Source organism: Lissotriton helveticus, chromosome 8 (genome assembly GCF_964261635.1).
Source record: "Lissotriton helveticus chromosome 8, aLisHel1.1, whole genome shotgun sequence".
Taxonomy (NCBI): Eukaryota; Metazoa; Chordata; class Amphibia; order Caudata; family Salamandridae; genus Lissotriton; species Lissotriton helveticus.
In genome coordinates this window covers 1,692,416,265-1,692,560,443 of record NC_136069.1, presented here as the reverse complement: position 1 = coordinate 1,692,560,443, position 144,179 = coordinate 1,692,416,265, and the positions used below count along the sequence as shown (strand labels likewise).

The window sequence follows — 144,179 nt, the reverse complement described above, 5'->3', positions numbered from 1 at the left end:
GCCGTTCTCCTTCCAGAGATTTAATATAATATTGTCCATACAGCCCTCCTCTCCTATACTAAGGTTGATTAAATCCGTTGTGTTACCTATTTTGGGAATATTATAAAAATTCAGAAACTGAGTTTTCTGTTTAAAAATCCACTGTAAGGACTTATAACGAACTTTCTTTGGATCTTTTGTGATTCTAACCGGATCAGTGATTTTAAATTCTGACAACATCTTCTTCATAAAAAAATTGTCTGCCTCGTGTGTTTCTGAAAAAAAACAACTAAAACTATGATGTGCAAAAGACGCAAAATAATATTCTCGAATATTTGGGAGGGATAATCCTCCTTGCACAACTGGGAGTTATAAAGTGCTGAGTGCAAGCCTAGGAGATTGTTTTGCCCAAAGAAAAGAAGAGATCAGGGCATCTACTTTTTTTAAAAAGGAAACCTGGATTGCGCAGGGAACGGCGCTAAAAAGGAAATTGAAAAGAGGTAATATTGACATGCGTACTAGCGCTGCCCGTCCCATTAAAGACAAGGGTAATAAATTCCAACGATGTAAAAGAGACCCAACTATTTTTAACAGAGGCAAAAAATTCAACGAGTGCAGGTCTTCCAGGTTATCCGATAGGAATATTCCCGGATATCTTTTTGGGCATGTGTTGTATATCTGCCTGAATTCCGGTGCTTAAGTGTCTACAGTGCAGTTTGCTAAAATAATTTCCGTTTTGTTAACAATGATCTTGTAGCCCCCTAATTTTTGAAAGTCGGAGAAACTTTTTAAAATTTTCAATTGGCTTGAGGGTTTGGAATCTAAAAAAAGAGCAATATCATCCGCATATAATTTTATATTTGTCATTCCAACTACTGGGGCAGTGTCAGTCCTTATATTCCTAATTGAAATCGGTTCAATAAATAACGCGAATAAAATTGGCGACAAGGGGCAACCTTGTTGTGTGCCCCTAGTGACCTGACATGTCCCAATATTGGTATTATTAATGATAATCTGTGCCCTAGAGTTCCTATAAAGTAGTTTTAAAAGAGAAATAAAAACACTCGGGAAATTAAAACTGTGCAAAATAGCAAAAACGCAATCCCATGACACTAGATCGAAGGCTTTCTCCGCGTCTAAAAGCCAGATTTGAGCCTTCACCTTATTAATCTTAAAATAATCTAGTGCCTCCAATAAAAATGTTGTATTTGAATGAAGGTGCCTACCTGCAATAACACCACACTGATCATGGGCTACCAAAGACCCCACTACTTTATTTAATCTGTTGGCTAAAAGTTTTGTAAAAATATTGTAGTCTGTATTTAAAAGACTTATGGGTCTGTATTAATTTAAATGTTCCTTGTCCTTTCCCTTTTTTAAAATGCTAACCACAACGGCAGTCTGGTGGAGGACCTCCTTGAAGTAAGTAGTTGACTAAAAGCAGAAGTTCTTTACGCAGGGTTCCTTCAAATCTTTTAAAAAATTCAATAGGGAGACCATCATTGCCATATGCCTTACCATTGGGGAAGGAGCCAATCACCTCATCTAGTTCCAACATTGAAAAGTCCTCTATGAGGTAATTCTTGCCCTCATCATCTAATTTAGGTATTGCGAGTGACTCTAAAAATTCCCCAATGGAATGAGATGTAGCCCCTTCAGTTGCTTGATAAACTCCCTCGTAGTGTTTCAAAAACAATTCACCAATAGAAGCAGTGGTCTTAGCATATAATTTAGTGATGGGATCAGTTAGTTGGTCTATCCTATTTCGGGCCTGCTTGTCTTTGGCTTGCCAAGCCAAGAGCTTCCCTGTATATTCGCTCTCCTCATATATCTTTTGGGCATAGAGATTGCTATTAGTCTCGCCTAGATCATAGTAAAAATCCTTCATCCTGCGCTTTGCCTCAGACAGCTTTTGACCACAGAGCGATGATCTAACCCTGTAGTGTTCATGGGTTGCCTGCGTGAGTTCAGTTTGTAAATTGACTCTCTCCTCCCTTCTTCCCTTCTGCTTTGGTATCTCTTTAGACGTGATTAGCCCCCGCAAGGTGGCCTTGAATGCATCCTCCCACACTACTCGCATACAGCGATGAGGTACCGACGGACAGAGCGGGGCCTCAGCCACTGAGCAGTGTGCCTGATGAGGTGAGGCTTACTCCCACATAAAGCTGGGAATGAAGATTTAGTTTATCATCAACATATATTTGGGATACTTGTCTGGTAGGGTGGTAATATACCACAGATCTACTTTCTACTGATAACTTAATCAGATAATTTTGCACTATTCATTTTTATCCTTTTGCAGGAGCATATTATGTTTACAAGGTCCTAAAGAAAGCCGAGCCAGGTAGCTATATGGCTGAAACATGTTGACCCCACTCGTTGCCAAAAGATAGAACTATTTTTTCATTCTATCAGGCGGTTTTTATCATATGACACTAGGACAATCCCTAATAAACATTTGTTTTGCCCTTCTAGTCATTTTTAATTCACACACCTTTTTTTGTTTGCACTGCACTTCATCAGTTTCCATATCTCTTGGACAAATCACTATGGCTAAAAAGTTCTGAGAGCACATGGCCCTGTACCCATGTATGTAAGCCTTGGAGCAACATCGGCTACATGGGACCTTTCTCTCCGTTTTCCAGATGACGAAGTTCCGCCAAATGGGTGGGCTGATGGAAACTTGTCTTGAGCCAGGTATTGGACAGGCTATATATAACTGGTGAACTAGGTGTGTCCTAACATTGGAGACTTTCCTGTCAAATCAGAACAGACCGATTCCCTCTTTGTAGTCAAACAGGGCTTTAAATGCATCCCAGGTCGTGTTTAATGGGGCTGTGCCTCTATTCTGTGCAAGAAACTGCTCAATCTTTTCTACTATTTCTATACACCATTGAGGGTCTAGAAGGTTTACTTTAGTGAAGAACCATCTTCTTATGGGCCTTGCATCATGTATCCCCAATTTTTCCGCCATATAGATTCCAGCATGATCTGAGAAGGCATTTGGTAGATGGACATAGTTATGTAGCTCTAAATCATGCGATGTTAAAAAAAAATCTAACCTAGATGCAGAGTTATACTTTGCTGAGTGGCATAAATATTCTTGTTTGAGGGGATTAGAGAATCTCCAATTATCAATGACGTCAAGGTCTAGTTTACAACTTTGGATGGCCATAGCAACTTGAGGTTTGTTCTGACGATGATCTTTTTTGGATGAGTCCAATAGAGGATTTAAAAAAAATGTAATTCTCCCCCCATATTATTGGTCCGGGAAGGCCAGTTATAGCAGGTTTTAACTGTAAAATTGGCATAGGATCGTCAAAAACTGGTGCGTAGATTGTGGCAAGGATTACACTTGCATTATTTAATTTACCATGTGCAACTGCCCATCTACCTCTAGGGTCTATTAGTGTACCTTCCAGTGTAAAACCAACATGTCTTCCTATTAATATACATACTCCTCTCTGCGCCAGCCCCGCTGTTGAGGATATCTTGTGGCCAACCCAGCCCTTAAGGATTTTATCTGACTCAGCCTGATCTCTATGGTGGGTTTCTTGAGAGTAGATAACATCTGGTAAAAGATTTTTTATCCAACACTCAATGGCGTATTTTTTTACGAACATTGTTCAGGCCGTTTGCATTAAAAGAGATAAGCTTCAACATGCTATTTGTTCTTCAGAATAATAAAAACGTCTATAATCAGCAACAAGTGATAGATAACTATATCCAAGGGGATTTTAAACCTCAACCTGAGCAAAAAAGCAATAAGAAGCATAGATATATTATAGCAGCAAGTAGTCATAGAGAACCTACAACACATTTTTTGTTCTACACCTCTCTTGTGCAAGATAGGCAAAATAAGCAGCATATATGTGCAATAGAGCAAAAGAGCTGAGACTCTCTTTGTGCAAAAATGCAAATAAGCCGCACAGTTATATGATAGCAGCAAGACGAATTGGTTTAAACCACCCCTTGTGCAAATACGCAAACAGGCAAATGGACAACATAAATGTGTAATAGAAACAGAAAATCACAAAAGAGGGAAAAGAAAGAGAGAAAGAAAGGAGAAGCATCATGATGTTCTAAACCACTCCCTATACCGATGAGCATATAGACAGTTAAGGAGATAATCAGCACAGTTATACAACAGTTATACAACAGAAGGAGAGCATATTATTCTAGACCTCTCATTGTGCAAATACGCAGATAAGAAAAAATATAAAAATAACAACAGAGCAAGAGAGAAAAGAGCAAAAACAAATTAGTTGAACTTTAAAGTGACTGGTGCAGAATTTCAGATATTGAATCGTCCTTTTGACTCCGCCGTGTACCCGCCCTTAAGATAATTGAAAACTCAACCGTAACTTATGCTCCAAGACTTTGAAGGAGGGACTGAGCTTCATGGAGATCCATAAAGATAGAGAATTTCCCTTTGACCAGAACTTTACGTTTCGATTGCTGTACTATCATGGCTTGAGCTTCCTTGGTCCTAAAAGAGTCAATCATTTTAACAAAGTCCCTGCGTCTGTGGGCAGATGCCGCCGACATATTAGAGAAAATCCGAAAGTTATTCGCCCCCTCCGCATTGAATGTTTTCTTAGAAAATGCAGTGTTTATAATTTTCTCTTTTATCCTAAAATCAGAGAAGTTGAGCAAAATTGTGCGGGGGTATTTCAGGTTATTGGGTTTATACGCTGGGACTCTGTGGGCCCTTGTGATCGTTAGGTCACCTTCAAGCTCAGGTATAGCTTTTTTCGAGAGGGACTCTGACCATTTAACTACGTCCTTATCTTCCAGTCCCTCCGGTATGCCTACTAGCCGAAGGTTGGACCTCCTGTTGCAATTTTCAAGGTCCTGCATTTTTTCCGTTAGTTGAGTTTTCTCTTTATTGGACACTTGAAGATTTTGTTGCATTGCCGTGAGGGAATCCTCCAAGGTCGAAATCCGAGCCTCAGCTTCAGAGACTCTTAGGGGGAGATTACCAAGACATTCCTCCATTTTCGTAAGCCTGCTGAGCAGCTGAGAGATTTCCTGAGCTTGAGAATTTTTAAAGTCTCTTAGTTCCTGAAGGATAGTTGCAAGCATGTCTTCGATAGAATTCCCTTTTGTAACATACGTAAGAAAAGACAAACTGGCCTCTTGGAAAACCTGAGGTGCATGTGGACTTGAGACTTGGCTTTGAGCTTTTGTAGTTAGCTTGCGGCTTGGGCTAGTAGTCAGCTGGACCGGAGGATTAGAAAGGGTCTTGGGAAGCGCAACGGAGGGGGAAACTCTGGTTGATACCATTAAAGCTGCCATGGCTGCTTCTTCCGAGCCTTCTTCTGAGCCTGCCGTGACCGCTTGCGCTGTCTCTGGTGGCTCAGGTGTTGTAAAGCTGTTTATGTTCCCTCCAGCGTTCCCTCCAGCATTAGAGGCATCCCGGTCCGGCATATCACTCATCCCTTCTTGACTGATCTCACCTCATGCGGGAGTGCTCGAGAGTTGCCCCTGTTGGAAAAGGGGTTTTGAGAAAAGAGGGTATTGCTTGGGGGTTGATTGACTCTCAGAACCCTTAGCCAGCGGCACATTAACAGCTGTGACCACTTTGTCCACCGCTCTGTCCACCTGGCCTGACTTTGTTCCCTTGTCCTTCCCATCCTCCTCTCCCCTCTCACCGACAGCAAGTAGACTCAATTCTGCTGAGAGCTCAGACAGAGTCAAACTCTCTGCATCTTCGTCTTCCTCGCCCTCCTCCTGATCATCTTCGTTATCCTCGTTATCTTCATCCACTTGTTTCCTTAAGACATTATATTTATTTTTTCTGTATATTTCGGCAGTCTCCATTGCCTTTTGTTTCAGGGCGTTTTTCTGTTGAGTTTTCCTTCTACTTTTTTTCTCTCCCTTGGCTGCTGCTGCTACTGCCGCAGGTGGAGGTCTAGTCGCTATCGGTGACTTTAGTAGCTCCTTCCCCAGCTCTGGCTTGGTCTGCTTGCCTTTTAATCTTGCTGCCATATCTGCGTGTAATATGTTGGAGTTTAGCTCACGGTGTTGTCGAATACCAAAATGCGCTAGTTCTCTCAGTTTTCTCAGATCATAGAAAACACCCCCCGCTTATTATCCAATTATTTTAACATGCAAGAGAGGTGATAAGTCCCAAAAAAAGTTCTGCCAAGTCTTGTTCAGCTCAGCCACCCTTTAAACCGCCCAATCTAAGCTCCCTTTTCCTCACACTAGTATCTGCTACCCCCTTTGCTTGGACCTTGCTTCAATAGTTCTAGGCACACAGAAGCATAGAAGGATAGCGAGGCTCCGTGGCGAGGGACAGCTTAGCTCGTAGAACTTGAGTGCAGAGCTTGTAGCAACTTGGCGAGTCAAGCAGACATGGAGGAGAGTTAGGTGAGTTATAGAGGAACGTGCAGTAAGTATGGCATAAGCACAGGAGTGTGGGAGTACGACCAGAGTACCTCAGCTCTCGAAGTCTCGAAGTCCAGCAAACGACATCTCACGGCGTTGCAGTCATGGGCGGAGCCACACAGAAACAGTCCAGCAAACGGCACGGGAGCGGCACGGGAGCAGACCAGCAAAACGGAATCTCACAAAAAGTCTGACTTCTACATCCGAAGCCGCCGTTGACTCGGGCAGCAAACCCCCCCCCCCAAGGCAGCAGCAGTGGGGCGTTTTGTTTAATCGTCCCGGAGTTTTTTCCCCCAGTAGCGCTCCCGCGAGGAGCGTGAATCCGGCATTGCATTCATTGGCGGGGGCACACGGGAACATGAAGCACTACGGCGGCGTGCGTGGGGTCACGTCAGCCGTTCATTTTAGGGTTCCTCGACCCAGGGTTCACGATGTTATCGCCATTCTTGATAATAAGCAAAAATAGCAGCTTTGATCCATCAGTGCTAACCACCCCAACATCCCCACAAATCCAACTCTGCTCCTTCTGTCATTTCCATTGCTGAGCTCTCACAGGTGCACCTTCTTTACTGTCTTTGACTTAGCTCCCTCCTTAAACCCCTGGATGTAGCTGTAGGTAGCAGTCAAACCTACTTGCAATCTACTGTCCGTAATAATTTATCAAGTCGATGGATTAACAAATTCACTGTTTGATGATAACTCAATCACTGTCTTCAAAGACATACACCTGGCAAGACTCAAAATCATTTGTTGAATCAAACATTCTAAAAAAGGGGAGCTGAGTAGCTGTTTTCTGTTCTACCAAATTAAACTGCACAAAACGTCCCAACATCCCACTTCCCTTTTATGCAAGTGTGGCGTTGCCAGCTTTACAATAATGTAAATGTAAATGTAGTATACTTGTAAAGCGCACAGCTGCCCCAGCAACGGGGCGTCCCGGCGCTGTATAACTCTGGGGAACCCGTCCTGGCTTTCCCTGTGGGATGGTCCCTTGCTGGGAGTCCCCAAGGTGGAGCCAGGCATCCCCGGAATTGGTGGGGCCGTTGTGGAGATTAGGCAAGCTAATGCCCAGAGTTGCCGAGGGGAACCCCTGATTAGAGTAAGCACCGAAGCGAGAATTATCGAGTCCGCTGACCAAGGTCCACGACCCTGCCGCGCCGGGAATTGAACCCTGGTCCTGGACTGACTTCTGCTCTCAGGCCTGCCGCCTCTAACCAGTGAGCCACACTACTCCACAATAAAGCACAACAGAAATCTAGAGACACACCATTTGCAACCTTTTGCTCCAAAATGCTCTGATCATCTGTGTGTGGACATACCTGAGTCTCATACTGCAACAGAATTACTGTAATTCAAGAAGGAGAACCAGACACATATCAGATTTAGTGTCCATGCATACCATAGGAACCCCCAGCATGTCACTGCAAGACTATTCTTTATCAGGCAATCCTCACTTTTTTCTACAACTCTCAACACAGCTGCACCATCCTATCCCTAGTAGAAGCACTCTCTCCCACTAACCCCTCTCAGGTTCTTTCAGGCTTAAGGCAGTGTACTAGACACCCAATATAAACTTTCTTATCGCTTCTACCACAACAATTCTGCAGGATGATCGCACTTGGCAAACTAGTACTACCCAAATCCAGAAAGCAAAGGAATGTCTCACAGTTATAGTACAGCAGAAAGTAGGCAGATATCAAATTGCCCAGTTGTAAACCCGAACACCAATGGTGATGAAGATGTAATATGCTGCAAGAAACACCGGAGGGAATACTATAAATCTATGAGTCATTGACAATATTTAATCAGAAGCAGTGGGATTTTCATATCTATAAATGGCCAATCTGGACACTAAAACCACCATCTGCAGGGCTTCTGAAGGATCAGATTCTTTGAATGCACAATTCTGAATATCTGACATACCACCTGGAGTAGCCCAGATGGGAAACATCCTTTACAACGCAGCTTTTACCACGCAGTGCCTTTACGACGCAACTTTTACAACGCAAACCATTACAACGCATTGCGCTGGGGGCGCTCTAGGATAGGGAATAAGTTTAATTTACTATTCAACACCTTCCCTAGTATCCACGGGGACTGGAGTTGGAATAGTAAATTAAACTTTTCACTATCCAGCACCCCAAAGCGCTATGCGTTGTAAAGGTTTGCGATGTAAAAACCGCATTGTAAAGGCATGCGATGTAAAAGCATGCGTTGTAATGTCATACATCCAGCCCAGATGCTCTCCCTTCCCTCTGGTATTTACCTCTGGGTCTAGAGCCCAGGTCTACAGGCTTTAGATTTGTAACTCTAACCCGCGGGTGTATGAACTTAGTTCTGTGCACTGTCATGCCACTTGCCCTATCTGGAAGGTGGTTAGAAAAATGTAAACATAAGAGAGACAATTGGGACAATGACACTATAGTAAATTTTGGGTTATTGTTTCATGCTACCTACACCTAATATGAGGGTAAATTGAAATTCTAATAGTAATGAGGATGTGTTTTGCTGAGAGACTAATGACCTTGCTAGTACTAGTTTGCAACAGCTTCAGAGTACGCCACAATTTCGGAATTTTGTGATTATAGAGACCTGGTGTTAAAGGACCTCGTGAAGGAGGAGGTTCACAAAGGGTACCATTTAGGTGAGACAATTTATATAGAACTATTGTAGTTTGCGTAGTTCACGCACGTGTGTTGGGATTTGGCACTGACAGTGATGTTTTTCGTGTGATACACAATTGTGGGTTTTTGGATATATAGGGTGATTTTATATACGAATTGAAGTGACTATATGATTATGTTCTTACAGCAGACGGTGGACCAGACTGTGGTTGGTATCTCTGATGGATGCCATTGATTAAAGGATGGTATGTTTTTTTTTTACATATTTATGTTTTTTCACACACTGAGAAGAGTGACTATAAACAGGTGCTGAAGAATGACACATACTTGAAGGTCAATAGGCAGAAACATGTTGACCATATCCTGAAAGGGTAACATCCATAACCCTTTTTCACTTCACTTTTTAGTCCTAACAACTGGGGACCATATTCAAATTTAGTTTTGTCCACCAGGAGTTAGTTTTAATTCACCATTGATGTTATTTTGCACTCTGCCCCTCGCTCCTGAGTACATTGGGGGATTTATAAAACACCACACGCTCCTCTTCTGCGGGAGAGTTGTAGCCCACACTGTGTACCTTGCGGACAAAGTGTGCAAGAGGGAACCCAATGATGAAGCATGTCACCCTCGGGTGAGTGAGGGTTCTCGTCTTTACAAGACAAATTGTCCATTGCCCATATATACCTCCCTACGCACACACCCACACACACAATTTTTTAGACTTTATGTAGATCGTCCAGCTTTCTTAGTGTGAGTTTAGATATAGTGGAGAAAGACCGTAGATGAAATTACTCAGCAGGTTACCCTCATTGTGATAACTGCACAAGGAAGTCCAGATTACTGCAGCCCCTGCACACAACCCACTGAGCATTTCTGGAGGCCTGGTGCTTGTGCTTTCCGGGTAACTACCAGCCCATAAATGATTCAGGCATGCAGTGGTACTTCAAACCTGATTTCTTTCTTAGAATAGCCCAGTCAAGCACAACAGTAAGAAAAGGCTCTATATATTTTAAATTGGTCATTTCAACAGTTTCATTATGTTGATTGCTTCATGAATAATACTGCAGAGAATATAATTAAGACATCACGTGTGCATGTTGCTAGCAGTGAGAATAAAATAAAGAATTGTAAACATTTTTAGAATGTTCCTTATAGCCTAGCACCCTAAATCTTCCTCTATGTTCTACAACATAAGAAAATTGAGTAGCTAACTTGCCTTAACATTTTAAGAGTGCCAGTGCACTGCATACTGTTCATAGCAGATCAGCTGTGTTTATCACACTACGACCGAAAGAGAGTTTTTCCTTGGAAGGAAAACAAACGATCAGCTGGGCTTAGCTCCTAACATCTCCGTATCCATTCTCTGCAAAAAAGAGGATACGCTTTGCAGACCAATCATGACAACCTAGTTCAAAGGCTTTTCCATTTCAGTGGCCAATTCAAGTGGTTAATGTAGGATATTGACCACTGACATTTAGCCTACATTCCAAAATCTAGTGGGGACTTTCCAAAATCCAACATGCAACCAGTCTAAACCAGCAAGTTGAATATTCTATACAGATATCTACTGGAGTTAGTGAATGAGAGGGACAATGAATTTGCTCTGGCCAACATCAGATGAAAGCACCTCTTGATTTCAGTGCCTTAGACATACCTTTTGGATAGGGAAAGCAGCCCCATTGTATATATTTTCAAAACAGAGCTGGGAGTTTCTATTCTTTTCACAGTTGCCCTGACTGGACACCACTCAACCAAGCACAGCCAAGCTCTGGGAACCTTCTACACAGTTTCTTCATGGAATCTTCTGCCATGTATTATGAGACTACAGCAGCCCAAGACATAGTGCCCTTTGAATGAAGTAGCGTCAGGTCAGTTTCAGATGTTTTTTAAAATCTGATAGAGCAAATCAAACCAAACCTGTTTACAGTTCTCCAAAGCCTGCTAAGTTTGATGGGTGGACAGACACACTCAAACAAAAATTCATATGCTTTCTTAGAATAACATTTCCCTCCCTCAGTGTCTGTTCCTGAAAAGGAATTCTGCACTTCCATCCGTAGGAAAATATTTCCTCAAAAAATACAAATTAAAAAGATTTACTGCATTTGAGTCGCACATGCCCATTTGTCGATACGGGTGTGCAGATCTGGAGTTTATGGGACCCTGGTATGGAGTTAGTGAACTGAGTGATAGTACAACTTCAAATATCTCCCTGATGGCAGCATTAGAAGAGTTTATGGATGGGGACAAAGCAGGGTCTGTGATTGAAGTGCTCATGGCAGGAAGTGCAGGTTATGGCTTTGTAGCAGTACTGATTGGAAGTAAGGGCAGTATGAGAGTTTCTACATTGTACTGCAGTCTTATAACACTTTATACACCTAATGAGATGCCAAAGGATGTGAATGTATGTGTCTGCGTATGCAAGCATCAGTATGTGGGTGGAAGTGCTGAGAGGGGATGGGAGCCTGCCCTTCAATTCCCACCCTTGGACAGGCAAATACTTTTGTTGTATTTTCAAAGGCAAAATGGCTTACTTTTTGCTTTCTCTATGAAGAACTTCCCCTAACAGATCATATCTTCTAGTTTTTTTGTGATTTTATATAGCGTGGACACTGCTCTGGGACATCATAGTTGTTTACAATAAGCTCAAAACATATTCATAATAAATAACAAATATACGTGAACATTGAAGGTAGAGTGGTCACCAGGTTAGCCTCCCCCAGGTGCTTCACTTATATAAATAGCAAAAACATAGCAAAGAAAAGCAGGTAGTACAGTGCCATGTGAGGAATGTCAATAGTTTAGGTAGGTTGAGGATGAGATGTGATTGGGGAGAAGGTGTTGTTTAGGCCAGGTGTTCTTTAAAGAGAAGAGCTTTAAGATCTTTTTTGATGGTGACATGACATGTGGTTAGCTGGAGGGTCAGCGGGAGAGAGTTCCCGATTCTTGGGAGGCAGTTGTTAGGAGAGGTACAAGGCTCAAAAGTAGTGAAGAGCTTTATGAGTGGTTTTGGCAGTTTTAAATTGAGGCCTCATCTCTATGGACAGCTACAGAAGAGAACAACCACATCTAGATGTGGTTGAATTTCTTGTGTCCTGTCAAGAAGAGGGCTGCAGCATGTAGGACTGCTCAGTGGACCTAGGTGGACTTTGGCTATGCAATTTAACTGTCAGTCTGCTTGGCACAAGTACCTGGACAACAGGTAAAGGTCTTGTGCTGAGATGAGGTTCCTGATTCCCCAAAGCAGCCCTAGCTGGTCCCAGGGACTATTATCCATGAAGGCAATATGGCTCTGGAGGTTAAGAAATCTGTCAAGGTTGAATCTGAGAGATTTGACATTCTGAGTGATGAAGGGATAGTCATCGGTGTTTGGGAGGAGTTCCATTTGGCCTTGGTTCAAAGAGTTAGCTTCCTTTGGCTGTATGAGAAGATATCCGTTTTCACCAGGATTAGTTTGAGATGATTTTGTGCCAACCAGGCTTAAAGTCAATTCAGGTAGTTGGTTGAGTCTTCTGGGTTTGATATCTTCAGGTAGATGTGGGTGTCATCGGCATACATGTGAAAGAAGACCTCTGAGTTTCTGTAGATCATGCAGTGAGGTTAGAATTGGAGGTTGAAAAGGGTTTTGGAGGGAATCGAATTATGGCGGACAGCTTGGTGCAGACTAACTTGAACTGAGATTGCGTCCCCAATTCTTACTATTTGAGAGTGGTTTGCTAAGAATGAGGTGAACTATGTAAGAACAGGACTATCAATACCTTTTTGAAATCCACAAGAGGTGTGGAACAAGATCTCCTACAAAGTCAAGATGGCCTCCTGGAGTCATTAGTTTTCCTTTTTCACAACCAAACTCAAGCTTTGGGAGTTTGATTTTGAAAAATGAAAAACATTGTAAAAATGTGATGAACAGCCGTCATGTTTGAAATGTCCACAAGCCGGTGGACAACTCTAGATTTGGGGTTCACCATAGTGACAGAGTCAATCGATCCGTCCACCCATGTCTAAATCAGGCCCAAAATGTTTATCTCTGACATGCAAGATAAAACTTTTATCCATCCACATCCAAAATCGCTGCTCATGCGTTGAACTAACAGTATGTATAATACTAATCTTTCACTTGGTACTGGTGATGAATACTTGTATTCACTGTTTTTATTTTATCATATATTTTAAATCATTTTCATCACTGATTGACCAAACAATGTCTATTTATTATGCAGATTCCACATAAGGTATTACCGGGAAGTGTTGGCAATGATTTTTGCCATAGAAGAAATTAACCAGAATCCAGACTTACTATCAAATATCACCTTGGGCTTCCGGATCTTTGACTCCTGCATGTCCGAGGCCAGGGCCATCCAGGGCACATTGGAGCTGCTCTCTGGTAAGGATAGACCAGTGCCTGGCTACAGCTGCCGGCGCCACCCTCTCCTTGCTGGAATCATTGGAGAAACAATGTCCTCACTGACCGTCCCCATGGCAGTCATCATGGGAAGCTTTCACTACCCACAGGTACAAAGAAAATATTTTTAATAAAGACCAGGTTAATTGTGAAGACTACAGACATAATGTATTGGTTTAAACAATTCTTCATCACTTAATAATAAATAATAATAAGTAAGCTTATAAAGTGCATGGTTACATTCACTAGTGTGCCCCCGCGCTGCAGCTCACAGCCCTGTCTGTTGCAGTAACATGACTTGAGTCAAAAATGAACACCCTACTATTGTAGGAAATTTGAAAATTGTCCTGATCAGATGATTTCTCCTCGGGTCACCTGCCAATATGAAATGTGCCTGATCATGTGCTGCACTGATTTACAATACATCTCATCAGACCGCACCTGAGCATCAATATCACCATCTATATCAGAAGATGGTTAAGAACGTGTGAAGGTCATTACAGGTCCTTCCCAGCTGGTGATCCTTCATGGGCTTAAATTTCTAAAATATCAAGTGCAGGGTCCCTATGTTTTGATTCAGAAGCCCATTGATGATGCTACTGAACCTTTGGGGTTGTCGAACTCCAAGGCAATGCAGTTTCCATTCCACCTCATGCCTCTTTCATCCATCACCATACATTTATTGCCCCCATATATCACTCGTGCAGGTTCTTTTGCATCTTTGCTTTCTCTGTTTGTCACTGTTTTTTGGTCATTCTCTTTCTTCTTCCTTCTTCTTTTTCTCTCTTTCACTCTTTTGCTATGACCCCTTCATACCTGCCTTGCAGCCTGTTTGTCAGCATCTGGGCTTGTTGTTCAGTGATAGAAAGGTAGTCTGCATATGACCATGTCTGAACTGGGGTGGTGTGGAGTGCAATAAAACAATGGATTTAGGCCCAGATCTCTGTACTGGCGTGAATGTATGACATTGTTCTGCATTCTGTCCATCAACTGTTGTTTTTGCATTTGCCACCCGAGTGGGATGGGTATGCTCAGACGTGAGTCCCATGCTCTCCACACCGCTGTAGTCAAGCTATCCTGGCTGAAGACGGCTGATAGCCAGAAATCGGTCCTAGGATGCTTGATTCCGGTCCAGGAAAGACATGGTTTGGAAGTTCGGGCTGGACTGTTCCCATGAGGCACAGGGTCAAGGCTGATTTGCATATGACCATGTCTGAACTGGGGTGGTGTGGAGTGCAAAAAAACAAGGGGTCTCATTTATGAGAAGTGACGCATCGCTGCGTGAAAGCAGCGGTGCGTCGCTTTTCACTGCGCCCTCCTTGCGAGACCAATGATGCGTCATGTTTACAGTATGACGCATCATGGCGCAAGGAGTTACAGATACATCAGTATTTCTGACGTATCTGTATGGCGCAAAAGTGACGAATTGCTGGAGTGTGTCACAAAAGTGACGCAACTCCAGCAATGTGTCCTTTCACTTGGGGCAAGCTGCATGTGTAAGGACCTGCGTCAGTCTTACGCCTGCAGTGAGGCAGGCTTAAGAAATTGACGCATTTGTGTCCTAGAAGTGACGCAGTGAAATCTTATAGATTTCACTGCGTCACTTCTATGACCCTGTCTTGCGTCAGAACGCCCCCCCGCATACATTATACCTGGCGTAGGTATAATGTAGCGCAGGGGTTAACAAAGTGACGCATCTACCTAGATGCGTCACTTTGTAAATATGGTGCAACAAGGCAAATTTTTTACACCACTAGTGCGTCACAAAAAGTGACGCACCGGCGGCGCAAAAGTGACGCACCGCCTCATACATGAGGCCCGATGGATTTAGGCCCAGATCTCTGTACTGGGGTGAATGTATGACATTCTTCTGCATTCTGTCCATCAACTGTTGTTTTTGCAATAAGGTAGTACGGCATCAAGATCACTTACCACTCACTCAAGCAATGGAGTAAATTGCTCAATTTCCCTGCAGGGGGGGCTTCCTGGTAGATTTATAAACAAGCACCAAGCTTGCAGTAATTTATAAAGCAGTGCCAAGAACCACCACCACAGTGATACCTGTCAATATATTTAGTTGTTTGGTGCAGAACGGATCCCTGCACCAAACAGTTTTCTTTTCAAAAAGAGAATCCCAAGACAGGATTTTCTTTTGAAAATAAAAATAAAATGAGAGGACTCTTATGACGAGGGGAGCATTTAGCAGATTTCACTGCCCTTTGCCGCCAGTGTTTACCTGGTTATGATGGGCATTGAAAACTGACCTCTAATTCCACCCATCTAAACCAGGTGGATAGAATTTGAGGTCTGCCTCCAATGGCCCTTACTCCACAGGGCTGCCAGAGAGGGATAATCACGGTGGAAACTGATTATTCCTATGATCTTCCCACATATAAACATGGCAGGCAGGCCATTATCTCACCAATATTTATTCTCTGTTGCTGTATACATACCACCAAGATATAAATCAGGCCCTAGACTAGTCTTTGAGAAAATGCATGCCTCTAAATATTGTGTCAGTTTGTCAAACAGAAGGTGCTACTCCATTCCTCAGTCCCCTTTGGGTCACTGACATGCTGCCGGCTAGTAGTCACTACAAGTCTTCAGAACTATGGGGCATATTATCAAGGAGGGCGATAAGAGATTATTGCCGCTTTAGCGGCGGTTTTCCGCTGCTAAGGGTCGATAATTCTATCGCCCTATTAGCAAGCTGTCGCTAACAGCAGTAGGCGATAGCGAGCGGTTTGGGACCCGCTTTGCACGTCAGGGATATTTATCGCTAATGACATGCAAAGTGGGCATACCCAACCTGTTGGCGACTGAAAACAGTGGCTAACATCGTTTTCGCCTATTATCAACGCAGGCGTAGCGATGGAGATATTCGCCTGCTTAGACCAGTTCTTAGCCATTATATCCAATGGGAGGTGGATATTATGGCTAAGACCCTATTGGCGTTAATGCATGAATATCGCTGTATTCTCAGTGATATTAACGCATTTCGCTGCTATCGCCGGATATTTTATCGCTTTAGAGATAAACGTTGCTAATAGCACATTATCTCTGCGATAATATCCGGTGATGCTTGGCGATAAAAAAAAAAACTCGCTAAGCCCATTTAGTGATTTAGCGATAAATATTGCTAGTTGTTGGTAATATGCCCCTATGTTACCAGCACCATACCCCACAATCCTGGGAATACCAAGGCTTTATTCATTGGGTTGCTGGGAATACCAAGCAACCCAATGATTAAAGACTGGGTTCATCTTCCTCTTGCCAAGCTATAGCACCACTCTCTGTGAATTAGGGTGCTGGAGTATTTTTGTGTAGAGTTCTGTTAGGTTTTGGAGAGAGCAAACCAATAATATATCCAATGATATTCCTTCCTTAAATCAGAAGCTGCATCAAAAAGCAATGACAAATCTAAAGAGATCACACCGTGGTGTATCTATACTTTAATACAGTGTATTTGATATGTTTCTTCTTTAGTCTAGACAGATCCTACATTTCTAGTTGACCTCATCTTCACTCAAGCTCATTTCTCACATATAACTATGGTCCCGCCCCTATCCCCGTGGTCCCCTCCATGTTTGTTGAGCCTCCATATACCTGTGCGGGCCTGAACAAAGTCTTTATGTATAAGGTTCTGTTAGTTCTGCCTCTTGTATCCCCCGGGGCTTCATAGTTCATGTGTTCTGAGTCTGAGTTTAAGCTTTTAATACTTGGCACATCGCCAAGTCCTTCTTCCCTTTCTCTTTCCTTTACTTATATTTGTTTACTGTGTAAGAGAGGGGTTTTCAAAGTTCATTTCAAAATCCTATAGAGTTTTAAAGTAGCTTTTTTTCTTTTCACTCTTTTGTTTTTTTGTATTATATTATTGTTAGATTTAGTTTATTGTATTTTTGCTGACCTTTTTTTTTGTGTTCAAGTCGTTTTTATTTTTATTCATAAAACAGAAAGCAAATATACAGACATTAATGCGATACAGTCATGTGAGTACACTACAGTGGTCAATGAAAGTAAGAAAATAAGAAGATATGAAGATAAGAAAGTGAAATAAGAATAAAATAAGATCAAACCAGATCCACATCGTCATCACTGATTAACATTTGACAATCAGACAGTTGGTATTGATACTTGAGATGGTAGTCCATACAATAAAGTGTCAAATGGTTGATCATGGGAATCATAGTTGACATTCAGCAGTACAATAGCACAATACAACATGCTTATGATAACAGTGTGGGCTTAGATTGATAATCAATTCTGAAAATTCTGAAAATTATACGAATTATATAAAACCGTCGTGCTGATGCGCCTATAAAGTATACGAATCAAGTTGTGCAACCAGAATTTTTGCTGAACTTTTAAGACTGGTAGAAGTGGTACTTGATTTAGACCTGTTGTATTGTTGCCCTGTGCTTTGTTTTTCTCTTGTTTGGAGATCATGTGCTTCGGTACCTGGGTTTGATACTTCCTAATTGTTATTCTCTCTTTTCATTCTTAGTGAAGTTTTGTAATAATGGGCAAAAGGAAGTACTCGGAAAAATTTGTAGCTGAGCCTACAGTAAATTCTTGATTGTTAACCACAAAGTAGCACATTACATGCTCTAGAATCCCTTATTGAGGAAGTAGAGCATATTTTGCAATCTGTCTAACCCACCAATTTAGGTGCAAAACCTAAAAATCACAAGTTGCACCTTTGTTCACCAAAGTGTCTGGCAAACCCAAAATCGATCCACCTACTAATAGTTGCCCAAAATCCTAGGAGGGAATGAGTGGCCTATTCAAATCCTAATTTGCATCCACATCTCCCTGTCCCATTAATGGCATCACTCGTTAGTTCCAATTGTACACAGACATACTCAAATTCTCCTCACTTTTCTCTGGTGACCCCATTAGAAAATCATTTGGGTCTTGCTCACTATCAACGTCCCCAAACATTGCTAATCTTTTTGTAGAAAATTCACCGCCATTGCCGGCTGTTTACAACCAAATAAGTTGTAGGGACGTGTACCAAGTTAGTTTGAGTGATAGCACAGGCCCCCTTATTAAAGACTCATCTATTTTTATGCAGGGATCTCAAATTACTTCTATAAATAGTCAATTTGACAACTATATCTTGGTTTCCCCGAACTTAGCTGGACTTGGGGGCAAATTAACCCATGTGGATTGGGGAGTCTTTATTGAATACGGTGATGTCCTCATGTTTCAGGAAACTTGGGAAATCACCCCATCGCATAAGCAAAGTTATAGGACCCTTTATGTTCCAAGACACAAGCCCCTTACTGGTAGACCGATGGGTGGCCTTGCTGTTTGTCTTAAGATTTTTCCAGGATATCAAGCCAGGCAGCTTTTGATCAACTCCTCTGAGCTAGAAGTCCACTAATCCAATAAAGTAAAAAGAAAATATTTACCACAGGAGTTTTCCAAAATCAATTGAGTCTCCAATAGTGTTTCTTCCAATAGATTTTACTGCTATGATTGTCACAGAGTGACCTAAATAATGAGGGGGGGGTTTAATGTATGTTTGGAACCCTCAGCATTGTTAAAGGAAATTGTAAGTGAGGAAGATTCATATTGGGGTATACCCCAGCTTCCAGGTCTTTACCTAAAAACTTCCTCTAACGTATCTTTACAGTTGTTGGCACTCGGGGGGTGGGGGGATTGGAGGTGCCACCGAACTCTTTGCCGGGCCGGTTTTCGGCCGACTTTGCTACAGGGCCGATTTTGTAACAAAAACGGCCCCAGGGGCCCAGAACCGGCCCCACCCGTGCAGCGCACCGGGGGATCGCCCGGTGCCTGCTATGGCCAGTCCGGCCCTCGTTGTTGGACCTTTGTGTAAGACATCACTTGAGAGCCAGCAATGGTAGAACAAAGTCTGATGCTGATAGACGCCCCACCTTCAGAAAGAACCCACCTTGTTCATATTCTTTCAAATATTAGTTCTTGTGAAAACATTCTTGGCTACTCATTTACAAGGATCCTAGTGTCACTTTTTTGATGCTCCAGAGGCGCAATGTGCCACAGCATATTTATTAGGCCATGCAAGCCACTTTGTGTGGCTTCTTATGGCCTTGTAAAAATGTGCTCCTTTCACGCATAACACCACGTGAAAGGGGCATTTAATGGGTGTTGCTGTGGATGTTCCCACATAACACCCATGGAATAAGGAGCATTCAAGGAATCGTAAACCTGGGAATGGATCAGATTCTAATGTCACCCCAGTGGTGGCATTAGGTAGGCGCAATGAGGAGAAATATCCTCATTTCTGCAGCACACATAGAAAGAGGAAAACACCTCTTGTGATTGTCCTGCACGAAACCAATCACCCTTACAACGCAGACATCCTGCACCATAGCACAAGGGTGCCTGCGTTGGCGCATGGCAGCCCATTGTGAACCAGTGCATGGAAAAAGGACAGGAATGCGCCGTATGTTATAGACCTTTTCTTTTGACGCAAGGCATTGCAGTAAGATTTCTTGCGGAACGGCCCTGCGCCAAAACCTAGTAAATGAGAGCCTTGAAAGGGAGGTAGTGTCCTGAAATGAGAGTCACCGCTTTCCACTGTTACTATCTTTCCGGGCTAACCTTAATAGATCAGCCCCAAATCAATGCTCTTCCTGTGGAGATATAACGATAAATAATAATCGAAAGAAGGTAGGAGGGAGTGTATAGCGCACAATGAGGGTGTTCACGCCCAAATGTATTGGGAGTTCATTCCAAATTTTCATTTATTTACAGAGTCGTTTGTTGTTCTCCATAAAATATTGGATGTCATGATGCATGGTTTGAGGACGCAGAGTTACCTCATTTGCATAGGGCATGCCCCTATGCAAATAAGGGAATACCATCTGAAGGTAGTGCTGGCATATTAAGTGGAGGTGGAGAAGTGTGGCTCAATGGTTAGAGCGGCAGACCTTGATGCAGAACGCTGGCCAGGGACCAGGGTTCGATTCCCGCCTCGGCGGGATCGGGCTTAAATTCCTCTGACCGGATATTCTCGCCTCAGTGCCGAATCTAAGCATGGGCCCCACGCTGCAACTCTGGGCAATAGCTTGCTTAGTCTCCACAACGGCCCCCGATGCACAAGGGATGCCTGGTTTCACCATGGGATGCCCAGGAGTGGACACCTCACAAGGAAAAGCCAGGAGGGGTTCCCTTGTGGTAGGAGTACAAGCGCCGGGATGCCTCCGGGTTACTGTTCGCGCTATACAAATACAACACATTTACATTAAGTGGGCCAGCGCTATCAATAATATAGAAGGGGACGCACAACCATTTGTGTTCTCTTCCATAATATCAAATTGCCCCGGGGGCACACAAAGCGGGAACAAACGCCTGATACGCCCACTTATGTAATACAGCCCCTGGAGATCTACATGGATGGAATTGCCCCCCTTTCATTAAAGCTCTTTATATGTAGTTTAGGCCAGGCACTCTTCCTCTGGCCACTTTTACAGCTCAATGGAAGGGTAACTCAGGGAAAATTAAACTTTGTCCAGCATGTGACAAAACTGATGCCCATCTGTTTTTTGCCTAATACGTACAAAGCATCACAAGCGCTGGATTGCCCCACTATATCGTCTCTTATGAGTTCACCAGTTTCAGGTTGCCCTAAGGATCTGTACGACTGATACTGTGCCTAGTATAATTTTCTCTATTTCTAAATTTTTAGAGAACATTTGACCAAATCAACATAAACTACTTTCACCTTGTGCTTCTCTAGTGACAGCTATAAAGAATAGCCATTGATGGGCATTAGTGAATTAAACTGATGTGCATTTTAGTTGTTTTTAGTAATACAATTAAAAGTATTTTTAAGATTGGCTACTTAATTGTAATCCATGTACATATTTTGTGATGTAAAAATAAAACAAATCCATTGTAATTAGCACATGTATGTTATTAGCTGTTGTTTGGTGATTTATTTACTTTATGTGTCATAATGCGGATGTAGATTTTGTGTACTTGTAATGATATATTGTGGTCTTTTTTAACCTGAATATTTTGTATATTGATTTTATGTATTGTATATTTGAACTGTGACTTGTTTGGTCTATGGCCTAAATAAAGTTTAAAATAAATGAGATATATTCACCCACCAGATGCAGCTGAAGTGGAGCCTGTTAGCTTGGCATGCTATGCATCATTGACAATGGTTGAATGATTGTGCAAAATGTAACAGTAGGCATGACATGCAAACAAAAGCTCAGCATTTAGCCCATCACATAATTAATGTGAATTGACTACATATACTTTGTTTATATATAGGTAAGAGTCCAACACAAACATGTGCATGATTCTTCACATGCCTGAACATGCAACAACATACTAACATAAACATAGAGGTGCACATACACACACAAGCGCATGCAAACATGTGCACATGCATGCACACATGTGCATGCACTCAAAAAGTAAACACACTCTTTTGCTCATTCTGCTCATTTGATGATAGTAGTAAAATGTCTTCCTAATAAACCTCTTGTGGAATACTTTATATTTTTGACAGATCAGCCATTCAGCTGTGCTGTCCACCCTGAGTGACAAAGTCAAGTTTCCATCTTTCCTTCGCACTGTACCTGGAAACACCTTCCAGAATATTGCTCTTGCTCGCCTCATAGGTCACTTCAGGTGGACCTGGGTGGGCATGATCATCTCAGATGATGAGGTGGGCCTGCAGGGAGGCCAAGAAATAAGAAAAGTGAATGAGGAAAATGGTGGTTGTGTGGCGTTTATTGAGAAAATGCACTTGCTGTACTCCAAAGAGAGGGTCCTCAAAGTTCTGGAAAGGATCCGTAGACATTCCGTGAAGGTGATCATCGTCCACAGTGCGGAGATGCACATCAAGCTCTTGTTAGAAACTATTTATGCACAGAATGTGGTGCACAAAGTCTGGGTGTTCTCTGCACTTTTTGCCATGACCCCTGGAATCTTCGCAAATCAAGCATGGAAAATACTCAACGGCACTCTGGGACTTGTACCTTCTACAGGCGCCATGCCAGGATTTGAAGCATTTCTGTATAATCTGCATCCAGACAAATCTCCTGGTGACATCTTCATTAACAGCTTCTTGGAGCAGGCATTCCACTGTAGGTGGTACCAGCCCAACCAGACTGGGAGCACCAGCCCCGAGGAGCAGGGAGGGCAGGTGATGCCCTGCTCTGGGAAGAAGGCTTTGAATGAGGTAGACAAGCCAATCTTTGAACTCAATGACCTGAGCTACACCTACCACAGCTACACAGCAGCCTACGCCTTTGCACATGCACTGAACACGCTGTTATCCTGCCCACCAGGGAAAGGTCCCTTTACCAACGGAAGATGTGCTGACATCAACCACATCCGACCTTGGCAGGTAATGTCAACACAGAAAAATGTAGGAAATTTAGGGATGAATCATGGGAACAGCTTTGTGGTGGCACTGTTTGAATTTTTGGGCTGTGTTGGCTGGATAGCTTAAAAAGGATTGTGTAAATAGTAGTTGAATTTGTAAATAGTAGTTGAATTTGTCAGAGATAAACTATGAATTTGTTAGTAGTAAATTTAACAGTAATTGGTGTAATCTATTTTTCTATGTATTTGACAGCATTCTAATATATTCAGTTAAAAATTAACTCTACTCATAGCTTATACTTATGATAAATTGAAATACCACTAAAACGAAACCGATTACATTCAAAGTTCCTTTTATTTATTCTTTTTAGTTTTCCTCTATTCCTGGCAATTTACTTTAGCCTCCACTTCTCCTTTAGATTTCAGAAACTTTTATAACTTTGCACTGGAGCACTGTGACATAATTCTTCTTTTTGGACCTACTTCTGTATTGTAATTCTGTTGCTAAGTTCAAATTAGTGGCCTTTAGTCCAGAAAATAGCTGGATCCACGAACTGGTTAAACTGCTGTAAATTGAATGGACTTCATCTATCATCATGAGTGTGACGCTAATTTGTAAGATATAGACCTGCATGAGCGGTGGGAATGGGGCAGGGCAGAACAATGACCTGTGCGTGTCCGGTCCAATCAAAACTTTCTATTCAATGCACCATGAGGTAATGAAGAAAAGTTATTTTGTAAATTGGTGTTATTTTAATACCCAAACTACCAGGATTGCAGTGGGAGTATGTGATCCACTAGGGTTATACAATTTTTATTAAAATTGCGACTGCACCGTGATGATATGCAAGGGTGCCTCCCCCATTCCAGTTATGCCTTCTAATTGTGGACTTGTCACATCTCCTCCCACCTTCTCACTTGGAATCAGTCACGCTGTGTGTGCACCTTGAACTGGAGTCAGAGGGAGAGACATCATTGAAAGGACACTTCAAATTCACCGTGGAGTATATACAGGTTTCCAAATATATGCAATGTTACACAACAGGGTTGGAATTGAGACTACATGACCCATTAAGGGTTTGTCTGTGAAAAGCGTGGCTGCTCCATGGAGGGTATGCAATGCTGTCAAAGGTGGTACATGCACACCAAAATTCAAAGAAGTAAGAGTGAGTTTCAATCAATTTAAATGTTGTGTGCGCAGATCGGGTATCGCTCCCTGGTCCACAAGCATTCTACTGTATCATGAAAGCGTCCCCCTAGGGGAGACGTCCCCTCAGTGCACAGCTTGTTCTCCAGATGAGTGGAATGATCCCATTAAAAATGCTTTAAACCATTAATGATCAGACAATTGAATTTATTATTTTTTCTTCATAAATTCTTTTTGCAGTGGTAAACAAGTGAACTATCACAAGAGTTGCACAGGAATCCAAAGCTTGGCATTGGTTGACAATAAAGTAGGGGTCCCAATTGGTCAGTCCCAATGCATTTTGATAATGCATAGGTCGCCCATGGATTCTGTGGGAAACGGTGGTGATTAACTTTAAGATCTCAAACTTTCCCCTGATGGAGGGCCAATAGAGCCCAATTTGCTGTTTGTGACCACTAAAAATGGTTGTGCATGTGGCCCAATGCGCCTTTGACACATATAATGATGTCTCACGGGGTCGCAGTTGACTTACCAACTCTTTTCATGTCGCAAACGGCCCAATTCTCAGATTCTATGCAAAAAAGGCACATTTTGCAATTCAGTACCCTATTACCGAATCACAAAATGGGTTAGAGAATTGATATTAGGAAGGTGCGTGTTAAGGGCGTCCCTTCCTAATAGCGACTCACAGTGGTATGTAAGAATGTTATGCAACAAAAATATGGTTGTAAATCATTTGCATTTTACCACCCACTTGAAGTTGGTGGTACCCCATTCACAAACCATTCACAAACAGGAAGGGGTCCTTAGTGGACTCCTTCCCCTTTGTAAATATATGCAAAAACTTTGTTTAAGAGCACGCATTGGTCCCACGGACAACAGCTTACACTTAAAAAATGAAAAGAAAACTTCATTTTTGTTTTTGAAATGCATCCCATTTTCCTCTTAGGCAAACAGGCTGCATTTTCTTAATAACACATTGCTTTATTTAAAAGCAAATATAGACATGGGGGGCTGCTGTCTCAGCAGGCCTTCATCCCTGTGTTTTTAGCTATTCCCAAGAAGCCGCATATTAAGACCTATATCATAAATATTAATGAGGTAAGTCAACTGGGACCCCGTCGGACATCACTAAATGTGTCGAAGACGCATTGGGCCACACAAACGACCATTTTTATTGGTAACAAACAGCAAATTCGGCTGTTTATGACTACTAAAATGGGCTGCAGCAAGTATCAACCCTATTTTGTGACTTGGTAACCTGTTACCGACTCGCAAAATAGGGTTTGCCATTTGGTTTAAGGAAGGGTTGTGTTTAGTTCATCCCTTTCTAATTGCGAGTCACAGGGAAGTGTACCATTGTTTTGCATCCGGAATATGGTTGCAAAACAATTGCAGTATACCGCCTACTTCAAGAAGTTGGTAAGCCAGTCACACACAGGAGGGGGTCCTTAGGAGACCTCCCTCCCCCTTTGTGATTTTCCAAGAACAGGAAGTAGCCCACAGGGCCGACTCTCAAAAACTGAAACAGAAATGTTTCATTTTTCTTTTTTAAATGCATCCTGTTTTCCTTTAAGGTAGACGTACTGCATTTTAAAAAAAACAGCTTTAGTGAAAAAGCACACACACAACAAAGAGAAGTGGGGGACCAGGGGTGAATAAAGGCCCTGTTCTTGTGAAAAGGAGGTAAAATAAAAAGAATGATGACTCTCAAGTATACGGGAGCATAAAGGGGAATCCTACAGATTGTTTCTTGCTGCCCTCACACACCCCTAAGGATGTCATGGTACATCATTTGTCATTGGTCCTCGTTGGGCCGGTGCTGCAATGCCCTACGGGCCCCATGAAGGGTCATTTTGGTGGAGATCTTTTTTTTATTTTTTACGTATGATGGAAGGTGTGTGTGCAAGGGAGTTTGGGTATGTGGGGTGGTAAAAAGTAAGGGATAAAGAATACAATGGTCTAGGAGTTACCAAGAAAACTATTTAAATGTGGAGGTTCTCCTGGCAGCATTTAACATGACCAAATACTGGTTGAAGCTACTGGTGGTGAGTGATGTGCCCAAGTAGCTTGGAGTGAAAAGTAGTGAAATCGGGTCAACATGTTTCGTGTCTAATGGTCCATAACGGAACCACAGCCCTTATTCAGGACTAATAAAAGGGGGATGGTGAACCTACCCCATACCTATGATGTGATATATTATGTTGTATTCCACAATAGTAAAGTACCTGGTGCAGAAGTAGATAAGTTATGATTGTCCACCTAGAAAAAAAATAATAAGCAAAGAAGATTAGAATGCAGCTTATCTCGTATGATATGTCATTGAAATCCTGGAAGTGCCAGTAAAAATGTCTCAACCTGTAGACATGCGCATGCTGCACGTAGCTCTCAAAAGTTGCCCACAAGATGTGGACAGTAAATACTGTCATCTCTTACACAGCACTTATGTGAGACAGAGAAAAACACATACAACAACACAGGGAGAATACACACATGCTAGTGTCACACTGTGGGAAGCCGTGTGACTCCTATGTATCTCATAAAAGGGGTCTTACCCTTTATAACAATCAAATAGTCCCCACTGATCGATGGAGAGTTCTGCGAACTGCTGACGATTAAACAGAAATGAGGTCAGGCTTACATGAGCATCAGAATTCATGTCAGGGAGCTATGCATGGCGGATTGCAATTTGTGAGTCACAAAATGGAATACATGTGGCCATTGGTCATACATGTGGACCTTAGTACATAGTTGTTGGCGATTTCGTAATAAGGAATTGCAAAGATTAGCTATTAAGTAATCGCAAAATAAAATATACCTACACATAGCCCCTGGCTCCCTGCAGGGGGCAGTGCTGCCTCCCACCACAGTCTTGGAGAAGTACAAGAACAAGATACAGATGAGGGGATGTTGAGAACAGAGGATCACGTTCAGGATGGATGTTTCAACTTCAATCGGGGGTTTTCTCTCTCTCCAGATTCTTCATTATTTGAAAAGGCTTCATTTTTTGGCTGGAAAAGGGGAGGAAATCTTCTTTGATGCAAATGGCGATGCCCTCGCCTCCTATGACATCCTCAATGTTCAGATCTCTCTAGAAGATGTCTTCAAGCTCGTCAAGGTGGGAAACTTTGATTCAAGGGCACCAGAGGGACAGGACATCACCATCAACAGGAGCGGCATCCTGTGGAGCGATGGGTCCTCTCAGGTGAGGTCAGTGCTTATAGGAATACGCACTAAAGTTTGCAGGTGGCAGCATGAGAACAGAGTTTGATGCATATCCTTTAAAAATACTTATTCCATATTGAACACATCTATGGAGACAAAACAAATTTCAGTCATTGAATTCTACTGCAAAATGATGTTTGTTTGTCCAAAATGCCTCCTTGCAGGACATTTAGCCACAGATCAACGGTTTTTAAAGATTACCAACAACACTCTACTATAAATGCAATGTAACAGGACATTGTGAACACCCCTCACATATTTAGCCAGTTGGCATCAAGCTATTTATTCATTCAGCACTAAGAAGGAGTAAGAAAAGGGTCAAGCTAAGGAGAGTGATTAAATGGTCAATTTAGGGGGACTGATAAGTTAAAACCAGGAAGTGTGTTATTTTCCAGAGGTTTCTTAGTTAAAGTAGAGGGGAGGGTATGATGTGAGTGTGCAGCACCCAGAGGTCTATTAGTTTGGGTTCTACATTCAGGAGGCTAACTTTCTTTTCGAAGCTCCAACCCTCTGTTTGAATAAGATTGCAATAAAGGCTCCAAGCCTGTTATTAGGGATTAACAACTATTTAATCTCACTCCGAACGTGAGTACAACAAGAATCCGGGAGCTAAATATTAAATTGCATCTCTCTACATCACTGACAGGTAATAAAGAATACTGCATGAACTACCATGTTATAAGGAATACTGCATCACTGCCATGTAATAAAGAAGACATACTGCATCACAGCATATAATAAAGAATACTGCATTACTGGCATGTAATAAAGAATACATACTGCATCACTGCATATAATAAAGAATACTGCATTACTGGCATGTAATAAAGAATACACACTGCATCACTGCATATAATAAAGAATACTGCACCACTGGCATGTAATAAAGAATACACACTGCATCACTGCATATAATAATTAATACGGCATTCTCGGCATGTAATAAAGAATACTGCATCACTGCCTGTTGGACTTGGCCCGCAGGGCTGGTTCACCCCTAAACTTTTTGCTGTTATTTGTGACCCTGTGTCAGTGATTTTTGGGTCTCTGCGCACTTTTCCCTGGGTCCCAGAGTGAAAGTGCGTGCGTGTAGTATGGCTGGCCTGCCCTCCCATAGGAATGCATGGGGAATGTGTGTGTCCCTGGTAGTTCCTGATGCGTGGGGAGTGCAGGCTCGAGTTTAGTATGTCTGAACTCGTGAGAGTGAATGCTGCGAGATGGTGTCTGCGGCATGTATGTGTCTAGAAGGGAAGTGCTACTTCTGGACATTGAGATATGTGTGCGTGTGCTGTGAGGGTGCTGGAGCGTGATTGGCTGGAGCTGGCTGGCATGCCAGGCTCCAGGAAGTCTGGATGGGTCTGCCCGGTGGTGAGTGGGAGATTAGCATGAGTGATGTGTGGGAGGAGTGTACCTGTGTCCTGGATGGGCTGGGTTTTCCCCACACAATGCTGGCTCCGCCCCCCTGTGGTGTGTCTAACGACCCTAGCCTCCCCAGTGAAAGAAATGGGTGGTTGGGCCATCAAGAGTGCTCCAGAGCCAGCTGCAACTGGTTTTCCCCCCACCCTGCACCTTAGACAAAGGATTTGTTAGTATAAGAAGGGGCTGTGTCCCCTTGGAAAATGTTCTGCTTTTGGATCCTGCCAGAGGGGGCTGTTGCTGCTGCTGGGGCCAGGAGGACCGCCACTTGGGGTGTCTCCCTGCCTGGAGACCCAGTGTGCTGGCTCTGGCCCAGCCTTGCCCCCCCTGCCTGCCTCCAGCCCTTGCTGGAGCTGTGTCCTGTCCTCCAGTGCTGAGGAGCACTGAGGACTCCTTGCCAGCAGCCTGAGAGCGCTGCTCTCTGCCCTTCAGCGCTGGGGAGCGCTGGAATCCCTGCATAGCGCTTGGAAGCGCTTTATTTTGGCCCTAGCGCTGTGAGCGCTGTGTTTTCATCCGGTGGCGCTGGAGAGCGCCTACCCTTCGTTCTAGCGCTGCTAGCGCTTTGAGAGCACAGCCGGTGCCCACCCGGCATCTGATCGCCCTGTGTGGCGGTTTGACGGCGCGGGTGCCACCCCGCTCATTGCCGCTTTGTTTGCCCGTTTTTATTGGATTCACGAGGGAGCCCACTCCTCGGATCCTGGGAAGCCGCCTGCCTGCCTAAGAAGCGAGCCGCCGCGCTGCCCGCGGCGACCCGGAAGTGGTAGAGGCCCGGCCAATCCCAGCGCGGCCCAGGAAAGGCCGACCGGAAGTCCCGCCTCCTCAGCCGAGCCGGGGAGGGAGAAGCTGCCGGCCGGGTCCCCGAGGCTCCCCGAGTGGAGAGGAGAGCCCCGGGACGAGGGGAAAGGAGCCCCGCGGCGAGAGGAGCCGCCTGCAGCCCAGAGCCGGTGAGTGTGGCCAGAAGCGAAGGGAGGGGCGCCGGGACACGTTGTCGGTGTCCGCGCCCTTCTCAGCAGCGCGACCTCGCGCCCTTGTGTTTAGAGCCAGAGAGGCTCTTAGGGGGCATTTGTCGTCCTGAGTCCCCAGAGGGGGGGACTCCAAGCGCCCCCACGTGTTCGAGGGTCCCCCGTGAGGGGCCCTGACGCCCGCATCATTGTTGAGGAGCCCGGAGAGGCTCCTGGGGGCCATTTTGTTCGTAGAGCCCAGCGAGGCTCCTACATTGGCCCCCCCATTTGCTCTTGAGCCCTGAGAGGCTCCCCCGCCCAGATGTCGTGTCACGAGCCCTGAGAGGCTCAGGGGCATAATTGTGGTTCAGAGCCTAGTGAAGCTCTTGAGAGACAGTCAGTTGGGCAGAGCCTGCGAGGCTCCAGCGTTGGCCCATTATTGATGATTCAGCTGCCCAGCACTTTGTGGGCAGCTGCCACGTTTAGGCCCTGACATTTGGACACAGAGACTGTCACAGGTGGTGACTTATCTGAGTTTGGCGCAATTGTGTGCTTTTACACCTCTGAATGTTAATGCATCATGTGTGTTGTTTTTACACCCCTACAGGAATTGAGACATGTAGGTGGTTGTTTTTCTCCCTAGTACAGGTGGTGCTAGTGAGGTCCTGTTACCAGTGATTACTGGTTGTGTGCTCTATCTGTATATTGTGTGCTACATTGATTTTACTTTCTAGAGTGCTATTTCTGAAAGTATTATTTCTAAAAGTGCTGATACCCCTGACAGTGGTCCAAGTGGCCCTGTCCTGTGCAATATCCCTTGTAAATTCCGCCCGTGCCTGTTGGCACAGTGTAACAAGATGGGTGTTTTATCTGATGTATATTTATTATAATACAAAGGCTATTTTTACATAACCTTGTGTGGAGTTTCCTTTGTGTTTGGTTGTTGTTGCTGGGGTGCGTGCGCAAATACTTAACCTACATCGCCTCCAAGTTTAGCCTTGCTGCTCGCGCCACGTTACCTAGAGGGTGAGTAGGGGTTATCTTGGCGTGTAACTCCCTTGCCCTGACTTGGGTGTGGTGGTCTCTGACTGACTTTGGCGAAAGCCCTGGCCAGCCGGGGATCCAATTTCCAACATTGGTGGCAGCGGTGGGATAAGGATTTGTGTTTGCGTTGTACCACAGTAGCGGCTGGCCGCACTTCAAAGCTCTACATTTTTAGATAACCACATTTTTGGGGATTATTGTTTTTGGTAAAATTCCATTGTTCTTCTCCTGAAGAGTGTCATTTTATAATTGTGTCCTGTACATTTGTCCCCCGCCCGGCTTCCAGAGTTTGGTACCTGTGTCACTTTGGTCAGGTTGAGAAGTCAGGGGTGGTAGAAACTGCCTTACCGATCCGAGGGGAGGGTGTGTGTGGATGAATGGTGTGTTTTCCTGGACGCATGAGTGAGTTCTTTTTTAAGGAGAGTGTGGAAGTTTTGGAATTGTGTACTCCTACTTCAGATTGCAAGGTCCCTTGTGTTGCACGTGTCTGTGAACATCCTGTCAAGATGGAATCTCCTTTTAACCTTTGTGGCCTGTTTAAGTACAGTGTGCATGAGTTGGTACGGTTATGTAAGGAGAGAGACATCCCAGTGAGTGAGTCAGACCCCCAGTCCAAGCTTAGGGATAACCTGATCCTGTGGCAGAAGAGTGACTGGGAGCGTGAGCACAGTGAGAGAGAGAGGGCCCGGGCCGCACACCATGAGGGTGGTGGGTCTGCGGGGAGCCCTGAAGAGTCTGATGTGGAGAGTGAGTGTGACAGTGGATGGGCACCAGCAGAGAGTGAGTACCCCCTAGATAGGGAGTCCCTTGCTGGGTCCAGTGTCAGATGTAGCACCCCATCCCTTTCCCTGTCCCCAGAGGAGTGGGTGGATAGGAGAGAAGAGAGGGAGCACCAGCTGGCCATGGAGAAGCTCCGGTTAGAGTATGCCAGAGAGATGGCGCAGCTGGGTGTGAATGAGCGGACTGCAGAGGCTGAGAGGGCCTTGGCCAGGGAGAAGATAGCCCTAGAGTGTAGGTTATCCCCTGAGCGCAGTCTTAATTTTCTGGATCCCCCAGGGAGGGTTGAGTCCAGTGGTGGCAGCTATTTAAATCTCAGTCTAGAAAGTCCCAGTTCCCAGAGTATGGTTCCTGTTTCCCCAGAGGAGGAGAATAGGTTGAGGTTTAGGAACCTTAGGAAACCTTCTCACCAGTCTTGGGTAGACTTTGAGGATGACTGTTGTGGAGCCCTGTGTGATTGGGTACGGGAGCCCACGAAATGTGATTGGGACATATTGTTCGATATGTTTCTCAGAGAGCAGTTGCTCAGTTGTTGTTCACCAGGGTTGCGCCAACACCTGTTAGGGTGTGGATTGTCTGAACCATGTGAGCTGGCAGAGGAAGCAGACCGCTGGGAAGGGACCAGAGGTTCTGTAGAGTCATTGGTGAGTGACTCCGAAAGTAGTGGCTCAGGGATCTTCCAGCCCAGCGTGGTGGAAGATGCTCAGTGTAGCCCAGCTAGGTCCCAGTATAGTGAGAAGGGTGTAGGGGCTGACTACCTGGCTCAGTGGAGCAGGAGTCAGTGGGTGGCTGAGAGCCCCCAGAGGCCCGAAGCCCTGTCTCAGAGCCTGGGTGGTTTCTTGAGGGAACACCAGGTTGGGGACCTAGGCTGTCCTGTTAGCCCATTTGAGGAGGATCTCCTAGTGAGTAGAGGACCTGGAGCGTCTGTAACCAGAGCTCCTGTGGTTCTAGAGGCTGGCAGTACCGCTCCGGTAGGGAGGGTACAGGAGTCCAGCGTGAGGAGTGATTGGGGGATGAGTTTCCCAGTGGATGCACCAGTGGACCAGAGACTAGCCAGTTGGGCTAGATCTTCTTGGAGGGACCCGGGTGGCACCACTTCTGGTCTGGGGGATCGTCACGCACTGTCAGGTGGACAGAGGGCGGGAGATCTGCGCCAGACAGACAGTCACGCAACAGATGTGTCATTTGTTAGCCTCAGGGGGATTGTGTGTGAGTCCCCAGAAGTCCTGGAGTGCCAGGCAGTTGTTCCACCAAAGGTTTTAGACCGGAGGTTGGATGGCCAGGTTCAGGATCAGCCTGACCTGAAGGGTAGGACGACTGTAGCCAGTGTCCTGACCGGTTCTTCTTCCAGAGGAACTTCTCCAGGTGGGAGAGGGCAGACCTCTGGAAGGGGGTGCAGAGGGTGGGAGAGCCCACCTCTGACCCCGGTGCAACCTGAGGGGTTAAACCCTAGGTTGGAATGGCGTTCTAGGTGTCCCCCTCGCACGGGGAGGAGGAACCCTAAAAGAAGAGGAAAGGGGAGGAGCGCCTTCCCTGAGACTCCTGGTCCACCTGAGGTTGTAGACCCTAGGCTGGAGAACCAGTGGCAGTCTAGCCCTGTCTTGCAGACAGGAGGAGTGGAGAATGGCTGTTATGTGCCTGGGGTTACTACCCCCCACTTCGTGAGTAGGCAGGAACCAGTGGCACCTGGGTGGCCTAGGGCCTGGTCCTGGCCGCGGACAGCTGAGGAGTACCAGTGGGGTAGCCCAGCTGGTCCTTACAGTAGCTTTAGAAGGAACCCTAGGGGTTCACCGTGGCATAGAACAGGAGGGTGTCCCGGCAGTGGCGGGCCTGCGTCCGTGTTCTATCGCCCCAAGCAGGGAAGTCCATCACGGTGGTGATTGTTCTCCTCTGCGTTTTGGCTGGAAGGGGGTTGTGTTGGACTTGGCCCGCAGGGCTGGTTCACCCCTAAACTTTTTGCTGTTATTTGTGACCCTGTGTCAGTGATTTTTGGGTCTCTGCGCACTTTTCCCTGGGTCCCAGAGTGAAAGTGCGTGCGTGTAGTATGGCTGGCCTGCCCTCCCATAGGAATGCATGGGGAATGTGTGTGTCCCTGGTAGTTCCTGATGCGTGGGGAGTGCAGGCTCGAGTTTAGTATGTCTGAACTCGTGAGAGTGAATGCTGCGAGATGGTGTCTGCGGCATGTATGTGTCTAGAAGGGAAGTGCTACTTCTGGACATTGAGATATGTGTGCGTGTGCTGTGAGGGTGCTGGAGCGTGATTGGCTGGAGCTGGCTGGCATGCCAGGCTCCAGGAAGTCTGGATGGGTCTGCCCGGTGGTGAGTGGGAGATTAGCATGAGTGATGTGTGGGAGGAGTCTACCTGTGTCCTGGATGGGCTGGGTTTTCCCCACACAATGCTGGCTCCGCCCCCCTGTGGTGTATCTAACGACCCTAGCCTCCCCAGTGAAAGAAATGGGTGGTTGGGCCATCAAGAGTGCTCCAGAGCCAGCTGCAACTGGTTTTCCCCCCACCCTGCACCTTAGACAAAGGATTTGTTAGTATAAGAAGGGGCTGTGTCCCCTTGGAAAATGTTCTGCTTTTGGATCCTGCCAGAGGGGGCTGTTGCTGCTGCTGGGGCCAGGAGGACCGCCACTTGGGGTGTCTCCCTGCCTGGAGACCCAGTGTGCTGGCTCTGGCCCAGCCTTGCCCCCCCTGCCTGCCTCCAGCCCTTGCTGGAGCTTTGTCCTGTCCTCCAGTGCTGAGGAGCACTGAGGACTCCTTGCCTGCAGCCTGAGAGCGCTGCTCTCTGCCCTTCAGCGCTGGGGAGCGCTGGAATCCCTGCATAGCGCTTGGAAGCGCTTTATTTTGGCCCTAGCGCTGTGAGCGCTGTGTTTTCATCCGGTGGCGCTGGAGAGCGCCTACCCTTCGTTCTAGCTCTGCTAGCGCTTTGAGAGCACAGCCGGTGCCCACCCGGCATCTGATCGCCCTGTGTGGCGGTTTGACGGCGCAGGTGCCACCCCGCTCATTGCCGCTTTGTTTGCCCGTTTTTATTGGATTCACGAGGGAGCCCACTCCTCGGATCCTGGGAAGCCGCCTGCCTGCCTAAGAAGCGACCCGGAAGTGGTAGAGGCCCGGCCAATCCCAGCGCGGCCCAGGAAAGGCCGACCGGAAGTCCCGCCTCCTCAGCCGAGCCGGGGAGGGAGAAGCTGCCGGCCGGGTCCCCGAGGCTCCCCGAGTGGAGAGGAGAGCCCCGGGACGAGGGGAAAGGAGCCCCGCGGCGAGAGGAGCCGCCCTGCATCCCAGAGCCGGTGAGTGTGGCCAGAAGCGAAGGGAGGGGCGCCGGGACACGTTGTCGGTGTCCGCCCCCCCCCTGCCCCCCTCAGCAGCGCGACCTCGCGCCCTTGTGTTTAGAGCCAGAGAGGCTCTTAGGGGGCATTTCTCGTCCTGAGTCCCCAGAGGGGGGACTCCAAGCGCCCCCACGTGTTCGAGGGTCCCCCGTGAGGGGCCCTGATGCCCGCATCATTGTTGAGGAGCCCGGAGAGGCTCCTGGGGGCCATTTTGTTCGTAGAGCCCAGCGAGGCTCCTACATTGGCCCCCCCATTTGCTCTTGAGCCCTGAGAGGCTCCCCCGCCCAGATGTCGTGTCACGAGCCCTGAGAGGCTCAGGGGCATAATTGTGGTTCAGAGCCTAGTGAAGCTCTTGAGAGACAGTCAGTTGGGCAGAGCCTGCGAGGCTCCAGCGTTGGCCCATTATTGATGATTCAGCTGCCCAGCACTTTGTGGGCAGCTGCCACGTTTAGGCCCTGACATTTGGACACAGAGACTGTCACAGGTGGTGACTTATCTGAGTTTGGCGCAATTGTGTGCTTTTACACCTCTGAATGTTAATGCATCATGTGTGTTGTTTTTACACCCCTACAGGAATTGAGACATGTAGGTGGTTGTTTTTCTCCCTAGTACAGGTGGTGCTAGTGAGGTCCTGTTACCAGTGATTACTGGTTGTGTGCTCTATCTGTATATTGTGTGCTACACTGATTTTACTTTCTAGAGTGCTATTTCTGAAAGTATTATTTCTAAAAGTGCTGATACCCCTGACAGTGGTCCAAGTGGCCCTGTCCTGTGCAATATCCCTTGTAAATTCCGCCCGTGCCTGTTGGCACAGTGTAACAAGATGGGTGTTTTATCTGATGTATATTTATTATAATACAAAGGCTATTTTTACATAACCTTGTGTGGAGTTTCCTTTGTGGTGGGCCTTTGGTTGTTGTTGCTGGGGTGCGTGCGCAAATACTTAACCTACATCGCCTCCAAGTTTAGCCTTGCTGCTCGCGCCACGTTACCTAGAGGGTGAGTAGGGGTTATCTTGGCGTGTAACTCCCTTGCCCTGACTTGGGTGTGGTGGTCTCTGACTGACTTTGGCGAAAGCCCTGGCCAGCCGGGGATCCCATTTCCAACACTGCCATGTAGTAAAGAATAATGCATCACTGCCATGTAATAGAGAATACTGCATCACTGCCTTCTAATAAAGAATACGGCAGCACTGCCATGTAATTAGGAATAAAGACTGCATCACTGCATATAATAAAGAATACTGCATTACTGGCATGTAATAAAGAATACACACTGCATTGCTGCATATAGTAATGAATACCGCTTCGCAGCAATGTAATAAAGAATACTGCATCACTGCCATGTATTAAAGAATAATGCAACACTGCCATGTAATAAAGAATACTGCACCACTGCCATGTAATTAAGAATACATACTGCATCACTGCATATAATAAAGAATACGGCATTCTCGGCATGTAATAAAGAATACTGCATCACTGCCATGTAGTAAAGAATAATGCATCACTGCCATGTAATAGAGAATACTGCATCACTGCCTTCTAATAAAGAATACGGCAGCACTGCCATGTAATTAGGAATACAGACTGCATCACTGCATATAATAAAGAATACTGCATTACTGGCATGTAATAAAGAATACACACTGCATTGCTGCATATATTAATGAATACCGCTTCGCAGCAATGTAATAAAGAATACTGCATCACTGCCATGTATTAAAGAATAGTGCAACACTGCCATGTAATAAAGAATACTGCACCACTGCCATGTCATTAAGAATACATACCGCATCACTGCATATAATAAAGAATACGGCATTCTCGGCATGTAATAAGGAATACTGTATCACTGCCATGTAGTAAAGAATAATGCATCACTGCCATGTAATAGAGAATACTGCATCACTGCCTTCTAATAAAGAATACGGCAGCACTGCCATGTAATTAGGAATACAGACTGCATCACTGCATATAATAAAGAATGCTGCATTACTGGCATGTAATAAAGAATACACACTGCATTGCTGCATATATTAATGAATACCGCTTCGCAGCAATGTAATAAAGAATACTGCATCACTGCCATGTATTAAAGAATAGTGCAACACTGCCATGTAATAAAGAATACTGCACCACTGCCATGTCATTAAGAATACATACCGCATCACTGCATATAATAAAGAATACGGCATTCTCGGCATGTATTAAAGAATACTGTATCACTGCCATGTAGTAAAGAATAATGCATCACTGCCATGTAATAGAGAATACTGCATCACTGCCTTCTAATAAACAATACGGTTGCACTGCCATGTAATTAGGAATACAGACTGCATCACTGCATATAATAAAGAATGCTGCATCACTGCCATGTAATAAAGAATACAGCATCACTGCCATGTAATAGAGAATACATACTGCATCAATGCATATAATAAAGTAAACTGCATCACTACCATGTAATAAAGAATACTGCATCACTGCCACATAAGACAGACTACTACATGTAATTAAGAATGCTGCATCACTGCATGTAATAATGTATACAGCATCACTTACATGTAATAAAGAATACTGAATCACTGCCATGTAATAAAGAATACTGCATCACTGCCATGTAATGAAGAATGCATGCTACATCACTGCCATGTAATAAAGAATACATACGGCATCACTGCTTATAATAAAGAATACTGCATCACTGCCATTTAATAAAGAATACATACGGCATCAATACATACGGCATCACTGCTTATAATAAAGAATACTGCATCACTGCCATTTAATAAAGAATACTGCATCACAGCCATGTAATAAAGAATACATACTGTATCACTGCATAAAATAAAGAATACTGCAACACTGCCATGTAATCAATAATACGGCATCAGTGCCACGTAATACACACTAATCCATGTAATTAAGAATGCTGCATCTCCACATGTAATAAAGAATACTGCATCACTGCCACGTAGTAGAGAATACTCCAGGTAATTAAGAAATGCTCCATCACTGCATGAAATTAAGAATACTGCATTACTGCCATGTAATAAAGAACACTGCACACTTGAATGTAATAAAGAATACTACACCAGATGGGATGTGTTTCCCGTGTTGTACTCGAGAAGTAAAATAGGACAGATCATTTAGGTGAGGTTATTTGGTTTTCATGAAAATATAAATTCTACAAATTAAAAGTCAACCGTGATCACTCATTTATACTATAACATAATACAATTCCACTCAGCAAACATACACAGGAGCTATTTTCTCGAAGCCCTCATCTGTACATGCAATTTTATTCAAAAGAGTTAACTGGGGTAAGAGGAGGAGACACATGGGTTGAGAACTTATGGGGAGGGGAAAGCTGGGCTTCCGTTCTGAATGCCAGCCTATACTTTTTTCAAGAAAGCACCAAAGTTATATTAGTCCAAGGAAATTGCTGCAAGAGGTTGCCCCACCCGACCCCAGTCTCTGAAGAGCATGACATTTATGACCAGTGTAGGACTGGATTTTTGAAGAAGAATGAGTGCCACTCGGACTGATATCTAAGGACTATGTGGCATATTTATCAAATCTTCATGGAGCGCAAGGAAGCAAGCCACCTTGCTGTGCTGCGTTGCATGAAAGGGAGACGGCAGGAATGCACCATATTTAAAATTACACAGCGCATTCCTGCTCTCCGTCTGGGCTGGCGAACAATCTTCTGCCTAGCATCAACGTTTTCTTTCTCCGTGTATCTCAGAATGCAGCACATGGAGAAACAGGAATCAATTGAGGAGAAATAAGCATATTTCTCCTAGTTACGCCTCCCCTGGGGAGATGTAGCATTTTGGGGCATTCCCAGGTCTACCGGTAATGGTAAATCTGACAGTGCGCAGAATTCCATGGATGGATGATGGGGAACACCCACGAACACCCGTGGAATGCCTCCCTGGGTCAGACTTACACAAAGCAGCGATTTGCAGTGACTTCCTTTACTCCACATTTACCAAGCCATGCAGGGCCACATAAGGTATCCTTGCTAACTTGGTAAATGTCATTCTAAGTTTTGCATTGCCCTACACCCCTTTGTTTATTGTAGGGCAATGCAAAACTATGATATATGGTAAATATGCAAGCAAATGTGGGTGTCTGAAGGCTGGATGTTGTTCTCTGAGAGACTGCGTGTTGTGCTTGGGTGAGTTCTCAGGTCGTGCAGTAGGTAACAGAGGGCAAACCACGGTCTATGTGTGACTCCTGTAGGGCTTCTAAGGCTTGGCTGGGTGAGTGTTAGGACCAGCGGGAGGAGACTGACGAAAAGCTCAGGGTCTTTTGAGAGCTGCTTCAGACTTTTTAAAGAACGCTGAAGATAGGGGCAGTCTGAGGGTCCATGTGGGCATGCCCCTGGATTCTGAGCCATGCTGGAGGTGTTTGGGATCATAAGTCATAAAAAGGGTCTCAATGAGCACAAATGGGTTGTTAAAATACCAGATGTCTTAAACAGAAGGCAGGCTGTCTGCAATATTTAAGGGCTAAATGGACATGTACGGTAGGCAGGCTGAAAGCCTGCTGGGGTTATCTGAGAGACAGTTAGGGTTTCTGAGGGTGGTCTTGTCTGATCCAAAATGAAAGTGAGGGTGTCTTATAGCTTGCTGAGGGTCTACTGATGCCTGCTGGGTATATCCACGTGGACGCTTGGGGTCTCTATGGACATCTGGTGAGATCTGATGAACAGCAGGGTGGCTGAAAATGGGAAAGTGGCATACGGAGGTAGCTAGTGACCAATTAAGGCTGTCTGAAAGTGGGTTGAGTCTCTGAGGGTATTATGGAGATCACTCACTGCCACTTCAGGGAATTTGAAGGTAGGCCAAGGTGTTTGAAAGTGGACTGTGGTTGTCACAATGTAGACAATAAGTTCCTAAGGCCTGGCTGAGGATCTTTGAGGACCTGCTGGTGCTTTCGTTGAGCATGCCAAGTTCTCTAAGGACCACCTGGCAGTGATGAATGACTTGTTTCTGGTGTTGGATAGAAAGATGTGGCCCATATCTGTTGAGAGGACAATCTCAGAGGGCTTTCTGCAGGTGGATGAGGGACATTTAGAGGTCTCTGAATCTCCTTAATGGCAAAGTGAGGTTGTTTATGGAACAGCTTTATCTTTCTAAAGACATACTGTAACCAAGTAAGGCCTAGCTAGTTGTGCCTGATAGGGATACTGGGGTTATTTGAGAACCAGCATTGGGTGGCTGAAGGCCCAGTGAGGTCTCTGAGACATTCACTGATTCTTGAAGGCTTGTAGCAGAACAGTGTTCCTCATCAATTATCCATGTATCATTCCTGGTGAGGTAAAATGATGTGTCTATTAAATTCCAGGATTTCCCATTAATGGCAGACTCAGATAAATGTGTCCATACTGAATGCTTTTGGAATCAGAATTTAAGATTCATTTAAAAAGTAGGTGACCAGACAGGTCCTTGCAAATGTTACTTGTCAGTTAATTGTAGGCTCTGGATTCCCTTAGTACCAATGGAGAATCAATATGCTCAACTCAGAGAAGACAGAGGTCCTTGTCCTTGGACCCTCCCCACCGCCTGAGACAACACTGCCCTCGGAAACTCACCCACCTCGACTGACCACACCCAGAACCTCGGCATCATTCTAGACTCCTCCCTTACCATGACCCCACAGATCAATGCCGTTGCATTCACCTTCTTCAACACCCTCATCCTCTGTAAGACCTTCAAGTGGATCCCACCAAAGCTAGAAACACAGTCACCCATGCACTCATAACTAGCAGACTGAACTACGGAAACGCCATCTATGCTGGAATCAACAAATTCCTGCTACACAATTCCAGACTGTGTTTGTCCTCTGCACCCCAAGACATGAGCACATGACCCAACACCTATGAGAACTCCACAGGCTCCCCGTCAAGAAGAGAGTAATCGTCAAGCTACTCACACACGCCTACAAATCGATCCACAACATTGGACTCAAATACCTCACCGAAGGAGTCTCTTTGCATGTACCCAAAAGAAACCTCTGCTCCACTGACTTCGCCTTAGCAGAGATCCCGCGCATCCACAGAACCAGAGCAGGTGGAAGAGCCTTCTCCTACATCGCAGGCAAGGCATAGAACGAGCTCCCATTCAATATCAGACGCTTCCCCACTCTGAACACCAATCTCCCGCCAATAGAAGCAAAAGGGGTAGAAGAATTGATGGACAAAGTGAAGTCTGGTTCACCTCTAGACCCAGCCCACCCCATATCCTTAAAAGAGTTACACCTGTCATCCTTCCCTAATCAGGGTGATGAACCAGTCTCTGGAGATGGGCATTGTCCCTGCTGCATGGAAACACACTATCATTAAACCCCTGTTAAAAAAAGCTAAATCAGATCCATTGCAACTAGGCAATTACTCCCCTATTTCCCTGCTGCCTTACTTGGGCAAGTTACTGGAAAAGCATATGAACCGATCATTGTCTTAATTCCTAGAAACTAACCAATGCCTCCACCCCATTCAGATGGGTGTCCGGGCACAACACAGCACAGAGTCAGCTCTGTTGGTGGTGGTGGAGGAACTTAGAACATCATTAGACCAGGGAAAATCAGCTGCCCTGCTCCTCTAGGACCTAAGCGCTACCTTCGACATAGTGGACCACCATATATTACGAAAGAGGTCTCAGCCATCGCGGTGCAGGGTACCATGCTCAAGTGGTTGGCATCGTTTCTGGAGGGAAGAAATTTCCAAGTATTGCAAAACACTACCCTCTCTAAAATTATGTCATTAAGGTGTGGGGAACCATAGGGTTCCTCATTAAGCCCCACATTATTCAATGTATATATGGAACCACTTGCTAAGATTGTCCAAGAATTCGACATCTTCATGACGTCCTACACGGACATTACTCAGCTGGTGATCTCCTTGGATCCAAAAAGCAGCAGGGACTCTGAGAGACTATCACCCTGCATGGACAGAATCAAGGAGTGAATGACATAAAGCTGCTTAAAATTAAACGGGGACAAAATGGAGGAAATTATCCTCGGGTACAAGGAACTTCCCAGGGCCCCCATAAGCTGCCCCAAAAGTTTAGGCAGCCCACCCATACCTAAATAAATAATCAAGAATCTAGGTTTTTGGCTAGAAAATGATCTTTCCACGGTGACACAAACTAAGAAAGTTGGAGCCACCTGTTGGACTACTTAGAAGCCTATGAAAAATCCTAGCTAAGTTTCCTACTCATCTCAGGAAGACAGTAGTCCATTCCCTAGTCACCTCACGGCTAGATTATGAAAACTCATTATTCCTAGGGGAACCAAAATATCTGACCACAGACTACAGGTGGTCCAGAATGCAGCGACAAGGTTGCTGTGCTATGATCCAGGTCGTGAGTCAGTACAAAAGCACCTGAAGGGGCAACATTGCCTTCCAGTAGAGGCCAGAATCAAATTTAATTCACTGGTCATGACGCACAGTGCTTTACATAATAGGGGCCCTAGGAATATCAAGAGTCTAGTATTACGTTATATCCCAAATAGGTATTTGAGATCAAGCTCTGAGGGACTTCTAAAAGCTACAAAGGCCAGTAGGGAGAGGTGGGGATGAAGATCCCTCTGCCACCTAGCTCTCCAACTCTGTAATTCTCTACCACAGGAGTATCAGACACTGGGCAAAGAATCGCAGTTTTGCAAAGCAATTAAAACATGGCTGTTCAAGCAATAACTTTAATGTATGTCCGACTGCGCTCTACAAATCCCATATAATAATAATAATAACACCTCCAATCCCAACTATGACTAACCTCAAACAGGGAGTGAAGAACTTTATTGCCTGTATTACCAATTGCGCCAACAGCATAGTCCCCATCAAGAGCAACATCCAGAGACAATCCTATAAAAAGGCCAGCTGCTACACCCAAGAGCTCAGAACAGTGAAACTTTTCCGCGACAAGATAGCAACCATATACAGTAACTTCGAACCCCAATGCACACCTACAGACTTCCTCAACAGATTCACTACCACTCCAAACAACAGGCACCACAGACTGACCACCTGCAACTTCCTCTCCACTCAAGACACCACCTTCACCATGAAATCCATCCACTCGGAGCTCCCACAGACTCATGCCTGCACCACATCTTCAATCTCGGAAACCAAAGGATCGGCGAGGAACTCACCACCCTGCTCAACTCCTCTATTACTATCATAACATTTCACGACACCTGGTAACATGCCAAAGTCAGACCACTACTCAAAAAACTGTTGCAGACTCCAACAAACTCAAAAACTACTGTCCAATCTCCCTGCTCCCATTCCCGGTGAAGGTACTGGGAAAGATCATCTACAAGCAACCTGGACCAGAACCAGCTACTCAATATCTCCTAATTCGGCTTTCATGGCAATCACAGCACCGAAACTACCCTAATCACAGCCACTGACGACATCTGAACCCTCCTTGACCGAGGTGAAATAGCAGCTTTGATCCTCGTCAACCTCTCAACATCCTTTGACACATATCCCACCACAGGCTGATCGAAAGACTCCAGCACTTCGTCATCCAGGGGGCCATGATCAGATGGATCAGCTTCTTCCTCACCAGAAGAAACAAGAGGTTTTACCTCCCACCTTTCACCTCCGAACCCAAGGAGATCACCTGCAGTGATCCCTAGGGTGCATCCCTCAGGCCCACACTTTTCAACAGTTATATGACCCCACTGACCAACATTGTCAGATTCCATGGTCTCAACATAATTTCCTATGTATACGTAACCCATCTCATCCTCTCACTCAGCCAACAACACCACCACCACCAGAGCCAACTTTCACAGATGTATTACAACTGTCACCAACTCGATGAAGAATAACTGCCTGCAGCTGAACACAGAAAAGATGGAAATATTGATCTTCAGCAACAGCAGCAACACCTGGTGGCCATCAGACCTAGGACCCATACCCACTCCCTTCGACCATGCCTGAAACCTCAGAATCATCATTGACAACAAACTAATCATGAAATCACAGATCAACACCATCCCTCCACCTGCTTCCTCATTCTGTGAGATCTTCAAGTGGCCATCCCTACACACGAGACGCACAGTAACACAGGACTCATCATCAACTGACTGGACTACGGCAATGCCCTCTGCGTAGGAATCGTCAGACACCTTCTACAGAGATTTCAGACCATACAGAATAATGCCAAAGCCAGACTCATCCATGACCTTCCCCAATGAACCCACATCGCAACCCACCTCAGGCAACTTCACTGGCTCCCCATACAGAAGAGATGCCAATTCAAGTTGCTGACTCACGCATGCATGCTTCTACACAACCAAGGACCCGCCTATATTAACTACCTTATGAGCTTCCACCCATCGTCGAGATGACAACGCTCTGCTGCCCTCCCACTTGCCCATACTGCCCACATCTACCGAAGCAGAAGTGGAGGACGCTCCTTGTTCCACATCACAGCAAGGACTTGGAACAGCCCTCCACTCAATTCTGGACATCACCTCTTTTCCGGAATTCCGAATAAGCCTTTGGGGCCTGCAGGTACCCAAATAAACTGTTGGGTTATTAGCTGTGCTTTATACATCCTGATTGATTGATTGATTGATCAATTGATTGATTGATTGATTGATTGATTGATTGAGAATATGTATTGCATCACTGGAAGTGTGTAGTGCTTTTTTTGTATTCACACTGTAGGTGGAAGCTGCACCAAAGGAATTACTTTTCATTGGCTCAAAAAAGGAATAACATATCTTTCTATGTTTAAAATGGTCACGAGAGCAAATTTATAATTAATGTAGATTATATTCCTCCTCCTTTATATATTTTGAGTTTAACCATATTATTTTTAAGTCAACTCTTAATGAGAATCAGGCCTTGAACTATACTGTGTGACAAGTCAATTACACTGCTGGTCAAGCCTGCCCTTGGGAGGAGAAGGGAGGGGATTCAGCATTGTTTAATTAACTAACACTTTCTGACAGGCCTGGGCATGGCCTTTCTCACAGAAACAAAGGGAGGGGAGCAAGGCCTTTGGCAGAAAACACAGTAGGAGGGGCTCCATTATGGGGTTTGAGGGAAGGAACCAGTGTGCTGTATCAGTGATGGCTGGAGTTATAGACTTTGAGAGAACTGTGACTGACCAAAGCTTGACTTCCCCATATTGGAAATATCAGGATGCAGTGCAGGGCAATGGGCCAGGGGTGGAGGGATGATATGGCATCAGTGATTCCCACTGTCTAGATCTCTCCACTTCTACTTTTAAACCATTGCACAGGGGGAATAATTATGGGGACCTAGGAGATGCACCTACACCTTTCCTAACAATAATATAACTGAAAATGCAACTCCTAAACCACACTGCAATTCTGCTCAAATCTGGGCCTCGTTGAAAGATTTATCACTTCTTCATTCAAGTCCTAGATAGTCCGGAAGACTTATATCCAGGTAGGGGTCTGTACCAACTGCTCCTTGGTGTGCGTTGTGCAAGCTATGCTCTCTGTATTGGGATCATGTGTGGTTTAAAAGTGCTGACTGCCAAAGCTTTTTTAAACTGGACATCTTGTAGATCAGTGGTTCCCAACCTTATGACTTCTGAGGACCATCACGTAATCCTTACTGGAACCCAGGGACATCCACTGAACCCACTGAATCATTATTGGAATTTGGGGACCCCCCCACAAGTCATACTGGAAGCCGGAGACACTGGCCTAAGCATTGTCGATGATTTGAACTGCAAAACAACACACACACAAAATACAGAAAAAGCATTTATCAAACAAATTCACAAATGATTACACATTTTATTTAATTTGCAAACACATAAAAAAGTATAATAATAATTTTAATAGAAACGTTGGAGCTTTTGTTAATTCAATTCTCTTTGATGCACCTGCCCTGCTCCCACAAATCCATATGAGGATACTAATTACATTTTTGGCCTCTAGTTTCAAATTCCTTACACATTTACAGTACATTTTAAAAATTTCAATTGTACATTTTGCTTTTTTTATTGATATACTCTTTATTAATCTGATAATATTATTTAATTTTCTAATTAGTCACGTACACCCTTTAGGAGGCTTTGTGGACCCACATGGGTCCCTGGACCGCAGGTTGGGGACTACTGTTATAAAACACTAATCTTAGCTATTAGCCTTCAGTTACCCTATCTCCGTAGAAACCTACCCTGCCTTGTTTTATAAAGTGTGCCCCATGCATTTGGCATAAGGGATGAGAAAGACACATGGCTATATATACAGGGGCAGCACCCATTTCTATTTCTATGTGATGAGGCCAAGAATTGCATAGGAAGAAGCCATTTTCATCTCTTTATAGGAGTCTGGTTGCCACTGTAATGAACTAGGACAGTGCCTGGGGAAATGCTTCCTCCATGAACATTAAAACCCTCTGGTTGATGCCGCTCCAGAGTGTCAACCACCTGTTGGACACATCTTTATCACTGGGCAACACTGTCCCATCCCACTGCATGTTCATTGACTTCACTTACTGCAGGTAACAAAGGGCCCAGGTCCAGCTGTGTGGTCTGACATCAAGAGCTTTTTGAGAAAGAGAGATATGTAGCTTTGAAAACTGGCAAACTCAAACATGATTATTCCAATAATAATAATAATGCATATGCACATAATCTACCTATTGTTTAGATTCACAAAGCCATTACTTACAGATACAAAAGGCCACATTTATGATTTGTCAATTATTTTACTAATGCAAAACAAACATAATCCCCTCTGCAACCCTCTCCCATCCTGGAGATGGTTACATATTTACATCTGGAGTCCAATCCTTGGCTCCTGTTCATTGCATATACAGGATAAAAGGCACTACTTTGTAACTTTGCAGAATGTGAAACTGTAGATGGGGTGGCCATAGATGAAGCTGCCCACAGGTTCAGTAGAAGAGCCACCGGATGCCAACAGTACTCCTACCAAGGGCCAGAGTAATCCCATTTCCATTTTTGGGAGAGAAGGGAAAGATAGCACCGACAAATGTCCCTGTGTTTGTTTATATGGAACTAATGTGCTTCTTTTTGGTCTATTTCTTGCTGAATTAACTAATTTAGTTTTAGTAAACTGACCACAAAACATGATTTTAATCTAAGTTAGAGTGAAGCAGTTATATTGTTGATGGATGTTCTGACCAATAATTGTATGGATTAAGGGCTGGACACAAGTGTCAGTCCAACTTCAGAGATGTGGCCTGCACTGTTAAGGCGCTCGCGGGCAAAATTTCCCAATTCGTATTTTAGGGGGCACATTGTGTGGAAAACTATAGAGATCTTTATGAAAGAGCAATCAGGTTTTAGTGAGTCCACAATTTATCACTGGGGGCATTTGATTCTGATTTCTTGGAGCCTCCACAGTGCACATCTTCAAACTGGAAACAGCTTCAAGCATTTGACCTTCAGGGTAGCAAGGCAGACCAGCCCTAGGCTGACTTCAGAGATTGACCTGACATAGGAACTGAGAAATCAACCTCATACTTTATAAAACTCAATAAACCAATACCCTCTCAGTACTTTTACTTTGAGCAGAAGTACAATCTTTAATACACTGCTAAATCTATATTCAAGAACTCATATATGAAGAGTTTCATATATAAATGGTTTGTAAGCTATTATTAATGACAACCATCCAGACATACTGACTTTTATATGGGTTACCACCACAAAAAACCCTCTGGGTCATATAGTCTTGTGAAACCAGTCCTCTATTTAGGGACCAAACCACCCCTGACCAGAACTAATCTTATACTATAAGTATCTTCATAGAGAGAACAAGAATTCACCAGCCATCCCCACCTAGTTACTGATGCTAAGGAACTGGGCAGTGAGGCTGAGATGGGTACGTTACCACTCATGAGTCCACAGATACCTTCCAAACATCCATCTACCTATCCATGGCACGCAGTTTGTCGGCAGTTGCGCCTTTCCATGTGGTTTCTATGAAGCGAGTATGACAGCAGACAGAACATACCACCAGATTCATCATTGTCCCGTTTTGTGAGTCCTTAATAGCGATTATTAAGGAATCGCTATTAAAGACTCGCAAAATGGGATTCATGTACAAATCGCAATTTAATTTGCGATTTGTACAGCTTCCTTATTTGCGATTAGCAATTCTCTAATCGCAAATAAGGATGCGATTTCAAGGGTGCCAGGGGTGTCCAAAGGACACCCTGTAACACTCCTGAAATGTAAATGTAAACTGATGTTGCGCACACACATGTCCCAAGGACATGTGTGTGTGTAACATATCACTTAGAAAAATGCACTAAAGTGCATTTTTCTAAGTTTTCTCTATTTACCACGAAGTCACACTTCGCGGTAAATAGCGGCCAAAAATAGCGAATTCGCAATTCAAAAATGGTTAATGAATTGCATTTAAGGAATCTCAAATAGAGATTCCTTAAATGCAATTCCTCGCAATTTAGTGATTTCGTAATTTGCGATTTTTGCATTTGGGATGATGAATCCCAAATGCAAAAATTGCGCTCGCAAAGGGCCCGATTCTCAGAATCTGGCCCTTTGCGAGCCAAATTCCCGTTGATGAATCTGGCTGTTAGAATCCATTCTATGTATTTGTCCTTCCTCCTATGTTTCTTATGTCTGAGGCTACATGGCATACTCAGTAGTCCATCTCTGCCCTCTACGCATGTGTTACAGACCCAAGGGTGTGATTGTCACATTGAAGCACTCATGGTACCGCTAGGAATCCTCATGCTCTGTTCCGTCGATATATCATTATATATTTGTACATGGATCTCTTTTCACATTCTTTTTCTCTCCTTTCTCTATGGACACTGCATTTTAATATTTTTATCATCTCTTTTTCTCTCATGATTCTTTCAATCAGTGTATCTCCTTCAGTGTTTCTCTCTGATCTGTCAATGCTGTTTGTGGTCTTCTTCAGGTCCCGCGCTCTGTCTGCAGTGACCCCTGTCCTCCGGGGTACCGTGTGGCTGCCAGAGAGGGGCAGCCTGCCTGCTGCTTTGACTGTGTCCTCTGCTCCCATGGAGAGTTCAACAATGGTACAGGTGGGCACACATATTATGCTGACCTTAGAAGGATTTATTATATTCACATTTCATATGATATGCCACAATATCTGCCAATATCTAAATATCAACACCAAAAATCTATAATCCTTTTTCAGAAGTTTTACATCAAGGTCAGCTTTTCCTAATGGGATTTAGTATTATACAGAAGGCTTTTTGGTGATGGCATGCAATCTGAGAATACAAATGGCAAAAGACAATTTATTTTGCATGTTACTTAGTGCTCTAATAGGGACTTGTGATATGCACTACATTCAGATGAACAGTATGCCTTTTGCTTGGCAATCTCTAGACCACTGTTTCAGGAGGGACAGCTGATCAGGTCAGGAATTGGAAGTGTGAAGAAATGACTGGAGGCATAGATTGGGAAATCAATAGATTTAGAGGTGCATAAAGGAAACTGGACCTCCTGATTATAGGAACACGAGAGAAGCTACAGGGTGAACAATACAAACATTGAAAAGGATGTCTTCTGCTTTTTATCCCTACATTTTTGTTCTGTATTTAGTGAAAAAGGATAGTGGACCCATTTGGATGCCGCTTGTTTAGCCTGGGATGAGATGGGGTAGAAGAGAGCCTTCCTGTACAGTGGAAGTGTATTGCCTTCATTCCTGTGGTTCTGAGGGTGGAGTTCCACATACTGAAGTGAGAGGGTGGAGTCAGAATTAGTTTGATAAATTCCATGAATACTTTCAAGAAAGGGACTGAAAATGATTTCCTCCTGAGCTCTGCCTTTTGGTGGATGGTAGGGGCAGGGGCAACAGTGGGACTGTAGGTTCTGTTGCTCAAGGTGGGGAAGTTTTTTTGGGCCAGGCCTGTTCCTCTGTCCCTAATTGCTATGTTGGGAAAGTTGGGGTACAGTATTTTCTCACTCACTGGGCCCACTATTTTGTGGGTGCTCCTGCTTGGAGCCATCCCCAGTACTCCCTGATGTGAGAAGCATCACTTTACACAAAGGCTGTGTTTAGGAGGGCAGCCTAAGGAGGACACTTGAAAGAGTACAACCATAAACTGGATCTGAATCAGGACATGGTGGATGCACTCTCTATAGAGGAGTTTGCAGTGGTGATTGTTCACCAATAGGAATGCATTCAGCTTGGTAATATCTCTGTTCTTGCAGTTTGAAGAGCTACAACTTTAACTTGTATATGTAAAGTGTTCTGTATAAAAGGAACTAGAAAATGAAATACATACAATTATAAAAATGGTTTATTGCATGTAGAACAAATATCTGAGTTAAAATGTTAAGGTTAATTCCTGAATTCCTCTCCTGTGCAGGTAGTTCAAAAAACTCCCAGCAGGTAAATTAGCTCAGTGAGGTACCACACAGGCATTTAGCGTGTGCCTTAATTATTTTTGGATTTCTAATATCACTATATGTCGTAGCTGTCCCACTTATGTTAAGGTGTTTGTAGTTATACGGTGTTAGAGCTCTCAACTACTGTTACTTCCTAAAATCAACTTATTCTCTTTATTTCCAACCTCAAATGTGTGTGTGGCTTTTTCTGAGCCCACTAGCCATTAAGGTTGCTGTATGTGACACAAATGTGAAATCACATGAAATGAAATGGCCAACTTCCTGCCGCAGGGTGTGCTCTACTTTGCCTGATTATTTCCCCAGATTTGTCCTATTGTGCTGTAGGTGAGGATGGTAGGAAGGGGGGGAGCTTGACAACAAGGGAACTAGAGAGAAATTGCTAACTACAAAAGTGGCAGCTCACCTGTTCCCAGGCTTTGACGGTACAAAGGAACCTCGTCGGATGCGTAGCGGGCTTTCTCAGCTTGAATACAAGCTGTCACTAGCTGGTTCAGTGGCAACAACCTTCAGAGCAACCCTAACAAAACTGAAATTATACTGTTTGGCCCTGACCCCCTACCTGGTTGGTTGGGACTGCTGCTCTGCAGATTGCCTGCCTCCCACCCACTGAATGCAGTCAGGAACTCGGAGGTACTATTTGAGGATGACTTGACTATGAACATGCATATTGCCTCGGTAGTCAAGTCATGTCTTTGGATCCTCAGAACACTGAAAAGCTTCCTTTGCTACCTACCCTGGGATGTGCAAAAAGCCATAGTTCAAGCTTTGCTTCTATCCCATCTGGACTACCCCAATGCTCTTTATCTTGGTTTCTGATGACTTCATACACTGCATCCAAGTGGTCCAGAACACAGCTGTGCAGCTATTGTTCAAACTTTTTTTAAAAAGTCATCTTCAAAGCTTTATTGACTGCACATCATGCCCTAGCTGAGGCGGTTCCAAAAATGCTTGAACTTAAGGTTTTGCATGTTCTGTCACCCTAGACCATTCCTCTCAATGAATGCTCGATTTCTGGATGTTTTGTCATTGAAGAAAAAAGACAAGGGTCACCTCTTTCTCCCTTCTGGTAGCCAGTCTCTTGAATCAGCTCCCTCTCCAACTTAGAAACACCCTGAATGAGACTGCTTTCAATAATTATTAAAAACTCAGCTATTTAGCGATTGATTCTTTCACTTTACTAATTTTAGTGCTAGCACACTTGTGCATAGCTGTGCGCTCTATAAATACACTCATTCATTCATTCGCCTGTCGGAGTGTGTTCTTACAACCTGACTCCTCCATTTCACACTCAACTTCTCCCACTTTCTTAAAGTCACGCCCCGATCTACAACATTGTGCAAAGTGCCCTTTTCTTGCACAGCTTTTGCAAAGCACCTTCCTTGAAAATTGCCTCATTCCTCATATTTCCACAGTGAAAATACTTCCCTTGAAACCTTCCGAGTTGTTACAATGTTCAATCAATATATCAATCAGGGAATTGTAAGTGCAAACACATTCTTCATTACAACAGAGGAGACAACATTGAGAGTCAGGTTGTGGAAGGAAAATCAATTCAACATCCACATCCACAGAGCCAGAGCAGGTGGAAGATCCTTCTCTCATATTACAGCCAAGACCTGGAACAAGATATCTGCAGACATCAGACTCGCCCCTGCCGGAACTCCTTCAGGATGGCCCTCAAGACCTGGCTCTTTGGCTAACAGATCTGCGAACCCCCACCCCCCCACCAGCGCCTTGAGACCCTCACGGGTGAGTAGCGAGCTCACAATTCCCTGATTGATTGATTGATATAGGCACCATACACTTCAGCAAACCGATAGGCAGTGATCAGAACCAGGACGCCCTAGGGTAACCGTTGCATTTAGGAAATCAAATTAACATAACATTTAGTATGCATGTGCAGCCTGCAATGCTTGTTCCTGACATGATGATGCGCCCAGCACTCCTCACACACACACGTCTCAACATTGGACCCGCTGCACGAGCACCATAGGGCAAAGACATGGCCTCAGGCAAATAAAGCTTCACTCAGAACAGGTACAAAAAACATTTATATGTAGTACCCACTGCAGTCGCTATGCCGTGTTGGAGAAAGTTAACTCCTTAAATGCAAAGTAGCTGTAACAAAACTTGTTGAGGTCCTAGAGCTGGGTTCTTAATTTATTCAGACTCGCTCATCACCGGTGTTAGGTTCCATGAATGTACAGACATTTTAGTAAGTGTTTGAGCTTTAATACATTAGAAGTAAATAGGACCCCATCCATAAACATCCTTCAACCGTCAGTCCTTCTTTAGGCAGGCTGACCTTAACATTTCCCTTGCTAGGCAACACTTCATGATTCCACGATGCGATTCCAGAATGCCACATAGATAATAAAAATGCATCTAGGGCAGGGTGCATGGCATTTAAAAAGTACGACATGTGAGCTTATGTTTTAAATGTCCTAGCAGTGAAGAACTCCTAAAGTTGTTTTCACTGTTGTAAGGCCTACCTCTTTCATAGACTAACACTGAGATGCTTCATTACATTTAATGCACACTGATTTTAGGTAGGAAGCAGGTAGTAAAATACTTCTTGGTCTCTTTGAATTGTAATTCAAAATATTCTTTAACAGTAGAGTCAGATTTTAAGCTACAATTAAAAATATGCCCGTTTATTTGTGCCCAAATCCACTGTGCCTTTCTGCTGGTAGATTAGATCACATGGCTCTGCTGTTGTGGGTTATGTATTGCTGCCAGAGAATGAGACAAAAGAAGCCTGGGTATGGACAAGGTGGACCATTCTGCCTGGATGGTAGAGACGGGTGAACCAAACCCCACTTGCTCTTCAAAGGTGTTGAACCTGGCCCTCTCTGTAGGATCACGCTCAAACGTTTTGCATTTACCCTCTCCTTTTTTGCTGAAATTGTTTTTGTTGGCCTTAGGACTCTGTGCACTTTACCACTGCTAACCAGTGCAAAACATCCTTGTGTTCACTCCTTAAAGTTGGTACAATTGGTTTACACCTGATTGGCATATTTAATTTATGTATACGTCCCTTGTAGTGTGGCATACCATATACCTAGGGACCGTAAATTCTACCAGTGGGCCTGCAGCACCTACTGTGCCACCCATTTAAGTAGCATCTCAAAACATGACTGATGTGTGGTTATATCTTTCAACTTGAGCATGTCACAATCATGGCTTGTAGCAGTAATACTCCGGACTAATGAAATGGCAGCTGAGGTGTTTGACTGAAAGTGATATATGCTTCAACCATCTTAGATGGAGTTCCATGACCTTGTATAGGCACTCTGGAAAAGTAATCAGAAGGGTTATGGTCCTACCTGGATGATCACAATGTTATGATTGTACTCTTGTAAACATAGTCTCCATCATTCAGTGTGAGAAGGCATCTTTGCCTTTTGATTTCCAAATGTAGTTAATAAAGCTTGATGATCATTTACCAGCGCAACAGGCTTTCTAACAGGAAAACATGGAAATGTTCACAAGCTCATACCATTGCTAAACTTTGCTAAACTTTCTTTTTCAATAGCACGCTCTGTTTGGGACAAACTCTTACTTGCATATGCCACAATATGCCTTCAAGCATTCGGGTGACCGCTGTGCTGAAGCATGACGCCTTACCAGACTGGCCTAGCATCCACAACAACCTCTGTATGAAGCTTTGGATCGAAATAGGCCATTTCAGTAGCATTTTCAATGGCTTGTTTGATTTTCATAAAACCTATCTCACATTCATGTGACCATTGAAATGAATCATTTGTCAACTCTCTCAATGGAGCACTAACAGTAGCGATTTCTTGTATATATTTGAAAAAGTAACTGGCCACGGCAAGAAATGAACGCACCATAAAAACATCTTGTGGGCATCAGCGTTTGACAGCGCTTGTACTTTAGCAGGATCCAGTGTCATGCCATCATCAGAAAATATGTGGCCAAAGAATTTTAACTTGGTCTTGTGGAACTCACACTTATCGGCATTCAAACTTAAACCTGCATCCGCAAGTAAACTACATATTTCTGTGAGGGTTCAATCGTGCTCTTTTTATGTAGCTCCTAAAATCAATATGTCATCACTATAATTTAACGCATTCATGACAGACTATATTTTACGTTAAATGATGCCTTGAAAAGACCTGCAATTGTCTTCGAGTTATAACTGATGATAACCAATTTAATTGCGTTATCATGTCAGCAATGAATAGATCTGGTTGTTGCTTTCTTCAATTGCCTTGTTTGTCTAATGCATGTCAACGCATAAACATTTAGCTTTTTCACTATCCTTGTTGGGCATTACCACCATGGGAGAAACCCATTGTGAGGGACCAGTAGACCACTCAATGATATCATGCTTAAATAATGATTCAAGTTCTTTTTCAACAGTATCTTGTAAATGAAAAGCAATTTGTTTAAATCTTGAGCAACAGGATGGACATCCTCAGTAATATGCAGCTTTACTTTCATAGTCTTATACTTTCCTAATCCATGAAATAAGGAAGGAAATTGACTTACAATTTCATTGTGAGCATTCATTTTGTAGTTTATAGAAATCTGTCCCATTTCGGTAGCTGTGCTGAAACTGAGCAGACAGGCATCTGACGCTGCGCCTGGAAGCACTTGGATGGGTGATTGCTTGATCGGTGTCTTGTGTTTCCTGAACATGCAAATGAACCTTCACTTTTTAAAGGAGTCGATGTGGCCCATGTATGCACTTTAATTTTTGATGGCGTAAGCTCAGGTAATGGAAACAATGAATTATATTTCTCATCATTTATCAAAGCACCAGTGTCGGTGATGAAAGCTATTGAACAAGCAATTATTTTCAGTGAAATCCTTGGACAATGTTTGGATGACTTGGAGATTTGGCATGTCGATTTTTCTTTGGCTGACATCTTTCGTCATATGCGGCCATTCCAGCATGCGCACACTTTTCTGAGGTAAACCTCGACATGGCACAACTATCTTATACGCTTTCACTTGATTCTGATCTAGAAGAACCACTTGGCGATGATTTAGATGACAATCAACTTTATTCAGTGTCCATTTTGTCTTAACTGATGTTGCCACTTGGCCTTGTGGGTATGCATTGAACGTCGCTTCTGGAACGTTACAGCGGACATTTTGTCATCGCACCATGACACGCTCGCTTTTTCCTTTGCTCTACAAACCAGCACAAAGTGGTTCTCCTTCCCAGAGCCTTTACATATCTGTCCACTGGCGGGACATTTACCTTCATGTGGAAACACATATCTACATCTAAAACACAACTTCTTCTTACATGTGGACATCACCTTTTGTCCTTCAGTCTTTGGCTGTGGCCTACTTTTCACACTCATGACTGGGCACCTCCCGCCTCCATGTCAGCATCTTGTCTTTCGGCATGCTCTGCAGCTCTGGCAGCCATTAACACTCACTCCAGACTAAGAGATTCTCGCAGCATTCATTTGTTTAAATACATCTAAGATGTATAGCTTCTTCATCATTAAATCACTTGAACTTACAATGTTTGATGAGTCTGTTGAGTTTCTCCACAAATTCATTGATGGTTTGCCATTTTTCTTTTGTTCTTGACTGAAAACATATCTTTTGTAATGTACATTGGCAACTGGATTGAATTTGTGATTCAAAGTTTCTTTAATCTGACAGTATGTCATTTTTTCGTAAGTTTGCAACATCTTTATTATGACTCTTTTACATCATCACAAGCAAGGTATTTGAGGAATTTGATCATCTTTTTATTATCAGTCTCTTCAAGTGCATCAATGAAATCTTCAAATGTCTCTATACACACAATCCAACTATCACCAATATTTTGCTTTCCAAAGGTGGTGGTGGTGGTTTCAGGAATGCAGCAGTTTTGTAGACCATCACGAAACTTAATGAAACCTCTGGTGGATCACTGGGACTTGTTTTAAACAACTTACCTGTGAGGCCTTGTGACATACTGGCCTCAGGATCATCTTTAATGATAGCTGTAAACATGAATTTCTTTTCTGCCGTCTAAAAAAAAGTAATTATTCCGAGAGTCACTCTCGGCTCTTTGGTCTTCAAATACCTTTTAAGTTATTCTGAGCCCCACTCAGCAGGTTTGGTGGCTGGCCACTTCATGTATGGATGGCTTGGTAAGCACTATTGAAATGACTCCTTGATCCACTTCACCATGTGCATCTGTAAGACACCTCTTGTAATGGGTTTAATACGTCAAATATTTCTTTTCTAAATGTCAATTTCACTTTCTGACACTGTGTTTGTCTCTGCCTTGCAGCAAGTCTGTTCATATCATTATCTTGCAATTTCCGATTATCAATGATTCCTCTTTGGAAACCTGGATATATCCGCCTTCAGTGTAGGCACTCCGTATAACGTATGACTTGGGCAACGCAAAACCTTTATGTATGTCCTGGCCAGCAGGTTCTCAGCAAATGTGTGTGGAGTCTCTGCAATGCTTTTGTTATCGTCAACTGCTTCCCAGCAGCTGGAGCTGTGCTTTTACTCCACATGCATTAAGTGTTGCTACCGCGCGTTGACAATGGCGTATCTGGCACACATGAGCAGTTTGATTGGACAGTGGCAAACTCTCTGGGAGAGCACTGCCAACCTATGGGTTAATTAACCTCTATCTTGTTGCCATTTGTAGCAACTCCCCAGCCTGGTTACCCACCAATGATTACACCACATTCAGAGCTTAGTCTTACACGTCTTCATTCCTCTGTGTGTAACTGTGCACTCAGCATTCGAAAACAGTCTTCATTACATTCCACTCTAACACCTTTGTTAGAGCTCTATGGAATCCATCAGGAGCCAAAAAGGTTCCGCAATTACTAACTCACAAGTAACTACAACAACAAAAATTAATAGCAAATTACTTTAATTTGTGTCCTTCTTACAAAGAGTCAGGAAAACAGGAAGGCAAGCTGAAAGGAGGGCAGGCACATCTAGCTCCCCCTCTAACTTCACCAGTGGTGTATTGCTTCAACTGCAATAATGTATGTGTATTCATTTGAATCCCCTGTACAAATATGTCCCTGTATGTTGCATAAAAAACCTACACACAGCTGCGGGGATTAAGAGTATTGGATAGTTCAGCATAACAAATATAGGAAAATCCTACAATAACTTGAAGCGTTCACTCAGATCACATCCATGAAAATAAAAAGTAGTAAAAACCTATTTGTCACACAGGTGTACACAAAGGAATAATGTTGGTGTGAAAACCGAACAATGTCATTGATATAAGCTAATAAATATACTGAATTGTACACTGACACATTCTATGTTCTTTGAATAAAACAACAGAATCTGCACTTGGTGAAAGCCCAATAGTGACTCAAAGTCATTGAGTATTAATGTTTTGCAAAATGTGTTTGCTTTATAATAAATGCTAATTTTATTTTCCAAATCATTTTTGCAGATCTTGCCAGATGTTTGAAATGTCCAATTCACCAATGGTCCAATGAAAAAAGAGATCAGTGTTTCCTCAAAATGACTGAGTTCCTGTCCTTTGAAGAACCTCTGGGTCTGGCACTCACTGGTTCTGCTGCCTGTTTAACCATGCTTGCAGCTTCAGTACTCTGCATCTTCATCAAGTACAGAGACACTCCTATAGTCAAAGCCAACAACCGTGGACTCAGTTACCTGCTCCTTGTCGCCCTCATGTGCTGCTTCATCTGCTCCTTCATATTCATTGGCCGTCCCACAAGGCCTTCCTGCATGCTGCGACAGACTGTCTTTGGCGTCATTTTTTCAATTAGTGTCTCCACTGTTTTGGCTAAAACGATTGTTGTAGTTATTGCCTTCAAGGCAACCAATCCTACTAGCCTTGCAAGGAGGTACCTGGATTTCAAAGTACCAATGTCTATAGTAGTGTTACCTTCTCTGGTGCAACTTCTTATCTGTGCTCTTTGGTTGTTTACATGTCCCCCATTTCCAGAATTAAACACCCAATTATATAATGAAAAGATTATCTTTGAGTGTAATGAAGGGGACACCACCTTCTTCTACTGCATGCTAGGGTATATGGGCCTCTTGGCCACAGTCAGCTTTATAGTAGCCTTTATCTCAAGGACTCTCCCCGGAAGCTTCAACGAGGCCAAGCTGATCACCTTCAGTATGCTGGTGTTTGTCAGTGTGTGGGTCTCCTTTATTCCGGCGTACCTGAGCACACGGGGGAAGTACATGGTGGCCGTAGAGGTGTTTGCCATCCTGTGCTCCAGTGCTGGACTGCTGGGGTGTATATTCTTTCCCAAGTGTTACATCATTCTTTTAAGACCTGAAAGAAACTCCAGGAAATATATTACAGCTAAATCATAATTTGGTACTAAATGTAACAAACATTGATGGGGAAAGAAAAGAGCTAAATTTATTAACATAATTTAAATAATTGTTTCAAATGAAAAATTAAGAAAATCAAGAAAGTTATGAGTTATATTTGCAAACTGAGTTATGCAGTATTAATGTTGGTTTTTAATATTAAATAGAATGAATGGCACATCCATATCAAGTTCTCAATAATTCTTCTGGTGAAATATCCACAGGTATTACTTCTGACCATTTTCTCATATGAAACGAGTACAATAGTGCAAAAGTATTAATAGTACGTTTATTAACTGCTTGCGTGTGGCAGGAATTCCAGCCCTGTGCGTGGTCGTGACGGAAAAATACTGTCATCACCACAGCCCAACCGTGACTCATGACGGAATGGTTCCATCACGAGCATGGAAGGGGTTAATTTTGGAACCAATTAAGCACTTCAAAAGTTGCATAGAATATCTACATCTTCCCAGGAACAAACACATTCTCCTGACTGAATTTGACTAATTGAAATCAACTTTGTTTCAAAAATGTTTTTAAGACTGAAAATAACCTTCTGGAGGATAATATAAATTATGTTTCATCATACAGAGTGTTCCAAAAGACAGAGTAAACTCTCTATTCATTTTAGGGGAAGATAAAACAATTGTTTCAGACAACATCTCATTTGAAAAGCTCTTCCTTAGGACTAGTGGATTTGCATTGCATGTAATGTTCTTTTATTAGACACACAGTGTACAGCTTTAAAAGTTTGGAGTTATGCCTAGAGACAGAGGTGTGTGGTCATAAACAGAATGACATAGAGAACTTCAACAAAATGGGTTTTCTGTAAATTCTTTTAACTGTAACTGAGTGGAGTCTGTGAGTGTATTTCTTGATTGGCAGAGGATATGGCAATTAATAGCAAGACATCCATTACATATGGAATGTGTTTAAGTTATAACTATACATTGAATGTGCTGTATAGTTGATTTAAGGATGCCCATTTCTTAAATTGTTAATGTTCATTTCCTGCCTCAATAGATGGCACAAAAACAAACACACTTAATAGTGTTTTCAAACTTTATTTGGGCCTTTACTGAAGCTTGATTTCTTGCTAGTGTTAAATCTTATTCCTGGTTATAATTAATCCTTCAAACTTGGAAGTGGATTCCTCATCATATATCTAATAAGATATCTCTCACCCCAAAGATTAGTATTATCAGACACAAAAAGCCAGTGCTGTGATGAAATTGACATTTTATAGAGGCAAACATACTACTGTATCTGTTGTGTGTTACATTTGTGAAAATCAGTGGAACACACAGTGTGCCCCAGGTAGTCCACACCCTCTACAACCCAAATACAACCCAAATCAATGATCACCTTAGGTGTTACATTTATTTAGGTTAGATACCAAACATTCAACATTTCAGATACTCCTCTGCATTTTGTTTTTATATTATAAAGTGTATGACCAATGATATTGTTTCTCCGGTCACGTTTAGAGTTTGTCAGTTGTAAGGCACTCACAGACACTAATAAATGTCCCACTCCAGTGCACTTACAGTTTAGAGGTGGGGAAATGGCCAACTTTCTAATGGTATGGGGAAGCATACGTCCATCAGTCATAATGCTTACAGGTTTGCACATTGGAAAGCATGTCCTAAAAAAGATGGCCCTAAAAATTCTGGCTTTTTTTTTGTTCACAAAGAGTTAAAAAAAAACACTCCATCATGCTGGCAAAAAGTGCACTCAGATCCAGTTCATTGTTTTTTGTTTCCAGAAAAAACAACTTTGAGGCTTTGCTGGTTTACTACTAAAAACTAAATTTGCAGCCAGGCTGGCATTTTATTTGAGTAAAAAAGTGCTCATGCCATGCCATTTTGAGTGCTATGTCTAAAAGACACCTATGATACTACTGGGGTATTCTGTATATGGAGAACAGGTTGCCAGTGAGTAGGAACTTCACTACATCATGGGTTGGTGGAGACCTCTCTGGGCCTGCGAAACCCTCATCTGTCTAAATGAACTAGCAGAAAAATATATTTTTTAATAATAGTTTGCTTTAGCATACAGTGTTTTACAGTTGTTTTGTCTTTGTTTTATTACCTTTGGAAAGATAACATTCCTCAGGACCGTTTCTAGCTACTGCTTGTAAACCCAATGTGAAAAATTGGAGTGTATTTGAACGTTTGGGCACAGAGGACGCCAGGAGTACCGACGGAGAGCACGGGGCTCCACCTACCTGAGCTGTAGCCAGGTGAGGCGTAGAGCGTTCCTCCTACCCCTAAGCAAGGAGGACTCGAACCAGTCAAGTGACACCCGGTTCGGTTGCAGGAACGTTATGTAAAAAATGTTTTACGTTCAAATACACTCCAATTTTTCACATTGGGTTTACAAGCAGTAGCTAGATACGGTCCTGAGGAATGCAACAGGGCACCTGGGCGGTTCATAGTCTGCAGAAACATGTCAACCAAAGTAGATCATCCTCAGTAGTTATTTGTTTTTCTACTGTATCTGAGCACTTTTTAGCGTTGGAAACATAGGAGACATTTAATAAAGTTTCTTTTTTTTTCTCCTATTTTCTCCAATTTTATATCTCTTCACTATATCACACCATTGTTATTTTCATTTATTTGCACTGCTTTCAGTTTTCACGGTTAACAGCCTTACACCTAATGACACACTAGCGCAACCACTATTATTAACATCAAGTGGTTGTAGGATTGCTCTCCTTGGTGTGAGGAGTCCCAAATGATGAACAGGGCGGAGCCGATCGAAAAATGATGGGTATCTTTACAAATGAGGCGATATCCTTGATTGATTTTCTCTTTCCTGTTTTATTGTCTTCCGTTGTCAGTCAGGCTAAACTCAACATTCTTTTCTTAGACCCACAATCTATTTGTGTATTTACAACTCCTAGTGGCCACTGCGCAGGGGCCCCTCTCCCACACCCTCAGAACATGCTGGGACCCTTGGCATCTTACTCAACAGCAAGTTCACCAAGGAAAAACAGTTAAACACAGTATCCTCAGCCTGCGTACTCACTCTCTGCATGCTCTGGAAAATGTTGAAGAGGCTCCACGTCAGATTCAGACAAAGCATCACAAATGCCCTCGCCATCAACTACCTGGACTACAGCAACACCCGTTACATTGGGGTCACCTATCAACTGCTGAATAGACTTCAGACCATTCTGCACACAGCAGCCAGGCTACTCCTTGACCTCCAGAGGCGAACCCACATCATCCCATATCTTAGAACATTCCAATGGCTCCCCGTCCACAAGAGGTGCCAGTTCAAAATGCTGACCCACACCTTAAAGGCCCTGAACAACGAAGGAGAAGCCTACCTTACCCAGAGGGTAAACTTGCACCAACCTGTCAGACAGCTGAGCTCTGCATCCCTTGCCCACACTGCCTGCTTCTGTTGAAGCAGGAGCGGTGGCTGCTCCTCCTCCCACCTGGCTGCCAAGACCTGGAACGGCCTACCCCTCCACCTCCGGACCTCCCCATCCCTACAGGAGTTCAGAAGTAGACTATAAACCTGCTGTTCGACTGACCAGGCCCAGCAGCATATACCCCCAGGGCCTGGATACCCGGACAGGAGATAAGCAAGGCTAAGTAATAATCAACTAAATAATTAATATTAAAGTAATAATTCATTTTTAATTAATACTTTTTTAATTAACTTCCCACCCTATACCCTTCAACCCCAGCAGCTCAAACAAAAATAAAACCAAAAGTATAATGTTTCACCATTTACATAATTCACATTTAATTAAGTAATTAATAATACATGAATAATTGTGAATTAATAATTACTTACTTAACCTTCCACCCTATACCCCTACATACTTAGCAAACAGACCCAAAACTTTACAAAAAATGACAATTAGTAATTTCATTAAGAATCATAAATTAATTAAAATTACAAACTGTATTTAAAATATTAATAATAATTTTATAAACAATAATTGGACATAAAATTTGTATTTGAACTAAAATATATTAAGATAATAAAAAACGAATTACTTACCTGAAAAAATTGATATTGTTGACAATATTTCTGATTTCTGATATTTTTATATCACAATTTGTTTCTGATATTTCTCCCCCAATATTAAAAACTCAATATTTTGTCCAAATGCCACCCCAAAGTAAGCACTTTAATGACACTTGACTTAAGCTAATATGTGGGATTATAAGGTTGGTCCACTCAAATGATCCTCCTTGGGGAATGATTTACTTATCTTAAGCAACACATTTCTGTGATTAAAGTAATAACAAATGTAAAAGAAGCTGGAGATGAATGCAATCAGCACTGGGAGAATTACCTGATTCTGCTTACACCTCTTTCTTCACTTTAATATGAATTTTCTTCATTTGTCGTATGTTACACAATCTACTACTGATTACGAACTAACCATTGTAGATCAAACAAATAATTATGATCTAGTTAGTTCTGGTTAGCCCATGGAGCCTTAGTCTTAGTAGGCCTACATAGAAGCAATACAGGTTGTGTGGGAGTTTCTCTAGTTACTCAATAATCAATTATTATTTACACTACACAAAGGGTATAACACCACACATGACACAGCTAGTTATCTAGTCACTGTTTAATTGTTAATCTGTTACTGTAGAGAGGTAGTAATTTCACCCAGATGTGGTTAGTATACTGAAATGGAGGACTTTGGGATGTGCCTAACTCCGCAGCAGCAAAGATAAACATGACATACCTCAAAGTATCTGGACAGATTCTTTGTCCTTGTCACATGCCCAACACATTTTGCATAACATTTTTTTAAAGTAGCAGTTATTCCAAGATGGAGCTCAGGAGTCTGGAAGAATGACAAACTTGTTGCATTTTTGCAAAGTCTGAAATCTTTTACAATAAGAAAATGCCTCCAGTGTCACAAACATTTGGGGGCACATGCATCATTCATACATTTAGCATTTCTTAATTTGCGAAAATTACCGAATCGCAAATTAGGAATTGCAAAATGCTATGCATCATTTTTTTCGGAATTTATTTGTGATTCGGTAAAAATCGCAATTTTTACCGAATCACAAATAAATACCGAATTCCTAACAGCTTTTTCGCAAATCCCATTGATTCCTATGGGCCGAAAGGCCCATAGGACTCAATAGGAAGGCATTTACGAATTCGCAATTTGTTGATGCATTCCAAGGGTGCAGGGGGGGTCCAAAGGATCCCCCCCTGCACCCCTGAAATGTATTTGAAAGTGCATGTTTCAAACACACATGTCCAAAGGACATGTGTGTCTGTAACATGACAGTGTAAAAAATGAATTTTTTTGCATTTTGAAAGATTTTCGCAAATTAACACGAGGGTCAACCTCGTGTTAATTTGCACTTCCAATTTCAAAATTCGCATTTTTTTTTTAATTGATGCATTGCATTTAAGGATTCGCACAAATGCGATTCCTTAAATGCATTCGCATTTTTAAGAAATGCAAAAAAATGCGAATATTGAAAAAGTGTTTGATGCATCCCAAATACGTATTTTGGAAGTGCAAACGGCCGAATTTACCGATTCGCACCGTTTGCACTTCCTAAATAGGTTGATGCATGTGCCCCTTAGTGCATTGTATGAAAAACACTGTTCTTCTGCATGGCGGTATATTAACTGGTGCAACCAGAGGTTCCACGACGGAAACACATGAAATTGAAGACAACTTTAAACATAACTGGGGTGAACTGAGTAAGGCACACATTTAAATAGAAGCGGAGTTTACGGCAAGGCTACTTTGTTGCTGAGTACAACATTGCATATATTTTGCCTAAACTACTACACTTTGTTGCAAAAAAGATGGTATGGATAATATAGCACTAGTGTACATCCACAGGACAGCAGTATTCCTTGTTGATGAAACAATTAGTTGCATGTGTATTGATTTCTTTTTGTTTTACAGTCTTAAGATTCTCCTTTATCAATGTAATTTAAGAAGTGATACTATCTGCATAATAATTCTACAGATTGTGCCAAAAAATGTGCTTGGAATTATATCTTATTCTAATTCATATATAGTTACATCCTCCACGTGAGAACAGGGAGACTAGAGCCCAGCTGTACAACTGGAGTGTCTTCCTACTGGGGTACTGAGGCATTCAGACTGTTGGGACCAGACTGGGTATCAAGTAACCACCCTTTCGCAGTAGGCTGTCAGAATACTGGGGCAGTGCATTAAAGTCTGACTGAGGGAGGTGAAGGGACCACATGCAGACTCAGAATTTAATAAATCACAGTTTTTTGCACAAACAGCTAGATACAACACATACAACGCAGAGATACTCACATCAAGATGTCTTTCTGCCCTTTTCCAAACAGATATCTGTTCAATAATAAAGCATGTTGTAATGCTTTAATACTGTTAAGTTAAAGATCACTGATTGTGTTGTGTTTGTTCAATGTTATTTTGATAGCTAATGCAATTATTTGGTGCTTGGAAGACACATTGACTTTGTGAGCCATGTAAGAAATTGGAATACTGGTTGAGGGGGTGAAACCTTTACTCAAGCAGCAATCACAACCCTTGTTAGGGTGAGGTACTCCGGCCCCAACAGCGCTAAGGATGCCTGGCTTCACCCTGGGGGTGCCCAGGAGTGGACACTTCATAGGGAAAGCCAGGAGGGGTTCCACAGCGTTATGAGTATCAGCACCAGGAAGCCGAATAGGCGACCCCGCAAGGTGACCGTCTGGTGACAGTGCGCTCTATAAGTACCATGACATTTTACAAGCAAACCTCAAATTAATCTGTGCTCAATCCTGGCATAGCTTGGCACAGAGCAGTCAGGCTTATTTTAGAGGCAATTTGTAAAGTATTTATACAGCGCTCCAAACTGTGATAAAGTTAAAACACCACAGAAAAAAATCCAACACCAATTTAGAAAAATAGAGTCAAGTTTTAATAAATAAATCAAAACAAAACAAATCTAATCAGTAGAACTGGCGATATGCAATTTTAAAGGTTTATTTTGAAATAGCAACTAAAAGTACAAATCACCAACTGTGATTATCTTGTCATGCTAGTCAAAACTTCAAGCTGACCGGGAAGGAGAATGGGTCTGCTATAGGGATCCACTTAAGCCCACCAGAGTACCTTAAATCCTGGTTGCGAAGAGATGTGTTCTACAGCAGAGGTGATGAGAGTTCCGTGCGAGGCATTGCTTTACACTGCGGTGGTTCTTGGGAGCTGCAGAGGGTGAGGCGATGTCCTTGCATGTACATGCGTTGCTCACCGGTGGTTCTGAAGGGCTGAGCTGAGTGAGGAGAAGCTCTTGAGGGACTACGTTGACTCTGATGGGCTGAGACGAGTGATGAAAACTCCTTGTTTTTGGGAGATCGGCGCAGCAGGGCAATGCATTGGTACCAAGGCGATGCGTCGAGCAGCAAAGGCAATAATTTAACAACTAACAAAGGGGCATATTATCAAGGGGGTTTATCTCCGCTTTTTTGGCTTTAAAAGCCAAGAAAGCGGAGATAAAATTATCTCCCTATTACCTAGCTGTCGCTAACACCAGTTAGCGACAGCTAGTAGGAGATAGCGACCATCTTGGGCCCCACTTTGCATGTCAGTGATATTTATCACTAATGACATGCAAAGTGGGCGTGCCAAGATGTTAGCGACTGGAAACAGTCGCTAACATCGCTATCTCCTATTACCAACTTATGGAGATATTCGCGCTAAGCGCGAATATCTCCAAAAGCTTACACCTGCCCTGAGCAGTTCTTAGCCATGTTATCCAATGGGAGGTGGATAACATGGCTAAGAGCATTAGCTCGATAATGCATGAATATCGCTGACTTTTCAGCGATATTCATGCATTGTGGCCGATTTTTATCGCATTTGCGATAAACCTTGGTAATACCAAGGTTTATTTGCGATAAAAATCGCCGCAGCTCAGCTGTAAATTTTTATCTCTAACCAAGCAATAGCGATAATTATCGCTATTGCTTGGTAATATGCCCCAAAGTTCCTTGAAAAACAGGTAACAGAGAAGATAACAAAAGTGCAAGAACTTGACGTTTTGTCAACTTTCATTAAGCAAAAAAGAAAAAACAGGCAATTTCCACACTTATGCCAATAGCAGGAGGAAAAACCCATAGCCTGCTTAACACTGAGTGGGTGCACCCTTCCTTTGTGTGGTTAAGTTCTTCCGTGAACTAAACTTTGCGAACATTTTCCAATTGGGAAAAAGAAAAGCTGCCATCAAAAGAGCACAGATGGCTTTGAAGGGAATCCCACCTTGAACAACGATATCACGATAACAGTATATATATTTCTGTGCATATGTACCCACTGTCTACTATGAGTAATCCCACACGTACTAGCCATTGAGGAACTGTAGGATAAAAACAAAGAACTAATGGTGAAATGCAGCGCCAGCCTATGGACCTTTCGCATACCACCTATATTTGCACTACACCGAACACCAGCATCCTATACCCACTACATAGTGCTCTCCTACATAATAGTTGGTCTCTCTATAGCATCTTTATTCGATTCACAGAAACATCAAAGCAATAAATACAAGACATTATAAGTAATCTTCATTTCAGTTATAATGTAGTACCTAAAGTGTAATTTGACATTTTTAGCAGCAAACGCATGGAAGATTTAAAACACATAGGGGCACATGCATCAACCTATTTAGGAAGTGCAAACGATGCAAATCGGTAAATTCGGCCGTTTGCACTTCCTAAATAAGTTTTTGGGATGCATCAAACACCTTTTCAAAATTCGCATTTTTTTGCATTTCTTAAAAATGCGAATGCATTTAAGGAATCGCATTTGTGCGATTCCTTAAATGCAATGCATCAATTTTTTTAAAAATGCGAATTTTGAAATTGGAAGCGCAAATTAACACGAGGTTGACCCTCGTGTTAATTTGCGAAAATCTTTCAAAATGCTAAAAAATGCATATTTTACACTGTCATGTAACAGACACACATGTCCTTAGGACATGTGTGTTTGAAACATGCACTTCCAAATACATTTCAGGGGTGCAGGGGGGGTCCTTTGGACCCCCCCCTGCACCCTTGGAATGCATCAACAAATTGCGAATTCGTAAATCCCTTCCCATTGACTCCTATGGGCCTTTCGGCCCATAGGAATCCATGGGAATTGCGAAAATGCACTTAGGAATTTGCTATTTATTTGAGATTCGGTAAAAATTGCCATTTTTACCGAATCACAAATAAAGAGCGAAAAAAATGATGCATAGCATTTTGCAATTCTTAATTTGCGATTCGGTAATTTTCGCAAATTAAGAATCGCAAAACCTATGAATGATGCATGTGCCCATTAGTGCCTAGCAATCTCATGTTAATTACAATATTTTGCATCCTACAAGAATTTCACAATTTAGTGTTATTCCTATAGTAACTAAGTAAGAGAAATAACCAACAATAGGTCAATTAACATTTAGAAATTAAAAAATTAAAAATTACAATTTTGTGTCGATCATAAGTATTAGTTTAAAAAGTCAACAATGGAATATTGATTGCATAAAGTGCAAGTGCTTCATACGAGTTTATCATTAGTGATAAGTTTTAACAATCAACTACGAAGAGGATTAGTATCATAAAATGCAAGTGTTTCAGAAAGAGATGTCAATCCCTATGAAAAATTGCAGGATCGAGGTTTGCCCTATTTTATTGTTTATTTTAAAATGTTAAACCTCACTTTAGTCTAATAAAATTAACTGCCAATAAAACTCTACTTGTTCCAAATACAACCAACTTAGAAGTATCTGACTTTAGGATACGCAACATTTCAATATATTTTCTAATGCACAAATTCCTACCCAAAGGTTTTAACAATTTTTTCCTTGGAATTTCATATAACGGGCAGAAAAATAGTACATGAGCGATATCCTCTTCTCTTCCTAAAGAGCACGGAGTACATTTAGAATCATTTTCCTCACCATCCTTTTTCCCCCACCTAGATGCAAATGTCTTAATTTGCAGTGTACCATATCTAAATTTTAGGTACAGTACTTTGGCGAGTAAAGGCTCAATCTCGTCTAGGAAAGGTGGTTATTTTAAAGCTCATAAACTGGTTTGTGAGCGAGCCACATCTACAGTTTAAAGTGGCACTCTTCTCAATGAAATTCCAGAAGATGGTTTTACATTCCTGTTTTGATTTAGGGATTAACAGGTGTGGCTGTTCCCAAAACCTGCTCAAACCCAAATCCGAGAACCATCTACGAATCTGAACCAACCATGGGAAAGTAACAAAAGTATCAAGAGTGATCAATTCACTTAATGCTTGTCTATATATTTGCAGTTCCTCTGTGGTCCATATTCTTATCCAGTGCAAAAGGGTCTACCAAATAGCCCTATGCTCAATCCACCTAATGCCCAAATCAAGCATTAGGGGGATCACAGGTGTATTATGTGGTAGGGTAGTAAACCTCCTGGGGATTCTATTTTCCCCTGTAATTAGAGGTAAGAGGGCCGTCTCCCCCCCCCCACAGCTCCGAGCCATTAAGGGCGGCTGCTTGGGCCCTGGATTTATAGACTTGGAGTGCTGGTGTAATAGCCTTTGATTTAGTAGAGAAAAGGTTTTTTTGTAACTGGAGCTGCATTTTGCATTAGGATTGATTTAGATTCATAATCTGTGGGTTCCATGAAAGTTTGGAATCAATAGTTAACCCAAGATATACAAAATTTGAAACATGCTCCAGCATTACTCCATTCAGCTGCAATTTGTTTTTAAAGCATTGATGGGGCCTGATGGTCATGTATTTAGTTTTTAGTGGATTTATTTCCAGCCCCTTTTGCCTACAATACTGGTCCAATAAATGTAGGAGGTTTTGGAGACCCTTAGATGTTTGAGATAACAGAATGGTATCATCGGCGAAAGTTAGTGCACAGATATGTTCAACTCCCAATTTCGGGGAGTCATGTTTGGCTTTTTGGAGGGACTCTATCATATGATTGACGTACAAGAGAAATAAAGTTGCCACCAGGACGCAGCCCTGGCGCACACCCCTTTTTACTGGTATCTCTTCCTTCAATTCTCCCCCTTTCCCCCTCCGCACCTTCGCAAATGCATTCTCGTGAAGCCTAACTAACTGCATTACAATGTTACTCGGGACCCCTTGCTGGAGTAGGTTGGCCCACAGTAGGCCTCTAGAAATGGATTTGAATGCGGACTTAAGTCTACAAAGGTCACATATAAGTGGCCATGTCTTAACCTTGTATATTTCCATGCTATGATTATTAGCCTAAAGACCTGGTCTATAGTGCTTATTCTCTTCCTAAAACCAGCTTGGCATGGGGAAAGTACATTGTTATCTGTGTTCCACTCATTTAACCTATCTAAGATCCGTTTTGCATAGACCTTTTGTAATATATCTTACAAGCTAATAGGTCTATAATTAGCGGGGTCGTCCCTAGAACCTTTCATATAGATCGGGACGATCTCCGTTCCTTTCCATGAGTCAGGAATGGGCTGTCCTCCAGCGATTTATTTGCAGAGAAGGTTGATGTATGGGGCCCATACATCTGTCTCATGTTTAAACAGATCACCCAGGATCTTATCAGGGCCGGGAGCTTCAGAGGATTTTATGGCAGCTATTGCCTTTGTTGTGTCTGCCATACTATATTGAAGAGATGTAATTTGATTAGGTAACAAAAGGGTTTCGATGCTAACTGGAGAGGCTCCGGTCGATTGAGCCAGAAGGGCACATAAGTCGGCAAAATGGTCATATCAAGACCTAGGATCCAGGTTATAATCTTGGGCCGGGACATTTTTCTTGGTGCCATTTGCGACAATGTTCCGAAACAGGAATTGGTCACCCCTCTTAGTAGCTGTTATCAATTCTTCCCAGCTTTCATCTTCCCATGTTCTACGTGCAACTTTCTGAACTTTATTATACACGTTCCTTGAGTGCCTGATTAGAGTAATATCCTTAGTTTCCAGGGCCTCAACTAGGTTTTGCTTGGCAAGAACACATTCCGTGTCAAACCATGGGCTAGACTGCCCAATCTTAGTATTGTGTTTGGTGTTCTCGGACACTGGCTTGGTTAGAATAGGCTTTATACTCTCCATCAACATCTGGTGGGTCTGAGTTATAGTTAGGCCTCCAGAGCGCTATTTTAAGAAGAGTAATACTAAGTCAGTAAAGATATTGTAGACATGTATAAGTGGTTCAACCTTTCCCAGAATAGGTGGCCATTTTAGTGCCCTCCTATTATTGGAAACCTCAGGCTGTGTCACCTCTAAATCCCTACCCATTTGAGGTGGGGAATGCAGCAGAAAGGCTTTCCCTACAACCTCTAAACACAAAGGGAAATGATCACTTTCTCTTCTGCTACTATACACCTTAAAATCTTGCACGAGGTCCCAGTAACGAATACTTATCATGATGTAATCTATACGGGAAGATGATAACCCTCTTTAGAAGGTATTTGAACATTTGGGGTCTGAAGAAGTTCTGCCATTACAAGATCTTAATCCCTTTTCGATTGTAAAATTAAATATTTGTTATGCAGAGGCAGAAAGTCTCATCATTTCTTCCATCCCAAGAAGGGGGATGCCCATAGCTATGTCGTGTTCTTCGGTAACCATGTTTACTCCCTGCAATGGCTCATAGCAACAGTTGAAGTCCCCTCCAAGTATGATAAACTCATTAGAATGAATAGAATCAAGGGCTTCTTCTAACTGAGTGATTATTAATGATTCCTTTGAGAATTCTCTGGGTCTTATGTATATGTTAAACAAGTGGAGCCGATACTTATTCGGAAACTTAAGACTGAAACCCAAAATGTCATCAGTGGCAGTGGGAAAAATAACCACAGAAGCGTTTATGTTATTTTTTATCCAGATTAAGAGTCCTACAGATGGTCTTCCTCTAACTGATTGGTGAGCCTCTAAACTGAATGTCCTATAGCCAACTTTAAACAAAGGTTCCATTGGCCAAGTTTCTTGAAAAAGGCAAAAATCAAAAGATTTGATGTAAGTCTGCCAATCAGGTTCTTGTAATTTCCTTGTGAGCCCAGCTATATTCCAAGATACCATCTTTATTTGGCATGGAATTGGATGTGGTGCTAAAATATCAAGGCTATCACGTTTAGATATAGGGTCTGTAAATGCTTCAGTTCGGGGACCAGTATTAATAGAATGCGAGAACCCTTTTAGGAGCACAATGTCATTTAGTTGTTTACCCTCAAGCCTATGTCCTTCACATGGAGCATGCATTTTAAGTTGGTCAACAGGATATGTGACCCAGTGTGCCTGCGTCAAAAGATGCATTGTCTCACTCGCTTCAGGATACGGGTTCCATACTTGGGGTAGTCAATCAATAGCTTCAAGGTCACTGTAGCACCCTAAGTTATCATTTCGATAGGGATTGCTGGTTCCATCAGTTCTGCTTTGTCTAATGCTAATTCTTGAGTGGAATCTTAAGTTCATAATAGTTAGGTTCTCGGCGATGTCTTTAGAACAAAAAGTTACCCTTATGTCGTCTAAGTTCCCAGTATCCTGCGGGATCCTTTCCACATTATTTATAGCAGATCTTATTATAAAAGGCACCTCTGTACATTAATTAAGAATACATTATACATTTTTTGATCCTCTCTAATTGGGGTGTAAAGGCCCTGACAAGCTCTATGATTCCCCTCCTGGGCACCAGGACCACTTCCCAAGCTCAATGCCCCCCCCAGACCTGTTTGGATGTTAGATTTCCGGTTTCTATTTGTACGCTTAGGGACTGATTATGATGGCGGACGGACCTGAGTCCGTCCGCCACCATGGAGTAGGAGGGACCGCCCGCAGTTGCAGCGGCGGTCCCTCCGTGCAAATAAGGATGTGACCACCACCCTGGCGGTCACATCCTCTATTTTTACCATTGTGGCGGGTGCGGCTTCAAGCTGCACCCGCCGCAATGGTAAAAATGCATACATTGCATTTGTATGCAGAAAGCTTCAGGCACCGTGCGGTGCCTGCCGATTTCTGCATACAAATGCAGGGGGATACCATCCACCCTTCACCCAGGGGGCCCGCAACGGGTCTCCGCAGTGAAGTTATACATGCTTTTCCACGGCGGAAAACCCGCCGCGGAAAAGCATTTTTTACAGCCCATCCTAATATGGTTGACGGTGTCTGAGAGACACTGCCACCATATTAGAGCTTTTCCGCCGCGGTTGTAAGCCAACCGAGGCGGAAAAGCTGCGGACGGAAACCAGGACCCACCAGCCATCCTAATGTGGGGGTGGGTCTTTGGTGGGTCCGCAGAGGATTTTCTGCATTCTCCGGGCCGGCGATGGCTTCCGCCGGCCCGGAGGATGCGGAAAATCCTCCATCGTAATGTGCCCCTTAATTTGATCCCCAGGGAAGAGTGGTCTTATTGGGCCATCTGTCCCATGAGACTACAAGATGGATTTGGTGTATAACTTTGGGGTAGGGTAAGTGCTTTGGTTTGCGGCCTGGTTTATAAATTGGCTTGCAGTGATTCTGTCCGGTATTTTGGGTGCCCAATTCCCTATATTAGGGCAATCAGATTTTTTCTCTATTTGGGTTTTGTCCCGTAGATCAAAAGCTACGGTTCCTAGATCTTTGAATGGTCGGTTTGTTAGTAACTCAATCATTCTTTTAATTGTTGCAACCTCTTCTTGGACAATATTACGTTTTTCAGAGAGGTCCTGAGTAAGATGTACTTGGCTCTGTGGCGCTTCCTCAATTAAACCTGAATTAATTGGTCTGGTTCCATCTTCCCCTACTGGATAACCTACTTGAGTTTCCTCCTCAATATCTTCTAGGGGCAGATATCTATTTGAGCACTCTATGTTCACTACCTCACTATGTGATAAGCTGTATCGATCCCTTTCTATGTTACCACAATTACTTGTAGTGGGAGAGGGAGTCATGCCTGTACACGGTCCTAGCTTTAGAGGGGTAGCAGTTGGTACTTGGACTGGTTTTTATTGTTGTATTGGTGCACGAAAATTGTTGGACTACTTTCCTTTATCGTACCAACTTTTTCTTTCCTGCTCTAGTAGGAAGAAATTTTACTTTTTCTTTAGCACTACTCTCTTTTCCAGTTGATAACATGCTTTCAACCTCCTTAAGTAACTCGTCAAAGGCAGCTAGGGTACAATTCTCAGCCACTGATTTTGTTAGCTTTTGCATTTTTGCAATCTTTTTCCTTCGAGTGATCGCATCAGCTGCTTTCCTCTTCCCCATTTTGCCTTGCTAGTTGGGTAGGGGTATCTACCTCAACTATTTGATTAATGTAAAAAGGGCAGTTTAAAATTAAATTACAATATGTTCCCAGGGTAAGTTACTCCTATATCCAATTATATCAATAATGCAATAGTACAATGGTCATAAAGTATTAGAAATATCTGTCTATAACCTTTAGTAACCATGATTTGATTAAAAGACAAACAAAATGAAAATGTTATTATAATATGTGACGTACCAAAAACAAAATTATCAAAAGAAATGTGAATCACAGATGCTCATCAACAATGGGATTCCTATTTTCAATTAGCATCATCAGAGTTCAAGAAGTTATAGCATGTCTTTTTTGGATAGTTAAAAAATTTCTATTCAGTCTTACCTCTAATGTAGAATAAAAGCCAAAGCGGGAGTAAACAGTGGAAAAGCCGAAAGATTTGGCCCAGCCCAGCCTTTGACGGGCGCGGATGGGCCCGCCCTTGGCCAAGGCTTCGCCCGGGCTTGCCCGCGTGCGCCCCGCACTGCGGGAGCCCTGCAACCATTTTAAAGCACCTCCTGGCGCTGGACGGTGACGCTAGTGTTGGGCGCCACAGTGGGACTCTGGGAAATGGAGTCCCCCGGCACCCGATGCGGTTATGGTGCGGCGCAGTCCCCACGGACTGTTCAGTCAGGGCAGGGCACGTCAGGTCAGCGATGAGGCAGGAGCGGCAGCACAAATAGGGAACCTGCGCTGTGGGAGCCCTGCAACGATTTTACAGCGCCTCCTGGTGCTGGACGGTGATGCTGGTGTTGGGCGCCACAGCGGGACTCTGGACAATGGAGTCCCCCGGCACCTGATGCAGTGGTGGTGCAGCGCAGTCCCCACGGACTGTTCAGTCAGAGCAGGGCAGGTCAGGTCAGCGATGAGGCAGGAGCGGCAGCACAAACAGGGAACCCCTCTCTCTATAGTGAGTAGATACGTAATCTTCTCTCCCAACCACAGTTGCAAACTCGACATTGAAACATAAGTATTCTGAGACTATTCTTTGGCCTCTATCTATCGGAATTTATTGTAAATTTGAGTTTTCCAGGTGCTTTTTGTCACATTTTGGTGTTACTCTTGGATATTCATAATCCTACTTTGAGCAAAAATGAGTTAACTTACTCTTTATATTTGGATTGATAGGATGATCATCATTCTATCTTTTTAAATGACACTGACTATGTACCTAGGCACTCTTTTTTAATCATGATACGATGATGAGACAAGATGACTTAGCTTACCCATAGAATAGGATTTTATTTATTAAAGTCATCAGTAATCTGTATGTTATCTGTTTTGCTTGGCACTTCTAATATTACTAAAATTCAAAGTATAATAATATTAGGCTGCCTAAGGTCTTTATCTACAATATTACACTTGGTACCAACACATGACCTCAGTCGGCTCCCAAGCATCAGCCAGGTCAAATTATGTCTGTTCAGTGATCCCATATGCAGTAGGCGCAGATAGATTTTACCTGTCCGAATAGGTAGCCTCCAAGAAAGCTAAGTGCCTTATTCACCTTTACTTATATAGGACATACGCAAAGATCCAGCCTGACAAGATAGAATCTCACATGGTAGTTGTTCTGAACCCAATGATATCCAAACTGAGCTGGAAAGGATGCATAGAAAGGGCACCATAGGGGAGGATACTGTTTGTCCCCAAGACTTCCCAGAGATGAGATTTTTTGAGGTAGCAAAAGCCCCAACTCAATGTACAAACACGTCTGTTCCTGCATTCATATGTGGACTGAGTATGGCCCTTTGAGTATCTGGACGGTCTTCTTTAACAAGTAGTGGTCTCCTGATTGTAAAGAAACTTACCCTGTACTCATGTTTCAGAGGAAAAGAAATGCCTCCAATGGGTACAAATGTCAACTGCGGTGTGATATTGCACATTCCAGATATGCAATGGGGCACCTCCATGCAAATGGATTTCTACTGGCAGCGAGCATACCTATTTGTAAAGAATATACCTATTCGTAAAGAAACTAATTACATCCACTTTCCCAAAACTCTTAAGACCTGGCTTTTTGATCAATAACTCCAGCTTACTGCCCGACGTTCTTGCTCTCTGTCCGCTATGGCGCTGGGAAACCCTTTTTGGGTAGCTGAGCGCCTTATAAATCCGATAAATAAATACCTATAACAGAATGTTTACCGGTTAGAGGGGATCCTTCTCCTGGTGATAATGCACACCCCAACACCAGTCACTCCCAGTAAACAGAGTTTTACCAGCACCCGTGAAAGAAAAGAAAAAAACACCTTACTGCACCAAGCTTGCGAAAAGGAAACCTCAGACTGTTTTGGCTGAGCTCAGTTCATGGACCTTCCAGAAGAGTTTAGACTGTTCCCAGAGGCACAGCTGGAAGCAGGGAGCTTCTTCACCCTACAGACAAAAGCAAATGCACTTTGGTTGCAGATAAACTGGTGGCAAACGCTCAAGATGATGAACAGCACGGAACTTGGCCTCAATTCGATCATGGAAGAAATGCGAGCCACCTGCCTCATGGTAATGCAGCATTGGTATGGGCTGGACTTAATTGCTGCGATTGAGGGTGGGCTCTATGCCAAGATTGGTGCTGCCTGCTGTTCTTTCATCCCACAGAATAACTGGGACAACGGAAATTTGACACTTTCCATCCAAGCACTGCATAACCTCCAGCGAAGCATAAATGAAGAAGGAGGTGCCCTTGAGCAGACGTGGCTCCCATAATGGATCTCTGGTTTGTGCACATCACTATGCCAGTTAATATTGTGTTCTTGTTGTTTTGTTGGGGTGTACAATTGGGAATCACCTGCTGTAAAAACGCAGTCCTCAAATTAGACAGAATGCAAATAACTAGAAAGGGTGTCGTAGTCAAATGCAAGTAAATGGATCAGAAGAAACTTAATAAAGCAATGGTACAAACACATAAGTTAGATAGTATAGTTAAAGATTCAACTAGAGGGGCGAATGTTAATATGGATATTGAGGTTTGTCAACAAAAATGTACTATTGTCCTTATTATTAGCAGCCCCTGTCACAAACTCCACATCAACCTTGACATACAAGCAGTAGCGCCTCCTGGAGGGAGTGCTGCAGGGCGGTGGGGAGGGGCGGAGAAGGGGCAGGGTAGGGGGTAGTAAACTCCAGCATACGGCCAAACGAAGGTAAGTAAATAAATAAATAAATACGATGTAATTCGTTTTATTTATTTATTCATTTATTTACTTACCGAGATTAGTCTACAGCACCCTGCCATTTCAAGGAGTGTCATCAGGGTCTATGAGGGCACTGGTTCCTCTTGGAAATAGGGCCATATTTCTTGTGCTGTTGCGGATATCTTTGCATATTTCAGGTGTTGGAGGACTCCATTGCACACCAGTTGTATGATGAAGGACATACCTTTTTAAATTGGAAAGCTTGATTCCAACCCTATCCCAGGTTTGTTTGAGCATGCGCAGACCGATCCGTTTCCTCCTGTTATACCCGAGCAGATCCACGACCAGGCTTTAGAGTTTGGTGAAGTATCAATGGAGGCTCTCATAAAATGTGCCCTGATGACTGCTGCCTTATTCATCAGGGACAGCGGAAGGTGTCTCTACAAGCAGGTTGAAGCCCATAGGCCCTTTAGGACTCTGCCCTTATTAAGGTCGGAGACTTTTTGTGCGATATAGGCCATCCAAATACTGAGATAACGGATTCCCACAGATCCCCATGGAAGTTTCACCCGAGGAAGCATTTCCATTTCAACTTCTGCTAGAGAACTATCAGGAACAGCTGGACTTGTTGACATTTACAAAGAGATCAGATACACATCTAAAGTCTTTCAGGGAGTATAGAAGTACAGTGACGAATGGCTTTGGATTACACTGATAAATTTGAGCATTGGCAGCGTATAATAATACCACATAAGTGGTGTAACCTACCGGCACTCCACAAGGTTCCAACATCCGATGTAACAGGACCACACAGGGTTCCATAGCCAGTGCGAACAGGAGGGGTGAGATCATGCACGTTTGTCTGGTATCATGGTGAAGCTAGAATCTCTCTGATTCCATACCACCGGTAAGCACTCTCGATTCTGGGTCTTAATATAGTAATTGAACCCATGTTATGTATTGTAGGTCTAGACCCACTTTCTGTAGTAGCTGCTAAACATATTCTCATTTAACTGATTTGAACACTTACCTGATATCCAGAAATGCCAGTGGATATGGTAGACATGGGACAAGCATCTGAGATTATAGATGTTACTCCTCTGGGGTATAAAACCATATTGAACACTGTGTATCAGTGTCGATAGGTATGTGAATAGACTTGCCGTCAGGATATTGCCAAGTATCCTCACATCAATATTTAATAGTGATATTGGCCTATAGGAAGAAGCCTCTGCCAGGTTTTTCCCCAGTTTCAGTACCAGGACAATTAAGGTTTGATGGATGAAGTCAAGTAAGCCACCTCTCTGAAGGGCCTCTTGGTTCACTTCTAGCAATTTCTCTGCTATTGTGTCCATATATTTCTGATAAAAGTTGGCCACAAGGCCATCACTTTTCAGTTTCTCTGCTGTTTTAAGCCATTTTAGTGTAGTCAACAGCTCTTCCCAAGTGATGGTTTCTTTCATGGTGGTGCAAGCCTCATCCCCTGACCAAGGGAGTGTTATATCCGCCAAAAACCGCTTCTCTGTGATCCCCAGGGTTTATCGCATTTGCTATGCAAGTTTTTCAAAGGGGAAACCGGAATACTAAGCTGATCGGCGGTTGGGTATTATCCACCGTCCTATTTATATCCTGTATCCTTCGATATAGGCCCTCATTGCTGCTTACGTATTGCACTTGCACTTTACAGACTACTACTCTTTTAATTGAACGACATCGGAGCATTTTAATCATCTTTTGTGGCTTATATATTGCATATGCACTTTACTAAACTCGATTTATTGACAACGTTAGGCCACCTCGTTGTTCTTGTATTGCATATGAGCTTTGTCACCTGTAAATTCATAGGCCTGTTTCCGGACTTACTGAGGAAGATTGGCAGGATAGTTGAGAGTTGTATGTACTGTAAGATCGCTCTTATGAGGTCAACCTGTTGTTTTATACAGTGTAACGATTGTGTTTTCATCAAATGGCATGTATTGTATTTTTAGCTGTGTTTTTATGGCCGTATAGGCCGAAATAAAAGATCTTTGATTGATTGATATATCCTCTATTACCATCAACGGGTCATGGGTTTCCTGTTATTGAAGGAGGCGGGCCAACATGACTACAGTCTTGTCCCCTTCAGCATGCAGCATGCAACATCTGTCTATATGCCATATATGTATTATTTTCTAAGCTACACCAGTCATCCAGGAGTTATGTTGGGATTGTCGCCATTCCCGAAGCTTTTGTGGTTGGGTAGGTATCTGTTTCAATAAGACCCCTAAGAGCTTCTCTCTGTGATCATGATCATGTTCTGTCTTTTTACTCCAAAGGAACTATTCAGACATACCCCTCTCATTACTACCTTCATGGCATTCCATTTGTGAGCCCTACTGCAGGAGCTACCCCAGTTCTCAGTGAAATAATGCGTGAGTTTCGTACTCAACATTGTGTCATGGCAGGACGTCTGTCAGCCCCTCCACCTGAAGACACCAAAGCAATACGCAGGGCAGGTACATCCCCTACCAAGGCTAAGCAATTAAGAGGAGTGATCTGAAAGATAACAGAAGAGGTAGGATACCTCCTGTACAGTCTGGGCCGTTCTAGACAAGACAAAACAAAAGTTCAGGAAACTATAGGTCCCAGTCGCTGTAATAAAATAGAAATATACCCTAGAGTCTGTTTTTTTTCTTCCAGTGGTCAACCATGTTTAGGCCTAGTAACAGGCCCAATAGTTGTCTCATCATGTGTGGGTTTGTATGCATTCTGGGAGTGTCATGGGTGAGAGTCCAGCTGAGGATGCAATTACAATTACAAGCCATTAGCACATCTTCAGCTAAATACCGAGCAGCTGCAGTAGTTAGTCCACTATAAAATGTGTTGCTATCATTATTATGAGCATATACTGTTATCAGGCATAGATTACCAAACAGGATTATGTAGCGCCCTTGTGGGTCAAGTATGTGTTCCCTGTGTGGAAGTGAATCCCGGGAGTCACACAGACCATAGCACCTCTTGCGCAACCCAAATAGGAAGTGGCATGCAGTTTACCTCTCCATCTTTTCTGGAGGCTGGCAATAGAGTTTCCCCAAACATGGGTGTACTGCAAAAAATCAACCGCCACATGATAACGTTTCATATAAGCATGCACTCTACGGCGTTTACACAACTGTGCCAGACCTCCCCCATTCCAGGACAAAAACTTAAAGAGCTTCCCTGTCATCATTCATGAGTGTCACGTTCCATTTCAGTACAGCCAAGCCGAACGGGCGGGCATCCAGCTGACCCACGGGGACCCACGAACACTGACACCCAAATATTCCATCAGATGTGTACCACAATTTCACCAAGGTCGGTGGAAGCAAAAGATCATAACTTCCCCCCAACAGCCCTCTCCCCTCTGCAAGTACAGCTGATTTGTCCCGCCATATCAAAGGCAGCAGACAAACCCGCAGATCCCGCCCCATTCCCCGTGTATGAATAGAAATCAAAACATGTCAACACATGTTCTGAGAGCTGTATGCTTTTCTAGAGGGCAGTAAATCATGGGGACCATGAGGCCATAGCCCTCAAGCAGTTACTGCAGTACTGGAGCCCCTTGGTCCCTACAGCTCCCACCGGCCTATTATATCTTATTGCATGCACAGTCACTCGGTATGATGCAATTAACAATGTTCCCCACATAGGAAAAGAATGGGTTGAAAGACCCAGCAATACAATCAAGGATACATCCCAGGATCAGAGTGTATCACTCTGCTTAGTCAGCAAAGTCATTTTTTGTATCTGTCATAGATGTTGATGTATCTAGGCTTATCTCACCCGATTTTGGAAGGGCATTTAGTTCATCCCACTTTCACCATGTTGTCTGATGTCATCTGAGGGAGCGCCAGTCCACCTGAGGCAGGTTATTCAGAATCATTAGGAGCAGGTGCTCAAGCCTGACTGGACGAGAGTGCAGTCACTGGATCATAACTCTGCGCCTATGGTTAAACTCAAGTCTCCTTTATATCCATGGGGGCACAATAAGGGGCATTGGCTTTCTCCCAAACCCCATTGCAGGGATGATTATCTCAGCAGCCAAACTCAGAGTCCCTTGTTTTCATCTACCTCACTGACAGTCGCTCGTGACTGTTGTTTGTCCGATTCCTGGGGGTTGGGTGCAAACCACTGGTCACCCGGTTATCTTGCAAGGGTCCGGCACCTCACCGGATGGTCTCACAACAGGTGGGGAGTGCCTATCTTCCTCAGCAGCATGAACTAGGTTGCACATTCATGTCACTGTGCCTCTGCAAAGCTCAGTCCCCAATCATTCTCTTGTGGGCTGCACCCTTTAATACCTTCCTCTTCATTTCAGGAGTTCCTGTATGGGTACATGGTCATCTTCTATGAGGGCATTGGGGGCAATACAATCAGGATAGTCTACATGGTCTCCCCGACATCACATTCAGCTGGTCACATTGCTGGTCCCCCATTGGAGTCACTCATCAGGTATACTTCTGCAGCACAGCTGCCCCGCCGCGGCCCAATTCACATGCAGTCTTTCCTCCAGGCCAAGATCATGGGGCGGGCAGGAACATGAATCACAGTATAGGGCCCCCAGCAGCATCACCACGTGGCCATCCATGTACGTCCCACCTCAGTAAAAATTGTGACTGTTCCAGGGCCCCACTGCTGTCAAAGTGGCCCAGCCGAGTTGGCAGATGACACAGCCACTGAATTCACAATGCGCTCTGGCTGATAGGCCCCACGGCACATCATCTTTCTGAGGCTAAGGTCTGACCAACTCCTAAGGCGCTCACTGGGTAAGCCTTGCATTGCTGGCACACTCAGGGGTCATCCTGCAGGGGCCATGGGGCATAATGAAAGGCGGCACAGCTCCAAGTCCGAGCCCAGCACCAGTCGTCCCTGCCACCAGCAGATCACTTCTCAGAGGCTGGCTCCTCCCCCAGGTCGGGACAGTACCTCACAGACTGCAAACCTGCACTGCCTCAGTGTCCCCAGAGCAGTGCCACCTGGCTGGCAGAGTCAAAACCCCCTCACCACCACTCTGCAGGACCGCTATTGAGGAGCAGTTGGACGGGTATGCTTGCATTTTGCAGGATTTTTGTGGTGGCTGGTGGGAGCTCATTGAAGAACATCTACACAACCATCTTGCCTGGCCCCGCCCCCATGTGTGAAGGTTATGGAGGATTCGGTGCATTTGTCCAGGTTACCCAACCATGTTGTCAATCTGGCTGGTTTCCAGCTGTTGCCATATGGGAATAATCTTATAAAGTTAGTGGGTTTTATTGATGGTGATTTGGAAAGTCAAGGGGTGTAGGTACCCTCGAAAGTTTATTTTGCGAAAGACAGCTCATCTTTGTTATGGGATCGCAACAAAGAGATTTGGGCGTATGATTGGATCCAAACCATCCTGAGCAGGTTCTGGGAGCTCACTCTGATTTAAATTTGACTAGAAGTGTGTCCTGTGTCACTTTGTTCAAAGAATTCTCTAGTGTGTTCAGTGACAAGTTAGGGGTGTTGAAGGGTTTTTATGCATGAAATCATTCTTAAGGAAGGAGCAGTGCCAAAGGTTCACGAACTCCGGTTGTTTCATTAACTATGAGAGAGCCATTATATCTGGAATTGGAAGAATTGTGCAGCAAGGGCTTTATAGAAGAGATTGAGGCATCAGAATGATTGGCCCCAGTAGTTATAGCTAAGAAAAGTAATGGTGATATGCGTTTGTGCATGAATCTGAGGGATTTAATGCATCTATTTGAGTAGACTGGCATCAATTGCTGAATATTAACGAGATGCTGACAACCATCAAGGTGGCTTCGGTATTTACGACCCTGGATTTGTCATTGGCTTACCATTAGATTGTGTTGCACTGAGTGTTATGCCATTTGACTACCTTTATAACACTTGGGGGGGCATAGAGGTACAAGTGGATGCCATTCGGTTTGGCATCCGTAGCAGCCGTTTCCCAGCGTGCCATTCATCTTTTTTTAAGGGGATGTCTATGGTCACATATTTTCAAGATGACATTTTCAATTCACATTCAACAAAGCAATGGTTTAGTGGCACGTTAGAACGGAACGCTATAAGATGGAATACAGTTGTGTTTGGCACTGGTATGTATTTAAGAAAAGTGGTACTGTAGAAATATCTTCAGGAAACCAGAATTGAATCCCAACATTTTAAGGTGCACTCCAGAGAGTATAAAGGGATACACCAACCTGCAGGGTGAAAGAGGGGGGGCGAAGGGGACAGGACAAGCCAAGAAAAGGGAAGGAGGAAAGAGGAAAAGAAAGTGAGGGAGGAGAGGGGAAAGATAAGGAAGATTATAACAGGTACGTAAGTTGGTATGGCCATATCATTCAACCATGCATGGAGTAACTGGAAAATCTCAGTTTGAATTGATGGGAGGTCACAATCGGAAAGCCTTGTTGTCCAAGGGAGTGAAGAGACGGAATTCTTCCATGGATGATGGGATTGTTGGGAAGAGTTTCCCGGTTGACGATCTGGTGAGAGTTTTGAAAGGACGAAGAGTAAAGAAATGTGGTTCGCAATTTCCTAAAACTTTGACAGTAAAGAGAGTAAACACTTTTTTTTGAGTGATGGTAATGCTTGGAAGAAGGGAAAAGAAGTGAGGGTCCCTAATTTTATGGGATACAAGGAGGTTCTGGTGGGTGAAGATATGCAAGATGGCTCCATTTGTGAGGGAGCAGAGGATAGGCTGTTGCATGACCCAACTGGAATTAAACTGCCTAGTAGGTTAAAGGATTTTGGAATGTTTTAATCTATGGTGGCAGTAATGCGAAGTGTTATATTTTGCGGTTGCAATATTTTGTTAAGGGGTTTGCAGCGTTGTTTTGCTATGCATGATAATGAGTGTAATATTTTTCTCTCATGGGTTTTGTATTGTGTTCCTTCTGTTTATTCTTTTCATATTCCATAGCTTTGTTCAATTTGGTATTCAATGTGGGGCGGGAGATGTATTACAATGTGTGTCTAATTCTGTTTCCAACCCAAAGAATTCCATTCCTAAATGGATTTCCATGGTGAGTTTGACTTTGTCAGTTACTGGGCAGAGCCTCTCCCTGGTGACTCACTCGAGCTTTGCCACAAGAATAAACCTAAGATAATTACCTTAGATTTTCTGGAAGGTGATTTGTTTTCACCAACCTCTGTTTTTGGAATGAAATCTTGACTTACTGTCCTGTCAATAAGTGGCTCATTGTGTCACTGGTGCTGGAGGAAGCCAGCAGTGTTGTGGTGACATGAATTTAGTATAACAATGTCAAGCACAGATGCAGCCTTGTGAAGAAAGGCAGATGACTTCAAAAGCCTCACAAGTTTACAGATACATTGAGGATTGAAGTTGTCGGATGTGTACATAGTGTGCCTGGACTGAATACGAATAAAGTAACCTGCAAACCTGTAAAGGAAACCGCGTAAAATGGCTACACATCAAACTGTGTGTGTCTGTGTTTCTAGCGCACAAAGTACAGGAAACTGCAAGTAAATAACAAACAGAAGGGAAACCCAGGGCTCCAGGCATAAAAGACTATTATTATGTAAAATACAGTCATTATCATCCGCCCAGAGGGAGGGCCATTTTCTCTTTATGTATTTGGATAATCATGCCAGTGGACTCGTTGGTACCAGTGGGGGCATCCCTGATTCTATATAACACTGGGAGGGAACTGAGAGCTGACATTCAGAAGATGTGCAGTCTGTGAACAGCATCTTCCTCTTCCCAGATTATAACACTGACCCTGCTTGCTGTTTGATACATGTCTGTTCATTCAATGACAACTTTTAAATAATAAAAATAGCAACAGCATAGCTTCTTATAGCATGCTCTTCACCTTGAGGTCTCACACTCTGTGGAATCCCACAGAAGCAGTCATGAGGAACTCCCAGCAGGACCCAGGGCTGCAGACCACTCCCACTTCTCATCAACACATGTGTACCTCAAGCATGGTTTACTCTCAGCAGTTGTAACTTCTGCTGCTCTCACTAAGCTGAAGATAAGTTATGCTCAATAGCAAAAATATTGTTCTCTATTTGCCTTGCAGCTGTTTGCACTTTTACCTTGTTTTGTCTCAAGAAAGGCTCTGCGAACCTGCCTCTTTGTTCATGGATCTGTATTTTTGCCTCATACTTTTGTCTGTCTTCATCATCAGTGCTGAACCTGCACAGGCAGGGTGCCAACTTCGGAGCTTCACACACAAGTCATACTCCAAGGATGGAGAGATTCTTATTGGTGGAGTGTTCGTTGTGCATTCCGGATTCAGTACCCCTCAAGCTATCCTCAGTGAAGAGCCGAAACACATCTCCTGTGAAGGGTAAGAGCAGCTTATGCCGCTGATATCCTGCAAGGAGAGAAAGCAGTTTATTACAGTATGTATAGAAGTGTCACAGCTGATACCCTGTGAGGGGTAAGAAAAGTTTATTAAAGTGTGTATAGAAGTGTCACAGCTGATACCCTGTGAGGGGTAAGAACAGTTTATTAAAGTGTGTATAGAAGTGCCCCAGCTCATATCCTGTGAGGGGTAAGAATGGTTAATGACACCATACATAGAGGTGTAACAGCTCAACTGTACAAAAGTATATTTAATTCATATTTTACACCATCCAAGCTATATATGAGGGGAAAAAGTTCTGATGATCAATGCCCTGGATGTGGGATAGGACCAGCCACACTGATCCATATGCTGTATGATTGTGATGAACTGTCCGCATTGAAGGAAGGGTTGCTTGGCATTTGGGAGGAATTATTTGGTTTTAGATTGCAACTGACCCCTACGTTGTTGATTCTGGGCTATGATAGCGCCTTGGGTCTTAATACCCCAGAAGAATACTGCCTGTTTTTGGGTACAGCTATATTAAGGATATTGCTAGCCACAAGATGGAAAGATGTAGAACCGCCAACATTCCATAGGTGGCTTGCCAGGCTCCTGGGAGCTTATAATCAAGAGATAGCTATATATGCCTGTAAAAGTAGGCAGGCCAAAATTTAGGGAAAGAAGATATGGACATATATCGCTGATTGGAGCACAGCATCCAGGGAGGACTGAGTAAGATTCAGCGTGAGGCTTTTTTCAGAGACTTGCTGTATCCCAATACTGTTTTTAACTTTGATTACTGTCTGACCAGGGGGCTTATATAGAAATATTAAATCTGGGCCGGATATAATGAATTGTTGAACTGCCCGGTATGATTATATTACGTATAATTGCTCCAGCTCTCTTTTAAAACTGTCTGTATTAACGATGTTATGATCAATTTTAGCTACTGCTATCCTTTTGTACTGTATTGATTGTTTTATGATCTGACTGTCAATTACTATTTCTTTTGTAATTGTGAATGGTATTTTCTGGATATGTTTGAATTAAAAAAAAGAAATGTCACAGCTCATGCCTTGTGAGGGGGGAGCAGTTTATTAGAGTATCTATATAAATGTCACAGCTGATATCCTGTGACGCAGAAAAGCTTATTAAAGTATCTATATAAGTGTGACAGGTAAAATCATGTGAGATGGAAGAAGAGTTTATTATAGTATGTATAGAAAAGTAATAGATAATAGCATGTGAGAGATAAGAACAGTTTATTATGCTATGTACAGCAGTGTCATGGATGATATTCTGTGAGGGGTAAGAACATATTGTCACAGTTTGTGTTGAAGTGTTACAGTTGATATCTTGTGAGGGATAAGCATAGTCTATTAAATGTGGCAGAAAACCCCGCCCCCTTCGGTATATTATAGAAATATTAGAAGTCATCAAGGAGTTCTACAACCAAATTCCTTAAAAAAGTCAATGCATTTACAAGTAAGTTGCCACATCCTTTTAATATAGAGAATTGTATATTTTATTACTTATATGACATCATCACATCATCACCCTTGTGCTTCACATGAAAGAGATAGCATGGTTAGAGATATAAACAATAAAAGTGAAGTTTATAAAGTGAAATTAATTACAACAAAAGGCAGACATTTGTAAGAAAAAAATATCAGGATCAGCATAATGTAAAACTGTCGCATTTCACTCCCTGCGTTCTTGTGGCCGCCACCAGGGGGCATACACGTGGAACTCTCCAGTGTTCAAGAAAGCCTCCAGCTCTTCTAGACCAACAGAATGAACTATATGTTCTTGGATGCTATTTAAAAGTTCCAGTTCATTCCCGATACATGTAGATTTTGTGGAACCCAGTTTGCCTATCCTAAAAACTCTGGGGCATATTAGCAAGGGGGAGTATCGCCGCTTTTTCGCCAAGTTTGTGCCGAGAAAGCGGCGATACTTCTAGAGCCCCATCCACAAGGGCATTTCAACGCCTGGCTCAAGCCCACTTTGCATGTCGGCGACAAACATCGCTAATGACATACAAAGAGGGCGTTACCACGTCCAACCACATGTGAAATGTGGTTGGAGGTGGGAACACCCTATTATCAAGGCAGGCGTTGAGAGAGGGAGACCTGTGATAAACTCATTTATCGCAGGTCTCCCAACGCCTGCTCTGACCAGGTGTTCGGGCATTGATAACATGGGGGTGTGGATCATAAAGCTGAATCCACCCCCCCATATTATCAAGGAGCACATTAGCGCGTGAAAACAACGCTTGTTTTCATGCGCTAATGTGCCATATCGCCGACTATCGCCGGATTTCATTTCGCCTACATGATGCGCATAGATAATTGCGCGCTATCAAGGCGATGGAATCCGGCGATAGCCGGCGATATGGGAATGTGCGTTGTGCGTTTTCTAACGCACTTCTAGGTAATATGCCCCTCTATTACCTCGAATCCCCTGCACACTGCTTCACCTCCACCTCTGCAGGCCAGGGATGGGTGGTGGAATTCAGCTCACCAATGGCTGGTAGGTGCATGTATTATTGTGAGCTCTTTTAAGCCTCAGTTCCCTTCAGTTCATTGTTGGTCATTGTAGCAATGTTCCTGTAATACTGAGCACTTATTTCCTTTGGTAACCCTTGTTCCTTGAACTAGCACTGCCTGCAGCGATGAATTGATTCTGAGTCTTAGTGTTTGCTTGTTCCGTGCACTAGCACTGCCTGCAGAGCTTCCTCGATTCCTGGGCCAGCACTATTTAGTGCATCCATGATCCCTGAACCTCTCCTCCTTCTGTAATGACTGTTTCCCCATTGCCTGCCTTCTTTACATTTGTATTAGTACCAGTTTCTAGTTTGCTCCCTTCCTGTCTTAGTGTTCACTTCCCTTGGGTGGTGTATCACTTGGTCTCTGCCCAGTGTGACTTTTGTTTTCCCTTCTTTCCTGTCAAGCACTCCTTCTTGCTAGCTCCTTGTTTACTACAGCTGTGTCGTTTGCTTCTAGACCCTTGTTACTACTACTGCCCTGCATGTTAGGTTCCTGTTTGATCAGGATTTGTGGGCACATCTGACAATCTAGATGGTGATTCTTGCCCACTGTGAGTATTGTATTTAAAGACCACAGGGATCAGCTCAACAGGACCTGCCTTAAAAGGCATATCCTATATGTTGTTATTTACAGTCAGTATTTGTAACAGGAATTGCTGATTAGGAACTTACCTTTAGTTTCAGTCTTACCTTTTGCAGACGAGATACAAGGGAAGGGGTTCGATTATCGGTCTAAATGCTGTGAAATCATCTGATAAAAGCTGTGTTTTCTGCTACTATCAGGTTTATTTCAGGACATACAGAGTTGTCACTGCACTTCTCCTGAGCACAATAATAGTAGTTTGTCAAGGTATAAACCAACATGTAACGCTCATATTCCGCGAGAAGAAGAAAGAGTAGTATTTCCACTCTAAGCACTAAAAAATATTTTTTATAATGACCCTCCCCAAGAATTTTTATATGAGTTTTGTATTTTTCCATATTATTTAGACTGTTACATTCTTTTTCTTTATTACACACTGAATATCATGATATGGTGAAGCAAAAATATGAAACACCCGGGGCCTCATTTACGAAAAGTGACGCATCGCTGCGTGAAAACAGTGATGCGTCACTTTTCACTGCGCCCTCCATGCGAGACCAATGATGCGTCATATTTACAGTATGACGCATCATGTCGCAAGGAGTAACAGATACGTCAGTATTTCTGACGCATCAGTATTGCGCAAAAGTGACGCAACTCCAGCAATGTATCCTTTCACATGGGGCAAGCCCCACGTGAAAGGGCCTGCATCAGTCTTATGCCGGCTGTGAGGCAGGCGTAAGAAATTGACGCATTAGTGTCCTAGAAGTGGCGCAGTGAAATCTCATAGATTTCACTGCGCCACTTCTATGACCCTTTCTTGCGTCAGAACGCCCCCCCCTGCATACATTATACCTGGCGTAGGTATAATGTGGCGCAGGGGTTTACAAAGTGACGGTACTTTGTAAATATGGTGCAACAAGGCACATTGTTTACGCTGCTGGTGCGTTACAAAAAGTGACGCACCGGCCGCGTAAAAGTGACGTACAGCCTCATAAATGAGGACCGAGATTTTCACCAAAACAGTGATAATTTCAATCCTGCGAGCATTTCTCTAACCCACTATGATATTTTTGGACCCCTAATCAAGAATACTGACAAACTAATCAATGGATGTTATTGCCAAATGGGTCGGAGTCTCATAGGATTCAATGTCATCTTAAAGGTTTAACATCCGCTACTACAGAGATGTGCTGGCCATGGTTTTTGCTACAGAGGAAATTAACCAAACACCTGAACTTCTGGCAAACATCACCCTCGGCCTGCGCATCCATGATTCCTGCATGTCTGAAAACCGAGCTGTTGAAAGGGTGCTGGAGCTTCTCTCGGGAAGAACACAGCTCGTTCCAGGATACAGGTGTCCATCACACCCACCACTGGCTGGAATTATTGGTGAAACAATGTCATCCTTAACTGTGCCAATGGCAAGAATGATGGGAATTTTCCACTACCCACAGGTAAGAGTCAAGGTCATTGTTTTTATTTTTAAACTCCACATATTGAATTTACAATGAAATGATTTTAGTTAATAAAACATTGATATATTTCATAGTTTACCTTCTGGAACACAGCCTGGAATTCCGTTTTCTAGGACCCTTGTCACTGAGGCCTTATTCAATATGTCAACCTGAGATAGATAACTAGTTGGATCTATACCATCCCACAACCCACTCAGCAGTATTTTGGGAGAAATCAGCTTCAGGTAACAACCAAACTTTTGAGACGTCAAAGGTATATTTAGTGGTATCCAAAACCTCTTTCATTAAGGAATAAAACACTAATAAACAGTAGAAAACAATGAAAATATTATAAAGATTTCTTTTATAATCAAATCCCTATCCTGGTGCACATGATATGAATTGTAACTACAGCAACAATAAATGATTGTAGCTGCAACATCTACTAATGCCCTGAACAGCAAAAACTGTTCCAATGTATTTGCTGCATAACTTTATAGCAACCACACCCTTGATCTTCCATTAACTTACCTAACCTTATCACTAAAACAAAAGTCAGATGTATGTTCTAGATATGGTTTACACAAGCACACTGGTTTGAACGAGAAGTCTTTACATTCACTATAATAGCACAACCTATTATTTACATCTTGTACTGGCAGCTTGACTGATTACTGCATAGTGCAGCAAGTGAATGCTGATGGCTGTGTCGCCTGGCACAAAGCTCCTCTCTAATCCTTTATACCCTGTGCTTGTCTTATATAGCATATTTAGGTCACTGTGAAAACTTTCAGGATAAACAATTAAGTGCCCTTATGTTCCTTCACTCATTTCTATTCTGCAAGACTGTGTCCTTTGAGCCATAACAATAATCAAAACATGTAGGTATCATTTTTCCTTGAAACTTTCTCACAATTCAATAACAATAATTTAGAACAGAGCAGTCAACTCAGATTAAATAAGGTGAATATTGCTGAGCATTCTATATTAGTCACATCCATTCAATTCCACATTTTAAACACTTGCAACCTAAAAGAGGGATACTCAGTGACATCATACATAATACTCATAACATTCTCAGAAAGATAATAAACCTATATATGATGAATATGTGCAGTGATGGTTGCATTACTGCATAGTGAGGATGTAAATATTGTAGTACAAGAAAATATTGTGGACAAACTATTGATAGGTAATTGCAAATTAGGGAATGTATAGATTTACGTTTCCTAACTTCACATATACATACTCAAAATACATATATGTGGGGGTTAGATGTAGAAAATATACACCTACTTACCTTTTAGTATTTTGTAGTTGATATTTTTTAATCCATATTTGCCTTCCTCGATATCCTGGCTTCGATCTGCAAAGTGCATGCCTGCAATGATAGATGAAAGAAGCCAGTGTGTTATCTTTATTTGCTATCTATTGCAGCAGGGTACAAAATTGAACACACAATTTGAAATGTTGCAGCTATCCTGTTGTAAACTTTTTTACAACTTCTTTAAAGGAGGACTGTTCATCTTCATGTTTCAGTGTACAGATTTACTCTCTCCCAGATGGGTTAGTTGCCATGAATCTTTCACGGATATTGAACTCACTGGTGCAAAAGGAGCCATTGTGCATGGTTAGGTTAGGTTAAGCTGATTTGTAGAGCGCAACAGCTGGCCCAGCAAAGGGGCGTCCCGGCACTAGAAGCAATAAAGGCCGCTGACAGCAAAGAGTCCCATCGAAGAGAGGCCCGAGGGCCGCAGGGCCACAGAGACAGGGGCATGGACTACCAAACCTAGGGGGATGGGAAAAGATGAGGGTTTAGTGCTTTCCAAAATGCCATGTAGTTATCTAAGTTCTGGATGTGAACCAGAAGTGTGTTCCACAGCTAAGCTGCCAGAGTGCAAAAAGAGCGTCCACCAGCATGCGCCCTCCTGACCCGGGAGACAGCTGCGAGGTGTTGACCTGTTGAACGAAGGTGACGAGAGGGGGCAGAGGCAGAGAGCAGGCCAGCCAAAATGCCAGGAGCAGGAGAGTTCAGGATCCTGAACGCAAAATAGAGGGGCATATTATTAAGGGGGTTTATCTCCGCTTTTTTGGCTTTAAAAGCCAAGAAAGCGGAGATAAAATTATCTCCCTATTACCAAGCTGTCGCTAACACCAGTTAGTGACCGCTAGTAGGAGATAGCGACCATCTTGGGCCCCGCTTTGCATGTCAGTGAAATTTATCACTAATGACATGCAAAGTGGGCGTGCCAAGATGTTAGCGACTGGAAACAGTCGCTAACATCGCTATCTCCTAATACCAACTTTTGGAGATATTCGCGCAAAGCGCGATTATCTCCAAAAGCTAACACCTGCCCTGAGCAGTTCTTAGCCATGTTATCCAATGGGAGGTGGATAACATGGCTAAGAGCATTAGCTCGGTAATGCATGAATATCGCTGACTTTTCAGCGATATTCATGCATTGCGGCCGATTTTTATTGCATTTGCGATAATCTGCGATAAAAATCGCCGCAGGTCGGCGATACATTTTTGTCTCTAACCAAGCAAAAGCGATAATTATCGCTATTGCTTGGTAATATGCCCCAGAGAGACTTGTACTCCACCCGTTTGATGGTGCTGCAATAGCTTTCAGAACTGAAGCAGATGAGCTCAGCAGCATATGTTTCATTGTCATTGAAAATGAGGTGGATGGATACTGAAGCGCATCTGCATTGGAATCTCAAGACACAGATACATGCCAGATTCACTGATGGGGCCAGTGCATGTAGTATTGGTGGATCATTCTGTACTGCATGTTTCACAATTCTCACGATGCATTCATGTTGACTTTATTTGTTTTCTTGACAAATATAAGAATTGCACAACCAACTATCAGCAGAGTAATTGAAATCCCCCAAATGGACTTGAAAACAGTGAACTGAAGAATGAGGGAATAAGTCCAAATAATGCTAGCTAACCAGTTATTAGGTCAGATCCAATGCTTTTAAAAAGTTGAGTTATACCTGTTTTGTTTGTTGAATGCAAGATGACATGCAATATGTAAACAACATGAGTTGGAAATTGCATCTGCAGCAGTCTTTGGATTTCAGAAGCAGACCACTTGGTTTTAACTGGTGAGGAGGTCAAAGGTTAAAGACAGCTCTTTCTGCGTTAATAATTCAACAATCGTGTTTAGCTTAGTAAAGCACATATTTACGATGTCAGTTTTCCGCCATGGAACACTTTCATACAATTTCCTTAGATGAGGATACAATGTAATACCACAACTTCTTCAGTTTTTTGTTCAGCTAGAAGAAACTGAGGGGTATATTATCAAGGGGTTTATCTCCGCTTTTTTGGCTTTAAAAGCCATGAAAGCGGAGATAAAATTATCTCCCTATTACCAAGCTGTCGCTAACACCAGTTAGCGACAGCTAATAGGAGATAGCGACCATCTTGGGCCCCACTTTGCATGTCAGTGATATTTATCACTAATGACATGCAAAGTGGGCGTGCCAAGATGTTAGCGACTGGAAACAGTCGCTATCATCGCTATCTCCTATTACCAACTTTTGGAGATATTCGCGCTAAGCGCGAATATCTCCAAAAGCTAACACCTGCCCTGAGCAGTTCTTCACCATGTTATCCAGTGGGAGGTGGATAACATGGCTAAGAGCATTAGCTCGGTAATGCATGAATATCGCTGACTTTTCAGCGATATTCATGCATTGCGGCCGTTTTTTATCGCATTTGCGATAAACCTTGCTAATAGCAAGGTTTATCTGCGATAAAAATCGCCGATGTGCGGCGATAATTTTTGTCTCTAAACAAGTTAGAGACAAAAATTATCGCTAGTTGTTGGTAATATGCCCCTGAATCTGGGAGTTATTCCACAGCAGCTCTTATTTGTCCTCTTTAGACAAGAACTGTCTTCTAGGAGTGTTTGATTGGAAGGAATTAATGAATGGAGCACGCGCTGCAAGTAATTTACAAGCAAGGTCACACTTGTAGAGTAAAAGAATCATAGAGAAGTGAATGACCTAGTGGATTAATGCATGCAGATGTGCTCATGAATGCTGAATTGTCTTTTGTTAAGCATTGAAATTAAAATGGAATTTTATGTTTCTGACAAAAATAAAAATGAAAGGCAGTGATTGGCAAGGGGAATACTACATTTAATTGACAATTTGAAGAAGATCTTTGCCAGAAAAGTCCTGGACAAACTCCAGAACTGGATAGATGACAAGGCAATATTATGCCCATACCAAGCAGGCTTTCACTCCAAAATAAGTACATGTGACCAGGCCTTCAGATTTACCTTATTAACATGGAAATACGTGCTGCTAAAAAACAAAAGAACTCTATGTATCATGTGCCGATCTGAGAGCCGCGTTCAACTTAGTGCAGCACAAATTGTTATGGAGAACCATACTTGACCTAGGAACCCCAATCAATCTGGTAATAGCCAGACTTCATGAGGACAACACTGCCCAAGTCAGATGGGGACAAAGCAGTGTACAGACTGATAGGATACCCATACAGCACGGGGCGCGCCAGGGGTCTGTGTTCACTCCCACGCTATTTTTCATTGTTTATCTTTACTCATTTCCACAACACCTATGAACATGCAAACCTTAATGGATACGTTTTTAGATTTATGAAGGGATAGGAGTTTGGAGCTTACCGTTACTAAAACAAAATATATGGTGTTCGGGAAAGCGAAGGGGGAATCAAGCCAGGTTAGCATTGCATGTGAACCCGTAGAGAGGGTGAAAATGTTTGACTACCTTGGGACAAGATTAAGCGACTCACTTGGCTGGGAACAACATTTAGATAGGAGTTATCTTACTCTATGCCACAGGTCAAAATCAATACTGAGATATCACAGGCAGTCAAACATTCGATCACCAACCCCTGCTTCAGAAGTCTATCATGCCAAAGCCCAGAGTGGTGCTTTGTATGGAGCAGAGATATGGGGGCATATTTATCAAGCTTATTCCCAATCGCAAATTCTCAGATTCAGCCCATTTGCGAACGAGAAAAAGCCTTTTGGATGTATCATCCCAAAAGATCGTCGCAAAAATGGGAATCATAAAACTATTTTACCAATGCATTGAAGGAATCGCAAATTGCGATTCTTTAAATGCAATGTAAGGAGTGCCCAAATTGTGTGATTTTAGCTTAAGGAATCTTCAGGTTGGTGGTAAATTGCGATTGCGATTTTTGCATTTTTCAAAGTGCCATGTTACACACATACCTGTCCTCATGGCACACATGTGTGCCACATGTGCACACATGCATATTTCAGGGGTGCAACAAGGTGTCCTTTATTGACCCTTGCACCCTTGAAATTGCAAGCGCAATTTGCGAGTACCTATTGAGTACCCGCAAATTGGGCATGCAATTCACATTCACTCATACGGGTCCCTTGGCCCATAGAAATGAATGGGAAGTCATTCCTTAATTGCGACTCGCAATTTGCGGTTTGCAAAATAAGGAATGTCAGGGAATCGCAAAATATTTATGAATTTTTAATTACATCTTGTTTTGTGATTCTCAAATAGCGATTCTCAATAAACCGCTATTTGAGAATCGCAAAACCATTGTTTGATACATATGCCCCTGAGTGCCATACAAACACAAACAAACTGACAACCTGCAAAAACACTTTCTCTTTTGTAAGATCACTTACCTCAGTACCCATCACTAGCCCACTTATCCCATTATTCTTTAACCTGGGGATGAAAAGAATGGGGGATATGGCCTCACTAAAGCCTTTAATGTATTGGTTATGTATCAGCTCTCTGATTACTGTAATTCCCTGAGAGAGATTCTGCTGATCAGTGGTACTAAAACACTACAGTGGTTCAAACATATTGCGAGCTGGTGCAAATCACTGGGCATGTCGAAACTATGGGAATAACCAGAGAGGGCAACTAGAGAGGATCTACCAAGACTGAAATCCACGTACTGGTTGGTTGTGGGAGAGTGCTATGCTACCCGACCAGTAAATGGTCATTTAACAACACAATTTGTAAGTGTCAAACCATGCCCCAGATTCAAACTCTTCTTGGATTAAATCACACCCCCACTTGCTAAAAGTCTATATGTTAGATTTAGGTATGGCAACCTGCTCCTAAGGTTTCCCAATAATCAGGTTGCTGGGTTATCACTAGAACTATGCCCTGCCTGTGCCAGAGTACAAGAGACAGAAGAACACATACTTTTTTTCTGCATGAAATACCAACTGATTTGCAGGAGGTGTATACGACCGATCTGTTTAAACCTTGGTGGCAGGCAATATCAGGTTGTCTACAGAATCCTAACAACAGATACATCCGAGCCAGTAGTTTTTGCTGTTAGTCGTTTTCTATTCTCATTCTGGATTAATCGACACAAGATTTTATCCTAGGCTGCATTGACTGTTATTATCAAAAAGAGTTGTTGTGTTTGTGAAATGTTGGAATGTTGGCTACTGGAACAAATGAACTGTGTATTGTATATAAGATTACATTTCAATATTTTTTAGCAACGTTGTTTTTAATTGCAAGGCTATTAACTGGAAGCTTGCCTGTTTTAATGCTTTTATCCTATTTTTTTATTATATATTTTATATGTAATTTAAGAACCCTATTTTCTTGTTCTAGACTGCAAATGATGGATATTTTGTATACTTTAAAGGTTCAAAGAAAAACAGATATTTTTTTCTTACTAAATTCATCAGTGATCTACTAATGTAAGCATTTTCAACAGTAAGTGCCCGTGTATGTGTATATTTTTACAACGTAAGATGATTCGATATAAATTATTAGGCTTCAATACCAAAAAAAGCAGAGCTTTCATTGTGAAATGGCATGGTACTATTATACCTGGTATTGTAGCTTATGTAAAATAGCTTTTCCTGAAATGTCTCCCTTTTGGAACAGAATCAAGCACCATTTTTACCAATAAACATGATATTCAAGTGTGCAAAATCAAAATGGGAAATAACCTTTTATAAGTTAGTCTCCTGACAAACCTACAGCAAATAAGAACTACTTATCTTAACTAATAGAGGTACCAAGTTTTGAGACTAACCTCTCTGCTAATTGTGATATTTGGTTTCTTGAGTGTGTTACTTAAGGAACCTGAATAATTCATGCTGCATTGCGGAACACTAAAACAATATGTGTTCTAGAATATCTTCCAGAGCATGGCCCAGAATTTGCATTTCTAGACCTCCCGCCACTTAGACTTAGTCAATTAGCCAATCCAAGAGAGAAAAACAGTTGCACTGCAACAACCCCACATTGAACTGACCAATATTTGAGTGAGATGTATATTTCAGATAACAAGCAGTCCTATTAGAAGACATTGGAATAGTTAGTGAAATCCAAAACCTTTTTCCTTAAGGAATGAAACCTTCAAGAACACTAGGAAACAGTTAATATATTTAAAAGAGTTATTTTAAAATCACAATCCTGCCCTGGTTCAAGCAAAATAATGGTAGATTCAATGTTTATCAAAAGTGAGAACAACACAAAATCCTCCAAATTATTCGCTATATAGATTTATTGCAATACCATCCTCATTCTTCTATTCACTAAGCTAATCTTAGGACCAATGAAAAATCTTATTTTGAGTTTGAGCACTAGGTGTGAGGGTATTCTGTGCCTAGATATACTCACCGACACAAAGAGTGCTCTGCAAATCCACTTTAGTTTACATTTCAGAGATTGCTCACACTGCACACTTGTTTGAAAAGTAAGGGCCTTATTATTTATTTTTATTTCATTTTTTTATTTGTTATTTATTGAGTTTTATATAGCATAGGCTTGACCCAAGGGTATCAGGGAGCCTCACAGAGTTAGCATCTTATATGTGAGATACATTTGGGGTAAATTAAGATACATAGTGACAGAGAGTGACAAGGTATATGAGGTATGAAATTGCATACGCCAAAATAGGTAAGATACATATAGGGTACAAATAGATATGTGGTGCCATTTTTTTGTGAGGCGTACGTGTACATTGTGGGAGTATTGCTGATACAATCTTGAGGTAGTTACAGTATGCCAAACACATATCGCTTTCTCTCGGCACAGTTGCAATTGTTCAAAATTACAGGTGGAGCAAAATAATAATAGCAAAACACATAGTAGAAATAAATACAACAAAACAGATGAACAGAAGTAAAGAAAGCCATTTTGGGTCTGAGGTGTCTGCGGTAAGTCTCTTCTGGATGGGGGTAACTAGAGGCACTTATTTCCTTCGGTTAGTGGTGCACAGATTTATTTTGTGGGAGGGATAGGGAGCCCAAAGGCTAATCAGGAACTTTAAGGTGGATTTAAGTATTTGTTGCGGTGGAGAAGCTACAGTTTTTTCTTGAAGTGATGGAAGAGTTGATTTTCTCTCAGGTCCAGGGACAGGGAGTTCCAGAAATTTGGAGCATTGCCAGAGAAAGAGCGGGTGTGCAATTTCTCACTCTTCAATTTTAGAGGGATCAAGAGTAGTCTGTTAGAGCTTTGCTGTTGTGTTTTTTTGGCAAGCTTTTTCAAGCTGCTCTCGGATTTTTCTTTGAGATGTTTTATTTTTTATTTTTGGCTTTCAGCCTGGATGAACGAGAGTTTGGATTCTGACAGTTGTTGTCTCCAGTTTCCTTCAGCTAAACAGAGTTGTCAAACCACGCTTTGAGGGGGCATTTCTTGATTCACTGAGTTTCAGGGGGTTTCCACGAGTTCTGTAAGTTTTGTGTTGTAGGTGACGTTGAGGTCCTCGGTAGATGATAGGTCAGGAGGAGGTAGAATTTGACAACTTATTAATGTGTCTAGCTCCCCCTGGGAGATTTGATGGATCTTTCTTACCCAGTGCTTGGGATTAAGGAATTGGAGAGAATGGTGATGGATGGAATTTACATCGAAGAGAATTTGGTAGTGATCTGACCAGTTGGATAGTAGGATACATTGCAGAGATAGTGTGTTGTGCTTGGAGATGATTGGCTCATGCATTTGCATGTTGCGATGTTGGGTGAGATGGTTTGCTTCCAAGAGGGTGGAGAGGGCCTATACTGTGGGGACTTTAGTGTTGTTCAGGTGCAAGCTAAGGTCTTCTAATATAATGTCAGTGCTGTCTTTTAGTGAGGTTTGCGATATTAGGCCTGCTAGGTCTTCAAGAATTGAGAATTTTCACCATGACGGTGATAGATGACGTGGAATTTGGTGGAGTGCGATCCATTTGTGGAGAGCTGAGCTCCTAGATATTCAAAGGTAGGGTGTCCAGGAGTGCAGACAGGAGTTAAACAGAGACCACTTTTGTGTATAATGGCTACTCCGCCACCCCTGCCACCTTTGCGGTCCCTGCGATTGATTAAAAAACTGGTTGGGATATGAGATGGATGTAAGGTGATGAGTGGCTGTTTAGTCAGGTTTCAGTTAGAAAGCAGATGGCCGTGTTCTGCTGTAGGATGGTATCTGCAATTTCGGGGGCATGCTTGATTGCTGATCTGCAGTTTATAAGCATGCAGTGGGGGTGGGTGTAGGTTTCTGTTCAGGATGGTTGGGTTAGATGGTGGCTAGTTGGGAGGGTGGCCTAGGAAAGAGAAATGTGTTCAAGCTCCTGTTCAAGCTAAGGACAACCGGGATCTTGAGGAGAGAGTATTGGCTGGAGCTATTACCACGGGAGCTTTCCATCAATTCAGCCTCCTGCTGCAACGTCCTAGTCAAGGAGCATTTATGTTTGGGGCAGTGCAGACTGCTAGTGGCAGGGTCAGAGTTTATACGTGGTGTGAGGGGTTTGGTCAGAGTGTGGATATTCTTTGCTTCTATGCAAAGTGCCGCAATTTCATCCAAACTAGAATTGATTTTGAGTTCTAGATGGGATATTATAGGGAGCAGTTGTGAGACACCTTGTACAACGAAGGGGAGGGGTGGTGCTGGGGCTGGAGCCATAGGTGGGAGCTAAGCAAGGAGCCATCTGATTGGGGTGGAGGAGTTCAGGGCAAAAGGAGCAGGGTGTAACTCAGATTTTGAAGGAAGTTCTATCTTCATCTGGCAAGTTTTCTTGTGTAGAAGATGAAGTCAAGTTTGTGCCCACCTTGTGCTGGTCTGTGATAGATATCCACAATTAGGGCATAATTCACAGAACTAACTTAAGACAAAATCCTAAACTTACTACTAGTTACTCATTTTGGTATTCACAGAAGGCACTTACTCATTGGGTATAATAGCCATAGAGCTCAGCCAGCGGATACCTACATATGTTGCAGATTGGAATAAACCTTGGCCTGTGCTGCATCTTCTGTGTGTGGAAGACACTGCTGTGATAAGTTGACTGAGACTGTAATACAATTAATAGATCCAATTCAAGTCCGTGGTGGATCCTTGATCTACAGTGTGAGAAGTAGCAGTAGGGTCTGGGAATAGGAATACTGCCCGGTGCCCTTCTTGTTGACAATCAGAATGGCCTCACACACTAGGGGCAAGATTCAGAAAGGTTTAGCATCGGGTTAGCATTATTTTTTTTAATACTAAACATTTTTGTGGTTTAACAAACCAACTCAAATTAGTATTTGTGTTGGTTTGTATGAAAAAGTAGCGCAAAGCAGTTCAAAATGCTGCTTCGCATTACTTTGCGTCAAGGGAGCGTTAACATTAGTAGAGAGGGTTTAGCACCTTAACGCTACTGGAAAGTAGGCATTAAAAGGAGACATGTTTTATTTCTCCCTGCTTTTCCGGCTTTGCATGCATGTTGCACTGTGGAGCACTGTGCAGCACCCACACAAAGTAGGAAAAACTTTAAAGTGTGTCTGAGCATAGAAATTTGTACTGGAAGAGTACCTTCCTATACAAAACCTATGGTAGACTCAGGCATGCACCCTCGCACCATGGTGTGTGCCTGGCGAACGGCAGCTGAACTCTGTGCCAGTGATAGGGAGAAGAAAGCCCTATCTCTGTAGATATCATGCTCTCCTGCTCCCTCCCTGTCACGCAACGCAGTGTAACATTTTAGGCTACTGCGCTACATTCCGTAATTTGTTGAGAATGTGTGCCCAGGAATACCATCCTTTTTATGAGAGAGAGGAGGTTATAAATCCACGTTAATGCCCCACAATGAACCTACGGTAGCTTCAGAGTGGTTAAACCCATCATAGGTGTCCCTTAGTAGAGGTGCATCATTGATGCCATCAATTGTAATTGTTTCACATTAATCAATGTCTCAGAGCCACTTTAATCTACATATATATAAAGACACAATTTCCTTTTGTCGACTTGTTTCTGACAGATTAGCCATTCGTCTGTGCTTTCTTCACTCAGCGACAAGCTGCAGTTCCCGTCCTTCCTGCGCACGGTGCCCGGTTACACATTCCAGAACATCGCCCTGGCACAACTGATGGGTCACTTGGACTGGACATGGGTGGGGATGATCATTTCTAACGATGAGGTGGGTTTGCAAGGAGGTCAGGGCATAAAGAAAGGCATTGAGGAAACTGGAGGCTGTGTGGCTTTCATGGAACAAATTAACCTTCGATTCTCCAAGGGGAAAGTCCTGCAAATTGTTGAAATGATTCAAGAACATTTGGTGAAGGTTATTATTGTTCACAGCCCTGAGGTGCATGTCAAGGTGTTACTACAAACCCTGTATGAACAGAATGTAAGCAGCAAAGTCTGGATATTCACAGCATCATTTATCATAACTCCTGGACTCCTGGATGGCCAGGCCTGGAAGATAATGAATGGATCTTTAGGGATAGCACCTCACACAGAACACATGCCTAATTTTGAAGAATTCCTGTCCAACCTACATCCTTCTAAGTACCCAGAGGACATTTTTATGAATATTTTCTGGGAGAAAGCTTTGCATTGTAAACTTTCAGAGACAAATGGAAACATAACAGTGACTGCTGAAGAGATAGAAAGTAAGGCCATGTCTTGTTTGGGGGACAGAGCTTTGAAGAAACTGGCAAGAACTTTATTTGAACTCAATGACCTGAGCTACACTTACCACACTTATACAGCAGTTTACGCCATTGCTCATGCATTAAATGCTCTGATTACTTGCGAGCCAGGACATGGGCCTTTCATCAATGAATCATGTGGTGACATCAAAGATATACAGCCGTGGCAGGTAACAGAATTACACATCCTATCTTATAAAAATGTGTGAACATCTGGGCTTGGCAAGTTGGAACATTTTGCAAGGGGATTGTGTTAGATATTATGGGCAGATTTACAAAAAAGTGACATGTGTGAAGATGCGTCACTTTCCCTGTGCCACCATGAGAAACCCTTGCGCCACTATGGATGCACCATATTTACAATACGGCGCACCATGACACAAGGATTGACATGTGTCAGAAATTCTAACTCTTCTGTTGACACATAAGGCACGCATTGCTGGAGTCGTGTTGCAAGCACAACGCAACTCCAGCAATACAGGGAGAGGCCTATCCTCATTGTGCTGCATCACTCTTCACGCCTGCTTCAAGCAGGCGTAAGAATTTGACGCAGTAGCGTCCTAGAAATGGTGCAGTGAAATCTTGTTGATTTCACTGTGTCACTTCTATGAGGCTTTTTTTGTGTTGGATCCCCCACCCTGCATACATTATACCTGATGCAGGTATAATGTGACGCAGGGCTTGACACAACTCCATGGATACGTCACGTCGTAAATGGACCACATTTTTACGCTGCTGCTATGTCACAAAAATTGACACAAATTCGGTGCAAAAATGACACAATGGGCTTGTAAATCTGCCCCTGGGTTTCTGGTTGACAGAGGTATGCAATGTGTCCAAGCAGGAACCACAATCCTAGTCAGGGTAAGTCAGTAACACTCTAAATTAACCTGAGCTCACACTCTGGTAGCTTGGCCCAGAACAGTCAGACTTAAGTAATAAGCAATGTGTAAATTATTTGTGCACACAACACACAGTAACACAGTGAAAACACCACCAAAGGACTATTCACCAGTTTAGAAAAATCGAAAATATTTTTAGGAGTAAAACAAAACCAATGACCGAAATCCAAGAAGTGGAAGTCAAGATATGAATTAAAAAAAATAAACTGTTTTGTAGAGCTTAGAAACAAATGGTGTCTAATGGCTATCAGTCTGGCTCAACCATGGAAATTGAAATTGAAATGTTCAGGCCGACTGCAATGGGGCGTGTGCCCGATACAGGGACTAGCCTTGGATACGTCGACGGCAAAGGTGAGACATGGAGCAAAGGAGGCAATGTGTTGCTGTCGATCTCGCAGATGGGTTGATGATTTGATTTCGAGCTGTGCAAAGTCAAAATGCATCGAGAATCAAGATGCAATGAATGTTGGCTGATGCGTCATCATTGAACCGCTGTGCTCTAGGCGATGCTTCCAGCACAAAGCAATGCATTAGCACTTAGCGATGCAGAGTTGGAGATACATCACCAACAGGGAATGATGTGTCCCACTGTCGGCAATGCAATATCCGTGGTTTCTGCTGCAGGAAATTTTTTGGTTCTGATCGGTGCAACATCGGCGATACATGGATTTTCTGGATTGCAGCACTTCCAAGCGTCCAGGACTGGATTGTCAGGACTTACAGCAGGTAGAGTCCTGGTGCTTTTGCAGGGTGTTGTATTTCATATCCCAGAGACCTTAAAAACAGGAGGCAAGCCAACAGGCCCTTTAAGATATTTTGGTCCTTGAATGTAGAAATGCAGGTTCAGTCCTTCTAAGTCCCAGGCAAGAGGCAGTAGGCGAACACTGCCAATCAGTTCAGCAAGGTGGCAGACCCTCCTAGCAATACAGCAGTCCGTATTCTGGTAGAATGTCCCCGGTTCCAGAAGTGTTATGATTTGGTGGTGTCAGAAGTCCAGAATGTATACCCAGTTGAGCCATTGAAGTAGGAAGGCTTCAAAGAGATACCTTTAAAGTGAACAAGACTGCCGTTCCTGCCCTGCCTCCAGACTCACTACAGGCGGATATGCTTCCCTTTGTGAGGGGAATGGACACAGCCCTTTTCCAGTGTAGGTGTAAACTTCTCCATCCAATACTGCTCAGGATGACCCATCAGCATGCAGATGCCCACTCAGTCACATTTACCTTCCTTTGTGTGTGGCTGTATCAAGGGTAACACCACGCACAAAGATTTCAAACCAGGTGAAAATATAGAACTTAATTTAATAAATTAATCAAGAACAGAAATTGAATAAGTAAAACATGAGATATGATTTATTTAAGAATAAAGTCTAAAATAGTGCTTAGAAACCACAAGCGCTTATTTGGGATTTCTGGTAGTGCTGATCCTGGGCAAAATAAAACTATTTAAACTGACCCTAATGGAGCGAGGGCCTGATACAGGGACGCAGTTTGGCCTGCTGAACTAAAGTACCTTAATCCTGGTTGCGTCAACGAAGATGCTCTCCATGCAGTAGTTGTCTAGAGACTTCAGGGAGTGGGTGATGTGGTCAGATTTCTTCAACTCCTTTATGAGCCAGGCTGCTGTATGGAGGATGCCTTTCAAAAGAGCAAAGCTGGTTTCTGGGATGCAGTTGAACAGAGTGTTGCCTCTATTTCATGTGGGAAAAGACTATGGCTTGAACTGTATTTCCGAAGGCTTCCCTTGGGAACAAGTGTAATGTTTATTTTAGGAGAAAGAGTCGGAACCAGACTGTTTTGTTCTTCTTGGCAATGTATCCTTTGAGTGTTAGGTTGAAGTTCACGGTCACCCAGTCCACCTACACTTTATATTCACTTTCGGGCCTCATAGTGAACCACTAGTCTCTCTTGGCCTCTACAACATGAGAGCCAGGACCCATACTGGGTGCATTTGAGAAGTAGCCATTATATTATAGTGGGTCCATGCAAAACTCTGGTAAAATCTGGAGGATATTTGGCAAGCATTCCCTGACGATGCTCCATGGTATTTCCATCCTAGGTGATAGAGGAGCCAGCTCTGTTTATTTGGTCTCAACCATGCAGGAGAAGCTTTTTTCTCTGCTCAGCCTCAAATCTGGTGTAATTCCATTCAGCTGTTTTGGATGTAGCTGTGTCAAATTTTCCAATGGAACAGTTAGTGGGACAAACATGTTTTGTGACCCACCTTTACCTCTATCCTCATTTGATGGGTCACTCCAAAACATTCAAGGAAGAGGGTGTGGTGAATGGGACGTTTTGTGAAGATTCATCAAACTGCGCCAACGTTATTATGCTTCTTTTTAAAGCCCTCCATTACATTATAGTATTTTGTAAAGGTCAGCACATTGTAATACTTTTGGGGTAACGGTATGCAGGGTAAAGCCCTCTGTTGTAAAATATGATATTTGTCTATGTCTCTATCTCTGTATTCTGTTTCCCCACCAGCCGTGCCCTGGTGGTGTGTATAACAATGACATAAGGAGTCACATACTCTTATATCTCTCATTTAAAAGTCTGACAACTGCTACCTGACAATACCTAATCTCATGCATTAAATCTATTAATATTGCCAACCAATGCATACATTCACATATCCCTCACTCCCACTAAAATCACACCCAACTACTGTTAATTTAATCTGCCACATAGAAAATTGAATAAATGCACTGGCCAGTTTCCATTAGAGAGTAAGACTGAATCGCAATAACCAACAATTACCATAAAACCCCCTCACTAGTGCTGGGTTCCAGAGCAGCATGCAGCCCGCATAGAGTGCTACAACCCTTCATCACGGGTAGTATGTGCTTTATAAGTGCAATTACAAAACAATACGTTACCCAACCGAAACTAATATCATAATACTCAGCTGTTAGATGAGTGTTGTTCATACAGGCTGCATAACAATCCCCTTTTACCTCTTGACCCTCCGTTTTTCTCATATGACAAAAATGTTGGGACCATGCCCATCACCGAGTACTGTACCAGACCACAACAATAAAAAAACATAACCTTCTCACCAGGCATTAAATAACCGAAGAGATCTGCCATTTGACCAAAACAGAGCTATACTTTAGTTCACCACTACAGATCCCGGCTAGCTACAAAGTATGACTGTTTCTTAAAATCTCACCATGATAATTAAATGAGGGATGGGTTTAACAGTCAATCCTAGCAAACAATTCCTGCTCAGGACAATAAAGTCACACACATTAAACAAAACAACCCAGTGCATTAACCAACTAAGTGGAATATGAACATAAGAAATACCCACACTGGTCAATGATGCCAGATTACTTAAAACCATACACTGCACTCATGTCGCTCATACCTATTCATTTATCACACTTCTGAGAGCTGCATCCCCTAAAACGGTAACTGCAGCTCAATCGTCCTCTCATGAAGGAAGGAACCACTTCCCACAGATGATGAAAACAAAGACAACACACTCTCAACCACACACCCTACACAGTGTAATTTGGAACCCATGTAGGCAAGCACTTCAGTGCCCCACATAGGGGTTGTATGCACTTTAAAAATGTTGCAATACCATACAATACAATAAGCACTACTATTATTTCAAAGCCCTCTGTCAGTCTCTACCTCATTGGAGGGAAAGGTCCTTGTTGCAACTGGCCCTTCTTGCAGGGTCATCCTCAAACTTTTTGCTTCTTCCTCCCTTATTTTTCCTGACCCGTGGCTGTTGGCAATAGGACTCTGCACACTTTACCACTGCTGATCAGTGCTAAAGTGCATATGCTCTCTGTGTAAATTGTATTGTAATTGGATATACATGTTTGGCATATTTGTATCACCATCAAGTCCCTATTAAAGTGCACTGGGTGTGCCAGGGCTGGTGATGACAAATGCTACTAGTGGGCCTGCAGCACTGATTGTGCCACCCACAGGAGTAGCTCTAAAATGGTGTCTCAGGCCTGCCACTGCAGTGCCTGTGTGCAGTTTAGAAACTGCCATGTCCTCCTGGTCAGTGTCCCCACTGACCAGGCCTAACCCTTCCCTTTTCATGCACATTAGTCACCCCTATGGAAGGCCCAAGGTACCCTCCTGGGCAGGGTGCAGTGTATGTGAAAGGTAGAGCATGTACTGGCGCAGGTGACATGCTCTTGTAGTGAATGGCAGCCATTTTCGTTTTTCACTATTGTAAGGCTATCTTGCTCCATAGATTAACATGGGGAATGCTGGCTACAGTGGCTACCAGCATTTCTTCTCATAGGAACAAGATAGGACATAAAAGTCTGGTATCCCTGAACTCCGAATTTAATAACACATCTTTTAGGAAAGGTGGTTTTTAACTCCTGTGTTTGAGAATAGCACTTTTAGAAAATTGCTGTTCTCTTGTCTGACCTTTCTATGTGCCTTGGCCTGTTTGTGGATTGACTGTCTGGTTTGAGAGTGACAGGGGCTGGGGATTCCACAGGAGGCTGGCTGAGTCAGCCCTAGGCTGAATGACTATATTTGCAACTTGAGTGGTGGGAGGAGTTAGCACCTGGGCCTGAATAGGACTGTGCCCGCCCCCCACAGTGCTGGCTCCACCCCCTGTGGTGCGTCTGATGTCACTGCCCTTCACTGTGAAAGGAGAGAAGGAATCATGTCAACAAAGTACTCCAGGGCTGTGCTTTCCCTCCACAATGCTGGCTCCACCTCCTGCTGGGTGGCTGATGACCCTGCCCATCCCTCTGAAAGGAAAGGTAAAGCCAGGTAAACAAAGTGCTCAAGCAACACCCAGAACTGGTTCAGACTGGGCTCAGGGCCCACTTGCACAAAGAGAACAAAGACTTTTAGGGGTATAAGTACAGGACCCCTGCTAACAGAAAATTAGATCATGCTGGAATCAAGAAGGAACCTCTGCCAAGGAGAAAGCTGGCTCTGAAGAAGGAAGACGGTCCTACTGTTGCTCTGCTGGACTGACCTGCTGTTGCTTTGCTGCCAAGGAGAGGGGAAGGACTTTGCTAGTGTGCTGTATCCCCTGTCTTGAAGGAATCCCCAGGGGCCTGAGAAGAGCTGGGTCCCTGTTCTGAAGTCCCAGGAACAAAAGGACTTCATCCCCAGCTTCCCTGAACTCTGCTGAGAGAGTTCTGTCCTTCCTAGAGTGCTTGATCCAGTTGTGGGGCCTCTGGAAGTTGTACCTGTGCTGGGAAGCTTGAAACAAAGCTTGAGAGACTTTTGCAATTGAAAAGTGTGGCATCGCTTGCTTGCGGAGAGCATCCCCGACAGTGCGAGAAGATTCCCACCGCTACGAAGGTCGGGATCGTCGCAGCGTCTGTTGCCACTGCCAGAGTCGTCGCATCCTTCGTTTGCGGGACGCACCAGACCGGTGTGGGAAAGTCGAACATCGCTGCGAGTGTTGTCGCAGAGCCTGTCGTCGCTGGGTGAGATCACCGCACCGCTTGCTTGCGGACCGCATCACGTCGCTGCGAGTGTCGTTGCAGAAACCATCGCATCGAGGAGCTGCGAGAGAGGAGATCACCGCTGCTCCGTGCATCGTCGCCCCGGAGATCATCGCAACTCCAAAGATCGTCGCATTGTGCCTTTCACGAGCACAAACTTCCTATGGAACCTCCGCACCGGAATCCATACAAGTGGCCTTCCTCCCCATACAGACCGGATTCGTCGCAACACGCCCGCTGCTGCAGCTGGGCTGTTGCATCGCCTCCCCAGGGTCTCAGGAGCAACGCATCGATTGTTTTCACCCGCGCTAGCTTCTGCTTTTGGAACTTTGTCGCAACTAAAAGGTACTGTGAGTAATCGTGACGCAACTGTGAAGTTTTCACGCAACTGTTGGTTATTTTATCGCACCCTGAAGAACTCTTTTGAAACCATATTCTTGAACAGTGTATGTTGGATTTTTGTCGTTTTGGTCTTGTGTAGTTTAGATTAAATACCTTCATTTTTCTAAACTGTTGTGGAGTCAGTTTGTGGTATTTTCACTGTGTTACTGTGAGTACTGGTACAAATACTTTACACATTGCCTCTGGTTAGCCTAGACTGCTCGTGCCAAGCTACCTACAGGGTGAGCAGGCGTTATCTCAGAGGGTTTCCTCCTTACCCTGACTAGAAGCAAGGGTCCCTATTTGGACAGTGGTACCTACCCCTGCCAACTAGAGACCCCCAGTTCTAACAGTCCTCCTCTTGGATGATGTGCTTGGCGGTTAGCAACCTTGTGTGCTTTATTAGGATACATATGCCTCCTAGAATGCAGGCCACTCTCTTACATTGAGATTGGTCAGTACGGATCATTGACACAATTCCGAACCATAAAAAGTCAAAACACAAAAATATTTTCAAAACTAGTCTGCCACTCACATCAGCCGCTGTCTCGAAAGTGTTAGGGTGATTTGTCAAGTGGGGGCCAAAAAAAATACTTTTTCAACATGCAATTTCCCATAGGGATTTTAGACACAACTACAGCCCAAACAACTGAACGGGATTACACCAAATTTGTCAGAAAGCAAAATCTTTGTCAAGAAAAATTTCTTTTTGTAATGTGGTGTAAATATATTCAGTAGTTTGGGTGTTATTGAAGAAAAAATTATTTATGTGCATCTAGGGGCATGGAGGGTCAGCGAATCTGACAGATCACATTGTTGGATCCGATTAGCTGCCACCACTTCAACCATGACGTGGTGGCAGCAAATATGCCTCTTTATTCCGCTTGCCATCAGCCTGCATGTTGTTACAACAACCGCATTGTAACAACCATACCATTACCGAGCAAGTCTTAATAATGACGGAGGTGGGCAACGACCGCGTTGTAACAACATGTGGGGTGACGGATTCGTAGTAAGGGCTGTTTACCGGTGACAGCCATCTTGGGACTCAGGACTCAGCCAGAGTCCCAAAAATAGGCAAAAAATAAACAAGGGTCAGTGAAGGAATACCCTGACCCCCTAGGCCTGGTGGTGAGGGCCCAAATGTTTAAAAAATATTTTTAGACATTTTGCTATGATTTTGCATAGGATCACAGAAATGCAGCATCCACCCCAGGCCAATTTCAGCACAGGGGACCCCAACTCTCAGGGCCAGGCTGCAATTTTAAAAGGGTGGAGGGTCATGCTGCTCCCCTCGCCATTATTGGACTGGGAACCCCACCTCCCAGGGCCAGCTCTTGCTATGTCTAGGGGTGGCCACCCTGTGATATAGTGGTGTACTCTCACTTGGTTGGAACAATTTCAAATCTTCCACCAAGTGGGGCCTGGTTTAGATGTCAGGAATAATAGTCCTGCTGCCACTTTATTAATGCCCTGAACACCGCCTACTTGGTGATCCACCCGCCGTATTTAGATGTTAGTGGGTCTGTGGACGAAAGACCTCCCGAGGTTTGCTGACTCTGCCAGAATTGTTTGGCGTCTTGACAGCATCAGTGGCAGAATCATCTGATGGCAGGAGCCCAACCAGGCTTCCAGCAGAGTCAATTTAGATATACCTTTCTTTCGCTGCCCCTGTGACTCTTTCCCCTTCCTTCCTCCTTCCTTGTGGCTCCCGCCCTCGCCTCCCTGCTGTACTTTCTCCCACTTCCCTATTTAATGGTGGCTGCTGCGCTGCAGTGCAGTGGATGCGTGCAGCGAGTGTGCCGCAGGTGCGCCAAAGGCAAGCCTGTCTGCACCCGTCCGGGATCCGCCCGCGGCATGTACCAAGCACCTGCCACTATGATTCTAGCACCCCCGAAGCCCTGAGGTGCATCCTCCTCAATGTGCACTCCCTGCACAGACATGCTGTAGAGATCGAGACCTCCTCGACACCCTCTCGCCAGACATCACCTTCCTCACAGAAACGTGGACAAACCGACCTCCGCCCCGACATCGGCACCGCCAATCAAGATCTAGAGGAAGTACTGCCCCAACCATGCAGGAGGAGGACTTGCCATCACACGCGAGAGCTCCCTCAGACTCACCACTTTCAGTATGAGCGTCCCCCTGTCCACCACCAAACACCTCCATTTCCAGACCAGGCCCAGAACAACCATGCTTGGCACCCTTGCCTACAGACTCCCCGGATCTCCAACTGCATTCACAAGAACCATTGGTGACCTGATTGCGCCCCACGCCATCACCTCCATGGACTACATACTCATCAGAGACCTCAACTTAAGCCTCAACAATTTCAGCAATCCCAACTCTCCCACCCTCTGACTGAAACAACTACCCCTACCCACAAGGCAGGGTACACCCTCAACCCAATCTTGCCAGGAGACAACAACATCTACTTCAGCCACACCACGCAGGCCCCCAAGACACACCACCACTCAGTACACTTCCATGTCAACAAACCCACCGACCCTAATCGTACACCACGCCCTCGGTGAAGGAACTGGAGCAAGGTCACTGAGGAGCACCTCAACTCCACCCTTAAACGCGATGCCCCCCCACCTTGACCAACGCCAACTCCACAGCTAAAGAACTTCACAGATGGATCACCAACTGCACAGACAAGCTTGCCCCCCTCTGCAACCCCGACAGACAGCGCCCCAGGAAAGCCACCTGGTTCACCGCCAACCTCCAAGATTACAGACGCACCTGCAGACGTCTCAAGAAGAATTGGAGAAACAGCAAAGCTTCAGAAGACCGCACCACATACAAGCATGCCCTGACAGAATACCATCAACTCATCAGATCTACCAAAAGGACCTTCATCTGAAACAAAGTCCACGGCAACACCACAAATGCTAAGGTACTCTTCAGCATCATTCAGAATTCACCAACCCTTCCAGAACCTCTGTGACAAACTCGGCTCCTACTTCCACCTGGAAATTAGAACCCTCTATGACAACTTCCACAAACAGACTCTGGACACTCACTCCACTCCTCCCCCCAACAACCACAACCAGCCCACCATCTCCTGGACCCCGGCCACCACCGAAGACACTGTGTCGACCATGAAATGCATTCACTCAGGAGCCCCCATGGACCCCTACCCTTCGCACATCTTCCACAGAGTTGCTGCCCCATATTACACTTGAGCTATGACGCACCATCAATGCCACCTTCGTAGCCGGCACATTCCCCAGTGACTGGAAATGCACAGAAGTCAAGCCCCCTCATCAAGAAGCCCTCAGCAAATCCGACAGACTTCAAGAATTACCAACCCAACTCTCTCCTCTTTTTCATGACCAAAGACACTGGGAAAATCATCAACAGGCAAGTAACAGAATTTATCAAGAACTCTATTCTTGACCCCTCCCAATCTGCATTCCACAGCAACCACAGCACAGGGACCACCCTACTCGCCACCACAGACGACATCTGCACGCTCCTTGACATAGGCCACACCGCGGCCCTGATCCTACTTGACCTCTCTGCAGCCTTTGACACCGTCTCCCACTGTACCGTCACTGCCAGTCTCCACAATGCCGGCATACAAGGAACCACCGTCAACTGGCCTCGCTCCTTCCTCACCTGAAGAACCCAAAGAGTCAGACTTCCCCCCTTCCTCTCCAAACCCACTGAGATCAACTGGGGAGTACCCCAAGGATCATCACTCAGCCCCACTCTCTTCAATATCTACATGACCCCCCCTTGCTGCCATCGTCAGACAACATGGACTCAGCATAGTATCCTACACTGATGACACCCAGCTCATCCTCTGCCTTACTAAGGATGCCCTGATCACAGACTCAGCTTGCAGGAAGGAATGAAACACAACCAGAAGAGCAATGTGCGGCCAATTTCAAGAGCTGCATGCAGGAGCTCGCCAAGTGGATGGCGGAAAACTGCCTCCGTCTTAACGGAAACAAGACGGAGGTACTGATCATAGGCAAATCCCCTTCAGTGTGGACCTCAGCGTGGTGTCCGGACGAGCTGGGTGAACTGCCCACTCCCAGCAATCTAGTGAAAAATCTAGGGGTCTGGCTAGATAAAAATTTAACCTTCGACCACCAGACCAAACTAGTGGCAGGCACCTGTTTTCGCAGACTACGGGTCCTTAGAAAAACACTGGACCTCATGCCCACGCCGGTGCGCCAGACCCTAGTCCATGCGTTGATAACATCCAGGCTGGACTACGGAAACGTTCTGTACCTAGGAGCCAGCGAAAAATGCGTTTCTAGACTGCAACGCATACAAAACGTGGCGGCCCGCTTGATTCTTCTACTACCCAGAATGGCATCATCACAAAAAGCCCTGAGCACACTCCACTGGCTCCCTGTTAGGGAACGGGTGAAGTTTAAAGCCCTCTGTATAGGACACAGGATCCTTCAGGGGAAAGGCCCTAGGTACCTGAATAACTATCTCAAGTGCTATGAACCAACACGCCAACTAAGATCCACTGGCGTGGGGCTGGTACAGGTCCCGAAAGGTAAAAAGAGCAAGAATGGGGGGGAAATCCTTCAGAGCCTTGACTGCTAGGCTATGGAACAAGTTGCCAGAAAAGCTGCGCTTGGAAAACGCGGAGCTCACATTCCGCAAATAACTCAAAACAATCTTATTCCCCAAGCTCCAGTGCATTAAATACGCCCTCTCTCCACAACCAGCACCAAAGGCGCAATGGGAAACAACAGCAGCTAGTAGCGCGGGGACACACCTGCTGGTGTAACCAAGCGCTTTATAAAATCTATAATAATAATAATAATAATAATAATAATAATAATAATAATAATAATGATAATAATAATAATAATGAACTTCAAGAACTATGTTTATTTAGCCTTGTCAGGGTCATTTTACAGCTTTCATCATTTAGCCATGGAAGGGCCTTGAAGGACATTGAAATGCATGACTAAATAAAGGAAAGAGCCCCCTGCCCTACAGGAGCCTCTGCTTCAAAACTGTAATCATTGTTCACACCCAAGAAATCAGAACTTTGTGTACCCTAAAGATTTCTTTAGAGTTTGATTTTGTTACTTTACAATACCCAATGTTCTAGGCAGAATACAATGCGCCGCCGGTGCCTCAAAATAAGGACACATCAGCAGTGCAATGGGCTTGTCAATAAGCCCCTCCATGTTTACAATGTTATGGCATATTTCTTCTGTCTCCTTTGGCTGGAGCACTGGTTCCCGTCTAGAGTCAATGCATCCACCCTTCCAGCTTTAAAACAATCTTGACAGGCATATTCCTTTATGCACAGTGTAGCACACATGGATAGAGGAAGTAACAAAGAGAAATAAAGAGATCTCCCCTCCTTACACCCCTGTTGGGTAGGAGAACCATTTTGGCATGAACCCATGTTCACAAGTTTTTTTAAATCTGGGTTTTCATCAGAATAAATGTGTGGGTGGGCCCATGTAACGCCTACTCTATGCATAGTGATTTGTATTTATTAAACCTTACAAAGTGGCATTGCATGGCTTAGAAATCTTTAAGTGGATCCAACTCTGTCAGAAGCCACCACCCAGAGGGACGCCTGAATAGACAATCATACCTTCCTGTTTGTATTTATTGAAAGTTGTGTTTTTTAGAGACTTTCGGCTCAATCCCCTTTGATCCAAAGACAGTTTTCTGGTGGAAGGTAAACAAATGAAGTTTTACAGGAGCCATGTTCATGCTCAAGGGTAGTCGTCGTGGTGGAAGGTTCATGTCTAGGAGAATAGCTGCAGCAGAATTGAGTTTTTAATGGAATAGCAATGTTTTGCTTTGATCTTTTCCACTCTAGATCCTGCATTATCTAAAGAAAGTCAACTTTAAGACTCGCACAGGCGACAATATATTCTTTGATGTGAATGGAGACGCTCCTGCAGCCTATGACATCCTGAATGTGCAGATACTGGAGGATGAGGAGTTCCAGCTTGTGAAAGTGGGCATGTTAGACCCAACTGCAAAAGAAGGCATCAGCATCAATACAGAGGCAATCCTGTGGTCTGAAGGGTCCTCACAGGTGAGCGTGATGTGGTGCCAGGAGATCCAGAATGAATGCAACAAACACTGCGTGCAGCCCCAGGGACGTGACACAGGCCACACTTCCGGGGCCCCAAGCATCCAATGCTTCAGAATATCTGTAAGATATGCGGTAGAATGGGGCCCATACAGCTTCTGCTGGGAAGTTCCGTCATCTGCATTACACCACTGTGCAGCCACATATGCTCAAGAAAGAAGGAACACATACAGAACTGAGGGGAAGGGGTTCCTTCTTTCACAATTCCTTCTTCCTGGTTGCCTGGTGGAAGTTTACTGTAGATGTGATCAATCGTGAGCTCGCCGACATTTTTAAGATGTGTTTGGAGCTCATTCTAACCTAGCACATCAACCACCCATGACCACTTTACTCACTCACCAGGTATATAGCCAGCCGTGGTCGGTAGTGGGAGTACCTGCCAGGCGGTGATGTGGGGAGAGGAGGGGCAGGGTGGGGGGTAGTAATCTATGGATTACGGAGGTTTACAGATAAGTAAATAAAGCGAATTTCGTTGCGCTCACTGCATTGCATTTGGGGATGCAGTGCACGCAACAAAATTTGTTGTAATTATGCATTGAGAGGACTTGGTGGGGCTTATCGCTTTAGTGGTAAAATATTGAAACTCAGGTTGGGAACATCCACCCACCAAAGAGCATTGCCTCCACTGCACGCCATGTCAGCTTATCAAGAAATTACAAAAAAGAATCCTGGGTGGGTTTTGCCATAAACACTGCATCTTGAATTGGACCCTAAAAGCAATTATGTTGCATCTAGAATTTAGGCAGCCTGGCCTGCTACAGAGGGCATGTCCTACTAGACTAATGGACCCAGACAGCACACAGCTTCCTCAATAAGATTGTTTTACACTTATATAATAATAGCAATGCCCACTAGACTTCCAAACGTCACCCCATGAGTCTTGTTGAGCACAGTTATAGCACACAAACTGTAGTCAAATATTAAGGTTTAGAGCATCATTTACTAGTTTTTGACACAGGGCACCGCAGCAAGTTACTTTGCTGTGCTGCCTTGCAGCCAAAAGAAAAGGGGAGGGATGCATTGTTTCTATGAGATACAACGCATCCCTGTGGTTTCCTCTGTGCTGGTGCACAGCAGACTGCCTTGCGTCAATGCCGGCACCCTTGCACCATGGTACAAAGATGTGTGTGTTGTAGGAATTATTGTTTTTGTAGAGGAAGGGAAACCTTTCTCCATCAATAGAGATGTTTTCCTCCTTATTCCTTTTATGTGTGCTGCAGAATATAGCACGCATAGACAGAGGAGAAATAATGTTTTTCTCCTTGTTACATCTCCCCTTGGAGGCATAGGCTTTTGACCGACTGCCAGGTTTACAAATCCATGTAAATATTGTAATCCATCAAAATCCATCAGTGTTGCGTGGGAACTCCCATCTCAACGGCCATGGATCTCCTCTTTGATGCAGAATAAGGCAACGCAACGACTTGCGCCGCTGGGCCTTACTCTGCAGCATATTTACTAGAAATTGATGCAGCATGGCGCTGCAAGCCATCTTGCTGTGCTGAGCTGCATCATTAGGAAAGGGCAGGGATGCATCATATTTACAGCAACACTACACATCCCTGAGCCTTACTCTGCACAAGGGTGCCAGCATTGCAGGGATGATAGTTTTCGTGTAGTAAGGAACACTTTCCTGCACAAAAACAATCATTGAATATATTTTCCTCCTTCAATGTGTGCTGCAGAATGCAGCACACATAGAAAGAGCAAGAAAGGAGAAGGTTGCACCCCTGGGGAGGCATTAGAATCTGACACATTCCCAGGTTTGCGAAACCTTGTAAATATGGGAATGCATATGCAACAGGATACATGGGGGTTGCATGGGAACACCGACAGCAATACCAAGGAATGCCCCATTCACACAGAGTAATGTATGAAAGGGAGTCATATTTACAGGTTCATGAAAAGCTATGCAGGGTGAATATGGCTCAGCATTGTACGCCATCAGAGCTTCCAAAAAAGTGACGCTCAGGAGGCATAGGGGCCTTGTAAATATGCCCCATAGTGTCTGACTCCCTGATAAGTCTAGCACATACGGGTACAGAACAAAACTATATGAAAATAATAGCCATGCAGTGAGTTAGGCCTTTGCTGACGACCCCAGAGTGATAATGCGGCCTCCGCCAGTGACTGCAACCTGTAAGGTTTCATTTTTAGGTACCTTGGACACATGTTGTATCCCAGAGGGACCAGTGGCTTTCATCGTGGCCTATTCCCCTTCATCAACCTTTCTTGCTGGCTTTCCTTGGGTTTACTCTTTACAGCTTGCCAAGGCAACCCCAGGGAAGACTCTCTGACTTTGGCCCCCTTGTGATTGGATCACTCGTGATGCCATACCTCTTTGTAATCCAATGGACTCTTCCATCTCCATGTCCAAGTGTGGCTGGCAGCACTTTAGCAGAGTATTAATTACATTCATCCCTTTTCCTAAGGTATATCCTGGCAATAGACAATGGTGGGAAACTTACCCCTCTACAATGCTTTAGTATGCCTGTTCATAAGGTGGTTGAGACTGTTTGATTTTGTGAATGTGGATTTATGGATTCTAAGATGCTTTACCACCACTACAATCAACTGAGAAAAAATTGTGAGATCTGAAGTGTCCAAATGGATGTAGATCATGACTTCTATCTTTCCCAGCAAATGCTTTAAAAGTTCAACTCTCTCAATACAGAGTGACCAAAGGGATATCTCTGTACTTAACTTTTGCAAAACAGTTATCCAGATCTCTAAATTGAAAGAGGAATGCCCGGAAATAATAATTGGATCAATATTTGGAGAGATTTTCAAATAGAGGAACTTGAGAATAGACCAGTATGTTAATGTGAATTGTGCACCCAGTGAAGAATATATCCTGCCTTCCCGAAGAGTGCTGGATATGCCTGTATTTCCCTTAACCCCTTGTATGCTTGTGACGGAGCCATTCCATCACAAGCCTCGGGTGAGCTGTGCTTGTGACGGAACGGTTCCGTCATGGCCCGCTTGCCGCGCCTGCGCGGCGCGAATTTCACGCCTCCGCTGAGCGTTCTATTGGGCGGGCAGGGCCGTGACGGAACCGTTCTGTCACAAGCACAGCTCACCCGAGGCTCGTGGCGGAGCGGTTCCGTCATGAGCACGGGAGCGCCGCGCGGCCACCCCGCCCCCTTAGCACTGCGGCATAATAGCCGCCGCAGTGAAGGGGTTAAACAAGGCCGCACTTTAAAGAATAGAATGCAGGCAGGGACAACCTTATATGAGGCCATTTCGATGAGAACCTCTGTCCGCAATTGATTCTCACATGGATGTGTGTGCTAGCCTCTATATGGATAATAATTCAAAGACCCCTGAAATTCACTGGAGGCTTGGAAACATGAATGTATGGATTAGGCACTGGGAGACTCACTCTACAAGCCTTGTATATTATGTCACCCAACAAATATCGGCCTCAGATATCAGCAGGACATAAGGTCTTGAAGGCACAACCTATGTACAGGGGAATCTCTGGTTAACTCAGCTAACAGTTCATTTGTACACCCCACTACTGTCCCCAACCGATTGTAACTTGAATGATCCTAGTGTATAATAATTTCTCTATTCGCTTACAACAGGGCCACATGACTCCACAGGACTTATCCGTGTACATCTCAGAACACTTTCTGATCCATTTCCCCATGCTCTGACTTCCACCGTTTGACCCATTGCACCCTCACAAGCTGAATTGACCCCTAACCTCTCCTCCCCCTTTTGATTGATAAATGCAAAGTTGCATATGCAGACTTCACCTCCTTTCATCCCATGGTAGCACCTGACCCTTCCCCACATGTTTCACCCCCTACCTATCTTAGCAAGATATCACCTCTGCAGGAGACAGTTAGGACAATAAGTTCCCACCCCCACTTTCTTGTTATGATCCACATCTATACAAATTCAAAAAGCTATACACTGTTAGTCACAAGATTGCTTTCTGCCTACCATCAAGGAAATGTGAATATCAACACTTGGCAACCGCCATTGTGAAGCTTATATTGGCATTTGCTGATGCCAAATTTAGACTTTCAATTGGAGAGAAAAGTGTAAGCAACCAGAATACCACCCACTAGTGCACCCAGGCCAATCGGGCCTCATTCCCCGAAAGGTGCAGGGCTTCAAACACCTGCATTTTATATTGACCACAAGACAATTAGCTATGATGTGGAAGTCCAATAATGCACCACAAGTCACACAGTGGAAAGTAGAACTCTCCAAATGGGTATTGGCAAAGAAAGATATCAAACCAGGTAACCTGTTGGGACACACGATTACTAAAATTAGCAAAGAAAAGTAATGATAAACCTCCTGGCAGAATAAACTCACTGGTCTAATTGAAGAGGCACATAAGAAATATTGCATCTCAGTTGCTACACACACCTTATGTTGTCAGCAATAAATATTGTGATAAAAGACAAAGCTGCATTTGTGAGGTGTGGCTTACTGTCAAGCTTGATGGGGTAGTCTGATTGAGCGCTCTAGCTGACTTGGGGTGCTAGAGGGTGTCAAAGTGACACCCCCTGCACCCTTGCAGGATTCAGTATTTACCGATTCTGTAAATACCGAATTGGTATTTCACATTGATTCCTATGGGCTTCAAGGCCCATAGGAATCAATGTGAAATACCGACTCGGTATTTACAGAATCAGTAAATACCGACTGTTACAGAATCGGTAAATTAGAAATGAGATTTACCTACATATGCCTCTTTCCTATTTACCTACTCTTAAATACCGAATCGGTATGATTCGGTATTTAAGAGTCGGTAAATAGGAATTACCTACATCTGGCCCAAAGTGAGCTAAAGAACAATGATTGATTCAACCCAGATCTGTGACTGGGGGTGAGTGTTTGAAAAGTTTCATCTCTCTACACATCATCTCCATGTGTTTGCTTTGTTTGCCCTAAGTTGGCAGGGTATGCTGAGACGTGGGTCCCTTTCTCACTTTGTCACTGAATTCAAGCTAACCAAGAATGCTTGTTTTGGACCAGGGAAGACCATGCTTGGCATTTCGGGCTGGACTGTTCCCATAAGGAACAGGGTCAAGACTGATTTATATATGACTGGGTCTCAACTAAGGTGGTGAAGTGAGCTAAAGAACGATGAAGGATTCAACCCAGTTCTCTGACTGGGGGTGAGTGTCTGAAAAATGCTCTGTCCATCATTTCCTTGTGCTCACATCTGTAATGCAGCGGGGATGCACAGGCAAAAGGATTCCTTTATTTCCATTGGAAATGCCCCTTTGCAAATGAGGGACTGCCCCCTGAATATGGCGCTGGCCTACTTTCTGTAATAGGACCTCAAGTTGGCAGCCACCTAGAGGAGCAGGTCCACTGGGAGTGAATTGGCGTGCAAGGCCTAAGCTCACATCATCACCAAAACAGGTCTGCCACATGCATTAGTTGTCCAGACAACTCTGCTCTCACTACTTGCACTGGCCCAACCCCTATGTCAGCCCTCTACAGAGACCTCACATCTGAGGACAAGTGCTGGGGTGCCAGCTGCTGCATGGGACAAAAGAAACTGCTGTGTTGTTTTGAACAAACCAATCTGGTGGCCGTCCAAGAGGAGTGACCAGTGAGTTTTGTTTGACAGATGAGGCTTGGGTCCATGAACATGCTGGAGCTGCGATTCACCCTGCCAGGGCCCTTTGTGAATGCTGGACTTCCCCAGATTACTCCTTTGGCCTCTCTTTGTTGGCCTCACATTAAAGCCCATTCATCTGGAGGACACAATTGACAGGCGCAACGATTGAGCCCCTATGACCTGACTGGTGGCTTCCCTGTGTGGGCTGTCTGTAGACGGCCATAGGATGACCAGAACCTTTTCCTGACCCCCTGGATGATGCATTGACACCTTGATAAGGCGGGCCCATGTTCAGCCGATGCAGCCACTACTGCTGCTTGGGACCCTGGTGTTCATGCATTGAAATGGGGATCCGTGCACCCTGCTGCAGATCATCTGATCCCACAGGGGGTGAATTCTTGTTGAATGAAGATTTCCATGGCCCTGCAGACTGTCTACATTACACTCTGGACTCATGCACCTCCATGGCGTGGTAGGGCCTGGATCATAAACGTACTTTATCCCCGCAAACTTGCTGCAGGCCTCTACTCACCTGAGGCCAACCACCTCTACCTTGTTTGCATACTTACAAAGCATTTCAGTGAAACCATGGGGCAATCCCTCTGTCACATGGGGAATACCACAAACTAGACACTGTCTTGACTGCCATATGATCCACTAGAGATGCACTTAAAAGCAAAAGGTAGTGGGAATGGGGCTGTTGCATGGTGACCATAGGAGGCGTCAGTCAGGTAGATTCAGAATTGTTTGAAATGGGTCCTGCATCAAAATCACAAGCCTTTTATTTGAGCAGACATGATACTCGGATAGAGGTTCATGAGGACAGGTATCAACATTAGAGTGGCGATCTTGCCGGAGCAGGTCAAGGACCTGTCCATGATCATGTTTCTGGACCCCTGGCTGCATGAGTCGGTGGTCCAGAGGACCCATCCAAATATTACACCCTGGAATGAGCGCACAGAGTGCCAGCAGGCCCCCCCCATGCCCGGGGCACCTCTGCGTCCGGTGGTGGCATGGATGTTGCACTACAGAGACCAGGACTTTCTTCTGCAACAGGCAAGTAACCATGGCCCGTGCCCGGTGGACTATGCGTGTGCCTCAATTTTCCCCGATTTTACAGCTACAGATCAGAAAAAGAGAGCTTTCTTCTTGACTGAAAGAAAAAGATTCAGGAACTGGGAATCCCGTACACATTTCTGTTCCCGGCCAAACTGCAGGTCCTTCTGGACAGGAAGTCCATCTTCTTTTTTACGCTGGAGGAGGCATGCGATCGCACGGCAATTATCACAAAAATGGCCATTGTCATCGAGATCCTGGCCCATCAAAACACTGAAGATTTTGGAAATCTTGCCCATACCAAGGGAGGCAGCAGCATGCCTGCTCTGGCCATGATGAGGCGGTGGTGGTATCTGCCATGATCACACACCCAGGATGCAGCCCAGGGGGCAGCTGAATCAAGGTAGACATTGATTCAACCAATGCCAATGGCACTGACTTAGACCCAATTTCTCCCCTGCCTAAGGTCATCCCTAACATGGCTGAACCTATATGACTGTAGTTCTACTACTTTTTACTCCTCATCTTTCAGTTAAAGCCTCCTTTATATCGTGCCCTTGTGCCTATGTAATGACATGTTGACCTTGTGTTTTCTTTTGGGCTGTGCAAGATATTTGTCCTCCATTGGTTTGATTCATTCTCCCCCCTAGAGTGCCATGGGAGGATGGATGTGCATCCTCCTTTTCGAAGGCACCTGGATTACATATTGTTTGAACCGTTTGAACAATACGCATTGGTGTAATCATCTTTGGTTCGGTCAGGTGGAGTTTGTTCTTGGTGTTTATTGTTTTTAAGGGATCAGACTAGGGGGTGTAAATATGGGGCAGGAAATAGGGTCTGCAACTGGATGAAAGGCGGTCCATGACTGCTGCTGGATCTACAACCCAACTCCTTACCTGCAATGTGAGAGGCCTCACTTCTCCAGGCCTACATAAAAAGGTGTGAAGTACTGGTTGACTTTCTACAAGAAACACAACTAACCATGTCAAAGGGACTTGCACCACAAAAACGATGGTGGATTCATGTTCATTACTCAACGTTCTCCACCTTCTTACAGAGTGTGATCATTTGGATATTGCCAGGTGACCTTACCCTTCCACAGATCATCAAGAATATAGACCCAGTGGGCAGATATATAGCAATGAAGGGTAAACTTGAGAAGGATATTGCCTTGATTAATCTTTAGGCCCCAAATGTAGACCAATTGGCCTTCCTCCCTTCCACACTACTACACTGCCCGCTGATCATAGGGGCAACTTCAATTGCATAGCAGAAATGACACTTGACAGGTCCCACCTGCCAGTACCCACTTTTTTGACCCACTTCATGGCAAAAATCCTTTGCGACTGGATGCGGGAGAGGGGTCTGGAAGATACCTGGAGGAAGCACAACCCTCTACTCCCCCAATACTCATATCACTCTGGGTAACATGACCGTTATGTAACTCTGAACACATTACTTGGCAATCGACTCTCATGCGATAGGGAAGTCCACTCAAAGTATCTTGCTAAGACTCACTCAGATCTCAACTCCTTTCTGGAAGCCCTGCACTGGGACTCTCCCAAGCCACTGATCCCAACTCAGAAACTGAACACAGAGGCACTGGAAAACCCAGATTATCAGGATTTACTAGGGCCACTCTATGCAACTAGCTAGCAGATCACTAAGGCACGGTGGTCTCCTTCTAAACGATGGGTGGCTATCAAGATGATGGTTTGAGGCCATGTCACAGAGGATCAGCTTTGAGCTTCAGCTTGAGAATATTCTGCTGGAAACATTCCTTGACACTCTAGGTAGGCTGGGGCATGATGACCCTACTGTATGCTGGTGGGTTGGGCCGAAGAGGGCAAAACTGCAAGTAATAATTGAGAGACTCTGGGGCCACAACTACTGTCAATACATTAGTAAGGAATAGAGAAAACAGGATAACGCCATGTGTTTACTCGCATGGATTGCAAATCCCCTTACAGACAATGCCCCAATACATTCCTGATTATCCCTGCAAGACATAAGCTATATATACAGGTGGACATATATGCCACATTCCATGACTACTATGATAACCTTTTCACAGTCTGTCCAGGACCCAGTCTGCAAGAACTACAAGCTTATGTCATAGCAACCAAGACTAACAGACTCAACCATGACATGGTCCCCCCGGCTAGCTGGAGATATCCAGGATCAAGTAGTGAGAGAGGCCATCAAATCTCTGGACAAAGGAAAAGTGCCATGAACTGATGGATTACTGATCGAATTTTAATCAACCTTTGTGGACATATTAACTCCCCCACTAAATGAACTCTACAACATCACAAAGGAAAATGGTGCTTTTTCCCCCACAATGTGTGAGGCCCTGTTCATTCCACTCCTTAAATGGGGTAAAGAAGAGGACTGGGTCTCCTCCTGCAGGCCATTGTCGGTTTTAATTATGGACTATAAAATATTAGTCAAGATCCTGGTTACATGACCAATCGGGGTTTACCCTGACTCACTGCACAATACACAATATCAGACAACTTGTTCATATTTTACACTCCCCACTCCAGAAATATCCCAAGACTACCAAACTTTCAACTCAATATGTGGGAACTTTCTTTACATCACCAGTATGGATCTGTAGTGTATTCCTCAATTGGGCAAAACAATTATACACCTCCCTGACTGCATGGCTTAAGACTAGTGGGTTCATTGCAGACCCTTGCAGTATCAAGCAGGAATGTCTTTTCTCCCCAGTACTACTTCCCATGGCAGTTGATCCCATGCTGTGAACGCTTAAGCAGGGCAAATCCTCAGTTGAGCTGCACCATGGTGGCATCCCAAACTGTATCGCTATACATTGATGACATATTACTTTATCTCTACGGCGAGTGATTGGACATGAGGGGGCTTACACTGCACTCCCAGAGTTTACCAGAATATCCAGACTGGGGAAAGTCTAAAGTCTGCTCTCCAAATTCTCTAGAATAAGAGGACAGACCCTCAGAGCTGGTAGAGGAGATAAGGTGGGAGCTGTACACATTTAGCTACCTGGAAGTACAAATCAAAGGTAACATCGGGGTGACACTAGCTTCCCTACAACATGCTATTGCCTTCTCGAACACTTTACCCTTATCCACTATGGGCCGGGATGCCCTTGTGGAGATGATGGTTCCGCCTCAGCTGTTATATTTATTCACCTCTATTCCATTCTTTACCCGGGGCTATCATTCAAGAAATAGATGGCTTACTATTGACACTGCCATGGGGCAGCAGGAGGCACAGGGTTTTGCAACCAAGCTCTGACTCCCCACTACTGAGCAGGGGATGCTGGTCCCAGACTATGAGGAGTGTGGCTCAATGGTTAGAGTGGCAGACCCTGATGCAGAGTTCTGGCCAGGGACCAGGGTTCAATTCCCGCCTCGGCGGGGTTTGGGGCTCAATTTCCTCGGACCTGTTAATTCTCGCCTCGGTGCCTATTCTAATCAAGGGCCCCACGCTGCAACTCTGGGAAATAGCTTGCTTAGCCTCCACACCGGCCCCAACAGCGCTAAAAATGCCTGGCTTCACCCTGGGGGTGCCCAGGAGTGGACACTTCACAGGGAAAGCCAGGAGGGGTTCCACAGCGGTATGAGTATCAGTGCCAGGAAGCCGCATAGGCGACACCGCAAGGTGACCGTCTGGTGACAGCGCGCTCTATAAGTACCATGACATTTACATTTATGAGCTTTAAATGTCAGCCTGTCTGGGTGACATGATGTGATGGGACGCAATGGCACCCCTGTGGCTGGGACAGAAAGACCCTTGATTGTGATCCCTTGCTCCAGTTTTCTCCATCCCTCACTGCGCAAACAGGATGCAAAAGAAGGTATTAAACTCACAACACTCAAACATGCCAGGCCTTGGTGCTTCAGCCAAAACATTCTACACTCTCCTATGCTTCCAAACTCCCACTATTGGCTTTACCTGTTATTCACACCTGAGGCGATTGTGGCACGTTGTGGGACTGGGCAGGTTCAGGATTAGGCTTAATCTCCCTGGGGGAAAACAACCCACTCAAAGACATCCATGCCCCTATTAATGAGTTCAGGCTCCCTCACCAATATTTCCTATTATACGGCTCAGTTAGGGCCGCTATATGGGCCTTCTGGAGCCTTGCCTCTGCTGAACCCCCAGTACATGTTGATCTTTAGATCATCTACATGACAACAGGTAAAACCATGTTGATCTCCTTGCAATGCGCTTTTGTGGCAGGCCAAGAATGACCTACAAGGCCAAGAATTTGCTGGACCGAGGACATTGATGCTGTGATAATGGACAAGACTGGGAAAAAATCTTAGATTCCATACCACGCATTTCCAGAAATGCCAGGTTCAAATATATGCAATATTACTTCATCCATAGAGCTTACCTCACCCCAAAGAGGATAAATGTAATGTTCTCTTGTGAGCACTCAATATGCCCAAGAGGTGTTACCGAGTGGGTGGATTTCTTCCACATGGAGCGGACTTGCCCAGCGATCCACACCTACTGGGACACTGTGACACGATACAAGTGGTGGATCCTGAAAACTGGCTCTAGTGCCTACTGGGGGTTTTTCCCCAATCTCAGGCAAAACTAATACTGGGGAGATCCATAGACCTGGCACTAATCATGGCGCGCCGGCAATTGAGGATGGCCTGCAAAACCCCTCAATGACATAACCTCATGCTGTGGCATGTGGAGGTAGTTAAATGGGCGGAATACGCATGTGCAGCCCTGCAGAAGGGAGAACTTCAAGGACACTTGTCGCTGGACCACATGCACAAATGGGATACTCTACTGCAGGACTGTCCCCAAATAGATGGCTCTTGAAACCTCCAGCTTCCTCCTGGGAGTAGGGACAAAACTCAGACTGATATAGCATACCTGCTGCGCTTGCCTTACATGGTTGCATTCCTCTCCCTCTCGCCGGGCTTCAATTCTCCGCCTCACATATCCTCAATGCCCAATGTGGACAACACCCTCCCTGGTCATCTGATCCACTGCTCTCCCTTACTTCATACACATCAGCAGGTGGATTAGTTCTGCTTGTTTTTTGTTAGTTATTGATTTCCTTTTGTTTCTTTCCTCGCACTACCAGGTAACGCCGCTCACTGAGAACCATCTCCATACGGAATGCACCTTGGGCCTCCACTACTCGACTGGGGCACCCCCTTATAATCAACTTATATCCCATGGTTCCTTCCAACCTCTTCATGAATTATCTCTCGGTCCCCACCAACTGCTCACTTTGATTATCTTTCTGTCCCTATTGAACTCTGCATTCATTATCTCTTGGTCCAAACCAACCTCTTCAGTAATTATCTCTTGGACGCTGTCAACTTCTTTAATGTTTATCTCTCGGTCCAAACCAACCTCTGCTTAAATCATGTATTTTTCACCTCCAACTTGTTAATTGCTTATGTCTTGGTTGACACTGACCTCTTCCTTAACATTCTCTTGGTCATCACCACTGATTATCTTTCTGTTCATGTCAAAACCAACCTTTACATCAACAATCTCGTGGTCACCACCATTGTTACTACTAATGATCATGCCTTTGTTACTACTAATGATCATGCCCTTTAAGATCTGTAACTCTAGTATCCTCTTCCTGTTCCTTCCTCAGGTCCCGCGCTCTGTTTGCAGTGAGAGCTGCCCACCAGGGTACAGAAAGGCTGCCAGAGAGGGGGAGCCTGTTTGCTGCTTTGATTGTGTTCTCTGCTCCCAAGGAGAGATCAGCAATCTCACAGGTATACCTCACTCTGCACTTAATGCATCATCAAGTTAAAGTCTCAAGGAATACATTTCAACTATGAAGGCACTGTTTATTCTCCTGCTTTTCAATCAAGTGACACAGTTTAAATTGTTAGTTATTTATTAGCAGTAGTGTGGCCCAATCTAAAAGATAACTGAGCACTTTACATTACTTCTCTTTCATAAGAGACAGTACAGAAAACAAGATATAAGCCTAATATGTAGGATCAGGGTATAGCCAGAAAGAGGTAGAAAAGGAGATGTAGGGAGAGTGAAAATATAACATTTGTGATATTAGATCCACTTATGATGAAATAATTCAAGAATCAGCCAAGAAACATTTCCGAGTGGAAACAATATTGAATCAAATTTTCATCAGGTGAAATCAAAGCACCGACCTTACATATATAGGCCCTCATTTGCAAGAGGTGTGTGCCGCTAGAGAGTGAACTTTTTAGACACTCTGGTGGCACAGGTCTCTCAATCATATCTATGAGGAGACTTAACTCGCTGCCTTGCCTTACTCTGCTTCAAGGAGGCTTTCCATGGGCGTTGCTGTGGGTGATACCACTCAACACCCATGGATTGTGGCACTGACACAGATTTACAACATCATGGGAACCTGGGGCAGCACCAAAAACCTAAACCTCCCTAGAGCATGCGTAACAAGGAGAAATGTTTACATTTGCCCTTTTTTCTCTTTCTACATGTGCTGCATACTGCAGCACACATAGAATAAGGAATACACCTCCCACTATTCTTTTTGTGCAAGAAGGTTCCCCTTCCTGCACAAAAACAATCATGGCAACAATACAGACACTCTTGCACCATGAGGCAAGGGTGCCTGCATCGGCACTCGGCTGCAAATTGTGCACCAACACTGGCTGAAAGGACAGGAATGTAGAGTATCTTGTAAGTCTGGTCAATTCCTTCCCTTTTGGATAGGCACAAGGCTGCGAATTAAAAATGACTTGCTGTACTGCCCACACCAATTCTTTGTCAATGAGACCCATAGTTCTTTAGAAGAGTGTCAAATCGTAAGGCAAAGGCAAAAGATATAGCATGAACTATAACATCATAACTTGGCTATAGCTATGGCATGGTGTTGGTATTTATTGGCAAATCTGCTTCAGTTTCAAAGTGATTAAAAGCAAGAGATTGTTTGACACAACCCAGGGAAGGCTGAGATGATTAGTAATAATGGCTAATATATGCAGTATTGCATATGTGTATCCAGAGATCTCATATGGGGGTACCCTGGTCATAGCAACACTGTGCTCCTTTTAATAATTGTAAAACAAATGTGTAGCTAGAGCTACAGCTGATTTACTATTCGTTACCCATCGCAGCATGACCAGGGGTTAAATTCATGGAAGCTACTGCCTTCTGGCCAGGACTTGGCAGTCAGCAGTTCCTTCTACTGGAGTATGTCCTAGTGGAGTTTGTGCTGTACAATCTTTGTGATAATTTCGTTTTTAATAAACTAAAGACCAACATTATGAGTTTGAGGGAAAAACATGCCCAGAACATCAAGTACTTCCTAGGTAAAGTAATGGTTGAGAAAGTTGCTCCTATAAATATCTTAGTTTTTATCTTAAGAAAATGTCAAGTCATAAAATCCATCATGCCAAAATGTGGTCTAAGACAGACTTTCCAAACTCATTTATTCATAATTGATACATCTATCAGCAGAGATATTTTTTTACCTTTTAGAAGGGTTAATGGTATGCTTACCACATCATGCTTCAATTGTTGTGGAACAGCTCTCAGTGGAGAAACCACACTCAACTGCCCAAACCATGATCTCACGGCACCAAATTTGTTAAGTCAGTTTTTGTCTGTCATCGAACAGTATGTGCATGTTAGACCAGTTCAACCCTAGGGTAGTCGCCCCAAAATGTTTTGACTTCATGCCTCCTATTTTTGCTATTCTTGCTTTTGTTGACCTTAGGACTCTGCGCACTTTATCGCTGCTCACCTGCAGAAATTTAATTTGAGGTCATCAACCGGGGAGCTACACTGTGGTTGAGCTCAAGGATCTATCTAGAGAAAGAGTACACCGAAATCTCGGAGCTTCACAAAGCACTGAGGGACTGGGTGAAGGCTCATCAGATGCTGACAGCAACAGAGGATCCAGATGAGGGGTTGATGTGGAGGAGCAGAAGCAGCATATGGGCGCAGGTCCTGAGATGCAGCACACTGCGTAGAGCAGGGTGGTTTGTCTCTGGAATTAGAAATCCCTCCCAGAGCACAAAGCAGTGTGTCTTCCCAAACCCTGTCCCCAGAAGAGCTCGTGGACATGAAGGCTGAAAGGGAGTTTAGGTTGCAGATGTGTCGTGTAGTTCCTATAAATCTATACAAGGATCCACACATTTAGACAACATAAAGTAAAGGACTGGTGTCTAGACTGATTCCAGACACCCCCAAAGGATATGTTACCCTGTAGACCAGGTATCTCACAGTGCCACTATAAGCCTCACAACCAAGGAGTGAATCATTTCTGGCAACTATCGAAAATGACAACCCCGGCCCCTCAGGGATCGTGGAAACAGTACAGTACCTTTCATTCTGTCACTCATGCTCACTTCTTCTCAGAGAGATATACAGAACAAGCGGTGGGAACACTTTCAATAAGCATTTATTGAACCAGCGTCATTCTGGTATAAAATACGTGTGTTGCAACAACCATTAGACGGAAACATATACATATAATTGCAAGCACTGACAGAGTAAATAAAAGGTGGAATTCTACCATGGTGCTAAACAGTGAATATGTGCAGGCATCATGAGTACTCCTATGATGCAAACCCTAGCTAAGCCTACCAAAGTGTACCTAGCATGTGTCTGGGTGTAATGCCAAGAATACCCACAGGAAAGAGCCAACCCTTGGAAATACGGTGCAGCCCTGCATTTTAGAAATGGTGGAGTGTGGCGTTAAGCCAAGGCGAATGTGGAGCTCTGTCACTTATTTTGTAACTACGCCAGCCAAGTTTATTCATTGTGGGCATGCGCACTGCTGATAAAATGGCTATATTACTAGAAGTCTTGCACTGCTTCGGTCCATCCCACTTTTGGTACCCGCGAGAATTGTAAACCCACTGCTTTAGCAGCTACAGTGGGGTAGAGATTAACATGGGCCTCATCTGTTTGTTATGTTATGGTGTTATGTTATGGTATGATATGGTGTGGTACATTATGTTATGTTAATTATTCTTATAAACAGTTTGAATACCCATGGGCATCTTGTTGCTGTCTTATTCAGAAAAAGTGTGAGCAGTAACCTTACTTGTTAGGAGGCATAACAATACGGAGAACTAGGAAATTATAGATTAAAAAGCCATGTTTTGAGTGCTTTCCTGAACTGTAGGAGATTAGTATTTTTTTCAGTTAGAGAGGGAGAATTCCATTATTTGGTTCGGCATATAACAACGTATTTACCTCCCCAGTGGGATTTTCTAAATTTGGGGACTGTAACTTTTGTGCTGCCATTGATTGTAGTGGTTTGATGGGGATATACCAAGCAAAGCTTTGGGTTACATACGTAGGTTCTGAGTTCAGATGTTCAAATTTGCTACTCCAGAATTTTAAGGTAGTCAGTAGGCTCCACTATAGTATATACCATACAAACTGAATACATTTAAGATACTCGATTATTCTAGATACTCCCGGGGCAACTCCAGCGAGGCAAATGATATACGCATGTTCATGGACTACTCTTGCCCAGTAGAATTCTGGGCTTAAATGAAACATTTTACGACGAGTACTTTCAATTTAAAGAACAACTAACAAACAATGCTAGGTACATACAATAATATAGTAGACTAAAGATCTCCCCTTGGAGAACCTGTAGACACACTACTTGTAATTCAATCCATTCAATCATACTCATTCAGACCACATGCATATTCAATCTGAACTCTGTTACCAAAACAAAGTACCACTAAGGTATAAATTGCACCAGGTTTTAATGGCATGCCTTAAGCGCAAATCTTTTAGATCATATCAGTAGACAATACATATCATATTGAGTATATCACAATACTGTAAAAGGATTAGACATCCTACAGATTAAAAATGAGTTCACTGAAAACCCACCAAATATAATGCTCACAAATACACACAAATATAAAAAACAGAAGGAGAAAAACACAGAACAGTACAGATGTCTCAATATTATCTTTTCTGGTCCATAACATAATATCAATCAAGAATCTGGATAAAACTGATATTTTCCATCCATGGTTTCCTGCTGTTAAGCATGTTCTGCACAAGACTTATGTTGATGTGTTTCAGTGGAGTTAAAGATATTTAGTCACCTTCTTTAGGATAGTATAGACAGTTCAAATCTCCCAAGCAAGTGCCATGAACAACACAAATTCATTAAAACTGAAGAGTCATAATCTTTGCTCTTGAAAAGAGCATCCACCTATAAAGTTCTTGAAATGTGGTATAAAATGGGGAAGTCAGTACTTCTCACAGTCAAGGATCACTATAGCGCTATCGTTCTAGGGATGGGTAATCTCCTATTCATTGGTTTCCTCAGTATTTGTGGCCTGTGGGCCCTCTAGAGATGTGGTCCTAAGATATTTTACGGTCCCCTAATTATATTCGGGCGGATAGCTTGGTGATTATTATCTTAAGACACACAGAAAAAAGTTTAGTTAGGGTCGGAGGCCAAGATTTAAAGACTGACTGGAATATGTAGCCCCAAACTGACATGTAAATACAAAATATATACCAGCGTCTAAAGAGTAGAGAAAGAAGGGAAATACTCAACAAGATTAAAAAAAATAAATATAACATTAAATTATTATCTTACCCTATCCAAAGTACCGAATACAAATAGACAGTTGGTCAATATTTCAAGGAAACATATGGAAATTGTTTTCATTGCGATTAATATGTCTAGATTATGTTTTGCCTATAGTTGGAGGGAAAAAAATCCCCCCAAACACTGCACAATGGTGAAAAAGACTTTGATACTATTATCAACTGGAGAGGGCTATTAATGTAAATAATTAAAGATAGAGAAAAAGAAGAGCAGTTGGGATCTCTGAAATGAATTCCCTGAAATTACTGTATATAAATCAAAAGACAGCGTCCCCTATGAGTCCAGTTGGTCTAGACGGTTCAACACTTGAAAGATTTGTCTCAATCTTCAGGAAATCCTCAAGGCATGCTTCATCATAGAGTTTTTCACGATGGAGTCTAATACTTCCACCACTATGTGGGGCCAAACAATTGTGGAATTATCGCTACTAGCTATATCTCTATGATACCCACTGATGATTTAGCCGGTTGGGATGTAAGCATAAAGTTTCTACATGGTATGATGTGCGAGTAGTGGTAATTCCACACTTGTTTGACTTAACTAGCATTAGGTAATCCACAGGGGTCCTTGAAATACTGGTCCTGACGAAAACCTCAGTATCTTCCAGGAAAGCTGAAGCATGTAGACCATGGGGAAAAATACTTAGGTGGTTAGATCCCACATATTGTCCACATTTGTTTTTAATACTGCCAATTCAATATTCTGATAATAACTTTTTTGCAGGTACGCTTCAGACAGTCTTTTAACTATTTACTGCTAGGATCCCTTCAAACATTTGTAAGTGTGCCCTGAAAGCGATCAGGTTGAAGCCTGCGGTGAAAGTATTAGACTCCATCGTCAAAAATCTATGATGAAGCATGCCTTCAGGATTTACTGAAGCCTGAGAGTTTCATGGTAACAATCACTCACTTGCTGGTACCCCCCGATGGACTGGACGTGTAGGGCACCCCTTCTTTTGGTTTATATGAGAGTTATTAATGACCAGAAGATCAACAAGGCACAAGAAATAATTCATGAAATCTGAGGACCTGTGGAAAATTACAAAGGAAATTAATAGCAATGTTCAGTATGAAAAGTTTGAATTTTGCATGAAACATAACAGACAAATATATTGTGTTTTTGATGCTTTTGTTTAATATGCCTGTTCATGTTCCCCTTAACAAATAAAAAGGAAATCTTCCAAAATGTATCTAACTACTGAAATTGTATTCCAGATGCAGTGAAATGTGCAAAATGTCTTGAAACTGAATGGCCCAATGAGAGACGGGACCGATGCATTCAAAAGGTGATTGAGTTCTTAACATTTGAGGAAGCACTGGGTCTAACACTTGTCATCTCTGCCTCAACAATGATCTTCCTTACTGCTTCCACCCTGTGTGTCTTCATCAAGTACCGAAGCACTCCCATTGTCAAAGCCAACAATCGTGGACTCAGTTACCTGCTCCTCGTCACTCTAATGCTCTGCTTCCTCTGCTCCTTCATCTTCATCGGCCGACCCAGGAGACTGACATGCATGCTGCGACAGATTGTCTTTGGGATAGTGTTTTCAGTCAGTGTTTCTGCTGTTCTTGCAAAAACCATTATCGTTGTTCTAGCCTTTAAGGCAACAAATCCAGGTAGCCCTGCAAGGAAATGGCTCAAATCAAAGACGCCATTTCTGATCATTTGTTTCTGCTCATTGGTACAAATTCTCATCTGTATTGTGTGGATATTCACCTCCCCTCCATTTTCAGAAATGAATATGACATTTTATAATGAGAAGATAATTTTGGAGTGTAATGAAGGAGACACCATCTTCTTCTACTGCATGCTGGGATACATGGGCCTCCTGGCTACAGTCAGCTTTGTAGTTGCTTTTGTCTCAAGGAATCTGCCTGGGAGCTTCAACGAGGCCAAGCTGATCACCTTCAGTATGCTGGTGTTTGTCAGTGTGTGGATCTCCTTCATTCCGGCATACCTGAGCACACGGGGGAAGTACATGGTAGCTGTGGAGGTGTTTGCTATCCTGTGCTCCAGTGCTGGACTGCTGGGGTGTATATTCATACCCAAGTGTTATATTATTCTGTTAAGTACTGAGAGGAACACCAGGGGTCATCTGATAGGAAAACAAAAATTGAATAAATATAATTAGCATCTTCTCTAAAGTTTAAGTGCATTATGGGGGTTGCAAATGAAATTCATGGTAAATTCTAAACAAGCATTGGAAATACAATTGGTCTCTCATTTGTTTGTGTTGAAGCTATTGGCATTGTAAATGGCAATGTATTTTACTTATGTTTTATGGAGTGTATGTAGTGCAACTATGTGGGTTGGATTGGATTAGTTAGTTGTGTAAGTGTGTGGAGTGGAATTGTGTGGTGTGGAGTGGATTTGTGTAGGGGCATTATGTGGCCAGGTGTGCTATGGAAATATATACTTAGCATTTTTTTGGCATTCAGTGTAGTTGCATTATGTGTAATGGGTTTGTGTGTTTTGGTAACCTGTAGAGTTTAACTATGTGGTGTGAAGTTGAATGTTGCAGAACAATGTGGAATTGTGTGGTGTGTATTGAATGTATGTAGTGTTGTGTCATTGTGTTGTTGAGTTGTATTATATGATTTGGTGTTAAATTATGTGGTGTGGGTGGGAAATGTGTGGAGCTGAATGGTGTGGCATGGAACTTTGAGTATAGCTTTGCCTTTTTGGTGACAGAAAAGAACAAATAGGTAGGAGCTAAGCATCAGATCTATGAGTTTTCTTTTACCTTACCTATGTGTTATGGACTGGAGTTGATGTATATGGTGTGTACCAATTATGCGGGTTGAATTGGCCTTGTTAGTTGAGGGATTGTGTGGAGTGAAACTGTGCGGTGTGGATTTGTGTAGTGGAATTATGTGGTATTGTGTGCAGTTGTAATATGTATTTTTGAGTGTATTGGAATTGTGTGGTATGAGACTATATGTAATGGAGTGTAAGTATGTGAAATGGTATTTTGTGGTGTGGAGTGTTATGTAGTGGCATTTAAAGAAGACATTGTGTACAATTGAATGACTCTTTAAAAAAAGAATTATCAAAAAATGTCTTCAAGTTGTTTTTGTCCTTGCAATGCTGGCAACCTCCTCCTGCCTGTTGAAATGCTTGTTATAGCGTAATTTTTTGTTATGCTGGAACATAAACAATAGGGGAGTGGAGATTGAGAAATAGTACCTGAATTACAACACGAGCAGTGGACGGACACTGGGAGAGAATCAACAGATGCCAGATTCTGAGGGTACACTGAAGTGATGCTGAGTAATGCTGAAGTGGTGCTGAAGTGGTGGTTTGCTGGTACATATGTGATGCTCAGGTGATGCTGAGTGAAACTCAGTTAGTGCTAAGTGATTCTGAGGTTGTTGTGTGCTGGTGTGGAGGTGATACTAAATGTTACTGAGGTGGTGCTGAGTGATGCTGAGATGGTGCTGAGTGACGCTTTGGCACTGAGTCATGCTGACGTAGTGGTACAACGCTGGTGCTGAGGGGTGCTATGTTGAGGTGATGCTCTGCTGATGCTGAGGTGGTGGTGCATGAGTGCTGAGTGGCTGCTGAGGTGGTTGTTGTGCACTGATGCAGAAATGGTGCTGTGTTGATGTTTATGTTGTTCTGTGCCGGTGCTGAGGTTGTGCTGCGCTGATGCTGAGTTGGTGGTGAACTGTTGCGGAGGTGATGCTGAAGTGATGATGAGGTGGTGCTGAGTAGGACTGAGTAGGACTGAGTAGGACTGAGTTGGTGCTGACTGAGGCTGAGGTGGTGGTTCTGCACAGGGTCTTAGGTGGTGCTGAGATGGTTCTCAGGTGGTGCTGGGTGATGAGTTGGGGCTGTACTAAGGTAATGCTGTGCTGATGTTGAAGTGGTGCTGCATTGGCACTGGGTTGCACTGGGTTGCTGCTAAGGTGGTGCTGCTTTGGTGCTGAGCTGGTGGTGATTCACTGATGCGGAGATAGTGCTGTGTGAATGCTGAGGTGGTGCTGAGCTGGTGCTGCGTCATGCTGAGGTGGTGCTGCTACACTGGCGCTCTTGTGGTGCTGAGCTGGTGCTCAGTTGGTGCTAAGCAATACTGATGTGGTGATGTGGTGAAGTGGTGGTGCACTGATTTGGATATGGTACTATTCAAATGTAGAGGTGGTGCTCTGCTAATGCTGAGTTGGTGGTGCTGAGTGATAGTGAGGTGGTGCTGAGTGATGATGAGTGGTGTTGAGTTTTGCTGAGAGTGTGATGCTGCGCTGGTGCTGAGGCTGTGCTAGTGCTGCGCCGATGCTGAAGTGGTGCTGCATGGGTCCTGAGTTTCTGCTGTGGTGGTGCTGCGCTTGTAGTGTGCACTGATGCAGAGATGGTGCTGTGCTAATGCTGAGATGGTGCTGTGCTTATGTTGATGCAGTGCTGCGCTGGTGCTGAGTTGGTGGTGCACTGAGGAGGTAGTGCTTTGCTGATGCCGAGATGGGGCTGTGCTGATGCTGATGCTGATGTGGTGGTGTTCAGGTGGTGCTGTGCTTATGAGGAGATGGCTCACTGATGAGGAGGTAGTGCTGTGTTGATGCTGATGTGCTGAGCTGATGCTGAGGTGGTACTGAGTGATGCTGAGGTGGTCTTGCTGCACTGTTTCTGAGGTTGTGCTGAGCTGGCGATCAAGTGGTGCTGAGTGATGATGAGTTGGTGCTGTGATTGCTGTGATTGCTGAGGTGGTTGTGCACTGATGCTGAGATAGTGCTGTGCAGTGCTGATGCTAAGGTGGTGCGGGGCTAATGTTGAGTTGGTGCTACACTGGTGGTGCACTGATGAAGAAATGGTGCTGTGTTGATGCCAAGACGGTGCTCAGGTGACCACTGTTGTTTAACAGTGTCCCTTAAGGCTGCATAACCACTAATGTTCAGATGCATTTAATTAGTTGTAAAGCACCACACATACCAGTGTAGGGTGTTAGAGCACTTTGCATCACAGAAAAATTACACAGAGACAATCAATCGTAAGTGAATAAATTGGCGTAAAGGAAATGTTACATAACACAGAGGACTATAGGGTGTAGGAGTCACAAGTCATGCATATTAGAGTGCTTGGGCCCCAGAAGCCCAAACACAGAATTGAAGAAAGAACACCATATTTGGGGGTGTTCTCAAATAAAAACAACCGATTTCTATCCAGATGAACCGTTTTTGCAACTTTAAAATCTCCTCTAATCTTTACTTTGCAGTGAATGCAAGTAACAGAAGAGTAGTAATCCATAGAAATATTTAGATTTTATGCACTTTGTAATCAGCATGGTACATTTTCTTCACAGCTGGCATATTAACCCTCTGGCTACCTTGCAATTAGCTCAAACAACTCTGATCTCACCAGCAAGAACATCAATCACAGGAGTTATCTTGGCATTTTTATTGTCTGGAGATTGAGGCCTGGAATGTGTGGAGTGCTTTTAAAAGTAAAATAAACAGGGAAACATCGCCTCTCTGAAGTCAGTATCCAGTGTGATGGATGGCACAGCCCTTGTGCTGGGCCAGTGTTCTTATTCTGCTTTTATTCAATATAATACATTCAAATGCACATTTTAAAGGGGGCATTTTTCCAGAAGTAAACATTTTGGCCTCAGCGAAAACTGATGAGGAGAAACATTCAACTCCTCAGCCAGCAGCCAAGCACAGGTTCTGGAGGGGAGGACAAAAGCACAAGCAGCATCCACTTTAAAGTATCATTTCAAGCTGTGTTTAGGTTTTGGTTTAACTTTTTACATGATTTAGAGCTGCAAGGGCTAGAAAGCATGATTGGCTGCTGCTGGCTTCGGACACAAAGGACAAGACATGAATGCTGCAATAAAATGTAAAATGCAATCAAAAAAACAATGTCCCAATCGGTTAGAATAAACAGTCAATTAAATATGCATGCACATCGCATTGCTCGCAAGGAAAAAGGAGAACACTCTTTGATTTAAGACAAGATAGTCAATCATCTTATTTTATGATGCAAGTTCATGGTCAGTAGTATACAGTTATGAGCAGCACTGCATAAACTTAATTTGATGACAACCATATAAAACTTGGTGCTCTACAAAAGTGACTTTAGTGGAAGTGGCGACGCAAGTGAGAGAGTGAACAGCATGGACGGCGCACTGTGAACAAGGTGCAAGTAATCTACAGTGGGTGGCTCAGATCATGTGACAAGGTGATATCACAGATAAAAGATTTCTTTTCATTATTTGAACCACATTAGAAAAGTACGCCTATTAATGAGCTGTAAATAAAATGTAAGCCATTACGTCTGAGCACCCACAGTGTAACAAGACGTTGAAAACATAATAAAATAGTCCCCTTTATGAGCAGATAAGCATATAAACAGAACAAAGTGTAATGATACTAAGTCCTTGCTCCTTGGAGGAAAAAGGAGGGACAAATAGGCAGGACTAGCCACTAGTAAGCAAGGATTTTTAAAGGCATTGAAGCAATCAAATGAGAATCAAGGAATGGCATTTGGCCCACAGAGATATATGTAAACCAAAGTATACAAGAGGATGTACGCTTACGCTGGACCTAAAAATTATCGTATCTTTTAAAAATCCCCTAACCAAAGAGCAGTAAACATTAGATTGAAATCAGCATGCACTGGAGAAAAGCAGTTATTTGATGAATGCATTTGAAAGAGAGCCAGAGGCGTAGACTCATAGGAAGAAAGAGGTAATATAAAATGAGAAAGAGATAAAGACTGAGAGAGATAGGAAAGAAAGAGGAAGAAATAGAGAACGACAAGATAGAGAAGGGGTGATTCATGACACAGAGAAAGAAAGGAAGAATTGGTTTGTAATAATATATTGGCCGGGCTTGGTCAGACCTATCTCAAATATTTGGAACTGTTTCCCCAGAAAATCCAATAAATGAGATGTAAGAATATGTTGTTCTGCTGGCCAAGGAAAAACTGCCTGTCATCAATTAAAAGTTGAGGCAGTGAATGTGAAACAAAAGGAAAAGCTATTTCACAAACTACATGAATTTATGTTGGATTTGCATGATAATTCCAAAACATAGACTCAGCACACCTGCAGATCATATGGCATTAAGAGCGGGATACATGTAAGTTGAAAACCACAGGCAAAAATATTATTTTTTATTTTGTCACATACATAAGCATTCTCAAAAACCACACTAGAGAAAAAGGGTCACACCAGAAGAATTGCACACTTAAGACACACTCCTTGTAATGAGACTTAGCTATCTAAATTAATATACATATAACATCTTAAAAAGAAAAGACATATAGAAAATTTAAAAAAATTAGTGGGAGGAATCAAGGACCGCACATACACCCTGGAAGTGCTCAATATCAGTGTAAGTAGTTCCTTAACGATACAGCGGATCCATACAAGACATCCAACCAGAACACTGTAAGACTGAAACGCTGCTGGAAGGACAGTCCTGTCAAGTCAAAAAATGTTTATTGTATGGTTAATTAAAACCTTGACCATATAGTTTTTTAAAAGAGACATGCTATAAGAAAAGCTATACAAAAGGACAATACAGTACAAAATCATCTGACATAAGCAGATGTGTGATATCAGGAGAGAAAAATACATGAGTATAAACAATTGTTTAAAAGAAATACGGCTATTTTTAAAGATAAGAGCTGTGCTGCTATTCAAAGTCAATTGCAAGTAAAATCAAGGTGCAAGATGCTTATTTTAGAGGTTGCAAAATGTTTGTTTAAGAAGTTAAGCGATAGTAGAAGAATCTGGAGTTCGAAGATCCTCACTATGGGCCATATTATCAAGCATGGGCGATACATTATCGCCGCTTTTATCGGCAGGAAACTGACGCTAAAGCGGCGATAATGGGCTTGATAATATACCCTTGTGAAGTCCCATAGAAGCCCAGGTTAACACCAGAACCTGGGCTTCAATGGTCTAGATTTTTTTAAGACAGTCCTGCACTACTTTCAAATATTTGCCTCTACTTACCTGATCAGAAGGGACCATAGTGCTGAAGATCCGCTTCCTTGCTTTGTTGCAGGTCCTTACACCGTGGGTTAAAAAACTGGCTTTAGCAGTGACCGCCTCACATGGAGCAGCAGCAGGCAACAACAGGATAGATGAGTAAACATTTCTGATTTGTAGCCACATTGCCTGCGCTTAACAATATTGGAAAAGTGCGTCCAGTTTGGGTTAGTGTCTTTAATCTGTAGTGCCAACAACCTTGCAGCCAATATTTTGGTAAGGCAGACTTTCCCAATTGCGGAGTCATGGTATGGTTGTAGCTGCAAACCTGTGTGACGCTCGTTTTCATACGAGGCTGCCAGAACATTTAATAATGGAGTAGACTTTATATTTTCCATACTTGCAGACGCCAGGAGAAGTTTAGCCAGTTTTTCCAGAATATTTCTCCTTGCAAAATGCATGCGACATAGGGGGCCTCATTTATGAGAAATTTTTTTTTTACAAATGTGGACGCATCGCTGCGTGAAAGCAGCGATGCGTCACTTCTCAGTGCGCACTCCTTGGGACATACCTGATGCGTCATATTTAATGTATGACGCATCATGTCGTAAGGAGTTACAGATAAGTCAGTATTTCTGACGTATCTGTAAGCGCAAAAGTGACGGATTGCTGGGGTGTGTCACAAAAGTGACGCAACTCCAGCAATGTGTCCATTCATATGGGGCAAGCCCCATGTGAAAGGGCCTGCGTCAGTCTTACGCCTGCTGTGAGGCAGGCGCAAGATTTTGATGCAACGGCGTTCTAGAAGTGACACAGTGAAATCTCATAGATTTCACTGCGTCACTTCTACGAAGTTTTTTGCGGGGGAACGCCCCCTCTCCATACATTATACCTGACGCAGGTATAATGTAGCGCAGGGGTTTACAAAGTGACGCATCTGCTTAGATGCGTCACTTTGTAAATAGTGCGCAACAGGCGGCATGTTTTACGCCGCCGATGCGACACAAAAAGTGACACATCGGAAGCGCAAAACTGACGCAAGGCCTCATAAATGAGGCCCAGAGTATTCAGTGCAGTCAGGTCTAATTGGAGGCTGTCTGCTGCCACCGTTAAGTAGGCAGACCAATGGGTGTTTTTGGTTTTGAATAAGGTTGGAGGCGTGAACTTCAGGGTGTAGGGCATGGCCAAGATGCATCTATAATAATATTTCAGAAAGGCATCAATTTTAGCCCACAGTAGACCTTCCAGACCAAATTCAAGTCTCACCAGAGATATCCTGATGCAATGTGGCAACCTGAACACTCTCTTATAAACGTTTAGGTTTAACTTTTCCATGGTTTGTGATTGTCCTGGAAAGGACTCACAGCCGCAGGTGATTTCGAAAGGTAAGACGGCCCTGAGCACTTTTCGTATGGGAGCTGAAGTGGGGCTTTCGAGGGCAGCATTCGGTTGGCAGAGCCTAGTTTTAATTAGGGCAACCTTGCACTTGAGGTGGCTCAAATGTGTTTGTATGCCGTCATTTGCCAAAAGCCACATACCCAGATAGTTGTAAGATTTTACTTCAGTTATTTTTAGGGGTCTAGGGACTAATAGCGATTTGATTTCTTGAGCTTCCTCCTGAAGGATATCACCTTAGCTTTTGAGTCAGTTACGATCATCCTTATTTGCCCTATTGCTTCTGTGAAGGGCGTTTAGGGCTTCCTGGACCCCTTTTGTGGAGTGGTCAAGCAATATGATGTCATCTGCATATTGCAGTATCGCAATCTTGACTTCTCCTTTTTTGGAGGGATTACATTGGTGTGCTTTAGGACTATGGACATATATGCTGTGTTTAGATTAAACAGCATTGGACCCAACAGGCATCCTTGCTTTAGCCTGTGATTCATGTAGATCTTCCTGGTTAGCACAGTATCAGACAGCTTGATTCTCATCCAAGTTAATGTATACAATGATATAACCGTATTAAGCAGGTTGTTAGAAGTGCCCCACATCTGAAATTTTCTCCATGAATTAATCTGTCCACCAGGTTAAATGCTGAAGAGTAGTCAACAAAACATGCATGAAGAACAGATGACTTCTGGCTGGTCACCTGGAGGATGAGGTAGGAAAGAGTGACTAAGATATTCAGGGCCAGATGTAGGAGTCCATTTAACAACCGGTAACGGCCCATCTCGGCCGTTACCGACCGGTAAATGGGTATTTGGTATGTAGGGGGCAATTTTACAGATTCGGTAAATTTACCGAATCGGTAAATTTACCGAATCTGTAAAATACCGAATCGGTATTTTTACCGATTCGGTAACGGCCAGATGTAGGTGGGACTCTTCAGAGTCCCTAAGGCCTTACAGAATCAGTATTTTACCACCCAATCCAATTGGGTGGTAAAATACCGGTTCCAGGTGTGCATGCACATGTGTGCATTCACACCTATGCCATGTGACAGACAGACATGCCCTTAGGGCATGTCTGTGTGCCACATGGCAAACAAGCCCGTCTTTGGGGTGCTAGAGGGTATCAAAGTGACACCCCCTGCACCCTTGCTAAAATCGGTATTTACCGATTCTGTAATTACAGAATCGGTATTGCCCATTGATTCCTATGGGCTTCAAGGCCCATAGGAATCAATGGGCAATACCGATTCGGTATTTACAGATTCGGTAAATACCGAATCTTAACGATTCGATATTTACAGAATCTGTAATACCTACATCTCCCCCCTTCATATTTACCGACTCTTAAATACCGAATCGGTAAAATTCGGTATTTAAGAGTCAGTAAATATGAATTACCTACATCTAGCCCTCAGTGTGGAAGAATTAGTCTAAACCATGTTTGACTAAATGGAATTATCGCATTAATTGTTGCCCAGCACTCCAGATCCTTCAAGATGGCAAAAGCACATATCTTTGCCTCGATGTCCAACAGGGCGATCAGGTGGTAACTGGAGGGATTCTGCCAATGCCACATTTAAAGATTGGGAGCAGTATTGAGCCTCTTCAACTGTCAGGAACTTGGCTAGGCTTGAAACATGTGCAGAACAGTGAAGACAGTATTGCTGGCCACAGTTTGATGTCTTCTTTGAACAGTTGAGCTGGAAATCCATTTGGGCCTGGTGAACCTATGCTCTCATATTACATATATCTCTTTGAATTAAGTTGATCGTGTACTTAGGGTCGCATCCTTTGGGGTCATCTGTAGGATTTAGAGATTCGGGTGTGAAAGCACTTGGTTGTTCAACTATGTATAATTTTTTTAAATGCTGGGTCAACAAGGCTTCATCAATGGCAATAGATCTGGTGTCATCCTGGTGTGCTTTCTTTATAATATAACTCCACAGGTCGGCCTGATCATTCTTGATCATAAGTGAATATACGTATAGCCACTCCTTGTTCCTCTGCTTTGTTTACTAGCCATACCAATTGTTTGTGCTGTTTTCTTAAACCCCGCGGTTCCAATTGCAAAGCAGCCCTAATTAGTTGGTGTTGGGTTTTGTACATTGCGTTCATTAACCTGCAAATGTTCATTGAGCTAACCAGAATGGATTGGGTTTTTTAAAAAGGTTTTAGGCAAAAGGGCTCCGATGGACTTGAACACAGTTCAGTGATTTGTGAATGTCCTGGATTATAGATTCTCAGTGGGCAAATAGATGTTCACCATTTTAGGCCCCCAGGGACAGGCCGGCAGTAGCTTTCCATGCTTTTAATTTCTGCAAAGGTGCCAGGCCCCATTTTATTCTCTGGATTAAAAATGTAGATTAATCATGGGAAGAGCTACACAATGTCCTGTGACTTTCCCATTTGGATAAGCTGTGGTTCAAAATTGTACAGAGTGGAAGATTGTCACTCTCGAATAAAGAGAGTATTTCAAAATTCTTGTGGTGCTCCACAACTTTTCCTGAGGGAAAAATATAGTTGGTTGTACTAATCCCCTGGAAAGTTTTCAAAAACTGAGGTGATGCTTCTGAGTTTTCAGGTATGGACTGGATGATCTGCATTACATATTCACTTAAGGTTTTGTGAAGCTGGTCACTTAAGAGATTAGTGAGTGAGCAACCGGCAGGGGTAGAACCTAATCGTCACAAGTTGAAATCCCCACAAATTATAGTTTCATAAGTCAAATGATGGGTGGCAAAACGAGTGCCCTGTCCCTCTTAGGGTACCATTGGGGTGAACTTTAGGATTGGGCAAGTCATTTAGCTGTTTTAATGGTGCAGGATATTTTGGGGCTATGACTCTAGAAATTGCTCCATCCCTCAAGGATAGGCTGACATTCCAATATTCCTTCTGCCAGTGAATTTGTTTCTAATGTTAAAACTGTTGCTTCCCTGCCACGACTACACTACAGGGCAGATTTGAAGCAAATGCTCAGAATGTCTTCAGATTCATTTTTTTACTGGCTGGGAGTAGCCTGAAACAGCCTTAATTGGCTGGAGCGATTAAGGACATTGTGGATCCCCTCTAATGGATAGTATGGAATGAGTACCAACGTTGTCAGTCTGCCCTCACCCAAGCATTTGCTTGGTAGCCTTCATTGCAAGTTTGGGTGAAGGTGGAGCATTAAGAAGAAGTTATTCTGGTCCTATCAGGCAGGATCAGTGTTCCTTGTAACTCATCCTTTATACTTACGAGGTGGTTATTAAAAGGCGGGGCTTCCATCTACACCCGCTTGGGTGATTGCAGTGTCCTCTGTGTGTGGATACGAGGTGC

At 43.6% G+C, this 144,179-nt stretch overlaps 2 protein-coding genes across 2 annotated transcripts; both read left to right on the top strand.

Moving 5' to 3' along the window:
* The first annotated feature begins 11,109 nt into the window (after positions 1 to 11,109).
* LOC144774113 (extracellular calcium-sensing receptor-like) lies at positions 11,110 to 58,310 on the top strand. Its single transcript, XM_078659138.1, has 6 exons — positions 11,110 to 11,423; positions 13,214 to 13,505; positions 21,908 to 22,750; positions 26,853 to 27,080; positions 48,535 to 48,658; positions 57,412 to 58,310. Exons 1-6 carry the CDS (start codon positions 11,110 to 11,112, stop codon positions 58,308 to 58,310), a joined length of 2,700 nt encoding a protein of 899 aa, XP_078515264.1.
* Positions 58,311 to 75,850: 17,540 nt separating this feature from the next.
* On the top strand, positions 75,851 to 133,677 carry LOC144774111 (extracellular calcium-sensing receptor-like). Its single transcript, XM_078659137.1, has 8 exons — positions 75,851 to 76,039; positions 81,008 to 81,141; positions 84,828 to 84,989; positions 89,286 to 89,577; positions 100,817 to 101,659; positions 114,034 to 114,255; positions 126,588 to 126,711; positions 132,761 to 133,677. The coding sequence occupies exons 1-8, from the start codon at positions 75,851 to 75,853 to the stop codon at positions 133,675 to 133,677; spliced, it is 2,883 nt and encodes a 960-aa protein (XP_078515263.1).
* Positions 133,678 to 144,179: the final 10,502 nt, after the last annotated feature.

Coding starts and splice junctions, on each gene's coding strand:
- LOC144774113 (XM_078659138.1), top strand. CDS start 11,110: ATGCCCATTTGTCGATACGGGTGTGCAGATCTGGAGTTTATGGGACCC. Junction 11,424..13,213: donor GTCTGCGTATGCAAGCATCA/GTATGTGGGTGG, acceptor TTTATTATGCAG/ATTCCACATAAGGTATTACC. Junction 48,659..57,411: donor AGAGTTCAACAATGGTACAG/GTGGGCACACAT, acceptor TCATTTTTGCAG/ATCTTGCCAGATGTTTGAAA.
- LOC144774111 (XM_078659137.1), top strand. CDS start 75,851: ATGGACCTTCCAGAAGAGTTTAGACTGTTCCCAGAGGCACAGCTGGAA. Junction 81,142..84,827: donor CCATTGGAGTCACTCATCAG/GTATACTTCTGC, acceptor CTTCATCATCAG/TGCTGAACCTGCACAGGCAG. Junction 126,712..132,760: donor AGAGATCAGCAATCTCACAG/GTATACCTCACT, acceptor ATTGTATTCCAG/ATGCAGTGAAATGTGCAAAA.